The following is a 144,179-nucleotide window of genomic DNA, read 5'->3' on the forward strand; positions in this document are numbered from 1 at the left end:
TAAACGATTGTGTAGCACTATCGCTTAGCTCCCACCCAAAGCTACACGATCGTGTAGTGCCATCGTATAGCAATACAATGCATTGCTCAGCTCCCGCAGGTACACGATTGTCTAGCACATAACACCTAGACGATCAACACCCGAAGCTACATGATCGTTTAGCTTTTCTTTACATCGTCAAATGCATGAAGCTAAAGAATCGTTTAGCTACTAAAGCTCAACAACGATATGAACCGAGGCTGATTTTTTGGAATCTGCAACTCGACCTCTTGCTTGTTTCTTCGAATTACAGCTTAATTTCAACTCTAATGACTTCAAATAAATTACAGACTCTTGGGAAGACAAATAAGCTCATCAAGCAAGAGCCAATTATAAATTTAAACGAGAAATTATAGAGAAATTAAAGGCCAAAACTCCGAAAACCATATCAGTATAGCAGTTTCATATTTCTCATATAAAATACCCACCAAACCAAAATTAAACCGAATTGAATGCTTATATGATGATCTGCTACCAATTGTTGGGATGGTACTAGCACGCAGCGGAAGCGACAAGGATCGATAAGCAATCTAATTGATTAATTTTGGCAGAAATGAAAACATGCTCAAACAGAATTTAATGGGTTTCAAGACATACCTTTGAAGAACCATTGAAATCTTGATTTCCAACTGCAAATTCCTCCAAATATTTGTGTAGACCACCATAAGATCTTCCCTACTATTCTCTTGGTGCTTTAGATTGAGTTGTGGAACTCAGAATAAGTTGGAATCAAAGGGAACTTGGAGAATGCTCACTGCAGCAACCCAATGAAGAACACCTTCTTCTACCCAAATTTTCAGCTAAAATTCTATCGGTTGCAATCCCTTCAACTTCACTCCAATCTCTTCAATATATTGCAGACTATCATGCAAAGAGATATTGTTGCATGGGATGCAACTCATGCTTGGAGTAATTGAAGGTTGAAGATAATGGGTTCTTTGTGAGCTAGTTGAAGATGAAGTTGAAAAATCCAATTTTTCATTTTTGTGTTTTTCTATTTCCAAAATCTAATTTTGATTTTAAAATCATATTTTATTTCTAAAATAAAAATTTATTAATTTTACAAATTAATTTTCTAATAAAACTAATAAATAATTATTTAAACAATTTAAATAATTCTAATTAATTTAATATCCAATATTAAATTAATTTTACACAAATCCATCTTAATATATATTCTCCAATTCTGTTTGATTCTAGTTTGAACGTTTCAAATTAACTGATCGCTCTATTCTAGAGCTAATCCATTTTCGAGCTAGTAGGGGGACCTCGTGGACATAAAGATTATGGGCTCTAACGATCCGAGATTAATCGACTAAACTCATTAGAACGATCTAACCCTCATTCATTAACTATAGGTCACTCCACTAAAGCCCATAGTTGAACTCCTCTCACTGTAGATATATTATGTTCACTCAATATAACCATGATTAGTAATTCAACCATTCACAGGTTGTTCGCAATAACGGCTGGGTCGAATCTCTGTTTTACCTCCCAAAATTACCTATTGTTTCTTAAGTCCCCACTGATCCCCTAATGAACAATTGTTTTGTAATCCAATCAACAAAACCAAGTCCCTCTCGGGCCAATGAGAGGGTGGGGCTCCTTGTTCAAGATCCAAAATCAGCACTTAAAGGAACAACCTCTCTACTATCTGTAAGAGCGGGTAGGAGTGAACTCCGTCTTGCACCCTATGTCCCCAGCTATCTATCAGTCTTAAGATAACGGGTAGAAATGCACGTTATCATAGTGCTAAGTTTTTAAAAAATGTTGGATTGCGTTGATGAAATATGTTAACTTGCGTCCATTAAGCATCAATTTCATAATATTGCGGTCACATGTGTTCAGCGCATTAGAATAGTTGATCTTTGTATTTTTCTGCAGAATATGCATTAACATAATGCAAGAATTGCGATCATAGGAAATCATTGGTCGAGCGCAACTTCACCGCAAGGCTTTGCATTGATCGTGCTCGTAAACATTAGCCCAAGAAGAATCACCGAAAATTGGTTAGTGCAACATGGTGGGCGCATCTGGGTGAAAGGACAATTAAGCACGATGGGACAGAAAGCTGATAACAGTCGAATCCAAATTAAATTGACAGCTGATAACGGTCACAAAGTACATTCAGCTTTTTCGGTGACAATTATTCAGCGCATCAATCAGGAATTAAAGCTGTCCCATCTGCACAACCAGGAGAGAGAATCCGCCTTTCACCATGGATGCTCTATAAATACCAAGGGCTTTCTTCAGAAAAAGAGTTCACTATTTTTACAATCTTTGTTCCACAAGTTCACGCCTCTGTCCATAGTTTTTCTTTCCATTTTAAGGCAGAGCAAGAGAAGAGTGGTGGCGCCGGAGATCGCTCAGGGCAACTCAAGAGAGATCCTTGGGGCGTAAAAGCAGAGAGCGGGCCGCTCTCGTGAGAGTGAGATTATATTTTGAGCACGAGTAGAAACAGTGTAAACGCCTGGCAACAAGAGATTGCTACCAGGCTCTTTATTCTATACTTGCATTGTTATTTTGTACTTCATCTTCATATTCATACAATGGAAGTTCTATTTCTACATCTGTTCACTCTCTTAATATGCATGAGTAGCTAAACTAGTCGAATGGGTTGAGAAGAACTAAGCTAACATGACCTAGGAAGTTCGTTACTTGCGATTGTCATGTTTTATGCTGTGTAAAATACCCTTTAGAGTTACTCGAGAGAGCCTAAAGAAAGAACCTAATGTCTCAAGAGAGCTAGGTTAGAATCTGGACTCGAAAGAGCAAGAAACAAGAGATAGGGACTTAGAGATAAGCTCTGTTTGTTAACCTTATTTGTGTGTGTACTACCCTATCATCGCATAAATAAGAATAGAGGCTTATATGTAGGTCCTATAACCTTATCGCATATATCGCATGTGTTCTAGTATTAGAAGTTGTAGCATTCACATTGAGAGATGGTTTACTATTGCATGCATGTTGCATGATCGCAAAGCATGAACGCATTCTAGGAAATGTTAGCCGAAACCTTCTCAACCCGTTCATCGCATATTCATCGCATCTGCCGTTTACCAACTTTTTTCAAACTCCACCGCATCTACTTATTTTTCATCAATGCAAACAACAAACCCAACGATTTATTTATTTAACCGGTTACCACAAAGTTCTTCATAAAAATTACCAACGCAATCTATTTTCACAAGTCCCTGTGTTCGACCCTGGACTTACCAGAAAACTCAGAAGAATTTACACTTGGATTTTGCTGGGGAAACTTGAGTGCACAACGTAATTCCATGCTCTATAGGAGGACTGTACATCGGGCAAGCCCTATGTGACTTGGGAGCTAGCATAAATTTGATGCCTCTGTCAATCTTTAGACAATTGAATGTGGGGCAACTTGTGCCCACATCGGTGACTCTCCAACTGGCCGATAGATCTCTGGTGCATCTAGAAGGTAAGGTGAAGGATGTGATGATAACAATTGACAAATTTATCTTGCCAGTTGAAATCATCATCTAGACTATAAGGCCGACAAAGATGTGCCCATCATTCTGGGGCGACCTTTTCTATCAACAGGTCGTGCTCAAATTGATGTGCATAAAGGGGAAATCACTCTGAGTATCAATGAACAGAAGCTAAAATTTAATATAATTCGTGCCATGAAGTTTCCGAATGAAGAAGACTTACATGACTCTGATGATGACCAAAATTCAATTGAAGAAGAAAATTTTGATGAAGAGTATGAAGAAGAGGATGCCAACGCATCCGTTGCTGCTTGTAATGCGATCATAACAAAAACAAACAAGGAAGAAGAAATGATCGAAAGGCAAGAAGTAAAGCCAACAGAAGAAAGAAAAACAATGCAACCTTCCCTAGTGGAGCCACCAACACTTGAAATGAAGACCCTATCAACCCATTTGAAATACGCATTTTTGGGGCAGAATGAGAAGTTGCCAGTTATCATTTCCTCCGCGCTCAACGAAGATCAGGAGAATGCATTGATATGCATTCTCAGGAAGCATGTGTGAGCAATTGGCTGGACGCTCGTTGATATCAGAGGAATTAGTCTTGTGTACTGCCTGCACCGCATTCGTCTTGAAGATGACCACAAAGCAACAATTGAACATCAACACAGACTCAACCCTGCGATGAAGAAGGTCGTCAAGAAGAAGATTATCAAATGGATAGATGCGGGCATTATCTATCCTATAGCAGATAGCACGTGGGTCAGCCCCATGCAATGTGTGCCGAAGAAGGGCGGAATAACGGTAGTCTCGAATGAGAACAACGAATTAATACCGCAAAGGACCATCACTGGATGGCGCATATGCATGGACTACCGTAAATTGAATGCGGCCACAAAGAAAGATCATTTCCCTTTGCCACTCATTGATCAAATGCTGGACCGACTTATCGCATATATCGCATGCGTTCTAGTATTAGAAGTCGTAGCATTCACATCGAGAGATGGTTTACTATTGTATGCATGTTGCATGATCGCAAAGCATGAATGCATTCTAAGAAATGTTAGCCGAAACCCTTCTAAACTCATTCACCGCATATTCACCGCATCTCCCGTTTACCAACTCTTTTCAAACTCCGTCGCATCTACTTATTTTTCATCAACCCAAACAACAAACCCAACGATTTATTTATTTAACCGGTTACCGCAAAGTTCTTCATAAAAATTACCAATGCAATCTATTTTCACAAGTCCCTGTGTTCGACCCTAGACTTACCAAGAAACTCAGAGGAATTTACACTTGGATTCCACTAAACTTGAGTGCAAAATGCAATTGCATCAATGCATATCACCCATATTTCCACTTCATAAAACCAAGCATCATCTTACCCCTTAAATGGGAAGTTTATTGAGCCAGCGCTGTTGAGCCAACCCTCACCTATGCAAAACTAAGGATAATTCCAAATAAACAAGAGTTCATAGTTAGCTCAGAATTAAGGTCAAGTTATCTAGGTCATCGCTTTTAACAGTAAACAACATTATAAAGTAAGAGTGACTGATTTCATGGTCTGATCTTGTACAAACCCTTTTGCACAAGGACACCTTCACTCCTCATGTCTCAACATAAACGAATTAGGATCACTTCATTCGTATCACTTTACAACTCCTTGTAACAACTATAGAGTAGGCCACATCCAATAGTATTACCAAAATAAGGTACCCAACCTTATTCATATACTATAGATCATTTTTACTATTTATTCGAAACTGATCCACCTTTATGTCTCCACATAAAGTTCAAATACTCATCCAATAGTCAAGGGACTTTCAGGTTTATTGGATTTCTATTAAGAAAAACATCTATTCAATAATACCTTATTGAATTTTCAGAATAAGTTCCATTGTTTACAAACCACGAGATTTAGGACATAAAACTCAACAATTGTCACAATAGAGAGTGATGGGCCTAGACATGTCTGGAACAACTTCAAGGTTTGTCAGGAATTCCTGAGCCAAACAGCCTTCTTAGCAGCTTCACAAGCCGCTACGTACTCGTCCTCCATCGTGGAGTCGACGATGCACCTCTGCTTAGTGCTTCGCCACACTACTACTTCATTAAGAGTAAAAACTGACCCTGAGGTGGACTTTCAAGAGTCTTTATCAGTCTGAAAGTCAGAATTTTTGTATCCAATAAGGATCAAATCCCTATTTCCATGCACGAGTATGTAGTCCCTCGTTCTCCGAAGATACTTAAGGATGTTCTTAACAACGGTCCAGTGACCATGACCTAGGTTAGACTGATACCTACTGATTATTCCCATAGCATAGCAGATGTTTGGTCTAGTACAGAGCATCACATACATGAAACTACCAATGGTAGAGGCATATGGGACTCGTCTCATCTCTTCAACCTCTTAAGGTGTCTTAGGACACATTTCCTTAGACAAAGTAACTCCATGCTTGAACAGTAGTAAGCCCCTTTTGGAGTCCTTCATCAAGTACTTGAGCAACATCTTGTCAATGTATGATGCTTAAGATAGTGCTAGCACTTTGTTTTTATGATCCCAAAATATCTGTATATATACCCATAACAAACTGAGCCTCTCCCAAATTTTTCATTTGGAATTGGGTCGTTAGCCAGTTCTTAACTACAGTTAGTAGTCCTACATCATTCCCAATGAATAGGATATTATCTACATACAACACTAGGAAAACTACTGAACTGTTGACAATCTTCTTGTAGACACAAGGCTCATCAACGTTTTGGTCAAAGCCGTAGGATTTGATCGCAGTATCAAACCGAATATTCCAAGATCGAGACGCTTGTTTTAGCCCATAAATGGACCCATTCCGAAAGGCCGTCTTGACATCCATTTGCCAAATCTCATAATCTTAATAAGCGGCTATGGACAGAAGGATACAGATCGACTTCAACATGGCAACAGGTAAGAAAGTCTCCTCATAGTCGACTCCCTCCACCTCGGTATAACCCTTTGCCACAAGTCGAGCCTTGAAGGTTTGCAGCTTCCCATTGGCACCTCATTTCCACTTGTAGATCCATTTTCAACCTATAGGTCTTACCCCATTAGGCTGATCTACAAGATCCCACACTGAGTTGAACTACATCGACTCCATCTTGAGATCCATGGCTTTGACCCATTCATCCCGGTCAACATCCTCCATTTCCTTCTGATAAGATAATAGATCCTCAATGTCGCCATCGACTACCATAGCCAGTATTTCCTTGAAATCTAGATAGCGAACAGGTGGGTTTGCAACCCTCCCACTACATCGAGGTTCCCTCAACTCTTGAGGTGGAATCGACCTACCAGATGAACTATCATCAACAACTCTTGCCGATGAAGCAGGCCCTTCAACAACTCTTGTTGAAGTTTCAGTAGTTTCGTTGGAAAGCTCACGTAACACGACCTTACTACATGGATTGTGCTCCCAAATATGATCCTCCTCCAGGAAAGTAGCATTTGTAGAAACAAACACTCTATTTTCTGATGGATCATAAAAGTAACCCCCTCGTGTACATTTGGGGTAGCCTACAAAGAGGCACAACCTCGACCGTTGTTCCAATTTCTTTGGATTAGCCTTAGGCACATGTGCTGGACAACTCCATATGCAGGAGTGAAATAAACTAGCTTTACGCCCGTTTCACAACTCCAAAGGTGTTCTTGCAACACTCTTGGAAGGAACATAGTTGATATGTACGCTGTAGTCTCCATTACAAAACCCCAAAACGAGTCTGGTAAGGAAGCGTAATCATTGAATGAACCATGTCCAACAAGGTTCTGTTTCTCCTCTCCGCTACACCATTCTGTTGAGGTGTACCCGATGCTGTGAGTTGGGAAACGATTCCATGTTCTATTAAATAGTCCTGGAACCTCGAATCCAAAAACTCTTCACCTCGATTCGATCAAAGTGTCTTAATCCGTCTATCCAATACATTTTCAACTTCAACCTTGAACTCTCTTAACTATTCAAAGAATTCAGACTTCCGTTGCATCAAGTAAACATATCTATACCTAGAGTCATCATCAGTAAAACTGATAAAATACTCATAGCCTCCCCTGGCTTGCACATTCATAGGACCACAGAGGTCAAAATGCACTAACTTTAGAGGCTCTTTGACTCGATAACCTTTTCCAGTAAAAGGTCTTTTAGTCATCTTACCTTCAAGGCAAGATTCGCACATCGGTAAAGATTTTTCCTCTAACTCACGTAGAAGGCCATTCTTCACCAACCTCTCAATCCTATTGAGATTGATGTGCCCTAATCAAAGGTGCCAAAGTTGGGAATTTTCTTTTGGAGAAATACATTGACGTTTATTTCGAGTTACGACAGTTTTAAACATCTCTATGTTATGGAGGGAACTTAATGCTAACCGCCTTAGCACATACAAGTTGTTTTCCAGTTTTGCTGTATAGATTTCTACTCCATCTTTATGAATAAACACTTTATCCACATTAAAATTAACAATATATTTAAACTGTAACAAGCACTTTACAGAAATTAAGTTCCTTTTCAATTCAGAAACTACAAATACAACTTGTAAAATAAGAAATTTATTTTGTAAAGTCAACTGTACTCCTCCCACTGCCACAGTTGAGACAACGTGTCCGATGCCGACTCGCATTGTCATCTCACCAACCTCCAGTTGCTGCTAGGATCTAATCCTCTGAAAAGAAGACCAAACATGATCAGTGGCGCCCGGATAAATAATCTAGGCAGAATCATCATTCTCCATTAAACAAGTTTCTAACACCAATAAATCATATTTACCTTTGTTCGCCTTGGCTGCCTTTTTTTCCTTCAACTAGCGAGGAAAATTCCTCTTCCAATGTCCGTCTTGGTTGCAGTACAAACACTTTCCCTTGTCAGTCGTTGTCTGACGCCTATTCCATTGGGCGACAGGTGGTTGGTTAGCAGGCGCCTTCCCCTTCCCCTTACCACCCTTCTTCTTCTTCCACTTTCCAGTGTTAGAAGTAGAAGGTGCAGACTTAGTTTCAGAGGTCAAACCTCGATGGAACATATTTGAAGACGAGGCAACATTTGCCTCACCTCCCCTCTTCTCCTTACTTTTTAGTAAGGACTGATATGTCTGCAACTCGTTGAGGAGAGTTGTATGGGTATAGTCCACTTTCTTAAGAATCGCATTGCTAACAAAGTGTAGGAAGCTTTCTAGCAATGAATGTCACACCCCCTCCTGAGCCTTAGCCCAAGATCTAAGAGGGGGCGTGAAGACAACCAATTCACAACTAGGACAGCTAATATACCAACAATTCTTTATATGTGCAAAGAATTTAGAATGTCTACAATATTCATTATAAATTTTATATAAATGATTTAGCTATCCTACTGATCTTCAGCAACCCCAATCCGAGTCACGCTTTGTGAGAGATTACCAATTCCTAGTGTTGATGGCTTGGTGGCTTTTCCCTGAACGCTCCGCTGCGCTACCTGGGGGGGAGGGGGGGAGGGAAAAAAAAAACATTTGGAAAAACATGAGCTATAAAGCCCAGTGAGTGGTGCCTTTAAATAAACAATAACTCTGACTTCAGAAATATACTTTTTGGAAATCAATACATAATCAACAAGAACATGACCACAAGTTCAAAATTATTTCTCCAGCCAAACTGCTGGATTATCCCCAGCTCATCCACTGGTAACATAATGCAAACATTTCCAGCTTTACCATTGGTTATCCCTAGCATGATCATATATTTTCCCCAGCACTTTCGCACGTACCTTAAAGCAATGTAACAACAATTCCTATGGAAACTTTCCCTGTACCCTATTATCCTGCCAATGTGCATATCGACTATTTTCCCGCTAGCTATGCTTAGGTAACTTGACGATATTTCCCGCCGGTCATCACTGATTATGATTTCCTGCCGACCGAAGCCGACTATATTTTCCCGGCGGCCTAAGCCGACTATATTTTCCCGCTAAGTACCTTTTCAAGCATGCTAACTATATATCTCGGGTACAATTTTAGTTTTCAACACAAACATACAAGTAATATCTTAACAAGCATAGTAACAAGATAAACATGTATCCCTGATCATGCCAATTTAACATTATCCCCTATATATATTTACCTATATATATAGAAATACATCAATAATACAATAACACAATAACCACTCATAGTTTTTGCAGGGACTCTCCTCTGCAAGTTCTCTTTGAAGTGTTTCCTAAAATTCCTCCCATTTCCAAGGAAATTCCAAAATTAATAACCATAATTTCACAAAATAACTTTAAACTATCCAAAATATCCTCTTATATCAAATTTACCAGCTTACCCTACTTAAAATGACAAAAATTCGGCCAAACCCCTCAAACAGCCCATTTGGAGGTTATTTTGACCAAATCTGGGCGCTGGTGCTCGTGATAGGGTGGAACAACGTGCGCAAAGAGGTTGGGCAAGGCGTGCGCAGAGTGTCGCGCTGTGATCGTGGCGTTCGTCCAATGCACTAGCCCCTGGGCGTGCGTTGGCCTGGGCGACAATCTGGCCTTCCACCTTGCTAACACAATTCCTTCCTCTTCCGCACTCCAAATGCGATGGCAGCCTGAGACCTTACTCTCAACTCACTATTTAGGACTTTAGAACTTGAAACTTGGGAATGGCACGAGTAAAATGCTCACGCCAAGCCCCCTATTTATAGGTGTCTCAGGCTCCTCTCCATGTGACACCTTAAGTCCAAATGTCTTTCCCTTGTGCTGCCAACGCTAATCCCTTGCCACCATGGCCTTGAGCTGTTTTAACCTTAGTTTGCCAACGCAAAAGGTTCACTTTGCATGTCATATTAGCCTTACACCTTCTACTTAAGTAGATAAGGATTACTTGGCATGTAATGTCCTTGAGCCACCTCATTTGCTTAAGGTCCAAGATTTCTCCCCAACAAGTCATATGTTCGTATGATTTAGCATCACCATGGACGCATTCCACACTCTCATGATCGCAAGCCATCTTGGCAAATGCATCCATCCAACCAAAATGCGTCCATCTATCCACAAATGCGTCCATCTAACCACAAATGCATCCATCCAACCTCATATGCGTCCATCCAATTGGTGCAACATACCTATGCTGGACACCACCCTTTAGTGCATGTGTCTATCCCATATGCGTCCATCCAATTGGCGCAACATACCTATATCTGGACACCACCCCTTGGCGCATGCGTCCATCCCATATTTGCGCCCTTAAGGTGTCTTTTTAATCTCACATAACACCCTTCAAGCCATTGCCACCTAGCACCTTTCCCCATATGCGACCTACTAACCTCGATTGTGCCATTTCTAATTAATGCAACTTTAGCTTATGCATCCGATTGAAGAAACTTGGTCAAATATGCTAGATGCTTGTAAGGCTCATCCTAACCTTATTGCTTGGCCGCATACCTTCCGCATGGCTTACCTTTGGCCTATGCGCTAAACTAGGATTATGACCAACCATCTTCCAATGCATACTATTAGTCTTGTCCTAGGCGCCCACATGCCCTCGGATGTCCAACGCATATAGCAGGTCGCATAGTTCACACCATGCATTCAACACCAACGCATAGTATTAGCCTTATGTACCACCATCCTTAGCAACGCAAAGACAATTCACCATGTGTTCACCATGGCTTGTCTCATCGCCTAGCTCACCGTTTAGGAAGGACACCGCATAGCACCATCTTATAGTGCCTGCGCCCATGGTCTGTCTCATCGCCTAGCTCATCGTTTAGCAAGGCCGCTGCATAGCACCGTCGCATAGCGCCTGCGCTCATGGCTTGTCTCATCGTGTAACGCTGATGCCCATATGGCTATCGTTCAGGGCATCATCGCTATTGCCTAGTGCATCATCGCATAGCACTATTGTCCACGCATAGCTCTATCATTTAACGCCTCACCATTCCGCACGATCGCCTACCGCATCGCTTAGTTCCACGCATTTTTCATACGATCGTCTAGTGCCCGCCTACACGATCGACTACCTCATCGTGTAGCGCCGCTTACTTACTATACGATCGCATACTCCATCGTGTAGTGTTGCTCATTTGGTACACAATCGTCTACCTCATTGTATAGCACTGCTTATTTACTATATGATCAACCAATGCGTGAAACTTCAACGCAAGCCTCCACACTTAGCCAATCTTCTGAGGCTTTTATTTAAACTAGTCCTAGTGGTGCTATCTCCCAAGATGATCGCAACCTTGCATTACATTGTCGCATCTTGGTCATCATCACAAGATAATCGTAAATCATCTTGGCCGAGTGCCCTTATATACAGCCCTTGCATCGAACTAACCTCAACTATGTTAATTCTAATATCAAATGACACCCTATTTGGCGCACCATGTCCATGACCGAACACCACCCATTCGCACATCCTTGCGTCAATTTATCTCAATTTAACCTTAAAAGGCTACTTGCCCAAACCCTTATCTCTAGACAAACCCCTTTTACCAAGACTCGTTTCCCTATCTTAACCCAATACAATCTAGGTTACGGGTTAGGGTCTTACAACGAATGCAAATAATGCTAACCTGACTGCCCTCATCAATCCTAGACCCATTTATTTCTGCGACATTGAAGTGGACTATCATGTTAAGCACATGTTCATGAACAGAGGTGCCTTCCTCCATTTTGGAGTTGAAGATGTATTTCAGAGCCTCATGCTTGAATTGTCCAGACGGTTATTCGAACATCCCCCATAGGGACTCCATGATCTCACGCGCTGAGACCATGGGCTCATGCTTCTTGGCCAACAAGTCACTAAGACTGGCCAAGATATAGACTTGGGCCTTCCCATTCTCTCGTATCCAATGCTCGTAAGCCTCCCAAACATTTCGAGCAGTGTTAGAAGATGGAATAGAAGGAAGCTCCTCCGTAAGGGCGAACAAAAGATCTTCGATGATTAGTATAGTCGTGATAATATGTTTTCAGGTAGCGTAATTGTTGCCAGTTATCTTATCGGCGCTAAGCAAAGAAATTGTGGCTGTAGTTAAAACGTTGCTGAAAAATGAACAAACTTTTATAAGTCTTCAGTTAGTAAACCTACATCATTCCCAATGAGTAGGATATCATCTACATATAACGCTAGAAAAACTACTGAACTGTTGATGATCTTCTTGTATACACAAGGCTCATCAAAGTTTTAATCAAAGCCATAAGATTTGATCGCAGTATCAAACCTTATGTTCCAAGATCGAAAAGCTTGCTTCACTCCATAAATGATCCAATTAAGCTTGCAAACCTTTTGCTCTCGACCTTGGGTTATGAATCCTTCAGGCTGCTCCATGTAAATGGTCTCCTCAAGATTGCCATTTAGAAAAGCAGTCATGATGTCCATCTGCCAAATCTCATAGTCATAATATGAGGCAATGGACAGGAGAAGTTTGATAGATTTTAGCATGGAAACAGTTGAGAAAGTCTCCCCATAGTCAACTCCCTCAACCTGGGTATAACCCTTTGCCATTAATCTAGCCTTGAAGGTTTGCACCTTTCCATTAACTCCTCGTTTCCTCTTGTAGATCCATTTACAACCTATAGGTTTAACCCCATTAGGTTGATCTACAAGATCCCATATGAAATTGAAGTACATAGACTCCATTTTGGGATCCATCGCTTTGATCTACTCATCTTTGTCAATATCCTCCATTGCCTTCTTGTAAGACAATGGATCCTCAACTTCACCATCAACTACCATAGTCAGGATTTCTGTTAAACCCATATAACGAATAGGTGTGTTTACAACCTGTTGGGGTTGATGCCTTAAATCTCGCAGGGTCCTGTAGTTTGTAAACACATATATGAACAAACATTTGGTGATTTATAATATGAGATATTTTATTCACTTCAGTCTATGAAATATGAGATATTTTAGTTGCATTAACCACAAACCAATGAACTAAGATCCATGGTTATAGTTGTAATTTAAACATGTATGTGGAGACATACAAGTGGATCGTGCTTTAAGTGGTAACCTAAATGGTCTGTAGTATATGGATAAAGGAGGGAAACCTTATCCTGGTGACGCTACGTGTGTGGCCCGCTTAGTAGGTGTTACAAGTGTTGTAAAGTGCTACAAATAGTATGATCCTGACCATTCGTGTATTAGACATGCGAGTAGGGATGCTCTATACAAAGGAGTTTGTATAATACCGGACCATGAAATGCTAAGTCTCGTTATATAACACCGTTCATGATAGAGACTTTCATTTCACTAGGATGACCATAGGTAACATGACCTTAATCCTGAGTGAGTTGTGAACAAGCCTATGAGGGCAGTCTTTTGATTTGCATGGGTACAAGTGGCTAGATTGTCGACTCAAACCTACCACTTTGGGGATTCGTCTGATTAGGGAGCTGGGAACTCAGCTACACAAGACGAAATTCACTCCCCCGAAGCAGAGGTAGGTTGATAAATTATTTCTTTAAGGGCTGATTCCAGGGCTTGAATGATGTGGCGCCACACACCTTCTCTTGGCCCGAGAGGTGTTCACACATAGTTGGACTATGTTGTATTGTTCATTAGAGGAATCAGTGGTACTTAAGGAGTGAGATGTAACTAGAGGGGCAAAATGGTAAATTGGCCCAGCTGTACTTATGAGCGATTTGTGAAGGGTCATCGTACTGTTGATTGGTTATATCCGATGGACACAAAAATATATCTGTAGTGCGAAGAGTGCAACTATTGGTCTTTAAAGGAGTGCACGATAGTTAATGGATGGTGGATATCGTGATTAAAGAGTTTAGTCAGTTATTCACGTACTGTTGGAGCTTCAAGCTACAGGTCCATAAGGTCGCCTTGGTAGCTCAATGAATTTATGTTGAGAACCAGTTTTTGGGTTAGTTTGAAGTGTTCAAATTAACAAGAAGGAATTTGATTATATATAATATAATTAAATTAATTCAATTGTATATGTGATATAATTGATTTGATGTATTTGATACATTAATTGATTAGTGGAATTAATATAAATATAATTTATATTAAATGCCATAAAGGGAAAAAGAACTGTGGTTTGAATATAATGATGTGATATTAAAACTATAGGTTATAAATATAATATGATAAATTAGTTATTATATTTATTTATAACAAAACAATTATGAGATAATTATTGTTGGTTATCTTTCTCTCTATTAACCGAATGAGTAGGAAGTTTTAATCAGTTTTGATAACTGATGGATAAAATAAAAAATGTTTTCATTTTTTTATAATCGATCACGCATAAGGCAGATACCTATACGATAGCCTTAAGAGAGTAAACGATCAAGAATCGAGTGTTTGCTAGACGATAGTTCCTCATTACTCAAGGATCGAGTATCCAAATCTACACGATAGGCTTCTTGATTCTCCAACTTACTCGATTGTATAATTCCTCCTTCCCTTTACCAAATCCATATAGAGCCCATACCTTTTGGATTCTCACACCGAGAATACCAAGGTAGCCTTTTGGTTGTGTCGAGTTTACATTCGAGGGTCGAGAATCGAGTATTACTCGATTGTATTTGAGGATCTTAAAGTTCATGTTATTCACGAGTTTGCTCACGTTGCGTTTGTGCTCTGGAACACTTTGCTATTAGATCGAGGAAATACTCGAAGAATAGTTCTTCAAAGGTATGTTCACTCGATTCCCTTTGTGTTTATTCATTTGATGCATGTTGTAATTTAGATTTAATGCATAACTGTCCTTTGTTAAATTGTAAATGTTGTTGTTCTTTCACAATTGGGTTTTGGAATGATCTGCTTCCGTTCAATGGTTCTCTATTTTAAGAGTTCCTTCACAACCCTCCCACTACGTCGAGGTTCCATCAACACTTGAGGTGGATTTGATCTACTGGATGATCCTACTTCAACAACTCTTGTTGAGGTACTAGGTTCTTCAACAACTCTTATTGAAGATTCAGTAGTTTCTTTATAAATTTCATTCAACACAATCTTACTTCTTGGCCTGTTCTCCCTTATATGGTCTTCTCAAGAAAAGTAGCGTTTTTCGATACAAACACTTTATTTTCTTTAGGATCAAAGAAGTAACCACCTCTCATTCCTTTGGGGTAACCTACAAATAGGCACAATTTTGAACGTGGTTCCAATTTCTTAGGATTAGTCTCAAACACGTATGCTGGGCAACCCCAGATTCTGAAATGGCGTAAACTAGCTTTAAGACCATTCCATAATTCCAAAGGTGTTCTAGCAACACTCTTGGATGGAACGAAGTTCAGGATGTACGCTGCAATCTCTATTGCATGGCCCTAAAACGAGTCAGGTAAGGAAGCGTAACTCATCATTGACTAAACCATGTCCAACAGGGTTCGATTTCTCCTTTCTGATACACCATTCTGCTGAGGTGTACCAGGTGCTAAGAGTTGGGATACTATTCCATATTCTATAAAATATTTTTGGAATGTCAGATCCATAAACTCTTCACCTCGATTAGATCTAAATGTTTTAATCGTTATATTTAATGCATTTTCAACTTCATCCTTGAATTCTTTGAACTTTTCAAAAGATTTAGACTTATGTTGATTAAGTAAACATACCCATATCTTGAATAATCATCAGTAAAGCTGATGAAATATTCATAACCTCCCCTAGTTTTTACATTCATCGAACCATAGAGGTTTGAATATACAAAGGTTCTTTGGCCCTGTGACCCTTTCCAGTAAAAGGTGTCTTAGTCATCTTGCCTTCAAGGCAACTCACACACAGTTAAAGAATTTTTTCTAACTTGCTTAGAAGTCCATTCTTCACCAACCTCTCAATCCTAATATGTCTTAACCTTAGGTGTCAAAGTTGGGCATTTTCTTTAGGAGAAATTGTAAGTCTTTTATGTTGAGTTACTGCTGTCTTAAACATTTATGTGTTATGGCGGGCATTAGTTGCTAACGATCTTAGCACATAAAGATTGTTTTCCAATTTTGTAGAACAAATATCAACATCATTTTTGGAAATAAACACTTTATTTACAATGAAGTTGATACAGCATGAATGTTAAAGCAAACACTTTACAGAAACAAGGTTCCTATTCAAACCAAGAACTACATATACATTTTGTAAAATAAGAAATTTGTTCTGTAAAGTCAACCGGAGACCTCCCACTAACACAGCCAAGACGACGTGCCCAATTCCAACCCACATCTTATCTCACCAACATCTAGTTGCCATTAGGAATTAATTCCCTCAAATGAAGAACAAACATGGTTAGTGGTCCCAAAGTCTCTAATCCAGGCAGAATCATCATACATACTTTCAATGTATGTAACATGCTTCCTACGGTGGGATTTTAAATCTACATGGCATACTGTATGCATATACATGATTTATTTAATTATTACATACATCACATGAATAAAAAATTAAACACAAACTAATATGGTTTTTGTTTTGGCATAAACAAGCAAACAAAAACCTAATTATTACAAAACAGCTTCAAAACCGCTTCTGAACCGCTTGAATTGAAATTGCTCCAAACCAAAACCAAACCACTTGAACCGAATTGGAAAAGTCTGAACCAGACCAACAAAGTTTGAACCGGATAGAACCTCGAGAAAATCAGTCGAACCAGTTGCTCTTGGTCCAAGCTCAAAATCTCGGTAAGGCTGATCGTGTAGAACTAGAGTCTATCGTCTAGCACGATCGTCTAGTGTCGGACAGAGGTACACGATCACTTAGTGTTTTACATCTATCATATATTGCCATCGTTTAATGTTGGGTAGAGTTACACGATCGCTTAGCACCATCGCATAGCACCTCTTGTCATCGTTCAGCTCCCGCTGTAGCTACACAATCGTTTAGCACCATTGCATAACGCCTCTTGTAATCGCTCAGCACCCGCCCATTTTGCCCCTTTGAGCGGTAACTACAGGGTTAGCTTTCCCCTTTCCACCCTTCTTCTTCTTCCACTTTTTGGTGCCGGAGGAAGAAGGTATAGACTTAGTCCCACAGGTCAAACCTCTGTGGAACTTCTTAGAAGATGAAGCAACATTTGCTTCACCCTGTGGAACTTCTTGCTTTTCATCAAGGATTGGAAGGTTTATAGCTCATTGAGCAGAGTGGTCAGGTTGTAGTCAATCCTGTTGAAAACAACATTGCTACGGAAATAAAGGAAAAATTCAGGTAAAGATTCCGAAATGAAGCTAACCTGACTGGTTCATTGATGCTTGACCCATTCATCTCCACCACATTAAAGTGGACCATCATGTTTAGAACATGTTCTCGAACAAATGCCTCTTCTTACATACGGGCATTGAAGATGTATTTCAGAGTGTCATGCTTGAGTTATGTGGACGGTTTTTGGTGTAAGAGTATATTAACATGCAGCAAAAATAACAACGATCAATAAGCACTTTAATTCATTAATTTTGGCAGAAACTAAAGCATGTTCATCTAACATAAGAAGGTTTGAAGTTATACCTTTGTAGAACTCATCAAGATCTTGATTCTCAGCTGCAATCTTCTCCGAAACTTGTTGTGAACCACCTCAAGATCTTCCCCACTATCCTCTTGGAGCTTTAGAATGAGTTGTGGGACTCAAGAATAGCTTGAATGATAGAAAATTAGGAGTGAAGCTCACTGCTACAAAACCACTTGAAGAACAATTCTTCGGCTCGAATTTTTTTTGTAAAAACTCTTTTAAATGCATGCCTCAAATCCACTCCAATCTTCTTTATCTATTGTAGGTTGACATGCAATGAAGATGGCTGCATGAGATGCAACTCATGCTTGGACTTATTGAAGCTAAGGCAAATGGTTTTTGTGTGAACTAATTGAAGAAGATAATGGAAAAACCCACTTTTCCATTTTGTGTAAATTTTCAATTTTTCAAAAAACCAAATGATTTCAAAAATCAATTTGGTTTTAAAATTGAAAATATTATTAATTTTGTCAAATTAATTTCATAAATTAATTTTCTAATAAAATTAGTAAATAATTATTTAAATAATTCAATTAATTCTAATTAATTTAAATCAAATATTAAATTATTTTTTTACACAAATCCAACTTCATATATTTAAATCATATTTAAATATAAATTCTCCTACTCCGTTTAATTCTAATTTGAACGTTTCAAATTAACTTATCATGCTACTTTAAAGCTTATCCATTTACGAGCTAGTAAGGGGACCTTACAGGCCTATAGATCATGGGCTCCAACGATTCGAGATAAATTGGCTAAACTCATCATACCGAATTAACCCACATTCGTTAACTAATGGGTCACTCCACTAAAGCCCATAGTTGAACTCCCCTCACGGTAGATATATTATGTCCACTTGATATAACCATGATCAATAAGTCGATCCTTGACAGGTTGTTCGTAATCACAGCTGGGTCAAGATCACCGTTTTACCCTTGTGAATACATCTTGTTCCTTAAGTTCCTACTGACCCTTTAATCAATAATTTTGATTCATAATACCTATGAATCAAGTCCTTTCTTTATCAAGAGAAGGCGAGGTCCCGATTGTTCAAGACCTAGAATTAGTACTTAAGAGAACAACCTATCTGCTAACCCTAAATCGGGTAGGAGTGAATTTTATCTTGCAAGACTATGTCCCCAGCTATTCATCCAGTCTTATCCCCAAAAATGGAAGGCTTATTGAGTAGTGCTGTTGGACTACTCTCACCCATGCAAATCAAAGGATAATCTCGAAATAGGAGTTCATAGCTAGCTCAGGATTAAGATCGAGTTAACCTAGGTTACTTAATAATGAAATAGTCAGTTTTAACAGTAAACGGTCGTTATAAAGAAAAGTGACTATTTTCGTGGTCTAGTCTATATGCAAACTCATTGCTTAGGATGACCCCACTAACATGTCTCTACATGAATGATCTATGGATCACATTATTTGTAGCACTTTACAACTTCTTGTAACAACTACATAGTGGGCTGCATCCAATAGTGTTACCAGGATGAGATACCCAATTTCATCCATATACTTATTAGACCATTTAGGCTATATATTTTTAACTTAATCCTGTTTATGTCACTACATAAAATTAAAGTATTCACATTATAGCCATGAATATGTTTATTGGATTTTCATAATAGAATGCAAAATCAACAACTTTATTGAATAAATTACTCAATAATATTTTATTGGTAAATAGAATGTTTAACACGAACTACGAGTTCTAGGACATTCCCAACATTCCGAACATTCCCCTTAGGGACTCCATGATCTAACGAGCTGTGAGCATGGACTCATGCTTCTTGGCCAAGACTTCGTTAAGACTTGCCAAGATATACGCTTGGGCCTCATCGTTTGCCTGTGTCCAATGCTCGCAAGCTTCCCAAATGTTTCGAGGAGCATTAGAGTTGGAATGGGAGGACAATCTTCCATGAAGACAAAACAAAGATCATCGATGATCAGTATTGTGTTGATTGTGTTTTTCCAACTAGTGTAATTCTCTCCTCTTAATTTATCTGCAGCGAGTGAGTTTAAAGTAGTGGTAGCCATATTAAAGTAATTGCTGGAAAAAGAAAAAACAAACTATTTACATTTAGTCTACTTGCATTAAACCACTTAAGACAACCAATCAGATTTTTAGAAAAATAGTCTAGTGTAAACTAAGTTACATCTATTTTTCATGATGTTTTAGTGAGGTAGGACAAAAGTTATTGTAGGGTGATCAAGTGCCCCTTCACTGATATGAGACATTCTCAACCATTAGATAGAAACAACACTTTGTCATTGTAACTAACAGCCACCATTGTTCAGTCCATAATTTGTTAACATGCTTAACAATTCTTCTAAGTGTAACCCTACATTTTATGTTTTAAAGTTCCGCCCCAATGAGCCAACCGAAGGGAAAAACTGATAGGGACATGAAACTAAAGCAACCCTATTCATTTCTAGAGATTGAATAAAGCACCATGCAATACTGCCATCCTAAAGGGGAACACCCACGATGCCACAAGGCGATGCATGAAACTTTATTTAACCTAATGAGAGAGACAAAGGGATGTGTTGTTACACTTCTCGCTCCCATTTACTATAAACACTCTCTCCATTTACCTTATTATTGACCTACCCAAATGCCACCCGTAGGGGGACACCCATGGTGCCTCGAGGTCAAGTGTATATCTCACGATGTGAATTTATAGGGAGAAACGTGCAGAGGATAAAATGAAGTATCATATACCCCATTTTCCTCCCACTGAGTGTTTTACTTAGGGTTAATTAACTCTAGGAAAAATCCGGCTACTAATTTTATCTAAATGAACGTTTAATTTGCTAAAAAAAAACACTTATCTTTGATGATTAAACAATTTTGAATAAAGTTTCATTAACAAATCTGTCTAGTTCACCTTTCCAGGTAGGTTCCCAGAAAGAGGTGCAATATTTCCGTCAACTTAAGTACCCCAGCCTAGATAGAACCCGCCTTAGATAGAAGGTTCCTTATAGATATATTTGTTACATATTTAATCTTTTATTAAGAATCAATTTAATCCTATCAAACCGATTAAAAGATTAAATTAAGATTTCTAATCTCATTAGAAATATAATCTTAGGTCTATCTCAATCATGTTTTAAAAAAATTTTAAAAATGATTCTAGCTAACGTTTGCATGCAACTCTTAATTATTGATTTTAATTCTAATTTCATTTAGTTATAACAATTATAAATAAATGAAACAATTAAAACATTCATTGCATGCTTGACATACTTTAGTTAATCATAACATTTATAAATTAACCTAAGGTAATGTCATGCTTCATGCAATCTCCATTCATTACTTATATATATAACAATTATATAACTAGGTAATGAATCATACTATAGCATACTTTCCATACATTCATTCAACCATATATTATAACAATTATAATATAAATGATACATTGATATGCTATAAATGCATGCATACATATATTATAGCATTTATACTATATGATGCATGAGCATGCTATATAATTTAAATCTTGCATGTACATATATTATAACACTTATAATATAAAATGATGCATGAATATGTATAACCTATGGTTATAAACTATATGACATATAATATGACATATAAGGAAAAACATACATCATATGTATATTTAAATCAAACATTTAATGGACTGGGAAAGGATACCTAAAAGAAACTTAACGTCTAATTATTACAAGAGTTAGAGTCATCTGGTTCAAAACAAGTGAACCAGGCCTTGAACCGCTTGAATTGAACCACCCTTCAACGAACTCTCTGAAGGATCTCTTAATAAAGAGCATCCATCAGCGTGTTCGGATCTTTTTTATTTCATTGTGACTAAAATACCACACACACATTCTAATAAACAGTTATGCAATTTACACTAATTAACAGCATGCTCTGATAAATAAAAAACAAGGGATTGAGTTCACATACTAGTTGAAGAGTCTCTTCACTTCGAACGCAATGCAGCGGAAGCAACCTCTACGACCTTTATCGCCCAGCAAAACAGTCGGCTACAACAGAACGATCGTCTACACAAACGGTAGCAACACGAATAAGCACGAGCAAGTAGAAGCAAAGACGACACCACCACTTAGATCCCTTGGTATTCTCGGAGTGGGAATCCAAAGAGTGGTCTTCGGTGAATTTGGTAGAGGAAGGAGGAACAGGCTGATTGTGTAGAACGATAAGAAAGTGGGAGAAGGCTATCGTATAGCGGATGCTTATCGTTTAGAGAAAGCTACACGATCGTGTAGGTTTTACTAAACGATCATCTAGTAATAGGTAAACGATCGTTTAGAAAACACAGCACGCTAGGCGATCATTTAGAAAAGCTAAGCGATTGTTTAGAGAAAAGCGTGCGATCGTTTAGACGTGGGGTGTGCGAAGGCTCTCAGCTAAGTGATCAAAATGTTTTCACACCTTTTGCGATTTTTTCGAAATCTTTGCACAATGAAAACAAATTTTCATTTTATTCTTTAGTTACAATAACCAAATAAGGATTCTCCTACTAACACACGATTGAGGAGATATTATTGGTCAATTATCATATAATTAACCAATTAATTAATCAATGAATATAATCATATTATATTCTTACCCTATAGTTTGATATCATATATCTACTATAGTAATTTCTCCTCCACTTGATATAAATCATATTTATATCTAATATCCTCTAAAATAATGTATCTCATATATTTAGTCAATTATATCATATATAATTAACCAGTTCAATTATATCATATATAATCGAACTCCCTCTTGTCAATTTGAACATTTCAAACTGACCCAAAAACTGATTCTTAACTTTATCCAAGCTACCTAGGGGATCTTATGGACCTGTGGCTCGAAGCTTCAACGGTACATGAATAGATGACTAAACTCTTTAGCCACGAGATCCACCATCCGTCAACTGTCAGGCATTCCACTAAAGACCAACAGCGGAACTTTCTTACCACAGATATATTTTTGTGTCCTTCAAATAGAACTAATCATGAGTATGATGACCTTTCACAGATGCTCGTAAGTATAGTTGGGCCAATTTACTGTTTTGCCCCCTTTAGTTACATCTCACTCCTTAAGTACCACTGATTTCTCTAATGAATAATACAAGATAGTCCAACTATGTGTGAACACCTCTCGGGCCAAGAGAAGGTGTGTGGCGCCACATCGTTCAAGCCCTAGGATCAGCACTTAAGGGAGCTATCTATCTACTTATCCCTACTTCGGGGAAGGAGTGAATTCCATCTTGTGTAGCTGAGTTTCCAGCTCCCAAATTAGACGAATCCCCAAAATGGTAGGTTTGAATCGGCAACCTAGCCACTCACACCCATACAAATCAAATGACCGCCGTCAATGGGAGTTCCCAACTCACTCAGGATTGAGGTCATGTTACCTATGGTCATCCTAGTGAAGTGAAATCTCAGTCATGAACGGTGTTATATAACGAGATGTTAACACTTTATGGTTAGGTCTTATACAAACTCTTTTTATAAGACGCCCCCACTCGCATGTCCCCTACACGGATGATCAGAATTAGACCATCTGTGACAAGTCACAACACTTGTGATCATTCCACAAAGCGGGCCGCATCCGTAACGTTACCAGGATAAGATTTCCCTCCTATATCCATATACTATAGACCATTTTGGTTATCATTCAAGACATGATCCACTTGTATGTCACCACATACATGCTTAAGTTATATACAGATAACCAGAGATTTTAGGTTTATTTGTTTGTGGTAAAGCAAATAAAACAAATAGTTGAAAAAAACAAGATGTGAAGTAAAATCACATATATTATACAACACAAGCGTTCGTATAAACTGTTTACAAACTACAGGACACGAGATTTTAGGGCATCAACCCCAACAATCTCCAACTTGTCCTAAAGCAAAGTGGGGTGTATATAAAACTAGTACAAAACAATAAACTAGGGCATAAAAGCCCAGTACAAGAAAATCTCCCACTTGCCCTAGTCCAGCTGCGGGCGATCCCCTAGACCCATGCTCTGAAGGTGAGCATCAAACAGTGTAGCCGTGAGAGACTTCATAAATGGGTTAGTAACATTGTGCTCCGAAGCGATCTTCATGACAATCACGTCCCGTTAATGCACTATCTCGCAGATCAGATGATACTTCCGCTTTATGTGTTTACCGCGCTTGTGACTCCTAGGCTCCTTGGAGTTCGCCACTGCCCCACTATTATCACAATAGAGGGTAATGGACCTAGACATATCTAGAACAACTTCCAGTTCTGTCAAGAACTTTCTAAGCCAGATGGCTTCTTTAGCAGCTTCGCAAGCCACTACGTACTCTGCCTCCATAGTGGAGTTGATGATGTACTTCTGCTTAATGCTTTGCCACCTACAGCTCCTCCGTTAAGAGTAAAGAATGACCATGACGTGGACTTGCGAGAGTCCTTATCAGTCTGAAAGTTAGAATTTGTGTACCTAGTAAAGATTAAATCCCTAGATCCATACACGAGGTTATCCCTAGATCCATACATCCCTAGGTATCAAACTGTATGTTCCAAGATCGAGACACCTGTTTCAGCTCATAAATGGACCGATTCAGCTTGTAAATCTTTTTCTCTTGACCTATGGATCCCTCGGGTTGCACCATGTAAATGGTCTCCTCAAGATTGCCATTCAGAAAGGTTGTCTTGACGTCCATTTTTCAGATCTCATAATTATAATAAGCTGCAATGGATAGAAGGATGTGGATCGACTTTAACATGGCAACAGGCGAGAAAGTCTCCTCATAGTCGACTCCCTCTACTTGGGTATAACCCTTTGCCACAAGTCGAGCCCTGAAGGTTTGTACCTTCCCATCAGTGCCCCATTTGCGATTGTAGATCCATTTATAACCTATAGGTCTTACCCTATCAGGCTGATCTACAAGATCCCATACTGAGTTGAAGTACATCGACTCAATCTCGAGATTCATGGCCTTGACCCATTCATCCCAGTCAACATCTTCCATTGCCTTCTGATAAGACAACGTATCCTCAATGTCGCCATCTGCTACCATAGCAAGGATTTCCGTGAAACACAGATAGCGAACGGATGGGTTCGCAACCCTCCCGCTACGTTGAGGTTCCCTTGACTCTTGAGGTGGAACCAACCTACTAGATGAACTCCCATCAACAACTCTTACTGATGTAGCAGGCTCTTCAACAACTCTTGTTGAAGTTTCAGTATTTTCATTGGAAAGCTCACACAACACGACTTTACTTCGTGGACTGTGCTCCCTTATATGATCCTCCTCTAGAAAAGTAGCGTTCGTAGAAACAAACACCCTATTTTCCATCGGATCATAAAAATAACCCCCTCGTGTATCTTTGGGGTAGCCTACAAAGAGGCATAACCTCAACTGTGTTTCCAACTTCTTGGGATTAGCCTCAAGCACAAGTGCAGGGCAACCCCAAATGCGGAAGTGACGTAAACTAGCTTTATGCCCATTCCACAACTCCAGAGGTGTTCTCGCAACATTCTTGGAGGGAACACTATTGAGTATGGATATCGCAGTCTCCACTACAAAACCCCAAAACGAGTCCGGTAAGGAACCGTAACTCATCATCGAGTGAACCATGTTCAACAAGGTTCTATTTCTTCTCTTCGCGACACCATTTTGCTAAGGTGTACCCAGCGCTGAGAGTTGGGAAACCATTCCATGTTCTATAAAATAGTCCTAGAATGTCGAGGCTAAAAACTCTCTGCCTCGATCCGATCAAAGTGTTTTAATCCGTCCATCCAATGCATTTTCAACTTCAACCTTGAACTCTTTGAACTTTTCAAAGAATTCAGACTTTCGTTGCATAAGATAAACATACCCGTACCTGGAGTAATCATCAATAAAACTGATAAAATACTCATGGCCACCTCGGACTCACACATTCATAGAACCACAAAGGTTAGAATGTACTAATTCAAGAGGCTCTTTGGCTCTATAACCTTTTCCAGTAAAAGCTCATTTAGTCATCTTACCCTCAAGGCAAGACTCGCACACTAGTAAAGAATTTTCTTCTAACTCACTTAGAAGTCCATTCTTCACCGATCTCTCAGTCCTATTGAGATTGATGTGCCCTAAACGTAGATGCCAAATTTGGGCATTTTCTTTTGGAGAAATTCATCGACGTTTTGATTGAGTTACGACAGTTCTAAACAATTCAGTATTCTAGAGGGAATTAATGGCTAACGGCCTTAGCACATATAAATTAGATTCCAGATTTGCTGTACAAATAAAAACACCATCTTCATGACTAAACACTTTATCCACATTAAAAGAGATAGTATATTTACATTGCAATAAACACTTTACAGAAATTAGGTTCCTCTTAAGTTCGGGAACAATATATACATCATTCAAAAAAAGAAACCTATTTTGTAAAGCTAACTGGAGCCTTCCCACTGCCATAGCTGAGACGACGTGCCCGGTGCCTACTCGCATCGTCATCTCACCAGCCTCCAGCTGTCGCCAGGATCCAATTCCTTCAAAAGAAGAACAAATGTGGTTAGTGGCGCCCGAATCAATTATCCAGGCAGAATCATCATTCTCCACTAAATAGGTTTCAAGTACAAGTAAATCATATTTACCTTTGTCGACCTTGGCTGCCTTCCTCTCTTTCAGATAGCGAGGACAATTCCTCTTCCAATGTCCATCTTGGTTGCAGTGGAAACACTTTCCCTTTTCAACCGATGGACGCCTGCTTGGGGTGACAGGCGGTGGGTTAGCAGGCGCCTTCCCTTTTCCCTTACCACCCTTCTTCTTCTTCCCCTTTGTAGAGTTAGAAGTAGAAGGTGCAGACTTCGTTCCTGAGGTCAAACCTCTATGGAACGTCCTGGAGGATGAAGCAACGTTTACCTCACCCTTCTTCCTTTCCTTACTTTTCAGTAAAGATTGGTAGGTCTGCAACTCGTTAAGGAGAGTTGTAAGGTTATATTTCACTTTGTTAAGAATCACTTGCTAACAAAGTGTAGGAAGCTCTCCGAAAATGAATACATAATTATGCTAACCTGGCTATTCTCATCGATGGTGGGGCCATTCAACTCCGCCACATTGAAGTGGACCATCATGTTAAGCACATGTTCACAAACAGAGGTGCCTTCTTCCATTTTGGAGTTGAATATATATTTAAGAGTTTCATGCATAAGTTATTCAGACGGTTGTCCAAACATCCCCCGTAAAGACTCTATGATCTCACGCACTGAGACCATAGGCTCATGTTTCTTGGCCAAGACTTCAGAAATACTTGCCAAGATTAGGCTTGGGTCTTCTCATTCGCCCTTGTCCATCGCTCGTACGCCTCCCGAGCATTTTGAGTGGCATTTAAAGCTGGAATAGGAGGACAGGCCTCCGTGAGAGCGAACATGAGATCCTCAATGATTAGGATCGTCGTGATCATGTATTTCGATTCGAAAAGTTATCGCCAGTTAATTTTTCAACGCTAAGAAAAGCTAATGTGGCTGTGGCTATTTTGAAAACTTTGTTGCTGAAAATACGAACAAAACTTTATTAGATTTTGCTAAACCATATTTAACCAATTAATTTTGCAAAACAGTTTCAAGTACCCTAAGTGAAAGACTTCTATTTTGCAATGATGCCCCAATGAGGTAGGACAAACATCACCGGTGGGGTGATCAGATGCCCCTTCACTGGGATGAGACATTCTCAACCATTAGGTAGAACCAACTCTTAGAACTGAACCTAACAGCCACCATTTTTTGGTCCAAAATTGTTAACCTTAAACAATTCTGCGTAAGTATGACCCCTTGCTTTCGGTGCCACAGTACCACTTTAATGAGCCCACCGAAGGGAAGAAGTAGATTAGGACAAGAGACTAAGTTACCTTATCCTCTTACAGGAGATCAAATAAAGAAACACGCAAAACTGCCATCCTTTAGGGGGACACTCCCAGGGTGCCTTGAGGTGATGCGCAGTAACTTTATTCAACTCAACAAGGGAGACCGAGGGATAGGCTGTCGCACTTCCCGCACCCAATTATTATGAACACTCTCTCCATCCACCTTGATATTGACCTATCCAAACACCATCTGTTAGGGGGACATGCCAAAGGTGCCTTGAGGCCGAGGGTAGATCTCATGGTGTGGACTATTTAGGAGAAACGTGAAAGGTTTAAGTGAAAAATCTTATGCCCCAAGTACCTTCCACTGAATGTTCTACCTAAGGGTTCATTAACCTAGACAATCCGCTACTGATTTTTGTTTAAGTCGTCTTTTTAATCTCTACTCATAAACAACGTTTGTCTATGAAATATGAACAAGTTCAAGTAGTCACATTTAAACACTTTAATGGACTGTCCTTAACTTGCATGCATGCATCAAATCTATCTAATTCACCTTTCCAGGTAAGTTCCCAGGTAGGGGTGTTACGTTTCCATTAATTTAAATACCCCAGCCTAGATAGAACCCACCTTAGACAAAAGGTCCCTTATAGATAGGTTTGCTACACTTTAACCTTTTATTAGCCAATTTAATCCTATTAAACTGATTAAAAGATTAAAGCTAAGGGTTGCTAATCATATTAGAACCGTGATCTTAGGTCTATGTGAGCTAAGTTTTAAACATTTTAAAATCATGAATTAAACCTAAGTGAGCATGCATGACTTTCTTATTTCTTATAGTTCTAATTTCTCTTTAACTTTTTTTTTTAAAAAACAACTTAAATACCATTGTGCACAACTAGGTATTTATAACATTTATAAAGTAACCTATGTGTCATGCTTGATTCAATGTCCGGTCATTACTATATATAACTTTTATATAACGTGTAATAACCAAGCAAACATGCTTACCATTCACCCTTATACTATAACAATTATAATATAAAGATGATACATGTCAATGCTTTTAATGCATGCATAAATATAACTCTTATAATATATGATGCATGAGTATGCTCTTACATAATTAAATCATGCTTCTCTAAATTATAACAATTACAATAAAGAGAAGATGCATGACCAATGCATAAACTAATGCATAACCTAAGATGGGATTTATTATATGTGCATACCATATGACATATAAAAACCATACATCGCATGTAATAAATTAAGGATTAATGGACCGGGATGAACCTTTACAAAAAACCGGAATGAAATAACCATATCTATTACATTTTTCATCGAGCGTACCGGTTCACAGGCGAACCAGGTTTTGAATCACCAGGAGGACTCCATCGTGTAGTAAACGCTGAAGTTAAACGATTGCCTAGCGCGCACTAGACGATAGGCGCAAAAGCTAAACGATCGCGTAGACGACTAGAGGCTGCGAAGCCTGATCATCTATGCGTTCTCTTAACGCGACGATAGGTAAACGATTTACCTTGCGTTACTAAGCGATTGTTTGTCATTTACTAAGCAATGAAACTTGTTGATCTAAACGATCATCTAGTATGCACGTGCGTTAAATGATACATCAGTATCCCATCGTCTACACGACCCGATATTCAACGATCGCTTACTCCATCGTCTACACGATGCGATCAACCCTTGATCATCTCCTTCCTCGAAGAACTGCAACGCTTGCTCTGTTCTTCTTCACAAACGACTCAAAACTCAAACAGACTTTGAATTATAGACTCGATAACGATTATTAATGCCCAAAAATGTAGAGGCCTTTACAAAAAACTGCAAATGTAAAAGAATTAAATCAAACTGAGGCTAACATCCACGAAAACATCCATTAATCCACACATCCACAACAATTTAACAAATTTAAACAGAGTAAACATGCACCCACCAAGAATGTATATGTAATTCGTTGCAACAATGAAATTGGAGTATCAGAACCTAACTCTAATACTAATTGAAGGAATTCTTAACGAAGAGTAGCATGAGCACATTCGGATCTTTCCGATTTCATCGTGACCGAAATACAACACATACATTCTTACATACAATTATGCAAATACACACTAATTAAAGGCATGCTTCGAACAATAAAAAACAAGGGAAAGAGTTCTCATACTAGTTGAAGACCCTCTTCAAGCTTTGGAACCCTTACGCAGTGGAAGACCTCTACGCGAACTCTATCGCCCAGCAAACAAGTCGGCTGCAGCAACATGAACAATCACGAACAAATGAACGCAGCGGGGACGACACCACCAAAAAGGAGCCCTTTGTATTCTCAGAGTGAGAACCCAAAGTGTGGTCTTTGGTGAATTTGGTAGAGGTTGGAGAAAGAATTAATCGTGTAGATGATAAGCAAATGGGATAGAAAAGAAGCTATCGTATAGCTAAGTGTTTATCGTTTAGAAGAAGTTACACGATCGTGTAGGTTTTACTAAGCAATCGTTTAGTAAATGGTAGATGATCGTTTAGAAAACGCGGCACACTATGCGATCGTTTAGGAAAGCTAATCGATCATTTAAGAACTAGCGTTTGATCGTTTAGGTGATGGCGTGCGATCATTTAGGCGGTGAGCGACTATCGTATAGGCTCTCAAACTATGCGATCGTTACGTTTTCACACTGATGCCAATTTTTCCAAACCTTTCGCAAAATGAAACAAATTTTCATTTTATTCAACAGTTACCATAACCAAATGTGGCTGCTCCCACTAACGCACGTCCGAGAGAAGTTTTAGGCCAATTATCATATAATTAACCAATTTAATAATTAATGAATATAATCTTATTATATTCTTACTCTATAGTTTGATATCACATATCTACTATAGTCATTTCTCCTCCACATGATATAAATCATATTTATATCTAATTTCCTCCAAAATTATATATCTCATACATTTAGTCAATTATATCATATATAATCAACTAATTCAATTATATCATATATAATCGAGCTCCCTCTTGTCAATTTGAACATTTCAAACTGACCCAAACACTGATTCTCGACTTTATCCAAGCTACCCAAGGGACCTAATGGACATGTGTCTCGAAGCTTCAACGGTCTGTGAATAGCTGACTAATCTCTTTAGCCACGAGATCTACCATCTTTTAATTGTCAGGCATTCCACTAAAGACCAACAACTGAACTCTTCTTACCATAGATATATTTCTGTGTCCATTGGATATAACCAATCATGAGTACGATGACCCTTCACAGATGCTCGTAAGTATAGTTGGGCCAATTTATCATTTTTTCCCTATAGTTACATCTCACTCCTTAAGTACCACTGATTCCTCTAATGAACAATACAACATAGTCCAACTATGTGTAAACACCTCTCGGACCAAGAGAAGGTATTTGGCGCCACATCGTTCAAGCCCTGGAATCAGCCCTTAAGGGAGCTATCTATCTACTTACCTCTGTTTCGGGGAATGAGTGAATTCCATCTTATGTAGCTGAGTTCCCAGCTCCCAAATCAGACGAATCCCTAAAATGGTAGGTTCAAATCGGCGACCTAGCCACTCGCACCCATACAAATCAAAGAACCAACCTCAACAGCAAGAGTTCCCAACTCACTAAGGATTGAGGTCATGTTACCTATGGTCATCCTAGTGAAGTGAAGTCTCTGTCATGAATGGTGTTTTATAACGAGACGTTAACACTTCGTGGTCAAGTCTTATACAAACTCTTTGTAGGACGCCCCCGCTCGCATGTCTTCTACACGAATGATCAGGATCAGACTATTTGTGACAAGTCACAACATTTGTGACCATTCCACAAAGCGGGCCGCATTCGTAGCGTCACTAAGATATGGTTTTCCTCCTATATTCATATACTACAGACCATTTTAGTTATCACTCAAGACATGATCCACTTGTATGTCACTACATACATGCTTAAGTTACATACAGATAACCAGGAATTTTATGTTTATTAGTTTGTGGCAAAGCAAATAAAATATGCAACTGAGCAAAAAAACAAGATGTAAAGTAAATATCATATATTATACAACACAAGCGTTCGTACAAACTGTTTACAAACTACAGGACACGAGACTTTAGGGCATCAACCCCAACAGTATTATAGGGGTAAAACAATAATTTTGACCTAGCTGTAAATGCGAACGACCTGTGAAGGATTGGCTTACTGATTATGGTTAAATCAAGTGGACAGAAATATATCTACAGTGAAGAAAGTGCAGCTACTGAGTTATAGCGGTATGTCTCGGTAATTAACAAATATTGATTAATTCGGTTTAAAGAGTTTAACCAATTAATCTCAAATCGTTGGAGCTCATGATGTGTAGATCCATTAGGTTCCTCTACTAGCTCGTAAAAGGATTAAACCTTAGAACAACATGTTGAGAGAATTTGAAACGTTCAAACTCGATTTAGGGTTTGGATTATTATATTGAGATAATTGATATGTTACGGTTTTAAAGAGTTGACAATATTTAAATATAATTTAAATATTTAATGAGATGTTAGATTAATTTAATATTTGATATTAAATTAATTGATTAAATTAGCTTAATTAATTTTCCAATTTAGTAATTATTAAATTTTTGAATTTTTATAAATCAAAATTATAAAATTGGATTAACTACTTTTTAGATTTATGAAATTTATTTAATTTAAATTGAATTTGAGATTTAATTTTTAAATAAGTTTTACATATTTCAAATAATTCAATATTTGAATTGAAAAATTGGAATGAATGGAAGTGGGATAATCCCACTTATTCCACTTTAAATAACACCTCAAGCCACTAAGGATTAATGGAATATGAAGTGGCTTTATCATGCTCAATCTGGTTTGTATGACAAACTTCTATATATGAAGTTTTTTTTTATCAGATTTGAGGTCCATGCAAATTAAAAAACTGAAGAGAAAAATCAGATTTTTCTCACTTCTTCAACTCTCAAAAACCACTTCAAATTCCCTTCAACTTTAAGACCACACCTCAATCTAAGGCCTGGGATTAGTAGAGATAACATTTGTGGTGGTGTACTACAGAAATTGAAGGAGAATTTCGTAATGAAACCAGTCAATTTGAGAGAATCATCAAAGGTATTCACTTGAAACCCTAATATACTAAAACTATGGACATGCATGCTAATTAGCTAAAATTTATGTAGTTCGAGTGCTTAGATCCTTAATTGCTTCCGTTTGTTAGATGTCAACTCCTTCACAAATCCCCTCATCTCCATACGTAAGTTTTTCACAAGCTTTATTTGAGCTCTCCTCAATATCATATTAAAAACTCATATCGAGTTCTCATTTACTCCTAAGGTGATTTGCTACACTCACAACAATCCAACCAAGCCTAATTGGCCATTGGACAAACCCACAACCAAAAAAATAAAGCTTTTTAATTACAATACATGAAGGTTGAGGCTTAGACAATCCCTAAGCTCAAAATACTCAATGCACATACTTTTTTAATAAGAAGGCTAAGCCTAAAATTAAACAAGACCATAATATATATAGCTTTAGAAGATCTTCAAGGAAGGAATAAATCACGTCTGTAGGGAAAAAAAATAAAAAAGGCAAGCCACAAAATCTGTAAAATCACATTGACGAATAAGACAAAAAAACATTTTGTAGAATCTTCTGCTCGTCACGAACAATGTCTTGACATCATACATGACATGTTGCAAAATATGTTGCTCAAGGTTTTCCAGTAATAAAATCAGCCAATCAAATTATAGTTACAAGATTTACTTCGATGTTGAGGATATATATGTACAAATATAATACATCCAAATATTTTTAGTTATAGAGGAGACACATGAGGTAGGATATAGTATAAGGAGACTTTGCAAGGGTGTGTTGAACTTAAGAATGCGGGAAGACAACCAATTTATTATATAAGTAGCAATCAGCACAATTTTACCCTAAAAGGTTTTTGGAACATGTGAGTGAGCATGAAGGATCAAGCTATATCAAGAAGATGATGATTCTTATATTCAACTACACCATTATGTTGGGGTGTGTCTACACAAGAACTCTAGTGAACAATACCATGAGATTGAAAATAAGCATAGAATTGAAGAAACCATGAGCATTATCAATTTTAAGTACTTTGACATTGACTTGAAACTAATTTTGGATCATTTTATGAAAGACTGTGAGTAATTGGCTAGTTTCATATATATCTTTCACAAGGAATGTCCTCCTTAGATGGGTATAATTATTAACGAAAAGAAGAAACCAACAAGCCATATTAATATCCTTTATCCTTGAGGGTCCCAAAATATCTCAATGGATAAGAGAGAAAGATTGAGATGGAGAATAAGTACAGGATGAGGATTGAAAATATGTACATTTGGAGACTTTGCAAAGTTCACAGTGGAATTTCTTTTCTTTTTCGTTATGAAACAAAGTAGGAAACAGATGCTTAAGATAGGTAACATTAAGATGACCAAGATGATAGTGCAACATCATGACAAGGTTATATCTTTATTTGAATGGTTTAAAGACTCAGAAACATAAGCAGACTCACAATTAGAACTAAACTATAAGATTACTATATTCCTTTGTTGGTGGAGGACACATTGCTTTGATAAGATGCAATCATGCACAGAATTCAACATTGCCAATAATCTTCCTCGATCTCAAGTCTTGACAAAATAAAAGAGTTTGCCAGGAATTTAATTTCACAATTTAAGTCCTTATTTAGCTTACTCACAGACAGTAGATTATACTCCAATTTTGGCACAAATAAAACTGACTCAAGGATTATGGAGCTTAATATTTGAATACTTCCAATCCAGCTACTTTGGTAAGTGTATTATAAAAAAATTGAACTGAAAGATTACTAGTAAAGAGAAAAGGACAAGAAAAATGATTTATCATTTATCATATGATTTGATGCTCTACAATCCACTATCGATTCAAATGGAAAAGTTTGAGCATGGAGAGCAAAGGTTTTGTGTTACCATATTGTTGCACATTCCCAGAGCTACTTACTTCTGATAGATTTGTTCTATTCTTACAATCCATCAAATCCTTAGTAAATGGTGGTTGGTTAGAAATTTCAGAGATAGCATCATTGTCCTTAGTTTTTCGATTTGATATGGCAATATTTAGCTTCCAATTTGCTAGTTTTCCATGTATTTTTCAACATGTGTCTTTAACGTGTCGCAGTTTATAACAGTAAATCAAACCATGATCGTACTTTTCCTGACTCATTATCACTGAATGATTGGGAGCTTCCTCTCGCAACAAGAACAATGGGGTCATTCGAGTGGTCTAGTTAGGAAATAAGGGCAAATCCATTTTGAGTTGGAGGATGTTCAGGTAGTCCCAACATTACTTGTTGTCAACTCTCTTCCCTACTAACTTCAACAACAACAACAAAAAAAAAAAAAAAAAAAAAAAAAAAAAAAAAAATCTCAAAGACTGTAACAGGTTAGTACAAAGAATTCAACGACGAACTTCATCCAAATATTTATTGAATCCTATAAGGAGCTTGAAAATCATTGTCTTTTCAACAAATTTTAAAAGAGAGTATTATCGTAAGAACATTTTCATTCATGAGTTTCAAATTAGATCTATTGTAAGTAACGAGATAAAGTGGTGTAGTAAGTTGTAACAGATAAATAACTTTGTTTGAGATCTTGAAGAAGAGTGGTCTCGATCTGGAAGAGTTTAGCAATATTTTCTTTAGTAGAAAAAGTATCTTGAGCAGCATCCTATTTCTATTTGGCAATTGAGAATAGAAGAAATTTTTTTCCAATCTCAGTGGTCACGGAGTTGATTAACCAATTTATAACTTGATTGTTTTCGGTCCTTCAAGTGCAGAATTTTGGATCCTCGATTTTGGGTGAATTTACTAACTTTACACATAATACAATCTTCTCGTCCACGACTATACATGAATATCATCACAGATTGTTACTAGTAAAGGTAGTGTAGCCTTTGATTTTGTGACATGTCATCCGCGAATTGTTGCTCTCAGTTAAGGACGAAAGAGTATTTTGCAAATTTGGTTCTGGCATTATAAAAGAAATTGAGAGGAAGAGAAAAAAAAAAAAAAAAAGAGCAATAGTGTACATTGACAACATATGACGAATGTGGCAACAAACAACAACATATGTAATAGAGGTGACTAATGATGGCAACGACATTGATCACAAAGGAAGGCAATGTCAATAGTGACCAAAACCCAAGGCTCAAGTAGATATGACAGCGATGACGTTGGAAATGACAATGACAAAGATGATAGATTGTGACAATGATTGCACGAGTGAGATGACTGATGGTGACTTCGTTTGAGGGTGGCGATAACGATGGGGAGCAATTCGATAATGACAACAACTTCATCTGTGATATCGATGATGATGGAGCTTGACTGGCATTGGAGAGCATGTGCTAATTCCGTCGAGGCTTTGTGGAAGAACGGCAAGGTTAAAAAAATTTAAGAGTCTGATACCATAAAGCTATGTATGAAGAGAATAAAATTTCTTATTTTTGAATGGTGAAGGCACCACACACATTCATACCAAAGAATTCTAGATCAAAGAGTTAGACTTAAAGCAATCAATCTAAATCTATGGAAATAAAATGTACATGCAGCAGAATCAATAAAATCAATGAAGCTTGATTTACTACATTATTATTTCATTTTCAGTAATATCCGCTTTCAATTTAGCACTTTTCTTTTGAGATCAAGTATCTAAATTATGTTTGAGTTCTCAATATTATAAACATTGAATAATTTTCTATGGACAGAGAGGATACTGTTCGAGGGAAAGAGAGACATTATTTAATCACACTATAATCATAATAATTAGAACTTAGGTTACAGCGATGCAGCAGGAATGAAAGCATCTTCATCCAACAAGGCTTCAATGTCGATTAAGTCATCAAAATCAGCTGTTTCATCTAAATTGTCTAGAACACCATCTTTCCCCTGAACACAGAAAAAGCACTTTTGGTTATGAGCTAAAAATATATTTTGGTCTATATATATATATATATCGACTTTAAAAATTCTATTTGAGTTTCTAAGCCACTATTCTCGTTTTGATTCTTAAGCTTTTAAATATATTACTATATTTTCTCATCATTCAATAATTTTGATTTAGCCCCCAAACACTTTGCATAGTCATTAATTTTTTATCCATAATTCAACAACCTATTAATCCTTTTTTTAATAGAAAACTTGACGTTAATTCAGTAAAAATGAAAGAATACTTTTCCCTAAAGATAAAAGATATAAACCTTTCCTCATTAATCAAAAACAGAAGAAACATTAGTTAGAACTTAAATTAGCCATCAACATGAATACAGGTCATCTGACTTTTAAAAGTATGTACTTATGACTAAGATGTTAGAAACTTGAATTTTCTGTCCCGAAGGAAAATAATAATAAATAAATAAACCTTAAATTAACCATTGGCAATGGCAACAAAAGTTTTGGTATTACCTTTATTTCTTGCATCTCCATGACAACATTTAAAAGCCTGCGGTATTGATCCCTTGCCTCAGGATATTGCACCATAGACTTAACTCTAGCAAGAGCCTTCTGCAACCTTTCTTCTGTTTGCTTTCTGCCTCGTTTCAAAAAGTCGTCATCATCCTCTGTCAACGATGTATTTTGTCTGCTGCTGCTGTCCTCAGCTATTGTTTCTGGCCTAAATCCTCGTAAACCACTTCCTTTTCTTCTCCAACGCAAAATAATCTTCTCCAGAATTCCCACTGACCACACGATTTTCCGGTAGTTCATTCGGACCTGATGGCCTCTTGCATGGGCCTTTAAACAAAAAGATAACGGTTATTAATCGAATAACTAACTTAATGGTAAAAGATGACATGTGTCAAAGACAAAACTGATAAAGGAAAAGCGTTGACGATCCATGACGCAACCAAGAGAGACAGTTCAAACGTACCTGAATTTTAACAATTCTCTGTCGGATTATGAGAAAATCTTTCCTGCCCTTCCAACTACGGAACTTGTTTTGTATGCGAATGGCAGCAGCATGCTCATCATGTGGTCCTGGATTACGTCTCTTAACTGGTAAAAGTGAAAGAGCCTGATCATTTGAAACGTCAAATTTATCGTTCACCTCCAATTGCTTTCTTTGGAAGGACTGCACCCTCATAACCTCATGAATACGAGCAGCAGCTTGGGTAGCATTAGATACGGCTGCTAATGAATCCTTGAGGGACAATGTATACATATCATTGCCCTCATGCGGAGTGGGGACACGCTCGGCAGCTGTTTGTACTGCTTTTTCTTTACAAGTGTCTGCAGCCTTACTTTCTTGATTATCAAAATTCAGAGATTCCAAGTGCGCGCTTAGGGCCGCCTCTGCAAGATAACCAGCAATGCCTTTGTGCCCATTTGAGGATGCTAAATCAGAAGGAGTTCTGCCAGATGGATACTGGGGGCTTGGATCCGCAGGTGCTCCAGGAACTGCACCCAGAGAGATGAGGGCAGCTACTGCACGCTCTCTGATTCACACACACACAAATGAAAAAGAAAAAGACGATATTCAATGAAAGCTCAATCCACACATTCTATTTGTAATTATAATCTGAGTTAATGGATCTTTCCTTCCGACTGCGCAGTTCAAACATCAAAGCCTATCAACTCCACGATAATTAGATGTAGTTCCTTGTGATTTATTTGCTAGGCGTCACTACCCAAAAATCAAGTCCAATTCATGACTATCAAATCCACTCGAAAGATAACGGAGAAGTTCGAATTTTTTCTGAAGGAATCTATTTTTACAAAAATTGCACCAAGGTTTGAGAGTTTGGGATAAGAGAACCAAACATTTCCAAATAAGAAAGAAGTATTGACCGAATCAATTTTCAAATAAACTGTAAAAATTGATTAATATTCAACTTTATGATGTCTAGAAAATACAATCGCCTTTGGACATCTTTTTTTGTGGACCCTATATTTTAGTATCAATTTTGATTTTTCAGATTTTCACCCATTTGTTTTTACCATGAAACTGTTCTTTCAAAGTTTGTATTGAAAAGTATTTACAGATACATATAAATTCTTCACTCAAGATTGCATCCTTAGAGCACCCCAACCAAAGTGATTTTGTTATCTTACTCGGCTTAATTTAGGCTCGTTCGTATACTTTATATGTTTATTTAATGATTTTGTAGGTCTCGAGCAATGAGGTAGAATCAAGCATTAAGGCAAAAACCAAGCTTAAATAGAGCAACTGAAGCCAAAAAGAAGAAATTAGGTCAAATGAAGGTGAAAATGACCATGGATGCCCCTCTACTGCAACGCTACGTGGTGTCACGGTCATGCTTGTCCAGGACCTATTGCCCACAGTCGCATGCCCATCTCAACTCCTTTTTATCATGCTTTTATCTTATGTATTTCATTCTATAAGTTAGTTTGCTTTATTAGTTCATCTTGTTGTAAGTGACAGCTCGCCTATGTCTATATGCAAGGGTGACAGTCACAAAATTGCTTAGAACATGGGGTTAAGACTAATCATCATATTCTCAATACCAGTGAGTTGTATGCTATAAAGCTGTATTGTTGCTTATTGCTTTCTAGTTGTACGACTAATGTTCATTGCTTAATTAAGCTTTCAAACGTTTATGAAAACTTTTATCTCTAAACCCGTTTTCTAAAACCTTTTTGTCAATAAAGGGGTAGAGGTTGTGAGAAACGCCCATTGTGCCATCGGCTATTCAGATTTGAATTGGCTGACTTGTTCGGCTGACTTGTTCGAGGACGAGAACAAGTCCCGCACAACCGCCTCGAGACCCTTGTGAGGAAGCGATTGTGACAGTTGGTATCAGAGCCAAGTTGGCTCACGAGGGACAAATCAGTAATCATGTCGGCGATAAAGAACTTGAACGAGTCCCAAGCGGACAGACTGGTAGAGATGGAAGAGAAAATGTTCTACCTAAGAGAAGTCCTTGATAGTATTCGTTTCTTGGAAGCCCGTTTGCAAAAAGTTGCTGAGAAATCCGACGTAATTGATGCGGTAGTTGGCCGCCTAAACGGGTTACCCGTTAGAGAATTGATGATGAGGGTTGAGACCGTAGAGACAAAAGTTGCACGATCGGGCAGTTTTGAGCATGGAGATAGCTCAATGGGCTCTGTTGCTCACATAGAGGAGCGCGTCAAAGAGTTTAACGGCTCTCGGAAAGTAATAATCCAAATGGTAACTGATTTGTCAGAAGATTTTCGATCAGCCCTCGACGTTGTCAGAGCCAAGATTGCGGATGTGAGTGAGTGTGAGGGTGAATCTCACTATTCGAGCTATAGGGAACCAAGCCCCACCTGAGGGAGCAATCCAAGTGAATAGGATAAAGATCCCGGAACCAAAACCCTTCTGTGGGGTGCGGGATGCGAAGGCCTTGGAGAATTTTATCTTCGACCTTGAGCAATACTTCAAGGCGACAAAACACCGTGACAGAGGAATCAAGGGTCACACTAGCAACCATGCATCAAGCTGAAGATGCAAAATTGTGGTGGAGATCACGATTTATGGACATGCAAGAAGGGCATTGCACGATTAATACCTGGGATAAATTGAAACAAGAAAACTTTGTTCGCAGTTCTTTCCTGGGAACGTTGGGATAAATCGTGATCTCCAAGAATTATGATGGAGATCACGATTTATGGACATGCAAGAAGGGCATTGCACGATTGATACCTGGGATAAATTGAAACAAGAAAACTTCGTTCGCAGTTCTTTCCTGAGAACGTTGAGATTTTGGCCCGACGAAAACTCCGAGAATTAAACATACAGGCAACATCCAAGATTATGTGAAGCAATTTGTGAGACATATGTTGAACATACGCGATATGTCCGAGAAAGACAATGTTTTCTATTTTGTCGAAGGGTTGAAACCATGGGCAAAAACAAAGCTGTATGAACAGAGAGTATAAGACCTCTCCTCTGCCTATGCGGTAGCGGAACGACTATATGACCACAGTACGGACTCTAAAGACGTGAGAAAGCAACCAACTTCCTCAAATGGAGGAAATAGAAACAGTAGTTCAAGTCCTTCCAAACCTGGGGGAGGAGACAAGAACACAAGTGGAGATCATAAGCCCTTCCAACAAAAATCTGGGAACAATTGGCGAGGGCCGCCACAACAGTATAACAAATACAATCGCCCTCTGTCCTGCTACATATGTAGAGGACCATACAGAGCAGGTGAATGCCCAAATCAAACTGCCTTTAATGCCTTCTAAGCCACATTAGCCTCGGGCTCAAAAGACAAGGCCGAAAAGGTCGAGCTTGGAACCGAGCAGACCGAAGAGAATGACAATCCCAGAATGGGAGCGTTGAAGTTCTTGTCCGCTCTCCAGAAGGGGGAGACAAAGGAACAGTTGGAACGAGGGCTCATGTATGTGGATGGATGGATCCATCAGAGATTAGCCAAGAGTACCATGGTCGACTTTGGGGCAACCCACAACTTCATGATTGAAACGGAGGCCACTCATCTAAACTTAACCTGGGAAAAAGACACTGAGAAAATGAAAGTCGTGAACTCCGCAGTCCTGCCTATTACGTGGATAGCGAAGAGAACGCCAGTGAAACTAAGGGATTGGAAAGGCCTTGCCGATTTCGTGATTGTTAAGATGAACGATTTTGATGTAGTGTTGGGGATGGAATTCTTACTTGAACACAAAGTTATACCGATGCCCCTCGCTAAGTGCCTGGTAATTTCTGGGTCTACGCCCAACATAGTTTAAGCCAATATCAAACAGCCGAATGGGGTAAGAATGATTTCGGCCCTTCAACTGAAAAGGGGACTTGCCCATGACAAACCCACGTTTATGGCCATTCCAATTGAACCAGTCGAGATTGTGGAAGAGAAGATCCCTTAAGACATCCTGTGTGTCTTGGAGAAGTATCGTGATGTCATGCTGGATAGTTTGCCCAAATCCTTGCCTCCACGAAGGGGGATTGACCATGAAATCGAACTGCTACCAGGGACAAAGCCGTCCGCCAAGAACGCATATCGTATGGCTCCGCCAGAATTGGCCAAACTCCGAAAGCAATTAGACGAGTTGTTGAGTGCAGAGTTTATTAGACTAGCGAAAGCTCCCTATGGAGCCCTAGTGTTGTTTCAGAAGAAGAAGGACGGAAGCCTTCGGCTATGCATCGACGATCGAGCTTTAAACAAGTTCACTGTCCGTAACAAGTACCTATACCCATCATCACAGACTTATTTGACCGACTCCATGGTGCCAGATATTTCTCAAAATTGGATCTTCGGTCGGGGTACTACCAGGTTCGGATTGCCGAAGGGACGAACCAAAAACGACCTGCGTTACGAGATATGGGGCCTTTGAATTTCTCGTGATGCCCTACGGCCTCACCAACGCTCCGGCAACTTTCTATACACTAATGAATCAGGCGTTTCATGAATACCTCGACAAATTTGCCGTAGTATATCTGGACGATATCGTGGCCTATAGTGCATCAATGGAAGATCACCGGTGCCATCTCCAACTAGTCTTCGAAAAGTTGAAGAGGAACCAACTATACATAAAGAGAGAGAAGTGCTCCATCCACCACTTTTTCAACCAGCCAAAATTGTCGTCAAAGCAGGCACGATGGCAAGAGTGTTTGGCAGAATTTGATTTCAGTTTGAACATAGACCAAGGAAATGCAACCAAGTGGCCGTCTCTCTTAGTCGGAAAAGCGAGCATGTGGCCCTGTGCATGTTTGCGCATCTGAAAGCAAACTTGGCAAATGACACATTGGCTCAAGCCATTATGCAGTTAGCCAAAGAAGGAAAGACGCGCCAGTTTTGGGTCGAAAACGACTTACTCTACGCCAAGAGTAATCGCCTTTACGTTCCCTGGTCTAGGGAGCTACGAAGATTACTGATGAAAGAGTATCATGACACGTCGTGGCAGGACACAATGGTTGGCAGAGAACTTACACGTTGTTAAAAAAAGGTTACTATTGGCCGAGTCTCCAAGACGATGTCATGCAATTTACCAAGACTTGCCTTGTCTGCCAGTAAGATAAAGTCGAAAGGACGAAATTAGCGGGACTACTGGAGCCCCTACCTGTGCCCTCTAGACCGTGGGAGATTGTATCTCTCGACTTCATCACCCACCTGCCCAAGGTTCGGGAATTTGAATTGATCCTTGTTATTGTCGACCAGTTCTCAAAACATGCCACATTTATCCCAACGCCGAAGATGTGTACGGTTGTGATGATTGTCCAATTGTTCTTCAAACACATTGTGAATTATGGGGTGTTCCCGCAAGCATCATTAGTGATCACTACGGGAGATTTACTGGAACCTTTTGGACAGAATTGTTTAAGATATTGGGATCTACGCTGAATATTTCTTCCAGATACCATCCTCAAACAGATGGCCAAACCGAAGACTTTAACAGCATGCTTGAAGAATATTTGTGTCACTTCATCGACGCCAGACAAAAGAACTAGGCTCAGTTGTTAGATGTTGCTTAATTCAGCTTTAACAATCAAGCAAAGCTCCTTAACCGAAAAGACGCCCTTCGAGATAGTATGTGGAAGACAGCCACTCATGCCACACCTGGTAGACCACCCCTATGCAGACAAAAGCCCTCAAGCGCATAACTTCACCAAAGAGTGGAGCCAAACCTCTGAGATAGCACGTACCTACTTAGAGAAAGCAGAGGAGAATGAAGAAGTGGGCTGATAAGAAACACAGACCCCTCGAGTTCCAAGCTGGGGACAAAGTTTTGATCAAGCTGCAACCAAAACAATTTCGTTTTCGGGGCCAAAGAGACCAACGCCTCATACAAAAATATGAAGGACCGGTTGAGGTGATTGAGAAAGTCGGGAAAACCTCATATAGGGTTCAGTTACCCTCGTGGATGAAGATTCATCTTGTCATCCACGTGAGTATACTGAAGCCCTATCACCCCGATCCCGATGATGAGCAACGTAACATGCGGATGCGTCCACCTGTCACGATGAAGAATTCAACTAAGAAGGAAGTTGAGTGGATTATGGACAAACGTACAAGCCGTATTGGAAAACCAAGACGAGAACTGACAAAGTTTTTGGTGAAATGGAAGGACTTCCCTAACGAAGAAATCAATTGGGAGCGCACAGAAGACCTGAAGAAAGCTGCTCCAACGATCACTAAGTTCGAGCTGAGTCGGTTGATGGGGATGTCAACCAATTAAGTGGGGGAGAATGTCATGGACATGCTTGTCCAGGGCCTGTTGCCCATGGCCGCATGCCCATCTCAACCCCTTTTTATCATACTTGCATCTTATGTATTTCATTCTGTAAGTTAGTTTGCTTTATTAGTTCATTTTGTTGTAAGCGGTTGCTCACCTATGTCTATATGTATAGGTAACAGTCACAAAATTGCTTAGAATGCACTATATGGGGGTAAGACTAATCATCATATCCTTATACCAGTGAGTTCTATGCTATAAAGCCGTGTTGTTGCTCATTGCTTTCTAGCTGTACGACTAATGTTCATTACTTAATCATGCTTTCAAACGTTCGCAAAAACCTTTTTCTCTAGACCCGTTTACTAAAACCTTTTTCTCAATAATAGGGGTAGAGGTTGTGAGAAATGCCTATTGTGCCATCGGCTATTCGGATTTGAATTGGCTGATTTGATCGAGGGCGAGAACAAGTGCCGCACAACTGCCTCAAGACCCTTACAAGGGTGCGATTGTGACATGTGGCACCATCCACAACGTTGAAGGTAGTAGCTGATATTTTAGATAGTGCCGCGACGCTGTCCTATGACGCCATAGTGCCAACCAGGTTTGGAAAATTAGAGTTGCAGCAGCAAAGGCTATAAAACCACGACGCAATAAAGGAGTGTCGCAGCGCCGATGTAATTATGGAAAGAAGTTATTTAAGAAAAAAGGAAAGACCACAGCGCTCTTAGCAGTCTATAAAAGGAGCCTTTGATCATTGGAATAAACACACCAACACCAACACCAAGCAAGCCTTGGCTCTTCTCCGAATTCCCTTCATTCTCCCTCTCTTTTCCTTTCTCTTATGTTGTACTTAGACCTTCCAAATCATTATCCATTGATGATGAAGGCTTGTATGAGCTAAGAGGTTTGTTCTAGCTTGGGTTGCAAGGATTCTCAATTGTAATTCTTGTGAGACTTGTTATTACTTCACTTACTTTTATATTGTCTATGAATATTCATCTTGTTTTATTATCATGATTATGTTTCTTTGTAAATGACTGACAACTTAGACAAAGTTGCATGATCTATTGCTATAAATTAAATCTTAATCTGTAATTGTTGAGCTCCTTAATTACCGAATACCATAGTTAAGTTAAACTTGTGAAATTGTTTGGTTGTCATTCAATTAGCATTGGTTATTTAACTTTGTTAAGCATCGTACTATTTGACTTGTGTGGCACTTTGTGCTTGTCATGCATCTTAGCATATCCCTAGGACTTAATGCGATTGATTGACATATTTAGTATGCATTACAACTAGGTGCATTGATTGATTTGTTGCTCTAGACTTCAATTTAGCATTACCAAATATGTTGGCTACGCATAGTTGATATTAGACGTATGTTTACACTTTACATGTGTTCGATGATCAAGGAAACAATTCGGATACCTCACAAACCTAAGCTAGATGTTTTACACAATTGTTCTTTTCTCATCACATTACTTGCATTTACTTCTTGCTCTCTTTAAAGCATACTCAAAACCCTCTTAAAATCCCCCTTGGTTACCATTGAATTCTAAGTAGATCTTTTAACAACTCTTTTAGCTTTCTGTCAATCGACCCATCCCACTTATTCTACAAAGTCACGACTAGGAGTAACAGTGTTATAAATTTATTTGACGAAGGGACTCGACAAACCTTGCACGTTCACAAAGCATCCAATTCTTCCTACTTTCCATTTATCAGTTCTTTACAAATTTCAAAAAAAGATTCCACACAATACTATGTCAGCAAGTAAAAGAACTTTCAGGGTGTCATGTAGGAGTAAAGTTATGGAAGACAAGTAGAAGCAGCAAAACTAGTTTCAGGTGCTTACCTGCCAAAGAGTGCAGCCCAATGTAGTGCTGTCCATCCATTTGCATCACGAAAATTGACATTTATGCCAGCAACTACTGCTGGTAGAAGGGCCCAATCATAGTTAAGTGCAGCAGCAAAATGTATCACACCTTGACCATGCTCATCCAGTACGCTAGGGCCTCTCCCACCTTCCCTTACTCTCTGCAATAGCCATACGTGTAACTTCTCTTTAAGTAACCTTTGAAGCAGCAACTCTCTTGCGCTTTCGAGGGAAACACTCTCATCGGGCTTTATCAACTGATCCCACTCACTATTGTCAACTTTTAGCAATTCGCTGATTTTATTGTAGTCACTAAGGCTGTTGGGATCAGCAATCAAAATGTCTGAACAGCTCAGAGATATTAATTTTACAAAACGCAAAGCAAGTGCTTCATTTGTGATGCTATGATCGTACATAACATCCACGTCTTGTATGCACTTAACTCGGTATTCAAAGTCTCGTACATCGCTACAAGCTAATCTATTGGAACGTGTAACATAAAAGGGAACCTTCCCAGCCTTGTGTATGGGAGTAAAACATCGCAATACACCATTTGATATAACTTCAGCTGGTACTTCCACCTCGCCAAACATGCAAGACCACTTGAGATTTTTCACTTCATGTTGACTCTTCAAGAATTTCCCTGATATCAAAACCTGTAAATAGGCCATATCAAATGATTGGGGAAAGTTATAAAAGTTATATATATAAATAACCTATCTAATTCTGATGGATAATATGGACCTAAGATATTGATAACTCTATTCGATTCCATCACTAAAAAGACAAGATTCAACTAACTTATAAGAAAATATCAGAAAGCATTTGAAGAATAGCTCTGTAGTACCTTGATTTCAGAACCTTCATATGCCCAGCTTGGCGAAAAATCAATAATGTGAAAGAGCTGTTCATGAGAGGAGGGATTGAACATGCATGCATCCAGATGTGTATGAGAAGAGATGCTGGAAGTACCAACTTCACTTTTAACACTATTCCAGTATGTTCCAGAATTGGACTGCATGCTTGCCTCCATATCTCCTAGTTCTCTATTCATCAATTGATTAAAATTATCACTGTTCCTCAGAGATTCAGTTGTAATAGCATCTAATGAAGGCTGTTTTTTTGCGAAGTTGGATTTCCCCTCCAATATTACCCTTCCATCAGAGATTGAGTTCGGGTGATATTTGTGCTTTGTATTTGCGAGCACCTTTTGGAGGTATTCTTGCATTGACTGATCATTTTGCGTCTCTGGATCCATTTGGGTGGTCTGATGATATGATTGAAAATTCTTTCAACAAAATTTGAAAGGGGAACCCAAAGGGAGAAAACAAACGTCAGTCTAGTAGCATATCAATGTTTATCAAATTGTTTAGAAACCAAAAGCATGAAAATATTTCATGGCTTGAGTGACGATATGATTGAAAATTTTCAGAACAATAGAAGCTTTAGTTACATTGGCAAAAAATACCATGTTCACATTTCTTTTAGAAAAATATATATTTTTTAAAAAATAAGATACCGAACTTTCATTGAGGAAAAAAATGAAAGAATAAAAAGGCATCCAAAAAAGAAGAAAAAAAAGCTGACAAAAAAGAAGCCAAACTAAAAATGGGTTCCAATCAAGTAAAATAAAACTAAACAATAATTACAAAAAACCTTCACCAACGAAAATACGCCCAAAGAGAAACATTGAACTCAATAAGAGACCCGATTTAATATTCTTCAACAAACGTATTGATAACTTTCTTCAATAATTCATATTAGGAAGAAGGAAATTACCACATTTAATCTTATTGGCATGTAGTGGCAACAAAATATCTATTATAAATATGAAGTGCTAGCGTCTATGACGGACCTGGGTATCTATCAGAGGCTCATGGCTAGATGATTTCCCAAGTAATTCCTTAAAGAGTTGTAGAATATTCTCAAATTAGACATTATAGAAGTATCCATAAATGCAAAATGGTCTTCTAACTTCCTTTTTTTTCTGGGTCGTGATTCTTCCTCTTCCAAACAGTTCCATGAACTCAAAAGTGTGGACAAAGTTTTCAAACAAATTTCACATACACTCTCTAGTCAACCTTGTTGTAACTTTTCCTATGGTATCCTTTTTGTTAGTCTTCCATTCTCGTGTAATTTTTGACGAGAATAGTATTTTGGATTTTGCTCCTACTCGATCTTTTGATATACATTCATAGGTAGAAGGTATCCATTCTGAGGCATATGATCAAAAAGAAATTTGTTCCATTTTTCTACTTCAAGATCTGAAACAAATAATGAAATGCTAATACTACCAAGTACCTTTCCAATGGTACCCTTTTGAAGCATTATTCTGTCGAATACTTAGAAGATTTTTTATATGTATACTTTAAAAATTCAATACCGAATAAGTTATAAATGAAACTAACCTGATAATCTTCCTGCGCATGTAGGTGATTATTAAACACTGTCCTTTTACATTTATCAGAGAAGAGCAGCCCCACTATCTCATCACCTTGTTTTGGAACATCGTCTAAAAGTTGAGGTTGAGATGTAGAAAATGATGGCCGCAGATGGGATGAATATATTCCAGTAGCACTACTTTCCAAGACATTCTCAGAAGAGAAGAAAATTTTTTTGTGGGGCTCGTAAACTAATCCAGCACTATTGCTGTATTTACTTCTATCTGATGTAGTCGGAAAGCCATTCCCACCAAAGGCCGTAAAGTTTTCTTGATAAATATCTGACGACAATTCAGGGTATTAACATTAGTTGATAGCCTATGTTACATGAAAAATAGCAAATATTATATAAAGGATTTTTTCTTCAAAGAAAAGAATCAAGGAAAAGTAATGAGCAGTCTACCTGCTAATGATATAGGATATTTTGGATCACAGAGATCAGCACTATTACTCTCCATTTTCGACTGTTGTAATGCAGGAGAAGAATGGAAAACAGTACTTTCTCGGTAACCATATTCTGCAAAAGATATAATGTTAGCCAGTAGAACATTGTTGAAGCAATAACAAAAATACCCAAGAAATGATTTAAATTTGGGGGTGTGGTTGATTCAGAGTTCATACACAATACAAGCACCTGATTCAGCATCTTCATATTCTGATACCTGGGCACTGTTCAGGCTAATTTCAGCAGTTTGTGAAAGTATTTTGTAATTAGATGGATGAAAACTACAGGAGTTAGAAACGTCCATTTCTGAATGGCTCGTGGTATCTTCAAATTCTCGAGAGAAGAGAGCAGCTTCATCAGTCCCCCTATTACGCTTGAAATTTTCTCTACTGCTCTGATGACATTTCAGCAAACTCAAGGTCAATATAAGCACTGAACAAATAAGAACATTTGAGAGGAAATGTAATATATACATATCTATAATTGAGACGACCATCGGAAGGATGAGGAAAAGTATAAGGTGGGAAAGGAGCCATTCTTTTAAATCTACGATGATAGTAGAGAGTAACATTTCCATTCGGCTGTAAGAACTTATAGAAGAAAAACAAAATATGCCAAGGTGAACTGCTTGTCAATCTTCTCCTTCATAAAAGTGGTCAGCTTCTTTGGCAGGCAATTTTCTTCACTATTATTTGGAACAATTGAGAGCAAAATAAGATAATTTTCAAGGGGTTAGAGGAGTCTTAGATGAGCTTTTGAGTGTGATTTACTTCAGAATGTCTCTGTTTGATTTCTCTTCAGATTCATTTGTAATTATCCTTTATATTGTATGCATATTGGAGTTTATATAGAAACAACTACTTTCATTGATAAAGAATAAAGGAATATAACGATATAAAAAAATCAAGCTCACAAAAGAGCCCACTCAAGAAAAGGGTTCCAACTAAGTAAAATGTTACCTAGAGTATAATCACAAAAAGTCATCGAAATCAAAACCCACATAGAAACATGAAACCTCACCAAGGATCAAACATCACTATGGTCCCTCTCCACACCTCTATACATTCTGTTGTTCCTCTCCTCCCAAAGGTCCCACCACAAAGCACACACCTGGCAAACCATGAGTCACACCCTTTATCTTTGAAAGGCAGATGGAGGAACTACCCAATCGCGCTCTAATATCCCTCTGCCAAGCTATCACAAAATCAAACTCCTGAAAGAAGTAGTTCCACACATACCTTGCAAACAAATAGCTCTAGAGAATGTGATCTAGGTCTTCCTCTACCTTTCGATAGAGAATACAACAAAAAGGTGCCCCTTAACAAGGGCATCTTCGAAAGCCTATCCAAAGTGTTCACTCAACCAAATAAAACTTGCTAATTGAAGAACTTAACTTTCTTTGAAATCTTAATCCTCCATGACACATTTAAAGACCGACTCACTGGCAGAAGGATCCAACAACCAAAAGGACTTACAAGAGAAGCCCTCTAAAGGATCTGGACTCCAAACATGAACATCCTTTCTCTCCCACGCCTAAAAATAACCTCCTCAAGCAAAGGCAAAAGAGAGGCCATCTCTTCCATTTTCCTGTCAGACAAATAATGATGAAAGCCAAAGAAGAAAGATACATCACTCCCCGACCAAGTAAAAGAATCAAACTACGATTTTTAAGAGATGGTATAAACAAGGAAACGCAGAACAAAGAGGTTTATCCCCCACCCGTTGATCTTCCCAAAAATATGTTTTTGTACCTTCCCTTACAACACAACGAACACAATGGGAGAAGGAAGATAGCTCAAAAGAAATATCTTTCCCGAGATTTTGGTGCGTCTTTAACCCATTTTGACAGCCATCAGAGAGGATAGGGCCATGCTTGCTTGCAATAATTCTATGCCACAAGGATTTAACCTCAAGGGAGAAACACTAGAGCCTTTTAGCCAAAAGGGATTTATTTTTGTAATCTTAAATTCCCATTCTCTACCATCCTTATATAGTGTGTGTATGTGTGTGTGTGATGAAAAAGAGAATAGAAAAAGAACATACAGTTTACGTGGAAAACCCTATAATAGGGAGAAAAAACCACGATAGAGACTTATTTTTATTATTGTTCTGATACACAAAATACAAGGGAACAAATCAAATAAATAGACAATGGGCTATGAAGCACAGATACTTCATGCGAGGCAAAGAATCAGTATCAGACACGTATTGGATACCGATACTTCCAGATACTTTACAAATACGTATTTGACACGCAATTTGACGTATCTATATTTTCAGATACTTTCCAGATACATATCTAACACGCGATTTGACGTATCTATTTCTATGCGTACTTTTTTTTTTAAGAAAAAAGACAAGTAACTCATATAATCTTTCCCAATCTAAAATTAGACAACCTATTTAAAAAGCTCACTACTCGAATCCAAAACTAAAAGAAAAATAAATAAATAACGGACCAAACCATAGATTAGAATCATTTAATCATCATCTTCACATTTGAGTCCCCACAAAGTCTACCAAAATATAAATCATTTGGATGTCTTCAACAATAAATTCTTCGTTTATCTTCATACTTCTCTCTTTAATCTTTTCTTCTTCTTCTTCTTTGCAATATGAGTCACTTTTCTATTGCATTTTATTAACTATTGTACTTCAACATCTTAGATGTTGCTTTTTTTGTATTATATTTTAGTGTTTGTATTCTATTTTATGCTATTGTTATAACTTGTATGCTAAATTTATCTATATCCTAGATTTTTTTAAAGAAAAAAATATATCTTCAATGTGTTAATATCCTCGTTTTTTAGAAATATATATATTAAAAAAAGATATAAAAAGTGACGTATCCTTAGACGTATCCGTATCTTAGTTTTTTAGAAATTGACAAATCGTTATATCCAATCGTATCCATATCGTGTAGCCGTATCTGTATTTGTGCTTCATAGACAATGGGAAACCCTAGGTGCATAAGAAATTACAAAAAGCCCTTAGGTTAACAGGCTATTTTCGACACTCCCCCTCAAGTTGGGGCGTAGATATCAATAAGGCCCAACTTGCTGACACAATAACAAAGCTTTGTCTAAGCAACCCCTTTGTGAGCACATCTGCAACTTGCTGACTTGAAGGAACGTTGTCCAGTCTCTCCTTGATGAAATGTCTATCAATCTCAACATGTTTGGTTCTATCATGCTGAACTGGATTATTTGCAATACTTATTGCTGCTTTATTGTCACAAAACAGTTTAATCGGAAGTTCATTGTCTTGATGAAGATCTGACAACACTTTCATCAACCAGATTTCTTCACATATCCCTAAACTCATGACCCTGTATTCAGCCTCAGCGCTACTTCTGACCACAACTCCCTGTTTTTTACTTCTCCAAGTCACCAAATTACCCCAGAGAAAAGTGCAATACCCAGATGTCGACTTCGAACAACATCGAATTTAGAGTTTAACCCAGCTAAGAAGTCATAAACACAATCAGCTTCCTCAATCTTTAAATACTGAGCCCCATCTTGTGCGCAATTCCAGACGATTTCTCGACACAAGTCCATCTCTTGCCATAACAGGGACAATTTATTAAAGTAGGACGTTACATCCATGGTCCCTTGTTTGCAATCGTGGACCTGCTTGCATAGAGTGTACAGCTGAGACGCATTCTACTTTTTTGAGTAAAGTTTCTGCACAGCATCTCAAATATCTTTGGCAATTGCAACATAAAGTAATGGTCTGCCAATTTGAGGTTCCATACTGTTAACAAGAACTGACCGTAACAAGGAATCTTCTCCTTTCCAGATACGTTCTTGAGAATCACCCGGTTCAGGTTTTGGTATCTCTCCCATCAAGTACCTAAATTTATGTCGCCCCTCCAAAGCCATTCTGATTGATTGAGACCAAGAAAAATAATTCTGGCCATTCAACTTTTCTCCAACGATGAACCCTGCAAAATTTCCCATCGAGCCAAACAAATAATTCGTATTGGGTAAAACAGAGAAAAAGTTTACCGGATTCTCAAAATAGATCGGTAGGTTGGCAGAGAATTCTGGTTGAACTGTTTGTGGGTTCTTGCCAAGAACTGTTCTGAAGTCTGCAATTTATTGTTGGAGATAGGCGAAACAACGTCGAATCTCGTTAGGGCAATGGGCCACACCGCTACTGCTTGGCACGGCTGGAATTTTTTGTTCAACGGAAAGAGATGCTGTCACGAACGGCTGGAATTGGAAAGAATCAGCCACGAGGACCCGACTTCAATCATCGGCTGGTGCGAAAGGGAGCTGCGAACGCCCGTCGACTGAAGCTGTCACAAACGGAGGCTGCAACCGAAGTGAACCAGCCGCAAACTCCTGGTATTGACCGTCGGCTGGGCTTGGTGTGAGCCGAAGCTGCGAACAGGAAGGACCAGGCGCGACCTCCTGGTATCTATCGTCGGGTGAGCTCGACGCGATTTGCTGGCTCCGGTCGTTGGTCGACGCTCTGATCTAGGATGGAAAGGCCGGTTGGCCATCGAACAGCTGCTGAAACTTAACGGCTTGGCTCAGCTTCGATCTGGGGTGAAAACCGGTCGATGGCTGCTGAAGAACGACGGCCGAAACCAGTTGAGGCAGCACGGCTTGGAGGTAATGCTCGACGGTTGCCTGAATTGTTGCTGTGATATCAACATTTGTGGCTCCGCTGATTCCCACAGAGGCTGTTGAAGAAGACTGTGGTTGATTCTCGTCAATGACGGCTAGGATTTCGTCCCCTTGCTCTGATGCCATGATGAAAAAGAGAATAGAGAAAGAACACACAATTTACGTGGAAAACCCTAGGATAGGGAGAAAAAACCACGATAGAGACTTATTTTTATTATTGTTTTGATACACAGAATACAAGGGAACAGAACAAATAAATAGACAATGGGAAACCCTAGGTGCATAAGAAATTACAAAAAAGACCCTAGGTTAACAGGCTATTTTCGACAATATGTATGTATGTATATTGTATTCTTAACAACTAAAGTTTTTTTTTTTTGTTATTTTTTAATTTGGTCCCCCCACCCAAACCCTTACAATTACGCACTTTATTGGTATAGATTGGGCTAGAAACTGTAATGAAAGAAGCAGGGCATGCAGATATTGTACTTCTACTGCTAACGTTATAATTCTTTGGTCCTCTAATCTAATCAAAAGATCTTCTCAATGTCTAAGAATGAATTTAAATGCTAAGGATTGGCAAATGCAGGACTGATCGTACAGGGGATGGATCCCCTTTTCGAATTTATTTTTTCTCCATCTTCTGTATCCACTCTGCTATGCGACAATGTAACTTGCATCATCAAAGAACCAAGCATTTTTAGACTGGACATCATTTTAATTCCAAGCTAAGAAGCTCGACTAAGGGTTGTCAATAAGAAGCTCAACTTAGCATGTTCCCTCTAAAGATCAACTTGAAGTTGCAGCAGATATCATGACCAACAGACTTCCAACTTAAATGTTTCTTAATTGAACCAAGCTCACCATCCTTAATAGGTCAGTGAGCTTATGCGTACGACAATATTAAATAATATTCTCAAAATTGATTTTTCCCACATTGTTTCATGTAAATTTCACTCTTATGTGTATAACTCAGTCAGTTTTTTCCCCTCTTTTTTGTGATAAACCTTGGTCCTCACATTTGAATTGCATAGAGATTGCTATTATCTTCCCCCCTCTTAAGCTTTCTGATACGTATTCATGCTGTTATCATTTACTAAAAAAAAAATAATAATAAGACATGCTGTTATCATTTCTTTTCCATTTAATTTAACCAAACTCATTCATCGAGCCTTGCTGCACTAAACTCATATTTTCAATTACATAAATCTTCTAAACCCTTATACTTTCTCTATCTGTGCATTTTAAATTCATACAGTTACCTACAAAATAGTCAACACACCCAAGAACTATAAAGCTAGCTCTACCCGCATACTGAAATAGGAGGGGGGACCTAGTCAAATGCAGGTAAGGAAACATCGCAGCAAAATAGACTTACAGTCCTCAGCCCTCAAAATGTTCGTACATGAATACATTCAATGTTCACTACTGGTTGGTACTCATAAAATGAAGATTCTTTTTCTCATAGGGCCAAGGTTTGAAAAATATCATCAAAATACACCTGATATGCAAATGCATACAATCATGCTATTGATTTTCTTAATCCACCAAATCTACTTTGAAATTGTAATCCGAATGCTAATTGGAAAAAAAATAATAAAAGTTTGCAAACCTGCACTTCCCGATAGTGGACAAGAACAATGTTTGATAAGTCCCTGCAGAACCCATTGTGACAGTAAGCAAACAAATATATAGCCAGTAAAACAGCCCTACTAGTGATCAAGATATGTGTTGACAGTAGCAAGGCCTTGCAAAAGCAAGATTGGATGCATAACATGCATGCTATTATTATTAACTCACTCTTCCAACATCCAATAAGTGCGCCTCTGAAAATTTTCATTTTCTTCCCCATGTGCATAGTAGCAATTCAGCACAAACACACTTCCAGCCTAAATCAAAGAATTTAACTATTTGCTATTAAGAAGTAAAGATTGCTCCAACTATTAAACTACTCAACGATAAAACCAGATTACCTTGCCAATACAAAATAGTTGAGTTTGGAAGCATTATCAGAGCTTTCAAAATTGCCTCAACAGTGAGTGAAAATGGAAAGACAAACCAAATGCATCTTTGCAGCTAATTACCTTGAGCCTCTCGTGACCTTCCTTTACCGCCTTTCCTTTCTTCTTCCTCCAATTATGTCCATCCTTGCGGAAGTATCTTAACACCTTTCGATCATAAAGAAAAAGTGAACCACCTGTCAATTATATAGAAATCAAGCCAAGGTGCAATTGAGCTTCAACCTTAAATCAAAATAAAAGTATAATTTTAATTGGGGTAACAACTACTGTCTTAAAGAACATATTCTGTCCGTGTGCATAATCATTTGTCTTTCCAAATCTATTTAGCTGTAGTGTGGGACACCCATACAATATAATGATCCAAGTACCTATCATCTTAGAGATCTTAAAATACAATTTTTCCTTCTATAACATATACCAGAGTCCAGAAAGAATAATTAGTGTTGTAGAATCTCAACACTTTCCTTTCTTTGTCTGTTAAACTTTACCTTCATCCATCATTTTTATGGTGATATTGCACCAGTTTCTTCATATGTAAGAAGTTCCATGCTTGTTTATTGCCCATTGTGACCTTCTATAGTTGAGCATATCCGCATGAAGGTTAAGATCATATGTACCGGTGTGAAAGAAAATTATTACTTTTATTTTTTAAAAAAAAAAAAAAATCAATTTGATTCACTATCAGAAATGATCTAGAATCTACAAAACCATTCATGATTTAATTCATGTAACTGCCCCTACCTAAGATTAATTAGTTAGCTAGCCATAATGCTTACATTTACTGTTACAAATAATGATAAGGAAGCTTGTCAGTAAAATCTTCGACATTTGTGTTAGAGCTCAATGACCTGCAGGGACCATGGAGCCATGAAGCACGATGCCATAGAAATGGGTTTCAAGCCACAGTAGGCAATCAATTATTGTATAGCTGAAGAACTGGCTGGTCAAAGTGAACCAAACGCCAACTGATGCAACAAATATTCAAGACATTGACCCATGAATTTGGAAAATGAAATGTTTGAGAGCCTAGACAAAGAGTTGTGGAATTTAAATGCAAAGCCTTTCAACCAAGAGGCATCAGGCATCAGAGTTGGACGGAAGGTCAACCTCCATTCCATCGAATGATGCAATTCTACCATATTCTAGGACTGTATCAAGAATATGAATTTATGATTCAAGACTGGAGAGGCCTAAAGGGATGGAGAAGCTTGAATGTTGGGTAAAAACGTAGCAAGAAGATGTCAGGCAACCAATATATGGAAATTATTTAATGAAGGTGGCTCTTCTGGCATCCGATGCTAGACTGTTAAATATCGAGGAGTTTCTTGATTTGGACGAGGAAGACAGAATTTTTTCCTGAATATATGGAGATTCAAGGGAAAGGATGTTCAACTTGGTAGTGTAAAAATTAAACGCGAGAACATCAATATAGAGGAATCAACTTCATAGTACAGGTGACAGAAAAAAATTCCATGCATGCATGGCCAAAGATACTAAGCTCACGCAAGAAAGATTTCTACTGGTGAATAATGAAAAAGTACATCACAAACAGTATCAACATTGCAAGCAAGGATTTGAAGCAGATGATAACATTGAAGAGTTTTACTGCCTAAATGCATAAAAAGATCATTTCAAAAATTGAATCACAAATTCACAGCAAGCGCGTTCCTCATCAGAGTTATTTGATAGAAATAAAGTAAACCCAAGAGATGTTTTGGAATGATGCCCTTCTATACACTTCATTAGGCCCACAGGAAGCTTTGAAGTGTTGTTGACATTTTTAAAAAAATGCAACAATAGTGCTAGAAATGTTCAGCTAGCACGCAATTTAAAAAAAAATAAAAATGAAGAAGAAGAAGAAGAAGAAAGAAAGAAATCACTTAGGAAAACATACTTGGAGGCATATTAGCAGGCTCTGAAGCAATAGAAAATTTATCGTAGTTTTTGAGAATTTCACATATTTCGGCTGGGCGTAGCCATCGATGTTTTGCTTCTAAAAGGATTCGTTCAATATCTGTATTTGATCAAGTAACAGATGTCAGCATATATAACAGTACGAGAGGGTAAAAGAACCACTACTTCCGTCAATTTCTCATTTCTATACATAAAATATATATAAATAGAACAATGAACCAGAAGAAAATATATATGAAAGAATACGAATTACAGTAAGACAATGTAAGAAGATATTGATGTGCCTAATGTAAATAACTTCGTCCTTCTGCAACTTACTTCACCGACTAGTATCACGACCTAGTGTACATCGGAGATAAGCGAAATTTCATTCCAAACTTCTTTAAGAACAGTTTAGTGAACAAAACAGCTTGAAAATAGAACAACCAGAGCTCAAAACATTAACAAAATTTCCAAATTATGTTTATAAGAAGTTTCCAGGCAGAGTTTCAGAGAGAACAATCACCAGAAAGTAAAACGTGTAGCTCAGTCAAACACACTGGCGGAAAATTTCCGAAAAGAAATGAATCAAATCAGACGACAACATTCAAAGAAAGAATCAAGTAACTGAAGCTCAACTTCTAAATCTAACCTATTTCTGCCATGTTCTGGTGCTGGATTGAAGACGACTAAGATCAAAGCAAAGCCACAGTTGACGCACAAAATACCGCAGGAGAGACAATTGAGAGCTCAATTGCGAAGTTAATCATGGAAGAAGACGATGAATTTGAGTGGAATGAAGTCAAAAGCATTCGCCGATGACTGGTTTGAAGCAAATTTGAGAATAGTTGGTGTATTGATTGGATTCCCAACGCTTAATCTCTCCTCATCTTAACTACAATTGGTTTGCAGTGCCATTTATCTGATTCTGATGATCTAAGAAGGCTGATTGCTCGTTAGCAAATTGTTTCATTGCAACTATCAGAGCTTTGAATTTCCATTGAATTGTACAGTTAACGAACCAATCATTCTGGGTGATGCTTGCACGTGTTTATGCCTGTATTATTTTGATCATTCTCAATTTGTTTTTAATATTTTCATTTTATTTTATTTTATTTTAAGGGTTGTTTGTTTCATGATAATCTCATATTATCATTTTATTAGTACCTGGATGACTTTATTTTGATGGTAGGAATTTCAAAATAGCGAGACATCCAAAGATAGTCAGCATCTTAAAATTCCTAATTTTTAGGCATCTCCATTCCTGTTGAATCCATGGGTTTGCAAGATTTCCCTAATCAGAATATAATTAGTCATCGCATTATTTTCTCTCTCTCTATTACTTTTACTTCTTAATTAGGTTTCATCTACACAAAAGCTCTCACACAAAACTCATTCTACTATATTTCTCTACAAGGTATTTCCACATTTTCTTTCTTACTTTGCTTAATCTGCGGGTGCAAGTGTGGACAAAAATTCACCTTAATTATCTCCCCTTCTCATTCCTTGTGTATAGATTTTTGTTACCTATTGACCGATTGTTCTACTTTTTCCTTCTGTTTTTCTTTGTTGCTAATTGTATATGTTAAGTTCTACAACGAAAATTATTCTTTACCACTAAGATTCATCCAATATAAATTGATTCTTTTTTACACAATACCCCAATTTCTTCACGCTTTAACCCTCAAACGTCATTTAAAGCTATAACCCCCAATCGTCGTTTAAACCAGTCGATTCAAAGTAACAAAAAAAAAAAAAAAACTGAAATCAAACTTTGCTTGGGTTCTCAATTTGGCTACGAGAAAAAAAAAAAAATATAGGTCCCAAAAGTGTTGCCTTTTGATTTGGTTCTAAAGGTGCAGTGTTTGATTTACTTTGCGTTCTATCCTTCTGTTAAATGAAACCCTAGATTTTCCTATAATTGACGGACTTATTTAGCAGTTCACTTAAGCTACATAAGTGTTAGTCATCTAAATAAACAAAGCATGCCATTTTTTTGTTAGTTCAAGTTTGATTCAAATTAGATTAGATGTTTTTATTTCTTCAAATTAGATTGTGTATTTTCATTTTCTTCACATTATAATTTCAATTTTAACTTTTGAAAAATATTTTTTTGTTTCTATTTTTTAACTAAAATTCTCTTTTTCTTTGAGACATTTACAAGGTAAATTTAGTATTCATATTGCTAATGTTTTGAAGCTTATTTATGAAAACTATGTATTTATATTCTTTACATATATGAACATCGTACTTTGGGATTGATAGATAATGTTGTGATAATGTTAATTTGTGATATAGACATGTTGAACCAAATGTTTATTCTGAGTTTGTTACTGCATGCAATAACATAATCGTAAATATGTAAGAGGTGAAAGTGCATTTTTTAAATTACAAGTTCACAACTTAATATCCATAGATTGATATTTGATAGTGATTTAGCGTGTTTTGAGAATACTCATATGAATAGAAGAATATTTAGTATACTTTGTTTTATGCTCAAGACTATAGGCAAGTTAAATGGAAGTAAACATATAGAGATTGAAGAAATGGTGGCAGTATTTTTACACATCATTGCATATGATATAAAAAATAGAGTGATGCGTAGATATTTAATGCGGTTGGGTGAAACAGTTAGTAGATGCTTTAATGAAGTTCTTCATTCGATATTGCACCTTCATGAATGCCTACTAAAGTAACTAGATCCTATACCTACAAATTCATCCAATGGAAAGTGGAGATGATTTGAGATATGACTTGAAGTAGTGAGCTTAATATTTGTCATTAGTGATACTTGTTTGAATGAGGTAAAACAATCATTTTCTGTTTTTTTTTTTTTTTTTATAGAATTTTTTGGGAGCATTAAATGGAACTCATATTAAAGTTAATATCAATATCATTGATAGACCCATATATAGAATATGAAAGAATGAAATAGCCTCAAATGCATTGGGTGTTTGTAACCAAAATATGGAATTTATTTATGTCTTACCTGAATAGGAAGGATCAACTTCAGATTCTAGAGTATTAAGAGATGTTATATCGAGGAGGAACAAGTTGAAAGTTCCAAAAGGTAGTAATTATATGAATAGTTCAAATGTTCTCATAATGTTTGTATATGTTAAATTGTTTTCTAATTGATCCCATCAATTTGTAGGATTTTATTACTTATGTGATGTTGGGTATACAAATGGGGAGAGATTTTTAACACCATATAGAGGACAATGTTAACATCTAAATGAATGGCGACGAGGTCATACACCAACTTCACCAGAGGAATTTTTCAACATGAAACATTCTTCTACAAGGAATGTAATTGAGAGGGCATCTGACCTTCTTAAAGGAAGATGGGCTATTTTTAGATCAAAGTCATATTATCCCGTCAAAGTTTAATGTAGAATAATAACAGCCTGCTATTTGCTCTACAACTTAATTAGACGGAAAATGCCCATTAATGATCTAAAAAATGATAAATTGGTTCATAACACTTTGAGTGAACCTGAATTAGACCTCATCACTTATGTGGAAACATCGACTGAGTGGAATGCTTTGCAAGATAGCTTATCGCAACCGATGTATGATGAATGGAGATATATAATGAATTAATGAATCTCTTACAATATAATGGACAACCTACTATTTAATTTTTAAGGAATGTAAAAAGTATTTCAATAATTCATTGATTTGGATTATTTAATTACCTTTTTCTATTGTTAATTCTAATTTTTATAATCAAGCGTATTAAAATATTATTATTCTACTTGTTTTTGTTATATGATTTATTTTATACAAACTTGATCACATGCTTATGTTGTATTATATGTCTTGTAATCAATATGTACCTTTATAATAGTGTTGGTATTTTGTTTAGTTGTTAAATTTTGAATTCAAAACATGTGATAGGATATGGAAGAAAATGATCCATATAGATGAAATTCAAATGTTTGGACTAAATAAGAGGATGACAAGTTGACTGAATATCTAATGGAGTTAACAAGTCTAAGTCAATGGCATTGTGATAATGGAACATTTATATCAGGCTACCTATAAAAAGTGGAGCAAATGATGAAATTAAAGTTGTCTAGATGTGAGGTGAAGACTCAACCTCACATAGAATCAAGAATAAAACTTTTGAAGAAGCAATATAATGCAATTGCAAAAATGTTGGGACCAAATTGTAGTGGTTTTGGTTGGAAAGAAAGAGAGAAGTGTATTGAGTGTTTGAAATATGTCTTTGATGATTGGGTTAAGGTATGAAAATTATAGTTTCATTACATTCATTAATATACTTTTTGTTATAAATATAATATTACGTAAACTTTGTTGCAGAGTCATCCAAGTGCAAAAGGATTGCATAATAAGTCATTTCCATACTTAGATGAAATGGTAATAATGGCAAAGATTGGGCTAATGGCCTAGGAGCTGAAGGACCCGAAGATATGGCTGAGAAAATAGATATGGAGACAAACAATGGGATGTGGGATGACTTTAGTGATTGTAATGTGTCACACCCACCTGAAGAGGTAAATAGGCCCCAAATAAGAGTTGATGAGGTAGATTCTATGTCCATGGATGAACCTGATTCAAGTATTCCAACCTAGTCTGAAACTACTCGTAAATTATCAAAGAGAAATGTAAAGAATGAAGATAAACTAGTTGAAATTGTGACTAAGTTTTGGATAATATGGGTGCAATGTATGAGAAAACAACTGAGATCATTGGTAAGATAGCTAAGTATTTTGAAACTCAAACTGTTGTTGTTGAAAGGAGAATTCATATATTTACTGAGCTAATAGATGTTGATGGACTAACAGACGCTCAAAGAGTTTGAGCAAGTAAACTTCTAACAAAGGATCATGACAGACTCATTATTTCTTTACACCGCCACATTCTTATAAGAGGAAATTTATATTATAGTTATTGATAGGATAAAGTTAGCCAATAGAAAGATGTGTGAAAGACGTTTTATTTTGTGTCTATAAGAATTTTTAATTTTTGTGTTTTATTTGTAAAAAAAATTATTTGTTGGGTTTTATGTTCTAAAACTCATGGTTTGTAAACAATAGAACTTATTCTGAAAATTCAATAAGCTATTATTGAATAGATTTTTGTTTATTAGAAATCCAATAAACCTAAAAGTTCCTTGACTATTAAATGAGTACTTGAACTTTATGTGGTGACATAAAAATGGATCAAGTTCGAGTAAATAGTCAAAATGATCTATAGCATATTAATAAGTTTGGGTGCCTTATTCTAGTAACACTATTGGATGTGACCTATTCTGTAGTTGTTACAAAGAGTTGTAAAGTGCTATGAACCAAGTGCTCCTAATTTGTACATGTAATGACATGAGGAGTGGGGGTGTCCTTGTGCAAAAAGGTTTGTACAAGATCGGACCACGAAATCAGTCACTCTTATTTTATAAACGTTATTTACTGTTTAAGACTGACTATTTCAAAGTGATGACCTAGGTAACTTGACCTTAATCCTGAGTTAACTATGAACTTCTGTTTATTCGGGATTATCCTTAGATTTGCATTGGTGATGATTGGCTCAACAGCGTCGGCTCAATAACCTCCCATTTCAGGGATTAGACTAGATAGATAGTTAGGGACATAGGGTGCAAGATGGAATTCACTCCTACCCGCTGTTAGGGAGTAGAGAGGTTATTCCCTTAAGTATTGATTCTGGATCTTGAATAAGAGGCCCCACCCTTTCATTGGCCCGAGAGAAACTCAGTTTGTTGATTGGATCACAAATCAATTGTTCATTAGAGGATCAATGGGATTTAAGGAACAAGGGGTAATTTCGGGGTAAAACAGAGATTTGACCCAGCTGTTATTACGAATAACCTGTGAAGATTTAACTTACTAATCATGGTTATATCAAGTGGACATAATATATCTACAGTGAGGAGAGTTCAACTATGGGCTTTAGTGGAATGACTCATTAGTTAACGAATGAGGGTTAATTCGATCTAATGAGTTTAGCCAATTAATCTCGGATCGTTGGAGCTCATGATCTATAGGTATGCGAGGTCCCCTACTAGCTTGTAAATGGATTAGCTCTAGACTAGCGTGATAAGTTAATTTAAAACGTTCAAATTAGAATTAAAGAAATCAGTAATTATATGAGATATAATTACACGTTTAATTTTAAGAATTAAATGAAATTAGAGAATTAATATTTAAATATGATTTAAATATATGAAGGTGAATTTATGTAAAATTGATTTAATATTTGGTATTAAATTAATTAGAATTAATTAAATTGGTTAAATAATTATTTATTAATTTTATTGGCAAAATTAATTTATGAAATTAATTTGTAAAATCAATAATTTTTTTATTTTTGAAATCAAATTGTTTTTCTAAAATAAAATTTAGAATTTGAAAATTGAAAATACACAAAAATGGAAAATCGATTTTTTTTTCATTATCATCTTCAAGTTGCTCACCCATAACCCACCATCTTTAGGCTTCAATTACTCTGAGCATGAGTTGCATCTCATGCAACTATCTTCTTTGCATGATGGTCTGCAATATATTGAGAAGATTTGAGTGAATTTGAGGCATGCAATCAGAAGAATTTTTGCTTGAAAAATTCGTGTAAAGAAGGTGTTCTTCAAGTGCATTGTTACTGTGAGCTATTCTCCAAGTTTCCTTGATTCAAGCTTATTTTGAGTCCCACAACTCAATGTAGAGCAATAAGAGAATAGTGGGAAAGATCCTGTGGTGGTCTACAACGAGATTTGGAGAGATTTGCAACTGGAAATTGAGATTTCAAGAGTTCTACAAAGATATAACTTGAAACCCATTTATTTTTGCAAGAGCATGCTTTATATTCTGCCAAAATTAATGAATTAGAGTGCTTAATGATCATTGTTGCTTCCACTAGTTACTGATACAATCCAACAATTGATATCAAAGCATCATATAAGCATTCAATTCGGTTTAATTTTGGTGTGGTGGGTATTTTTCATGAGTTAAATGAAACTACTTCACTGATATGGTTTTCTAAGTTTTGACTTTTAATTTCTCTTTGATTTCTCAATTTAATTTGTAATTGGCTCTTGTTTGATGAGCTTATATGTGTTTTTAAGAGTCTGTAATTTATTTGGAGTCATTAGAGTTGAAATTAAGTTGTAATTGAAGAAACAAGTGAAGAAGGCCGAGTTGCAGTTTCTAGTTTTTCAGCCTCTGTTCATATCGTCGTTGAGGTTCAGTGCTAGACAATTGTTTAGTTATGGGCACTAAACGATGTGAAGAAAAGCTAAACGGTCGTGTAGCTATGGGCACTGGGCATTGATGTGTTGTGCGCTAAACGATCGTGTACCTGCGAGAGCTAAGCGATGCACTGAATTACTATGCGATAACACTACACGATCGTTTACCTTTGTGCGGTAGCTAAACGATGCGTTGAAATACAATGTGATAGCGCTACACGATCATGTAGCTATGCGCGCGCTAAACGATCAACAAAAGGTGCTATGCAATGGCACTAAGCGATTGTGTAGTATTTGTCCGTGCTAAATGATGGCGCTGCACGATAGTGTTAAACACTAAGCGATCGTGTAGCATTCTTCAGCACTAGGCGATGGCACTATGCAATAGATGTAAGACACTACACGATCGTGTAGCTTGGTCAGGCGCTATGCGTTGGCTGCTACACGATCAAGCAAATACTAAACGATCACGCTAGACGATGGTCGTAATTGCTAAACGATGAGCCTTAGCGAGATATTAAGCATGGAGCGAGAGTAGCCGGTTCAATCGGTTCTCTTGAGATCCGGTTCGATTCAGCCTCAAATGGCTTTTTGGCTGGTCCAGTTCAGACAGATTGGGTCCGGTTCAAGTAGTTTGGGTTTGATTTGGAGCGGTTCGAGCGGTTCAAAAGCTGTTTTGTAATAATTAGGCTTTTGTTTGCTTATTTTTGCCAAAACTAAAACCATATCAGTCTGTGTTTAATTATTTATGCATTTGATGTATGTTATAATTAAATAAATCTTGTATATGCATACAGTATGCCATGTAGATTTAAAACCCCACCGTAGGAAGTATGTTACATGCATTAAAAGTATGTTATAAAATGTTATAATATACAGTATGCATGTTAGGGTTTCTTGTAATTAATATAATTATTATATTAAATATTGAATGCATTTGATGTATGTTGTGGATCTTTAATATGTCTAAAGTTTTATAAGCTGTTATAAAATTGGGTTAGACGTTTAAAATACATAACAAAGAACAGTTGCATGCTCATGTAGATTAACCACTCGTTTTAATAGTTAAAATAGGTCGTTAAACTTGTAAAACTCGAGTTACAAACTCAACCGGTATATAATCCTGTCGAAGGCTGGGGGTACTTAAGTTGACGGTCTACGAAACACTTCCTACTTGGGGATTATGGCCGAATTATTGAGCGTTGGTAACTGGTTTTATGAGCATATGTGAGCGATGTAAGGTAATAAAATGGTTTATCACCTAGACATCATATGTTTAAATCCATTTATAAGTATTATACTTGGATAAATCTCTTAGACTTAGGGTTGTTTTTATTAGCCGAAAAAGAACCTAAGTATAAATTTACCCAATTAATAGAACACTTCAATGGAAGTCCAATAGCTTCTATATGATAAAGTTATTAGAAAATTTCAGTGGGAGATTAATAACATACGATACGTTATTTTTAGCTCTCACGTCCCTAAGAGTTCACAGTTTAGATTTAAGCGATACTTCGTGTCACCATGGGAGTGACCTCCATACGAAAAGTATATTTTAGCTTAAATCTAGTTTTCAGTGAATACGGGAAAGTTGTTCGAATAGAAATCAAGTATACAATTTCAACTGCCACGTCTCCATATAGTTTACACCGTGAGATTCATATGACGCTTCGTGTCACCCTGGGAGTGACCTCCATACATAGTAAGTGGGTGAAGAAAATGTGTCAACATATCCTACAGTCTCTTTCGTTAGTTTGGACTATGAGATTCTTATGTTGTGTTTGCTGGTTAGCTTTAAGCGGCCCCTTGCTAGTCGTTTAATGATGACTATTCCCACGGAGGGTTGTAATATAGGATTTGAAACAACTCAAGCTCCAAAGATGGGTAAGATTTCTTAGGTCCATTCCTAACCTTGACTCTCTATTTCGGTAGCATAGTTGGGATTGACCTTTTACGTCAAAAAATGAAGGGTTACACTTACAGAAGTATTAAGTGTTAATAATTTCTGACCAAAAGCGGTACCTAAATGACTATCAGAATATGAGTTATTCTGGAGATAGTATTTAGTCAAGAATGTCTTGTTATAGTATCGTTGCAAATAAATAATAGTTATGGGTACATTATTGTTACTTTGCTAAAACTTAATTGGTTTTAAAAACAATTCACTTATAGAGTTTGTTTGTAATTTCAGAATGACGAGTTCGATAATACAGTTGTTGGAATCGGATAAACTGATCGGGGATAATTATGTAACCTGGAAATCAAATTTGAACACTATACTGATGATAGACGATTTACGGTTTGTCTTAACAGAGGATTGTCCTCCTGTTCCCAGCTCTAACACAAACCGAACTGTTCAGGATGCGTATGATAGATGGATCAGGGCAAATGATAAAGTCCGTGCTTATATCCTCGCCAGCATATCTGATGTTTTGGCGAAGAAACATGAAGATATGGATACTGCCAAAGAGATTATAGAATCTTTACGAGGGATGTTTGGACAACCGTCCTTCACCCTGGGGCATGATGCTATCAAATACGTTTACAATAGTCGCATAAAAGAGGGGGCCTCTGCTCGTGAACATGTCCTAGAGATGATGGTCCACGTTAATGTGGCAGAAGTAAACATCGTTGTTGTTGACGAGAGAAGTCAAGTTGGTTTTATTCTAGAATCTCTTCTGAAGAATTTTCTGTAATTCTACTCGAATGTACTTATGAATATAATTGAATATAGTTTGACTACTTTGTTGAATGAGCTACAGGCTTACCAGACTATGTTGAGAACTAAACGTCTGAAATTAGAAGTAAATGTTACTACTGCTGAGAATGGAGGAATGTCCTCCAAGCCTAATGTTGCTTCCTCTTCATAGAGTAAGAGTATTCATGTGAAGAAATGTAAAGGGAAAGGGAAGAAGAAACCTGCTGCAAAGAAAGGCAAGAAAAACACCGCAGATAAAGGGAAGTGTTTCCACTGCAACGAAGAAGGGCACTGGAAGAAAAACTGCCCTCAATACCTTGTCGAGAAGAGAGCTGAGAAAGCTAAATAGGCAAATTAGTTCCCGAGGACCGCTTGCTCAGCTTGACCAATGCGAGAAGTTACTTCTTGATCTTACTTGCTTTTGTTGTCTTGTAAAGAACAAAAAGTATATATTTTTGTTGTAAATGAAATGTTCATTTTCGAAAATTATGTTTGTTCTATCTCATAGAAACTTCTGTTAAGAATCAAACTATTAAAAGTCATTTGCAAATATTTAGATATTTAAACGGATAGATTAGAGTATAGAAAGTTAAAAGATTTCTAGATCTGACTATTAACAAGAGTTGTTAAGACAGGTCAGATACGTCTTACTCAAAGAGTTGAGAGTACATCAATTTAGTGGGAGGAAAGTGTGACTTCCTGGTCATTATTAGAATAAGATGCATTCCTATATAGTTTAATTAAAAGCCTATTGTACACTGACATGTTTACAATCACCTACTAAGACTAGCAATACCAGATTAATAATCTAGGACAAGTGGGAGAAATATTGGGTATGAGATACCGAAAGGTAAACCATGGGTATGGGATGCCCTAGTTTATTGTATTTCTCTATAAAACTCAGAAACTCAGTCTTATGTATTGGATATATAAGTTACCACTAGAGTTTTAGTCCAAGTGGGAGTTTGTTGGGTTTTATGTCCTAAAACTCATGGTTTGTAAACAATAGAACTTATTATGAAAATTCAATAAGTTGTTATTGAGTAGATGTTTTGCTTATTAGAAATCCAATAAACCTAAAAGTCCCTTGACTATTACATGAGTACTTGAACTTTATGTGGAGACATAAAAATGAATCAGGTACGAGTAAATAGTCAAAATAATTTATAGTATATGAATAAGGTTGGGTGTCTTATTCTGGTAACACTATTAGATAAGGCCTACTTTGTAGTTGTTACAAATAGTTGTAAAGTGCTACGAACGAAGTGATCCTAATTCGTACATGTTATGACATGAGGAGTGGGGGTGTCCTTGTGCAAAAGAGTTTATACAAGATCGGACCACGAAATCAGTCACTCTTATTTTATAAACGTTGTTTACTGTTTAAGACTGGCTATTTCAAAGTGATGACCTAGGTAACTTGACCTTAATCCTGAGTTAACTATGAACTCCTGTTTATTTGGGATTATCCTTAGATTTGCATAGGTGATGGTTGGCTAACAGCGCCGACTCAATAACCTCCCATTTCAGGGATAAGACTAGATAGATAGTTAGGGACATAGGGTGCAAGATGAAATTCACTCCTACCCGCTATTAGGGATAGTAGAGAGGTTGTTCCCTTAAGTACTGATTCTAGGTCTTGAACAAGAGACCCCACCCTCTCATTGGCCCGAGAGGGACTCAGTTTGTTGATTGGATCACAAATCAATTGTTCATTAGAGGATCAGTGGGACTTAAGGAATAAGAGGTAATTTCGGGGTAAAACAGAGATTTGACCCAGCCGTTATTACGAACAACCTGTGAAGGGTTAACTTACTAATCATGGTTATATCGAGTGGACATAATATATCTACAGTGAGGGGAGTTCAATTATGGGCTTTAGTGAAGTGATCCATTAGTTAACGAATGGGGATTAATTCAGTCTAATGAGTTTGGCCAATTAATCTCAGATCATTGGAGCCCATGATCTGTAGGTCCGCAAGGTCCCCCTACTAGCTCGTAAATGGATTAACTCTAGAGTAGTGTGATAAGTTAATTTGAAAACGTTCAAATTAGAATTAAAGGAATTAGTAATTATACGAGATATAATTACACGTTTAGTTTTAAGAATTAAACAGAATTAGAGAATTAATATTTAAATATGGTTTAAATATATGAAGGTGGATTTGTGTAAAATTATTTAATATTTGATATTAAATTATTTAGAATTATTTAAATTGTTTAAATAATTATTTATTAATTTTATTGGAAAAATTAATTTATGAAATTGATTTGTAAAATTAATAATTTTTTATTTTTGAAATCAATTTTTTTTTTCTAAAATCAAATTTAGAATTTGAAAATTGAAAAATACACAAAAATGGAAAATCATTTTTTCCATTATCATCTTTAAGTTGCTCAACCATAACCCACCATTTTTAGGCTTCAATTATTCCAAGTATGAGCTGCATCTCATGCAGCTATCTTCTTTGCATGATGGTCTGCAATATATTGAGAAGATTGGAGTGAATTTGAGACATGCAATCGGGAGAATTTTTGCTAGAAAAATTCATGTGAAGAAGGTGTTCTTCAAGTGGGTTGCTGCTGTGAGCTATTCTCCAAGTTCCCTTGATTCAAGCTTATTTTGAGTCTCACAACTCAATCTAGAGCACAAGAGAATAGTGGGGAAGATCTTGTGGTAGTCTACGACGAGATTTGGAGAGATTTGCAGCTAAAAATCGAGATTTCAAGGGTTCTGCAAAGGTATGACTTGAAACCCAATTATTTCTGCAAGAGCATGCTTTATATTCTGCCAAAATTAATTAATTATAGTGTTTAATGATCCTTGTTACTTCCGCTGCCTGCTGATACAATCCAACACTATTAAGTTTGAAGTTGAATGAAACCCACTTTTCTTTTTTTTTTTTTTTTTTTGGTCTTAGATGGTTCTTGTTATTGTTTAAAGAACTAGAAGAATAAAAAAAGTTTCATACTTTATTATTTTTCTTATTTATATGTGGACAAGAGATATGAATCATTGTTTTATGAAATGAATGAGGATGTTTTCTATATCATTTTATTTTAGTTGTATGGTAGTTTTTTATTTTCTTTCATAAAGATATTATATTCAAATTCAAATTAATATTTATTTTATAAAACAAAATACTAAATTAATAAAAATTAATTTCGTGAGAAAATAACATATAAAAATAAATTTAAACTAATAAGAAAAATAAAATTCAAATGATATTAAATTAATGAAAAGATTTCATGAGTGGTTGAAAGATTCTCATGTACAAATAAAACAAACACAGTTATCAATAATTCCTACGTAAAACATATTCTTATAAAACAAACATGGTTATCTAAAGATGCTAGACATCTACAATTCCAGCTATCTATGATTCCAGACATCTGTAAATTCCAGTAATCTACATTCCCAAAAAACAAACACCCCCTTAAATGTAATATAATAAGGTTTGAAAATAGGAAAAATTGGGTGCATAATGACAAATGACCCCTTTTTTTTAAAAAAAAAAATGTCAATTGACCCTTCGTTGACGTTATCACGATATGAGATTACAAGAATATTTAGAATAATCATCAGTAAAAGTGATGAAATATTCAAACCCTCCTCTTGCCTTAACATTCATTGGACCACAGAGGTCTGAATGTACAACTTCTTCTTTGGCCCTGTGACCTTTTCAGTAAAAGATCTTTTAGTCATTTTGCCTTCAATGCATGACTCACACACAAGTAAAGAATTTTCTTCTAACTCACTTAGAAGTCCATTCTTGACCAGTCTCTCAATCCTATTGAGATTTATGTGTCCTAATCTCATTTTCCTTTAAAGAAATTTTAAGTCTTTTATTTTGAGTTACCACAGTTTTAAACAATTTAGTATTTATGAGGGCTTTAGTTGCTAAGGGTCTTAGCACATATAAATTATATTCAAGATTAGCACAACAAATATATACTCCATTATTGTAAACAAACACTTTATTTACATGAAAATTTAAAGAGTAATGTTGTTCTAGAAGACATTTTACAAAAATCAGGTTCCTTTTCAAGTCTGGAATCACATATACATTATCTAATAAAATATAAAATTTCTGTAAGCAGAGTTGAAGCCCTCCCACTGCCATAGCTGAGACGACGTGTCCAGTTCCAACATGCATCGTCATCTCCCCAGCTTTCAGTTGCCGCCATGAACTAATTCCCTGAAATGAAGAACAAACATGGTTAGTGGCGCCTGAATCTATTATCCAGGCTTAATCATCATTTTCCACTAAACAAGTCTCCAAAACTAGTAAATCATATTCATCTTGCTTGGCCTTCTTTTCTGCTAAGTATTTGGGACAATTCCTCTTCTAGTATCCTTCGTGGTTGCAATGGAAGCAATTTCTTTTGCAGCCTTGGCCTTCTTGCCCTTCTGGGTAGCAACTGGTGGGCTAGTTTTCCCCTTTCCACATTTTGCAGCATTTGCCTCACCTTTCTGTTCCTTGGTTTTCATCAAGGACTGAAGGTCTGTAACTCATTGAGCAAAGTGGTCAGGTTGTAGTCAATCCTATTCATAACAAAGTTACAACGAAACTGCAGGAAACTTTCAAGTAAAGATTCCAATATGAAGCTAACTTGACTGGCTTCATCGATGACAAACCCATTTGAAGGGAAAAACATTGAAGTGCAGCGGAATGCGGGGATCGTCCCAATTTTTGTTTTTCATAGAAAATCAGAATTACAAAATTAAAAGAAAGAAAGAAAGATTATGCATTTTAAGTAAAACTTATAGCATGTTTTTCTATAAGAAAGGGAGAAAGAAAAAACTCACATTTGAATAACCTTTTCTTAGAGAACTCCCTCGAACAAAGTCACAAACGAATCTCCTTCTTCAACAGGGATACCAACCAAATGGAGCCTCCTGTATCATCCTTAGGGATTGAGAATGACAGGAGATGTGGGCTCTGCCTTAGGGTTTTAAAAGAGGGAAGAAGATGGAGAGGAGGAAAGGATGGAGAAGAACTTTTTTGTTCTCTGTAGACTGTACCTTTCTGTGCAAGGTGAATCCAAAGAGTCTGCAGAGTTAAATCCACCAAATGTGGAAGAAGACCATCACCCTTTCACTGCACGGTCATTATGAGAGAAAAGTTAGGGGAAGGGAGTTGTAACTTCCTCCATTTTAATTAATTAATATTAATATTAATTTAATAAAATCAAGTTAATAATAATTATTATAATATATATAATAACAACCTTATTATATATATAAACTATATGTTGTCTCTCATATGACACATAACCTGTAATTTTATATTGTATCAAATACAATATAACCTATAGTTTTAATTTCTCTCAATAATACATGACATTTAATATAAATTACATTTATATTAAATTCAACTACAGAATCTAATTTATATAATTAATATTTGAATCATATTCAAATATTTAATTCTTCTCAACTTATTCATGTTATTTAATATAAATCATATTTATATTAAATTTAATTACATGAATCTCATTCATATAATTAGTATTTGAATCATATTCAAATTCCTCTCATATTACCTTACATTATAATGTATTAAATACGTTATATCAATTATATCACATATATAATTAATTTAATTAATTATATCATATATAATTAATTCCCTCAATTAATTTGAACACTTCAAATTAATCCAAAATTAATTCTCAATTACATCCCTATTGAGCTACAGAGGGGACCTTATGGACCTGTAGATTGAAGTTTCAACCGTACTTGGATAATTAATTAAACTCTTTAATTAAATTACCCAACATCCACTAACTGTCGGTCATTCCACTAAAGATCGATAGTTGCATTCTTCACATTACAAATATATTTTTGTGTCCATTGGATATAACCAATCAACGTTGCGATTACCCTTCATAAATTGCTTGTAAGTACAACTAGGGCAAAATGGTAATTACATCTACCTTCTTAAATACCACTGATCCCTCTAATGAACAATAAGTCATAGTCCAACTATGACCAAGTTCCTCTCGGACCAGGAGAGGGTGTAGCCACTATGTTCAAGCCCCAAAATCCGTCCTTAAGGGAGCAATTTATCTACTTGCCCCTGTACCGGGGAATGAGTGAATTCCGACTCGTGCAGTTGTGTTTCCAATCCCCAATTAGACCACTCCCTAAAATGGTAGGCTTATTGAGTTGGCAATCTGGTCACTCTCACCCATACAAATCAAAGGACCACCTTCATGAGCAAGAGTTCACAACTCACTTAGGATTCATGTCATGTCACCTATGGTCATCCTAGTGAAATGTAAGTCTCTATTATTAACAGCGTTATATAAAGAGACTAATCATTTCGTGGTCCGGTCTTATACAAACTCTTTATATAGGATACCTCGCTCACATGTCTCTATATGAATGATCAGGATCAGATCATTTGTAGCACTTTATAACACTTGTAACACCTACAAAGCAGGCCATATCCGTAATGTCACTAAGATAAGATACCTAGCCTTATCCATCTACTACAGACCATTTAGGTTATTATTTAAACAAGATCCTCTTGTATGTCTCTACATACTTGTTTAAATTACATAAAATAACCTAGAATCTTAGTTTATTGGAAGTATATACTTATAAAATAACACTTATTTTATTAACAACAATATGTTTATATAAAGTTTACAAACTACGAGACTATAAGTAGATTTAGGACACCAATCCCAATACCATTCATCTCCGCCACGTTGAAGTGGATCATCATGTTGAGAACGTGTTCTAGATGTCCCTTCTTGCATACGGGCATTGAAGATGTTTTTTAGAGCATCATGCCTGAGTTGTGTGGATAGTTGTTCGAACATCCCCGCAAGGACTCCATGATCTCACGAGCCGTGATCATGAGCTCGTGTCTCTTGACCAAGACTTTAGAAAGGCGCCAAGATATATGCTCGGACTTTCTCATTTTTCCATATCCAACACTCAAATACCTCTTGAACGTTTTGAGGAGCATTTTGAGTAGAAATAGAAGGACAATCCTCCTTAAGGACAAATCTCAAGTCATCAATGATTAAAATCATATTGATTGTGTTTTTTCAAGTTATGCAATTTTTGCCATTAAGTTTATCGGCAGCAAGTAAATTTAATGTTGTGAAAGTCATAATGAATTTTCTAAAACATACAAATTATTTATATTAGAATTCAAGCATTACCCATTTGAAAAACCAATCAAATTTAGCAAAAGAAGATAATGCATCCTATTTGACATCCATTTTGCAATGATGTTTCAGTAAGGCAGGGTAAAAGTCACCGTAGGGTGAGCAGGTACCCCTTCACTGAAATGAGACCGTCTCAACCAATATACAGAACAACTCCTTGTTACTGTAAATATCAGTTACCATTGTTCAGTCTAGAAACTGTTAACTTGCTTTAACATTTTCTTGTAAGTGTAACCATTCATTTTAGATTCTAGAGTTCCGCCCCAATGAGCCAACTGTAAGAAAAAACTTATTAGGGCAAAAACTAAAGCAATCCTATCCATTTCTGGAGTTTGAGTAAAAGGTCATGCAAATGTCATCCGTAGGGGAACACAAGCAAAGGTGTCTCGAGGCTGAGCATGAAAATTTACTACAAACTAATGAGAGAGACCGAGGGATGTGTTGGCACACGCCCTACTCTCACTTATTATAAACACTCTCTCCATTCACCTTGGTATTGACCTACAGACACCATCCGTAAGGGGATACAAGCAAAGGTGCCTCGAGGTCGAGTATAGATCTCACAGTATGAACTTTGAGGGAGATACGTCAAAAGGAAAAATGAAATATTATATACCACATTTTCCTCTCATTGAGCATTTTACCTAGAGTTAATTTAACTTAGAAAAATATGGCTAATTATTTTACTAAGTGAATTGTTTAAATTTGCCCAAAAATAAAACTTACTTTGGATAGTTAAACAAATTTTATTAATGTTCATTAAACACTTTAATAAACCTTAATCAATATTTGCATGCTTATAGCAAATCTATCTAATTCACTTTTCTAGGTAAGTTCCTAGGTAGAAGTGTTCCGTTTCTATCAACTTAAATACCCCAGCCTAGATAGAACTTGTCTTAGACAAAAGATTCCTAAAAGATACATTTGCTACAAATTTAATCTTTTAATTAAAACCAATTTAATTCTATTCAACTGATTAAAAGATTAAAATAATTTCTAATCTCATTAGAAATGTGATCTTAGGTCAATGTGAATCATGTTTCAAAACTATTTTAAAAATGATTTTAACCCATGATTTGCATGCAATTATGAATTATTAATTTTAATTTTTAATTTCATTTAATTATAACCTTTAAAAAAGAAATGAAATAAATTAAAACCAATCATTGCATGTGGAAGCATACTTAGGTAAACTATAACAATTATAAAATAACCTAAAGTAATGTTATGCTTCATATAATTCCATTTCATTACTTAACATACATAACACTTATATAATAAAGCAATGAAATAATTACTAACATATATTCATACATAAATCTAACTATATATTATAACACTTATAATACAAGTGATGCGTGACTATATTATTAATACATGCAAACATATATTATAACACTTATATTATATGATGCATGAACATACTATAAAATAAATCATGCAACTATATATTATAATATTTATAATATAAATGATGCATGAATAATTCATAACATACGGTGGGATTTACTATATGAATAATTCATAACATATGGTGGAATTTACTATATGAATAATTCATAACATAGTTTAATTAATTAGTCTCATACCATTAGAACTTTCTATAGGTCCATTAATCTATTTATTAGCTCACTAAAGATTAAACTAAAATCATTTAATTTTGGATTAATTTGAATTGCTCAAATTAAATAAGGGAATTAATTGTATGAGATACAATTTATGTAATGTATATGAATACATCATAAGTAAACATTTAATGTTTCAAGTGGACTTTTAACTCTTCATCGTAGCTTGAAAACTTAGCTTAGAAGTAAACATTTAATGTTTCCAGTATACTTTTAGCTTTGGCTTTTAACATTGTCACTTATTTCCATGATAGTCGAAGTTGGTCAGAAGGGGTAGTCAAAACTAATCACTTGAGGTGGTCATCACCAAAATTGGGCATAGAATGTGGTTTTCGCAAGAGTTGGTCGTCAAAGTAATTGTCGGAGTTGATCGTTGAAATTGACACAAGATCGATGACCATTAGGCCAAGTCATTGGAAACATTGGAAGGAAGAAAATTATTTTAATGACTAAGTTGTACATAGAGCAACTATAACTAGAGATGTCCACAGAACATGGTGGAAACAAAGATGGCTTCCCCATCCCCACCCCCATTTCATTTCCCATTTCTATAAAATTGCCCACTTAATTTCTTTGAGGTCGAGGTGGAGTTTCCCACAAAATTATTTCCGTTTAAATTTTTTATATAAAAAAATCAATGATATAATTTGTTCAAGAAAAACATTCAATTAAATAATTGATTTTCCACTACAATGAAAAGGTCAAAACCCTCTTAAATTAAATTAAATTTCATATTAAGTTATTAAGTTATTGAGTTTCTAAAAATAATTGAAACATATCAAACTACTCATGCAATATCATTATCTATACATATAAGTTCAAAATAATACAAACACATACACATATCCTTGTATGTGTGTATATGTAAATTTTTTTAAAAAAAATTAATGAAAAATAAACAAGATGATGAATGGGGATTTCCCGTCCTCGTCTCCATCTAACTCACAAGAAATTTTCTTCTCCTACTCCTTATCAAAATTGGGATTCCCAAACCCATTAGAGGTAGATCCCACAAGAAAAACGGGCATCTCTAATTATCGCACAAGGAGTTAAAATATTTCTTACCCCATTTTCTTAACACACACCTCAAACATTGAGTAGGTTATTATAGCCCCCTGCAATTCAATATATAAGATACCATTTAATAATTTCCCATCATTCAATGTAGAGAATCATAGGGAAAAAGAATCATTTAACCTAACAACCTATCTTAAGCTGGAAGCAAGATCTAACTTCTAATTGTAATTCAAATACGTCTATTAAGAACTAAAGATTATGGTTGCCTTTGAGTTCTTGACAAGCATCGCAAGCTTACATAGATTTCTCTACTCAAAAAGTTCTATTTTCCTTTGTTGAATTACTAAGCTTTAGCTAAAATCTCAAGATCCAATCTCGTAGAAGAGTTGGAATAGCTTTACATTTTCATTATCACTATAGAAGTCTCATTCTCTTGACATCTCAAACCCAAAATAACAAGTGGGAATGGAACTTCCTATATTAGGCTTTCCATTCCCCAATTCAATGATCAATCTAAGCGTCCAGAGAACAGTATGTACAATTTGAAAAAAATGCGTTAGAGCCCACAAAGTGAGCAACGATATGATTTTGAAGAATTGTAGTAGAACAAAGGCAATAATCATAGAGCAAGTGAAAAACATATTGCTCCAAGGTTGATAGATCAAAGAGTTAGTTGACCTTTTCTTGCACTGGGATTATATAATCATATTCATATCATAATCATCCTTAAAGTAGCTCATGATCTTCCCTTTTTCTTCCAGTGATGACTATCAATAAATTCGTAATCGATCTTTAAGTTCAGCTCTGTGGTAAGGAGAAATCAGAGTAGATTTCAAATTTTTAAAAGCTGAAGGCGTGTCCAAGGAATGTGAAAGATAGTGTCCAAGCAGTAAAAAGTTGATAAAGGGATCAAATGAAGAGCTTTATAGATACATTTTTTTTTTCCAAATAAATGAAGTTGGCTGATCGAAACTAACCTTGAAATCATCTGGCAAGCACGCAAGAACTTTGGACCCAGTTGAGACAGAAACATCCCTTTCTCCTACAACTCTGAAAAAATCATGAGTTATAAGTAGGATGGTAACATTCATCACTGGCATCTAATGTGTTACTTTCTTCATTTTATGTATCCTCCTGGCATTGAGCTATTCCTAATGTAATTGTCAGGCATCATTACGTAAATAAATAGAGAGTAGAAACTAACAGGATGACATACTAGCATAGTAGAGTAACAGCTAAAACATAACAATTTGATGGTACCTTCTTATGACTCGCCAATTCACTCAACCGAATTTGCCATTTGGACCTTATGCAAACAGCCAAATCCGTCAACCCTTTTATAAGGATCATCATTAACCGGTAACAAAAAAAAAATTGTTCCTTGTAAAACTACTCCAATACAGTCAATTTATATCTTGCAGAAATGAGATTCAATGATGACCACATGACGTGACTAATTAATGTCACGGTATTTCTTCTCTTAAGCAAACTAGAAAAAATTATTCTCTCATATGGAGGCTACATGATGACAAGGTAAGGCACAAGGAATGCATCCAACAATAATTGATTTCAACAAGTTAAGAGTGATGCATATATCTTCTGTAGAGCACTTCAAACTAACGTAGGCTAGGATACCACAAGTTATCATGATACTAATCACCTTTGAAACTAAAGCCCAAATTAGTAAATTAGAGGGTAAATAGGTTAAATGAACCCCAAGGAAAATCTGCTCATATCATGCTAGCATGGCCTTAACTGGTCCTAATTCTGAATCCTATCCCCAATAAGCCATCTACCCTCACAAATTATCTCCCCAATCTCCCACGAGCTCTCAGAGCTCCCGAATTATCTCTTTTTCTTGAAAGCCTTTAAAACAAACAAAGAAAAGTTCTTATCATAAAGTATTTTGACTCGATACTCTAAAATTTTGGAAAACTATTAATATTGTTGTATTGACTCAGAGAGGAGAAAACGAGCCTTGATTTGATCGTGAAAGCACCCACCATGAAAAATTGCCAAGATCATTCTAAGGACGGCTTGCCTTGCACCCCACACTGGTGCGACCACATGTATACTAAGCTCACAAGGCCTCATCGCATCATTTCACCTGCACAGCTAATGCACAACATCAGCAGCAGGCCAATTCACTAGGGCTCCCATATCAATCCCTATCAGCAGTAAATTCATTAATAGCAAGGCAAAAGGATATTTTAGTATTTTGATGCATGGAACTTCAACTTACATGCATAACGTACCAAAGAGAGAGCTGAGCGTGGTTAAAAAATCAGAAGGGAAATGTGTGCTTTAGAACCTTAGAGGATAGATTGCTCTACATTTTTCTAGGGAATCCTTCGAATTATCGCAACTTAGTAAACTGTTTGCCTCAAAACGTTAGATGAAAAGCATTCACTGGAAAAAAACACAAGCCCCAACAAAAAAGGGAGCCTAGCCCTAACCACGAAAAAGGGATGCAATATAAACGAACAAGACCAAGCTCATAAGTTTTTGGAATCTGTTCTTTTTACAACTTTTTCTTGGTGCAAAATAAAGGACCCTTACAAACATTATAGTTTATCTTTCTTAGTTACCAATTGGCAATCTCTCTAGTAATCCCCACCTATAGGTGTTTTAGGGTTCTTCCCTTATTTCATTTATCAATAAAATGTTTCTTTATTAAAAAAAAAGACTCATAATTAAACAAAACAAAAAAAATAGTGAACAATGCTGATAAGAACGTTAAACCTAGCCACCTTCCAAATCTTTCCACCTCTCAAAATTTCTATTATTCCTCTCAATCTTTACCCCACAAAACTGCAAAGAAGCTACTCCACCACAAAACTTTACCATACTCCTCGATGCAAGAAATCAAAAGTTCCTACTTCAACTAAACCATGCCATCTCTAATCCACACCCAACAAACACCAAATGCTCTCAACCAGTAGCTCTAAAGGTGGTGAGCAAATTGGCATGATCCCGATCCTCCTTGTGTATGCGATCCACGTGTATTAATGTATGCGATCCACGTGTATTAATTCTCATGTAAAACCTGTCACGCAAGCACATTAACCTTTTTTGGAGTTTTAACCTTGTAGAGAGAGGAAAAAACAGCGGCAACAAGAATAATGGCAAGAAAAACCCGAAGGATCAAGGGCCCAAATTCGAACATCCCTTCTCACATAATTACATGCTAGTCTTAAAAAAGAAAAAGACTTGTCCTCTTCCAATGCCCTGAAACCTTGAGAAATCCAAGAAGGGTTCGGAAAGGCAACACCAAGGCCACATGATGCAAGCTCTTATACAAAAGATGATATAACCTCAAAAACAAAACACAAAGAGCCTCATCCCCTACCTACTGATTCTTCCAAAAATAAACCTTCTCAGCAGAGCAAATGATTAGCTAAAAAGGAAAAAGAAAAGGGGGGTGGGGAGAGAGAGAGAGAGAGAGAGAGAGAGAGAGAGAGAGCATATGAGATAGCTTTTCTAGAGGGTTTCGCAAAGGCCTCTCAAATCATCACTTGCACCCCACTCAAAAGGATGAATGTCATATCTACTCACTAGTCACTATCACCCAGCTCCATAAAGAAGCGCCACAATTACTTTACCAAGAAGGTGTTATTATGTAAGACTTCCAATACCTAGACCAACTAAATCTATAGGCTTCAACACCACCTCCCACTTATCCAATTGTCCCTCCCTCGTCCTTCCACTCCCAAAAATAATTCTCATAACTCAAAATTTTCTCGTCCACCCCAAATGGAAATTTTAAAGAGGCATGAAATAAATTGGGACACTACTCAACATCATCCGAATAAAAGTGAGTCTTTCCTCATTAGAAAAGAAACATTTGTCCAAATAGAGAATCATTTGTTAATCTTTTCCACCACAAGATCCAAAAGGCCTAACTCTTCCGATTACCACCCAAGGAGCTGATACACCTTACAACCCCCCAAAGAAGCCCATGAGCTTAACTTGGAGGGGTAGAAATTTAAGCCAATAATTGAGCTCTTACCCAGTTAATCTTAAAGCCAAAAATCACTTTGAAAAGAAAAAAAAAAAAACAAAAACAAAAACCCATTAAGATTAACAAAAGACTTTTCCTTACCTGAACATAGAGTATGTTGACCCCTCAATCTCCCCATTCTTCATACACATCAACATTATTATTATTTTTTAAATGGAAATAGTTTTTCATTGAAGAAATGAAAAAAGGCTAATGCTCGAAGTACAATGAGACAAAATAAGCAAAACAAGAAGATAAAGCAAATACAACCACAAATAATCCAGAGTTGGACTTGACCAGAAAATTAACACAAATACAAACAAATATATCCCAAGATAGAACAAATTGGCACTTTGAACGAAAATTCCAAACACCACTGAATAACCAACAATCCAAAAACCCGAGCCACAAGAGAGGAACAAACCGACTTGAGAATTGGACAACCACAAGGTCTTACAACCAGATGAATCCAAATAGAAAAGGTCGCCAAGAGCTTGAGGAGGGGCAAACAAAATCTGAAAAAATCAACCTCCAACTATGACAACATGTTGACAAAGCCACCCTAAAAACAGCGGCCTCCAATAACTTGCTTCTTGAAACTGATCAAGCGAAGAAAACAATCACAACAAGGAGATTTTGAAGGCACTTTGAGCAATTAAGAGATCCATAGATCATAACCCAAAATATGGTACTAATTGTTCTTGGACAATTTGATTTCCACAAAGCTTTGTACAGATTTGAATCCATGGGAGAAGAGGCGACCAGATGCTTGAACAAAGATTTACAGAAACCAAGCCTGAAGCTTCCAACTTCCAACTTGTATCATAACTTCCCACTACTTTTTAACCCTCTAAAATTGCCAATAAAATCTGAAAATCCATCAGCTCTTCATCCTTCAGCAATCTACTTGGAAACAAAGAACACAATGAAGATGAATTCATCCTTATATCATTCCAGAAAGAGAATCTTGTGCCACTGCCAAGATTGAAGGAAGCAAGCTTTTTGACATGCAACCATGCTCGAGAAATAGTAATCCACCAGAAAAAGCAGGGCACAAAGGTCCAGCCAATATCTCTAGAGCCCCACAATGATTTAATGAAAGCCAAATCAAAATTCTCTTTTATTCTCCTAAAATCACAACTTATGTCAACCTTATATTCTTTACATCAACATTATATACCTAGACCTCCTAAAATTGCTACTTACGTGTTCCTAAGTTGTAAGTTCCACAATAACAAAACCTTCCACAAATTTTTCACTTTGATAAGTTCACTCAAACATTTGCATTTCACTACTCTCAGACAAACTATCTTGGCTACCACGAGTAGAATAAGGAATTATGATTAATTTGAGCAAACCTTTCATTTGTTTGAGCGGTCCCTCCAAATGAGCAAGATTATCCTTGACAAGTGCAGGCATTTTCTACAATCTACATTTAGAATCTCTCAATCAATCCACACGAGTAGAACTGCACATGGTTTAAAGAGATTTTTTTTACCATACAAATTTATAACCAGTAAGCATACTAGTCTACTAATTTTTTTCTTTTTTTTTTTTTTTAATAAGACATACTAGTCTACTAACTAATAAAAAGTTTTGCGAAGCATGGACATGGACACTTAGATCATAACTTTATCCCTCGGAAAATTTGCACTTTTATTAGAGTGTTAAATCTTTTATTCTGAAAAAATTATAAGATCTAGAAGGAAATGTCAAAGAAATACTAAACTTGCTCATTTTTCATCATACAAGTGGATCTACATAGTTGGTTTTTAATTATTTGCTTTTAGTTTATTTAAGACATTGAATTATTTATAAAAATGTTTATTTGAGTATGGATTATCTTCACATTTGCTGCTATAATCCATTGCATCGCTCAAAATTAGTAATTAGTTTCTTCACCTGAAACTCTAAACCCTTGTTTGCGGCCAACAGGTAGACACAAGTCTAAACGTCATATTAATTTAACATGAACAAGATATGACTTCTTATATTCTTTAGCTAGTTATGGTTCAAGTCAAGAGTTAGAAAGTGCAGGTGGAAATATTATTGAGCTTGGCTTAAGGCGTCACCCTTGAATTATCAGATTTATAGTTGTATTTTCAATATTCTACAGCTTTCAATTCCATTTTTGACATTTGGCAATCAGTTTCTAATAAAAGATACACTGAATAAGGCGCATTTAGTGTCCAACTCTTCCTAACCAGCCTTTAATTCTTCAGCATCTTTATTTGATAACACTCCTTCTGAAGGCTTTATTTTTTTTTTGAACAAGAAACAAACCACTTCATTAAGATAATGAAAGATGTTACAAGTGTATGAAAGGAAACAAACCATAAAGAGCAAAACTATTCAAAACACTAAATAACGCAAAAAGGATCAGTAAATGCACCAGGACATCTCAACTAGGTTGACACCTCCATAGCATTCTCATCATCTCCTAGAAGGACTAAAATTCCATTGCTGAGTACAATAGTAAGAAGATTTGGCATATGACAAGGCTTACAACCGAAAGATAAACTGAGAATTAAAAACCATAACTAGGCTGTTACAAAATCAAGAGAGCGGGAAGATGAAGGCATTCCAATTGAGATTGATGTCTTGGATGGAGAAGTCTTGAAAAGCTTTGGAAAGAAGCACCAAGAGGAGGCTTTGATATGAGCGATATCAAATTTAAAGGAGCTAATAGAAGCTTTGTCTTGAAACACTCTTTGATTCCTTTCGAACCAAAATTCTGATAACAAAGCTTTAACTGCGCTGGTCCAAAGTAATCTTGGCTTCTTCAAATATGGGCCGATCAAGAGTTGAAGCACATTAGCCTTAAAATCATTATCAAGAACCCAGCTGACATTGAAGCACTTAAATAGACTTGTCCAACAATTTTCTGCAAAAACGCACTGGAAGAACAAGTGTAAGAGAGATTCTGAGTTTACCCAACAAAGAGAGCAAACCTGTGGAGAAATATAATGAATAGGTAACTTCCTTTGGAGGATATCTGCACTATTAAGCAAGCCATTCAGCATGATCCATATCAATATATTTACCCTTCTAGGACTCTTGGACTTCCATGAGGCTGATTCTAGTAGCAGACCAATTGGGGAGGAGAAGGATAGATGCTTTACAAGAGACTTGACTGAGAAAAATCCACTTGGTTCTAAAGACCACCTTCTTTTATCAGGAAGCGAATTAAGTTTACAGTGGTAGAGTTTTCCAGTCAAGAGCTGGAAGTATTCTGCCTCTTCATCCTTTAACAGTCTTCTAAAATGGGAAGTCCAAGAGGTTGAAGTCTCATCCCAATAGTCTTGTAATGAACCTTCGGGTTTGGTGGAGATGGAGAAAAGATTAGGGAATGAGACTTTTAGAGGAACCATTTCCAATCAAGGATCACACCAAAAACTTACCCTTTCACCATTACCAACTTTGAAGGCTGCCAAGGAGTCCACTTTTAACCAAAATCTTGAGATGTTAATCCAGGGGCTTCTAAGACTGCGGAAAGATTTATCATTGGTGTGCCAACCAAACTTACTTCTTCCATGTATGCTTATAATTACTTTCCTCCAAAGTGAGTTTTCCTCAATGATGAACCTCCACCCCCATTTTGCTAGAAGACTCTGATTTTTGAGTTTCAAGCCACCAATACCAAGACCACTATCTTCTTGGGACCGTGAAACTAGGCCCCATTTAACTAGATGATTTATTTTGCTTCCGGAATGCCCTTCCCAAAAAAAATTCCTCAAAATTCTTTCTAGAATTCGAATCACCTTTTCTGGCATATGAAAAAATGACATATAGTAAGTTGGTACATGAGAAAGAACCGACTTACAAAGGGTGGAGCGACCTCCTCTTGAAAGGTTGTATCTCTTCCATTTGTCCAATTTACTTTGAACTTTGTCGATCACTGGTTGCCAAAAAGCCAATTGTTTAGGGTAGCCCCCTAAAGGAAGACCGAGGTACATGAATGGGAGGGAGACAGCCTTGCAATTTAGAATGGCAGCTTCTGATTGTAACTTGAAATGGTCGATATTGATACCACTTAAAGCTGATTTTTCCCAATTGACCTTCAACCCGGAACACCACTCAAATAATTCAAGTATTTTCTTTAGATTGCTAAGCTTTTCTTTGTCATCTTGGCAGAAAATTAGAGTATCATCCGCAAATTGCAAAAGAGGAACATGAATTCTATCTTTGCCAACGATAAAGCCTTCAAACTTGCCTTTTTCTTGAAGTTGGGATAGTAGTGCATTCAGGACTTCACTGACTAATAGAAATAGGAAAGGAGAAAGAGGGTCACCTTGCCTTATTCCTCTTGAAACTTGAATTCTACCGCGAGGTCTTCCATTTATGAAAATTGAGAATTTTATGTTAGAAATACAGCCCATCATCCACATAATCCATCTTGAGTCAAAATTCTTTTCAACAAGAATTTTTTTAAGAAACTCCCAATCAACAGAATCAAAGGCTTTTTCTAGATCAAGTTTTAAAATCCACCCTTTTTTCCCCTTGGAACGGTAGTCTTCAACCACTTCATTTGCTATAAGAATTGGGTCTAATATTTGTCTTCCTTCGATAAAAGCACTTTGTGAAGCCTCTATTATACTTGGCATTACCTTTTTCAACCTCTCCGCTAGCACTTTAGCTACTAATTTGTAAGATAAAGTAGTTAGACTTATTGGTTTGGAATCACATACCTGAACAACATCCTTTTTCTTTTGAACGAGGCTGATGAAGTTTTCTTTTATACATGAATTCAACTTTCCATTGCTGTAGAAGTCTTCAAAAAGTTCTAGGAATTTATCCTTGAAGAAATCCCAAAATTTGATGAGGAATTCAGCTGTAAAACCATCCGGTCCAGGGGCCTTATTTTTACCTAACAAGTTTAAGGCAGATTTGATTTCTACTAAAGAGAACCTTGTTGTCAGCTTTGCATTTTCAGCAGTAGAGACTTTGGACCATTTCAGGTTGAGAGGGACTATTCTTTGTCCTGGATACTTGGTGTACAGATTGGAGTAGAAGTCTATGATGAGGTCTTCAATCTCTTTGAACGAATTGGTTGCTACTCCTTGGTCATTTATGAGCTCGGATATAAGATTCCTTCTTTTTTTTGCATTAAAAAATCTGTGGAAAAATTTTGTATTTTCATCCTCTAAACTTAGCCAATTAAACTTGCTTTTTTGTCTTAGATTTCTTTCATCAATTCTATATAGGGAAGATAGTTCAGCTATCAAAGAATTTCTCAAACTTCTGTCTGAATCTGTTAACCCATGAGTTTCTACTTGTTGATCAATCTCCTCTAATTTTCTTAATAACACTTCCTCACTTGATTTTCTTGCTGTCTCAAAATCTGCATGCCAAGCTTTAAGGGCTGTTTTGACTTTTCTTAGCTTAATAGAGATGACGAAGCTGGCCCAACCTTGCTGAACATCCATTGATAAAGTGTCTTTAATAATTTTACAGCTTTCTACTATGGATAACCAACTGTTACAAAATCTGAAAGGAGATGGCCCCCATTCAAACGATCCGGCTTCAAGAAGAATTGAAAAATGATCTGAACATATCCTTGCCAATCTTACTACTCTAGTATTTGCAAAGGTATCATCCCAAATGTGTTTTTGAATGGGGAACTTGAGGAGGAAGTCTATATGAGCCCCCCTCCCGGGTTCGAGAGTCAATTAAAAAATAAGGTGTGTAGATTGCGGAAGTCACTATATGGATTGAAACAATCTCCAAGGGCCTGGTTTGACAAGTTCACAACGTTTGTGAAAGCACAGGGGTATGTTCAAGGGCATTCCGATCACACTCTGTTTATAAAAAGATCAACATCAGGGAAGATAGCTGTTCTTATTGTCTATGTTGATGACATTGTTTTATCTGGGGATGATGATGTAGAGGTCACGAGACTAAAAACAGAGATGGCTAGAGAGTTTGAAATTAAAGACCTCGGGAAGCTAAGATACTTTCTGGGAATGGAAGTGGCTCGCTCAAAAAAGGGTATATCAGTTTCTCAACGAAAATATACTCTGGACTTGCTAAAAGAAACAGGTATGACTGGGTGTAAACCTGTTGACACACCAGTAGAATACAATGCGAAACTCGGTGATAAGAATGATAGAATTCTTGTTAATCGGTTAGTTGGGAAGTTGATATACTTGTCTCACACAAGACCAAATATTTCTTATGCAGTAAGTACTGTGAGTCAGTTTATGCAAGTTCCTTGTGAAGATCATATTATAGCAGTTGAACGTATTCTTCGGCATCTGAAAGGAACTCCTGGTAAAGGCCTAATGTTCAAGAAAATCGATAAACGATCTGTTGAAGCTTACACTGATTCTGACTGGGCAGGGTCTGTCGTTGATAGAAAATCTATGTCTGGGTATTGTACGTTTGTCAGGGGAAATCTAGTCACCTGGAGAAGTAAAAAACAAGGAGTTGTTGCTAGAAGTAGTGCTGAGGCTGAGTATCGGGCCATGAGTCTAGGGATTTGTGAATAAATCTAGTTGAAGAAAGTATTATCAGATCTCCAGCAAGATAATGAGTTTCTAATGAAATTGTTTTGTGATAATAAAGCCGCCATCAGTATTGCAGACAACCCAGTTCAACATGACAGAACTAAACATGTAGAGATAGACAGACATTACATTAAGGAGAGGTTGGACAGTGGAAACATATGCATTCTTATATTCCTTCAAACCAACAAGTTGCTGATGTTCTTACAAAAGTGTTACTGAGACAAAATTTTAATTATTGTGTAAGCAAGTTGAGCCTTGTCGATATTTATGCTCCAACTTGAGGGGGAGTGTTGAAAATAGGGTTATTAATCTAGGGGCATTTATGTAATTGTGTAAGACCCCTAGGGTTTCCTACTGTCTATTTATACAATATGTCCCTGTGTGTTCAATGTATCAGATTTAAAATAGAATAAGAAAAGTCTTTATATCGTGGTTTTTCTCCCTGTACTAGAGTTTCCACGTAACCTTGTGTTCTCTAGGGTTTCCATGTAACCTTGTGTTCTTCTCCTCTGTTCTTTATTTTTTAACAAAAGGTATAGGGGAGATTGTTGTAGTAAGAGTATCCTTTTGGCTAATTTCTGAGTGTATTTCTCTATGGAGAACACTAGGAGTGATAGGGAAGCTCTCTAATCTTCCGGTGTATTTTCTTCTATCCTTTTATCTTTTTATTTTTTCTTTTTTGTAATGGTGAAATTCTTTTCTTTCTTTCTTTCTATCTTTTTTTTTCTGATACAGAAACCTCTTTCTTTCTATCTTTCTTCTCATATTCTAACTAATCCATTACCTATTCAATATAATTGTAGCACTGCCAAAAGTATGTTCCCTACTTGATCCATGCATTGAATGTTCATGAAATAAATTGAATAACAGTAGTCTTTATACCTTTACTTGTGTGCCAATTGCTACCGACTTGTGTTCTGTCTTTGGATGTAGATAGCATTAGTTCCTCTTCTCTCGGGAAATGCACAGGACTTCTATGAGAAACATTTCCATGAAATCCTTCTTCATCCAACTGGTAGGACTCTTCTTCTGTAATGGTGAAGTTAGTCCCACGTTCCAAGTGTACAATCTAGGAAAAAAAAAGATATGGCAGGGCATACCTTCATGATGTAAATGTGAATCAAATAGCATGAGATTTTGCTTGTGTGTACATGTAATATTCGTTCTGATTATTTGCTTTAATTTTTTTAAAATAAAATAACAGCCATGCCTTTCAAGAACAGAAGTAAACGCCAATAAAAACACAAGTCAGAACACATTGAAGAATGGGTGAAGAAGCCAAATGGAACAGATTAAAGAGGCTAAGTTTTTTAGAAAACAAGAAACAGCTCATGATATAATGAAAAGGAGATAGGAGGGCCATTTACAAGGGCATTTCCTTATTACAGAAAATCTAAAAAGTATGGAAAAAATTGAATACGGGATATGCATGTGAATGAGCCACAAGGAAGAACTGAGGTGCACAAGACCTCAAAGCTCCTCCCAAGAGAAACCTATATCTTGAAAGTTATTCCTGTTCCTTTCTAGCCAGATGGACTAAACCATAGGCAGAAAGGCACAGCCCCAGAAGTCAGAAGGACAAACAACTGATCTCCTCGGATGAACTCTTACACAGCACTTACCACTTCATACTCAACCTGAACAGGGGAACTTTGATTTACACCAACGGTGTGGAAACAGAGGCAATACCAAAAACATTTTCATGAAGAAGAAATATTGACGTAATAGAGTATAAAAACATAAAAGAAGTCAAAAGCATGTTTTCTTGACTAATTAAACACGGATAAAAGCAACGCAGGTCATACAAGAACACATCATGGCCAAAATAGAGATTGCGGAATAATGAATAACCTTAGATTTCATTTGTTAATCATAGAGATTTAAAAATTAAAAATAATAATAATCAATCTTTTAACAACTTAATATAAGGGAGGAAAGGCCAAAAGAAACCCTTGAAAGATAGAAGAATGCACATATCAAATACTGTTGAACGATGGAGTGGAAGAGAAGAGAAGAAAGAAAGGAGAGTAAAGGGATGGAAGGCAGGGTTTGGATGGTACTTCCGCTCAAGGTAAATGAACACATGCATATCAACATCTAATGAGAACATGGTCTCCATATCATCACATCATCTCTTGAATGATGTACAAAGACTGACTAGTTATATGTGTTGTTCTGGGGCTAGATAGAGTTTGAGATTTTTCATCACGCAAGGGATAAACATACGATTTTTATGCATGAGAATATCTGACCAACAAACAAACTAGAGAAAGAGAGAAATAGAGAGAGTACTTTACCAAGTAAGCCACAGTCAAAGCATTTTCTCAGCTCTCCAACTTCTGATTAAGAATGCTAGAAGCCAGCATTGTTAATTAGAAGTTGGAGAGCTGAGAAAATGAAGTTCTTTTGGCCTTTCCTCCCTTATAAAAACATAAAAGAAGTCAAAAGCATGTTTTCTTGATTAATTGAACACGGATAAAAGCAACACAGGTCATACAAGAGCAAATCATGGCCAAAATAGAGATTATGGAATAATGAGTAACCTTAGATTTCATTTGTTAATCATAGAGAAAATAAAAATAATAATAGTAAATCTTTTAACAACTTATATAAGGGAGGAAAGGCCAAAAGAAACCCTTGAAAGATAGAAGAATGCACATATCAAATACTGGTGAACCATGGAGTGGAAGAGGAGAAGAAAGAAAGGAGTGTAAAGGGATGGAAGGCAGGGTTTCAATGGTACTTCCGCTCAAGATAAATGAGCACATGCATGTCAACATCTAATGAGAACACGGTCTGCATATCATCGTGTCATCTCTTAAATGATGTACAAAGACTGACTAGTTATGTGTTGTTCTGGGGCTAGATAGGGTTTGAGATTTTACATCACGCAAGGGAAACATACAATTTTTATGCATGAGAATATCTGACCAACAAACAAACTAGAGAAATAGAGAAATAGAGAGAGTACTTTACCAAGTAAGCCACAGTCAAAGCATTTTCTCATCTCTCCAACTTCTGATTAACAATGCTAGAAGCCAGCCCTTGAAATGTAACATCTTCTGAAATTATACCATCTGCTCTCACTTCATTAACCAGTTCATATGCTTTTTCAATCATTCCAAGTCTAAGGAACCCAACAATAAGAACCGTGTAAATTATCACATCTGGTGTAAGATTATTTCTCTTCATATCATCAACCAAAAAACTTGCAAGATCCAAGCGTTTTAACTTGAGGAATCCATCAATTAAACAAGTATAAGTAACAACAGTAGGTGAACATCCTTCATTGGACATTTTATTAAACAAAGCACATGCCTTCTTCATGTCTCCCGTTCCACTAAATCCAGCTATCATAGACGTGTACAGAATCTTATCTGGACTTGTACCTTCTACAATCAATTTCTTAAATAATTTATATGCCCAATATGTTTCATTCCTCTGGCACAACATATTAATAATAATAGTAGAAGTGACAGTGTTGGGTGGAACTCCTAGTCTTTCCATTCTTTCATACAGCATTAATGCCTTTTTCATGTTAGAATGCTTTGCAAAACCATCAATAAGAGTATTATAATGTACCAACCCTGGAAATATATTCAACTTTAGCATTACAGGGAAAAGCTCCCACACCTTTTCTGGTCTTCCTTCCTCACATAATCTCTTCATGATTATATTGAAGGTGTATGAGTTAGGCATAATATCGTGATCTTTCATATAAATCATAAATTTCAGGGCCTCCTCTAAGTTCCCTTCTCTGCAGTACCCATGAACAATAAAATTGCAAGTCCTCGTATCAGCCAAACCACAGTATTTTACCATGAGATTGAGAAGTCCTGTGGCTTTATCAAAGCGTCCCATCTTGCAAAGCCAACAAATCTTTCCACTAAAATTAAAAGCATCAGGACATAAATCGTCTAACATCTCACCCAAAAGTTTGTCAGCATACTCCATATTACCGTGTAAACAAAATCCTCCAATCAAAATGTCATAAACAATCAAGTCATATTTGTAACCAAGTTTCTGAAGGTTACGAAAAATATCTAGGGAGAGATCCATCAATCCGCTCTTACAAAGACCATAAATCAGAGACGAATAGCTGACTAGGGATGGTTTTAGTTGACAAAGTTCCATGTCCTCAATCAGATCGAGACCTTTATTATTTTCTCCTCTCTTGCAGAACCCATCAACCAAAATACTATAACTATATGCATCTGGTAGTATTCCATAACTCCTCATTTCCTGCAAAACCTTCAAAGCTTCCTCTGGCTTACCCTCTTGACAAAATTTATGAAGAATTGGATTATAACAATAAGCATTAAGAGGTTGGTTCTTGAGTCTCAGATCTTGAATGAAGTCTAAAGCAGTCTGACCAGAAACAACTTTACAAAGTGCATGGATGTAAATGCTGTACGTTACAACAGTTGGTTTCTCACCACTCCTCATTAATTCCTCTAGGAAAAAGGTTGCTTCTTTAATGTTGACATCACGCCCATTTAATCCTTGGCAAAAGAAGTTCATCATAATTGTGTAGGTATATACAGTAGGATTTGGGCCAGAAGCCTTCAAATCCTCAAACAAATATCTCGCCAAATCTTCTCTGTTTGCTTCAGCCAAGCACTTGAGCAAAAAATTGCATGACGAAATATCTGGCTTAATTCTCATTTTCTTGGCTTGAATAAACACTTCCACAGCATTCTCAACCATTGAATTTCCAGAAAAAACTTTTATAAGCAAGTCAATCACGATACTTGACTTTTCCACAGCATAATTTGAGTCCATAAGAAATGGGAGCAATGCAGATAAATCTTGCTCAGCCTTCCTAGTGTTGGAAACAATATCTCTAAGAAGAGAGTAGACTTCCATCTGCATTTCCGCCAATGCAAATACATGAACCATAATTCTAAATGCACATAGAGAGTTCAAATACCCATAACGTTTCACGGCTGTTGAGAATCTTATCTGCCTCGCAACCCTCCAGTTCAAAGATTTTAGTACCCGAACAACTATAGGAAAGAGCTTCCCCTTCCTCCTAACAATTGAACGATTTCTTTTGAAGTTTTCTTCAGGAAGCACTTTAATTTGAGCTACTGGACTTTCATCAAACACAAGGTCTTCCACCAACAACACAGACAAGGAAGAATAGCACACTCTTCTTGAAAAGAGATGGTAGTGAACTCGATTGTCGAGCAAAAGCAACTCAGATGAACATATTTTCGAACATGGACAAATACCCATGAATGACTAAGTTGAACTTGAATTCAAACAGCTCAAGGAGGCTAATTTCCAACTTTCTGGAGGTCTAAAAATTAAGCGATAAGACAAAATGGGTAACTTCGAAGTTAAAGAAGCTTCTACTACACCTTAGCTACGAAGTGAAAGCCTCGGAACTGCAGGGGTTGAGGGATTGTGTAGAGAAAACGCCCATCTCTGGAAGTCGACCTCGAGATGGAACATTGTGGAACGACGTGAGGTTGCAATAGAGAGTGAAAGGGCTGCCGACGACCCAATGGTAACGGTAGAGATGAAGGAAGAAGAAAGAAATCAAAGATTGGGCTTTTTTTTACTGATGGTCTTATTTAGGAGGTCCAAATGAAAAATGGTCACATGTTGAAAAAGTAATGAAAACTGTCCTTCTGATGATATCATCTATGTGTAATTTTACTATTTCGACCCTGAGATACACCCCGTGCGTCTGGGTCTATCAAGAAACTTGATCCTCGATTACTCATCACTCGATCTCATATTACTCATCACACGATCCTCGATGCACGGTCACTCGATACCTAAATGCATGATCACTCGATACGTGTGCAATCGACCCGTGTATACTTGATCATAGTCACGTCATACTTGATACTCGATTAATGTATACTCGATCATTTTGAACTTTTTGAATTCTTAACCCATTTGAAGTCCATTATTTCACCACTTCAACTCGTTTCTCAGACTATTCTCTCTCGCCTTCCAATTTTATATCCCTCGACAACTGCACCTCTACACTCGAAACTCTCTTCATTCTCTCTACAATAGGTAATATCCTTCTCTTTGTTTATATTTTGACATCATTCGTCTATCTGTTTATTATATTTTGGCATCATGTTCCTCGACATGCACTTGCATGTTCCTCGATACTCGACCGATACGGTTTTTCATTTCGATTTCATATCTTGTATGTTTGGTTGGAGCTCGCACTTTTTTCATTTTGGTTTTCATATTTTTGGTATTTTGGATCATCTAGAGTTTAGGATTTGAGTAGGATAAGTCATGAAGGTGGAAAATCAAACCGAGCCGTCGTGTATCGTGTATCGTGTAAGGGGCACTATGTAGCATTTATCGAGTAAGGGGCACTATGTAACATGTATCGTGTATCTACTATCGAGCAATCACATATCGTGTATCGTGCATCGAGTATTGTACATCGTGTATCGAGTATTGAACAAAATGCTTAATTTTTTGTGTTCTTTGTTATTCTGTGTAGTATGGCTAGACAATTCAAGATTCCTCCCCAGGATCGTTTCCCAGGCTAAGCAACCAGCCTATCCTCTCACATTAGGGCGGCTAACGAGATTGTGAAAGAGAAGCTTACTCCCACTTAGCTTGCCCTATTCAAGAAGACGGTATTTGGGCGATTCGTGGACACGGACATTATCTTCAACAGTCCATTGGTCCACTATATTCTATTGAGGGAGGTTGTACACAATAGGAAGGATGCAATGACTTTCGATTTGAATGGTACAGTTGTTACATTCTCCAAAAAAGACTTCCTGTTGGTGACGAGATTGTGGTGATCACCTAATCCAATAGCTGTGATGAGGGATGAAGCACTTGGATCATTGCATAGTAGGTACTTCAACAATAATTTTACAAGGGACATTCACATTAGTACCTTAGAGACAGTGTATAAGGAGATAGAGTTTGATAACGACATGGATGCTGTGAAGATGAAGTTGCTCTATTATACTGAATTGGGTATGATGGGAAGGGAGAAGACAAGGGCCAATGTTGACAAGACATAATTAATTGATGTGGAGGATTTAAATTACTTTAATTCCATGGATTGGGGAAATGTTCTATGGGAGAGGACATTACTTGGACTACAACGAGGATTGAGTGGTAAGGCAAATAACTATAAAAGAAGGTCCAAGAACAATAAGAACTACATTATCAAGTACAACCTACCGAGTTTCCTCATGCATTCCAAGTAATATCCATTTATTGGCCATACAAAATCTACTTATTTTAGTTACAATATTAGTTGTTATTTATTCTTGTTTTATAATCGTTTATGAATTATGGTAGGTGTGGGCATACGAGATCATATCAATGGTTGTCAGAAAAGTTGCAAACCGACTGAATAGACATGTCGTACCTTGATTCTTGAGGTGGGAGTGTTCATACTCACCGCCGACCAAAACAATATTGCGAGACGTGTTTAGTTCAGCGAGGTGAGTGTATTACATCAATATTTACTTGGATTTAAGGTGAATGACACATATAACTAACAAATTCTTCATTGTACAGACAAGGATCACACCTACACCACCAATCATGTCGGATAGAAAGAGGCGGTATAGAGACACTAAGGTTGATGAACGACCCGTATACAAGTGCATTGATGCTGAGACGAGCTTCTCAAAGTCACATAGATCACACCATGATGAGGATGCTCATAGTCACTCTAGTGACTACGAGAGTCACAAGCATCGTTCCTACGAGCCAGAACTCGATGATAATCAGTCTCACAAGCTCCCTACTAACGAGCATGTGTCCCCAATTGAGGAGCAAGTGTCACCTCGGTCGAATACATCCCATTTGGAGTCCACGAGGGGTGCGGTCTTTCATACATCACTTCGTGATATAGACCAAAGAGTGTCTATGATGAAGCATAAATTGGACGATGTGCAGTTAGACTTGAAAGATGTGAAATCTGACTTGAGTGTCCTTCAAGCTGATGTACAAACAATCACCAGCTTACTGCGGTCCTTGTGTCAGGTACGTATTATTATATTGAACTTGTTCTAATGTAAATATATAACATGTAGTGTTTAACCTAATGTACTTTGTAAAGGATGTAGGGGTTAGGCATGGATTCCACTGAGACTAGTAACCCCATTCCTCTACCATCCATCGAGTCCTGTGACCCCCTTCCTCCACCTTCCATCGTGACTAATGTCCCCATTCCTCCAACATCCATCGAGTCCTGTGACCTCATCCATCCACCATCCACAGTGTCACACCCCTTCCAGATTACCTTATTAATTCGTAAGGGGGTGTAATGGCAGTAGTTACCTACTCGCCAACACTTACTGCCTAACTTACCAATAAAACTTGCTTAAAACCTTGTTATGCAAAAACAACTTAGCGGCACAATAAACTATGACTTTAACTAGACAAAGCAACTTAGTTACATCTTAGAAAAGACAACAAAACATACATCCATCAAAACAACACAAAAACATATACATGGGTCCCAAAAACAAAATCCATTAGTCTCAGACTTCTCTCACAACCATGTGTAAATTAATTATAAGCTTTAACCTAAGTTTTCTCCCTCTTAGCCAAGTCTTGAGTGGCAAGCAGCAGTAGGATCAACCTCGAGGAATCTGACCGCTACCTGGGAAAAAGAAAACATTTGAAATGGTGAGCTGGTTGCCCAGTGAGTGACTCATAGAAAAATAGTTCGTTTCAACCCTTTCAACACATAATAAAAATGTAAATGTGTCAAAATTAGTCTCAAGTAACTTACGTAGTGACATACATTAAACATAGCATCATAATCGTACATATTATCAAACCTTAGATGAGAACGAGCGTTCGTTGCTCAAGCTCCCAACGTCCATTCATGACCATGAGACCCATACTTCGGTCCCATTATAATGACTGTGGCCAAGAAACCCATACTCTAGCCTCTCATACTGAACTACCAATGTGCACATGGAGTATGTTAAGTACCATCAACACCTTAGGTACTTCCTCGGATACCTTCTATACTTTCGGCATCCGACTTACTAGAATCATACCATTCATAGAAAACATGTGTAAATTAAGCTTTAGGCATAGCATTTACCTAACTTCACCTTAAGAGCATTGTCACATTTCAACACGCATGCTTCACGGAATATAAACATTTAGCTTTTACAATACTTTAGCATTCAACCTTGACATGCACTAGAATTAGTAAAACTTAATTAAATAGCTTAAACATCATGCTTAAGAAATGCTATGAAATCTTTAAAATCATAGGTATAAACTTTAGTTGCTTGGAAAACTCATAAACCTTAGTGTGAGATTCATTTGGAACGCATGACCTTTTATATATAAATTTTTGAAGACATTTAGTCACTCACGGTTCTTTAGGCTTGTTTTTCTTAGGCTTGGTAGTTTTCTCCAATGGACATTGCTTCTACACATAAGAATAAGAAATTTAGCTACTACCTTGGTCTCCCTTTTGAGACTACCCTTTTTAAACCAAACTCACACTTAGCAAGAAATTGCCTATTCGTCCAACAAATCCCAGATTCAGCTTCAAATGTCAATAACTCGAAAACCAGAACTTATTTTAAGGAAGTTCCTTTTTCAAACATGCTTGGAATTGTGTTAACAACATTATCTCAAAATTTCAGTGTAAAACTCTTCGTGGTTTGATCTGGGGCTTTAAATCTTCCTTAATGGCCCTAAATCACAAACTCCTTGCTTGTTCAAAAATTCTAGGTTTAATTTCCAAAATGTGTAACTCAAACTCCAGACCTTATGTTGCAAAAGTTTCTTCTATAAACTTACTTGTAATGGTGATAAAAATATTACTTTAAATTTTCAGCTTGAAATTCCATGTGGTTCACCCTAGATCTAAGATTCTTCATTGAGTGCCCGAAAACGCCCGAAAATGCCCAAAAACGAACCTTTGCCTCTTCCTTCCTTCTCTGGCCTTCTTTTTGGCAATAACTTCCTTCTAATGGCTATTTCAGAAACTAGACTCATAGATTCCAACGATACAATATCGCCTGATTTGTCTGAAGGAATCGTCTAAATCGAGCTCTTGAAGTTCCCTTTCTTTTTTATACTACTGCCCAGCCTTCTACATGAAATCTCCTTAACCCACCTCACCCACTAGTAGAGATCAAGGGCCCAGATTAAGCCATCTGTCCGGATTTTTAAAAAAAATTTTAAAGCTGAACGTTTCGAGCAAACTCGATACTCGATGGAAATTACAATGGTATTCTAGAGAATACTCGATGGAAAACTCAATGCTCGATGGGATACTCGATGCACGATCTTTCCTCGATCGCTCATACTCGATGCACGATCCTTCCTCGATTGCACATACTCAACGTTCGATGCATTTACTCGATGCCTACCTTTTGCTTACTCGATGCTCAACCACATTTTCATGACCAACACTTCACCAATTTTTTTTTTTGCAAAGCTAGCTTAAAAGTACCCGAGAGCCAAGTTTCCCATACTTAAACATTTTCCTTCTTCAAAACTTATCCTTTACCCAATTCTCACAATTCCAATCTAACTTAAAATTTAACCCCCTTACTTTACTAAACTCAACAATGAACATAATTAAAAAGGGAATGTAAGGTTCGGGTTTTACACACAAAGTCCATTGGCCCCATCCAACCACCATCCACCGAGCCCATTGATCTCATCCCTCCACCATCCACAAATTCCATTGACCCCATCCATCCACCAAGGCCATTGACCCCATCCCTACACCTTCCACCGAAACCAGTGACCTCATCCCTACACCCTTCTTAGAGTCCATTGACCTCATCCCTCTACCCTCTATAGAGTTTAGTGACCCCATGCATCCACCTTCCCCCATATCTAGTGACCTTATCCCTCCACCATTCACTGAGCCTATCCTTCCCATCGTTACAGTACCCACCGCTCTCCCTAAGATACCACTCTTTCCCTTATTGACAATACCACATCCTGAGTTGCTTCCACCACAGGCATTGAAAAAGTTTAGGATTAAGGTCGAGCCCAAGGTGAAGGGTGAGCAGAAAGTGGAGGGCGAGCCCAAGGTGAAGGTCGAGCCTGATGTGAAAGGTGACTTTGAGGGGGAACAGAAACAGACAAGTAAGAAGAGAAAGCCGACACAACCGTATACCCCTTCAGTTAACACGACTAGGGTGGCAGGGAAAAGGCATAAATACATTCAGCTAGGTCAGCGTCCGACTGACATCATCCCTTATGACCCGACACATGCTATTCCAGAGGACGTGATAAATGCTTTCAGGGTCTGGTTGACCAGTGCGGATATGGGTTCTCACTAACCGAGTAATGAAGTCCTCTTCAAGATGAACTGCACGATGAAGGAGTTGTTCCGTGAGCTAACACATGACAATTATTGGGTTGCGAACGACGTAAGTTAACATCTTCATTACGTTTGTATGCTTGTTATTGTTGTTTCCACTCATTAACCAGACTTATATATTACAGATTCTCGATGCTTTATTCACGTTTCTTTGATGGAAGTTTATTAGCCGATTGGAGATATGTGCTCATCGGTTCATGACATTGCCACATGGCATATTGGTATGTATTATAGATTATTTAAATTTTTCACAATTGATTTGCACTTAATCTATTGTTATTTATTTTGCAGAGTCACTTAGACCTACAGGGTCCATATAGCTTATTCCATGCCATATATAAGAAAACGCATGAAAATGTTGCTAAATTATGGGAGAAAGAGCACGTGTATGTCGATTACATGCTTAGATTGATAGTTGAACATCAACCTGGATGGGCAGATGTCGATTACATTTATAGTCCACTCAACTACAAGCAGTACTAGATTATGTTGGTGACAGACATGGACCTTGGGCGCATCCTTTTGTATGACTCATTCCCTAAGTATATCATATAGAAGCATCTGGTATCATTCCAAGGGACCCTATGCTTCATCTCCCTTCACTAACACATTTCTACAACTTACATGCTGCAAAGCCTGACCTTGCACATAGTCCTTGGAGGTTGAGCTGTGTCAATACAGGTTTCCTACAAGAGTCAGATACACTAGACTGTGAGATATTTTTTCTTAAATTCTTCGAACACTTGGTGACCGGGTCCAGTCTGAAGAGTTTACGACAAGATAAAATGCATGAGTTTAGGTTCTAGTATGGTACCGAGTTGTGGGCCAATCATTTTTTTATTAGATCTTTCTATGTAAATTTTGACAATTTTTTGTAAATGTATGAATCTGTTAATTTTCTATGAGCAATTCGTATATTTCCATATTATATGAGAAATTTTCCACCGTAAGCAACTGTACGTGCATTAAGTGTACATGATTTTAGGTGTTGTGTATCGAGTATCATGCATCAAACATCGAGTAACATGCATCGAGTATCGAGTAACTTGCATTGTGTATTAAGTAACTTGCATCGAATATGGTGTAACGAGTATTGTACATCAAATGAAGTAATTGGATCGAGTATTGTTGAGTAATCATGTATTGAGTAACATGCATTGGGCAATGAGTAACGAGTAAAATGTATCATGAATCGAGTATTTATCAAAAAGTCTTTACTTTACATATTATAAAGTATTGATCATTGTCTAGGTACCTTGAGTCTCGGTCATCGCCCGTTTTTTGCATTTGGACGTATTAAGTGGTTCTTTGCACTTTTGTCTATAATGTCCCAGTTGACCACACAGTTCACATTTCTTTAATGTGATATGTTCTTCATCAGATTGTATCCTATTTCCCTTTGTCTATCAACTTGTACCACTCTTTTTGGTGGGAGTATTTTTACCTCGGTATACCCTGGTGGCTTTTTCCATTCGGATACATGACCAAATGGGTTTATTGACTCCGTGTGTGCACTAGAGAATCAACACTATAGAATCTACTGCATAGAGTAAATGGATTGATATTGCGCTCTCTAGTTGTAGCAATAGCATGCAAACACGGAATCTCCAAACACTAAAATTTTATGCAACTACATTATCGGGTGTTAAGGCTAACGATACCATTTAATCTACTGTCCTTGACATGAAATCTATAACAATCGATTGGATTTACGCGATATCGCCTAGCTTTGTCACACTCTAAACCCATTATTTCCTCTACATACTTGGAATGCATTGATTTCTATTAGACCACATAGTTCGCCTCTCATGAAACCAAACTTGAAGTAGACCTCTTATGTATTCTACCAACAAAGTAATTGGTAACACTCAGGCTTTTTTGGTAATAGCATTGAAGCATTTGACACTATTGTTGGTCATGTTATCATATCGATTCTCGGACTGGTAACACTGTGCCCATTGCTGAATATCAGCATCCTTCAAATATCTTGCAAGGGAACCGTTGTTGTAGTTCACTATTTGGCCCAATGGCGCTTGGACTCTGATTCTCGATACACTCTGTAAACATCGTGAAACAATTTTCTAACGACTCGTCTTTGAAGTATTTCTTGTTAGAGTATGTTAACATGCAGCGGAGAAAATCAAAATCAATAAGCACTCCAATTATACTTAATTTGAGTTTAAAATATGCTTCAAAGTAAGTATTATAGAAGAGGGTTTGCTGAACACAATACCTTTGAAGAATCATTTTCAATATGAAATGAGTTCCACGTGAAAATGCTTCAATCTACAAGTAGACCAACATGAAGATCTTCTTTACTATTCTTTTGCAAGGATTATGTGGTGGAAACACTAAATTGAGCTGAAAATATAGAAGATATGAAAAGGGTTTGAAGGGTTATTGATTTCTGCAGAGTTCTTCAAGAAAGTCTTGTAAGCATCATACAATTATTCAACTTAGCACTTCAATGTATAGAGCTTTCATCATGCAAATTCAAAGCTTGCATGAAGGCCAATTCCTACTTCATGGAGAAAATGGAATTGAGCGAATAAGGTGCCTTACATCATAGTGGAGATTTCCAACTTTTGGTAATCTCCACTTTGAATTTAATCAAAGTTGGTTTTTGTTTTCAAAATTGTTTTCTAAAACTAATTTCCAAATAAAACTATTTTATTTGTATTATTCGTTATATATATATATTCAATTAATTAATTTTTAAATAAAACTAATTAATTAAACCTTTTAATTAATTTTGTTAATTTAATATCTAATATTAAATTAATAAAACACAATTCCATCATAAAGTAATTAATATTATACCATTAATATTTAAATCATATTTTAAACATTAATCGTTTCTCTAATTTAGTTTAATTTCGATAAAATTAAACATTTCAATTGTATCAAATACAATAATTAGAAACCCTAATTGAATTTGAACATTTCAAATACTAAAACCCTAATTTCAAATCTTATTAAGATTATTCAATTTATTAATCCAAATTACGAGCTAGTAGAGGGACCTTATAGACCTACAAATCATGAGCTCCAACGACTTGTAATTAATTGGTTAAACTCTTTAAACCAAATTAATTACTATTTGTTAACTACCAAGACATTCCACTATAGCTCGATAGTTGCACTCTCCTCATTGTAGATATATTTCTATCCATTTTAATCATTATCGGTAAATCAATCCTTCACAGGTCGTTCATATTTATAGTTGGGTCAAATGTTACCATTTTACCACTGTAAATACATCTTGCTACTTAAGCTCCCATTGATCCTCCATTGAACAATTGATTTATAGTCTAACTTATAAATCATAACCCTCTCTTCCATGAGAGGGCGAGGCCTCGTTGTTCAAGACAAGGCATCAATGCTTAAGAGAACAACCCATCTGCTAACCCTAAATCGGGTAGGAGTGGATTCCATATTGCAAAGCTATGTCCTCAGCTATCTATTCGGTCTTATCCCCAAAATGGAAGACTTATTGAGTAGTGCTGCTGAACTATTCTCACCTATGCAGATCAAAGGATAATCCCAAATAAACAGGAGTTCATAGTTAGCTCAGGATTAAGATTGAGTTACCCTAGTTTATTTAAATTTGAGATAGTCAGTTTTAACAGTCAACGGTTATTATAAAGAAATGTGACTATTTGGAAGTCTGGTCTTATGCAAACTTATTGCACAGAATGCTCCCCCTCACATGTCTCTACATGAATGATTTTTGGATCACATCATTTGTATCAGTATACAAAATGGGCCGCATCCAATAGTGTCACCAAGATGAAGTACCCAATCTCATCCATATACTTATAGACCATTTTGGCTACATATTAAAAACTTGATCCCTTTTTTATATCGCCACATAAAGTTAAAGTATTCATAGCCATGGATTCGTTTATTGGATTTTCATAAAAAGATGCAATATCAATAGTAATTTATTGAATAAAAATTACTTAACAACATTTTTATTGATAAATAAAATATGTTAACAACATTTACGAACTGTGAGTTTAAGACATTTCCAACATTTCTCCATGTTCCTTTTCAAATGGTAGGTACAAAGTCCATGTTAAGAATTGGGGAATATGGCATCAACAAAATTAGCTATACTCTGTCCATGGTCTAAGACAAATATGAGGTTAGGGCATTCTCTAATTGTTGTTTTAAGGTTCGTCATGAACCACTTCAAGGCTCGGTCATTCTCACTATCAACAATTGCATATGTCAGTGGGTACAGTTGGTTGTTAACATCCATTGCAACACCAACTAGCATTGTTCCCTTGTACTTACCCTTTAGATGAGTACCATCTACATTGATCACGGATCGACAACTCTTAAAACCTCTTAAACTTGCACATAGTGTCATGAACATGTATTTGAAATATTTTGATTCTTCAAGCTTGATCTCAAATACAATTCCAAGATTTTCTATCTTTAAAACCTCACCATATGAATGCAAGTTGACATATGAATCCTCTAGCGTTCCACTTGCAAGAGCAAAAGTAGTTTCTCTTGCACGCCATGCTTTGTCATAACTAATATTTGACATCGTATCGATGTCGTATATCCTCAACAATATGGTGTGGTTGGTCCCCCCAATCAACGCCAAACTTGTCCTTCATTAAGTGACCTCGAATTCACTGGCTTGCCTGTGATCATGATTCAATACTTCAATCGAGCATGTGTGATTAGGCATGCATTTTGTGATCTTAAAAATATCACATCCGTCCATTTTAATTGTTTGAATGGCCCACTTACAAGTTGGGTTTACACCGAACAATATTTTTTTTTGTTCGATTTTTTAACCTGCAGATCAAAGTCGTTTTTAATGGCCAATGTTGCTAACCTCATCTTCACACCACTCTTGCTGAAGAAAATTTTACCTACTTTAACCGTATTCCTCAACCCTACGGACGACTGTGGTTGCATGTTTAAGTCCCCTGTTCTGGCAAGAGTGATGTGAAGATGAGGTTAATGCATATTGCATGATTAAGTCCCCTGTGGTTGCATGATTGGTTTTTCCAAATGGGTTAATGCAAAGAGTACTAATATAAATCAATTGTATGGTTTCAACAAATTTATCATTATGACTTTCGTAACTTTAAACTTACTCACTGCCGACAAACTTACTGGCGAAAACTATCCAACGTGGAAAAACACAATTAACACAATACTTATCATCGACGACCTGAGATTTTTCCTAATGGAGGATTGTCCTCCTATTCCTACTCAAAATGCTGCTCGAAATGTTCGAGAGGCAGATGAGTCGGGGCAAATGAAAAGGCTCGAGCATATATCTTGGCAAGCCTTTCTGAAGTCTTGGCCAAGAAGCATGAGCCCATGATTACTACATGTGAGATCATGGAGTCCCTGCGGGGGCTGTTCGGACAACCATCTGCATAGCTCAGCTATGACGCTCTTAAAAACATCTTCAATGCTTATATGCAAGAAGTGGCATCTGTTGGAGAACACGTTCTTAACATGATGGTTCACTTCAACGTGGCAGAGATGAATGGGCCTATCATTGATGAAGCCAGTTAGGTTAACTTTATATTGGAATCTTTACCTGAAAGTTTCCTGCAGTTCCATAGCAATGTTGTTATGAATAGGATTGACTACAACTTGACCACTTTGCTTAATGAACTATAGAAATTTCAATCCTTGATGAAAAACAAGGAACAAAAGGGAGAGACAAATGTTGCCTCGTCCTCTAAGAAGTTCTATAGAGGATCGTCCTCTGGAACTAAGTCTGTGATAACACCGAAAATGTGCTATTTTCCTCTTCTTAATTCTAGGTCGTTACTATATTTAATGTGTTTATTTGATGATTTTGTAGGTATCGAGCACTTTGGAGGTAGAATCCGTCATTAGGAGCTAGTCGGGGTTAATTTGGAGCAATTAGGAGTTAATTTGAGCAATTGGGCTTCAAAAGGACGTGAACAGATAAAAAAGCCCTTGGACGGAGCATTGCAATGCCCAAACGAGCGTTGCGCAATGCTCGTTTGGGCGTTGTGACACAACGTCCAGGGGCATTTTTATCCATTCACGTCCTTTTAAAGTCTAGTTGCTCAAATTAGCTCCCAATTGCTCCAAATTAACCCCGAATATCTCGTAATGATGGATTTTACCTCCAAGATACTCAATACCTACAAAATCATCAAATAAACATATTAAACATAGTAACGACCTAGAATTAAGAAGAGGAAAATAGCATATTTTCGGTGCTATCAAACACCTCCAACTTAATTCTTGATCATTCTCGAGCAAGGTAGAATCATACATTCACACAAAAATTATGCTTGCTCAATCACATATGTCGTTACTCTAGTCTCAACAGTCTATAAGGATGAGATTTGCAATAAAAAAATGAAATCTGATTACAATCAATCAATGAAGCACATTTTAAAAATGATTCTAAACTATTCATGCATGAGTGAGTCAAAGGCCCTACTAATTAAGCTCGAAAAATCCAGAATGGTTTATAAGGCCCTAAATTCATTTTCCCCCTAGCAGTACCAATTTGTTAAGATCGAGTTTATCGTTGCTCATAAACCCTTTCTTCACAAATAAAATTTATAAGTCACTGAACGAACTACTTATACTAACTGGTAGTACAAGCGACAAGTCCGAGGTCGAACCAGATTATTTCATCGAAGCTCATTTTCAGTTAAAGTGGTAAATGGGGGGGAGGGGGGGTGGGGAGGAAAAGGTTGGTGTGGATTGATACTTGAAAGTGCATGAAAATAAAAACAAGAAGATAAAATATAGAAATGCAATTAAAGGAAACGATCTAGCTTAAGGGAATCAGAATTGACCAATGTAATTTTTATTCTTTGAGTTGTTTAAATCGAATTTTAGTTTATTGATTATTCCTAATCCAATTGATTGGAATCCCAATCAATGGTCCTAATTACCTAATTAATCAACATGCAAAGAAATCGAATCCACAAGTTCTAGGGATAATGCTAGATGAGTGTTCGACTTCCAATGTCTAATCAAACATTCAGTACGATTTCTCTCTAGGTTGATAGGAGCAATAATATTCTTTTTAGGCAACATATCTCAGGCCTAATGAATTGCAAGCCTAACTAACCTATTGCTTCCAATGGGATTAACCTATAATTTCATGTCATATATTAGAAGCTAATCTCCAAGCATTAGAATCACACAACAAAATCATTGGTTCTCAATCAATAATAAAATCATGAAATTCATAAACATTAAATTCGGACTGAAACCCATATACAAGAATAAAAAAGATTACATTCAAACAAAACTCCAAAAAACTACATTGTTCCAAAATCCTCAAACTAGAAAATAGCTAGAACTTACCTGCCCATGGAGATGGAGAAGACGAATCGCGACATCGTTCCATTAGTTACATGAGATGGGAAGAAAAAGGGAGAAAAATACAAATGGAGAGGATCGACCTCTAATCGGTTCCTAAGCCGATTTTCTCCCTTTCTCACCTTTCCACTTGTATTTTTCTCAATGAGGGAAACAACTTTCCTTACTGCTAGTCAACGAGCTCTCACCCAACAACGAACCACTAGACTTCCCATTCGTCCTAAGCCCGTCCTCCTAAACTCGCTGAGAGGGACAATGCATGGAGGATGTGCCTACTAGTAGCCCTGTGCTGGCTGCACCAGTAGTTCCCTCTACAAGCAAGCTTCAAAGAAAGAACGACAAAGAAGTGTTTGGCAGCATCTTAAGCACCATTGAAAGAGATGGTGGCTTGGTGGAAGTTGGGGTGGTCAACCAGCTGGTGAGGCCAGAATTAGGTTCAGCTAGAGTGGTGGTGGTATCGTTTCAAGGGTCAGCCCTTGCTGCCAGGGATCCTAAGGGGAAAACATTAGTGGACCCCGATGCTAGACCTACCAAGCTAGTGGTGGAGGAGCTGGCAACAAAGAAGAAGGAGGAAAACAAAAAAAAAAAGACAAGGAGAAGAAGAAGAAAAAGGAAGAGAAGAGAAAGAGGAAGGAAGAGAAACATCGGCACAAAGTTGAGCGCCAGACGGTAGAGGAGCAGTCCACTACTATGAGGGTGGAAGAACTGTTGGCGATGAAGTCTACTGAGCCAACATCATAAACTGAAGTAGAGCTCCCCAAGAAAGGTTGGCTACATCTAAGTGTCGGGTTGTATGTCCTAAAACTCGTAGTTTGTAAATAATAAACATACATGAAGTTTATTCAGACAAATGTTGTTAAATGAAAATGCATTGATTGTTTAACTCTAAATCCAATAAATTACGAACCCTTGGCTATTTTCATGAATACTTGGACTTTATGTGGAGATATAAACTGGATCAAGTTCGAGTGTAATAGCCGAAACAGTCTATAGTACTTGGATTAAGTTGGGTACCTGTTTCTGGAGATACTATTGAATACAACTTGCTTTATGATTATTACAAATATTGTAAAGTATCATAAACGATGTGATCAGTTCATTCATGTAGAGAAGACATGTGAGCGGGAATGTTCTACACGATGAGATTGTGTAAGATTGATAGCAAAATAATCACTATTACGTATTAACACCGTTTACTGTTAACATGATTAATTTCACTTCTTGATGAGCTAGATAACTTGATCTGAATCCTGAGCTGTCTATGAACTCCTATTTATTCGGGATTGTCCATTGATCTGCATAGGTGAGGATAAGCTCAACAACACTGCTCAATATGCCTCCCATTTCAGGGATAAGACTAGGTAGATAGCTAAGGACATGGAATTTGTAAGATGGAATTGTTGGAGTTGATGCCCTAAATCTCGTAGGGTTCTATAGTTTGTAAATGTTTTTTGAACAAAATTATTGTTTATTTAAAAAAATATATGATATTTTATCCCATTTTTTGTTGCATTAATCATAAACCAATAAACTAACATCCAAGATTATCTTGTAGCTTAAACATATATTTGGAGACATACGAGTGGATCATGTTTAAGTGATAACCTAAATGGTTTGCAATAGATGGATAAGGCTGGGTATCTTATCCTAATGACATAGTGAGTATGGCCCGCTTTGTAGGTGTTACAATTGTTGTAAAGTGCTACAAATGATCTAATCTTGACATTCATGTCATGTGAGTTGGGATATTCTGTACAAAGGAATTTGTATAAGACCGGTCTACGAAATGTTTAGTCTCATTATATAACGCCGTTCATAATAGAGACTTACATTTCACCAGGATGACCATAGGTAACATGATTTGAATCCTAAGTGAGTTATGAACTCCTGCCTATGAAAGCAGTCATTTGATTTATATAGATGAGAGTACCCAGATCGCCGACTCGATAAGCCTACCATTTTGGGAATTTTTCTGATTGGGGAGCTGGGAACAAAGCTACACAAGAAGGAATTCACTCCTTTCCCAAGGTCGGGACAAATAGATAAATTGCTCCCTTAAGGGCTGATTCTAGGGATAGAACAATGTGGCGTCACACCCTCTCCTGGCCCGAGAGGAGTTTAGTCACAGTTGGACTATGATCTATTGTTCATTAGAGGGATCGGTGGTACTTAAGGAGTTAGATGTAACTATAGGGGCAAAACGGTAATTTTGGCCTAACTGTACTTACGAGAAATTTGTGAAGGATCATCGTACTATTGATTGGTTATATCCAATGGACACAAAAATATATTTGTAGTGCGAAGAGTGTAGCTGTCGGTCTTTAGTAGAGTTCCTAACAGTTAACAGATAGTGAATAATTTAATTAAATAGTTTGATTAATTATTCATGTACCGTTGGAGCTTCAAACTATAGGTCCATGAGATCCCCTTGGTAGCTCAATAGGATTAAATGAGAATCAGTTTTTGGATTAATTTGAATTGTTCAAATTAATAGAGATTTAATTATATATGATATAATTAAGTTATTTTAAGTATATATGATATAATTATTATAATGTATTTGATATGCTATAACATTTGTGAGAGGAAATGAATATTTGAATAAGATTCAAATACTAATTTTATGAATTGGATTCATAATTGTTAAATTTGATATAAATGTCATATGAGAGAGAAAAGAAACTATAGATTATATTGTATATGATACAATATGAAAATTATAGATTATATATTATATTTGATATAATATATACGTTTATATATATATATATATATATATATATATATATATGTATGTATGATAAGTTAGATATCATATTTATATATATATATATATATATTAGTTGTTATTTTATTTTTAAATGAGGGAGGAAGTTATAACTTCCTCCCCCTCTTTTCTCTCCACGTGGGTGGTTGATGTTTTATGGGCATTTGATAAGAGAGAATCTCCTTCATCTTAGAGCAAGAAAGGAAGTCAGAAAGATATACGTCATTGAACAGAGAAAAGTGTGCTCTCTGTAAGTTTCTGGATTTTTTCCTCCTCCTCCCCCCCCCCCCCCCCCCCCCCTAAAATTCATTCCCTCATTCTAAAATAGCAAAAGCTCACCACTCCTAGGTTCTTTACCTAAGAATATCGAAGTAGCCATCGTGGTAGTGTCATTTCTTGATTAAGGGATTCTTGAAGAAGGTCTCAAAGGTAAGGGTTTCTGAAACTCTATTTTTGTATATTTAAGCATGCTATAATTTATGTAAATGTTGTTCTTTCTTTTCTTTAAAAATTACAATTTATGAGAAATTGGAATTGGGATGATCCCGCTTCCGCTCAAGGTTCTCTTCAATTTAGGCTTCTTCAATTGGTATTAGAGCCAGGATGTTGGTTTATTAATCCCAAATTTCGTTCCAATTCGATTCTTGAGACTTTGTTGTGTAATTCTGTGAGTTTATTTTGAATCTATGAGAATTTATCTTGTGCTTATTCTTCAATTTATTGTATGGGATAATCCGACAAATTAGCTATGCATGTATAACTGATTGCTTTAATTGGCCCTAATTTGTAATTGTTAGGTAGTCATCACCTAGAAGCAAGGGTTAAGTAAGTTTGTTGTCTTAAATTGGGATTCCATTTAGCAAGCATTTACTTTCTAACTTAGATAATTCTCGCTTAATTCATTGGTTAGACGATGGAAATCAATTATTTGGCTTAGCTTTGTCTTGAATATTAATGCCTGTTGATTGATTGATTAGTTGAGGACTCTCGCTTTTCCTTTAATTAACTTGATTTTATAGACCACCGGTTAGAATTCTAATTGAGTAGGCTAAGTTGTAATTCGAATTTCTGACGCATTTATTGAATAGTTTATGATAGAATTGAAAAGGAATGAATTAAACTAGAATTACCCAAGCTAAGTATTTTGTTCAATTTGATAAATTTTGGCATTCTTTCACATCGTGCACTTTTCATTTTCTTGCAATTTTTATTCACAATTTTCACAACCCCCCCTTTGGTTACTTCCTACAGTTATCAATTTTTGAGGAATCCAAATCGACTCTCTATGGTTCAACCTCGAACTTGTCGCTTGTACTACTAGTTAGTATAAGTAGTTAGTTTGGTGCATATAAATATTATTTGTATAGCACAGGTTCACGGGCGACGGTGTATCCGATGACCTACCACATGCACTAAGGTCATCGCCTAACCTTGTTTAATGCCTAGATAGCTCGCCTTGCCTTGCATCCTCGCCTTGCCAATGCTAAGCACACTTTTGGCTACAAGCTTTACTAACCTCAACAAGCCCGTAGCTGCCACTAACCCTTATCAACGCATATGTCCACATGCGTCCATCTCGACCACCATGGTGTGCACAACTCCATCGCCTAGCTGAAGGAAATCGAACAAGACGATTTCCATGAGCAGTGGAAAGATCATTCCAAATTACAATCATATATGAACTTTACAAATTAAAGTCATAAACAGAAACATACGATTATGCATTCATTACAGAAATTACAACATGATACTATAAATAATCAAGGAGAAATGCTACACATATTTGTAGATTCATTGCCAAGGTCCTTAATCACAAACCTTGAACACAACAACCTTGAATGTTCATCCAACACGACCGCTACACTGCACGAACACCGCGCCCTCGAACTCAGCGATCACCTCGGTCACAAACACCCTAACATCACGAACAGCCTCCACAGAACCTCGGTGGTGTCAAGTTACGTATGACACCACCAAGAAGGCTACCTTGGTATTCTCGGTTGAGAATCAGAGGGTGGGCTCTGTGTGGACTTGGTTTGAGGTAGAAGACGGAGGAAACAACAATCGTGTAAACGATTGAGCAAGTGGGAGACGACTGAACCTATCGTATAGGTCGATGCCCAATTGTTTAGCAAAAGCTAAGCAATCGTCTAGCAAAAGCTAAGCGATCGTTTAGCTCATCCCTTAGCTGTGTGTTTGTTGCCTACAAACACTACATGATCGTTTAGCTCGCTCCAAGTTGTTGCTTAGTAAATTCTATTTACTTGACAACTTTCGTGAGATTCTAAGAGAGAAAATCTCAAATTTACAAAATTTAACCTTACTAAAATTAGGAAAACAATTTTCCTTTAATCTCATGGTTACCATGAAACCACCAATAACCTCCCACTCAATTGGTTATTAGAGAAAAAGATTTAATTAACCAATAATTAATATTATTATAAATATAAATGATAACCAACTTATCATACTATATTTATAACCTATGGTTTTAATACTTCATCTCATGAAATATATAAATCATAGCTTTTTTTCTCTTCCATGGTACTTAATGTAAATCTCATTTACATTAATTCTAGATGTATCTCATGCATCATACCGATCATATCATATATAATCGAATTACCTCTTGTCAATTTGAACATTTCAAATCAACACCAAGAACTGATCCTCAACTGAATCCATTGAGGTACTAAGGGGATCTTATGAACCTGTAGCTCGAAGCTCCAACGGTACATGAATAACTGACTAAACACTTTAGTCATAGAATCCACCATCCATTAACGGCTAGGCACTCCACTAAAGACCGACAGCTGAACTCTCCTTACCAAAGATATATTATGTGTCCATCTTAACCAATCAGCAGTGCGACAACGCTTCACAGATCGCTCATAAGTACAGCTTGGCCAATAACAGTTATGCCTCTGTAGTTACATCTAATTCCTTAAGTATTACTGATCCCTCTAATGAACATAAGTTATAGTTCTACTATGACTGAGTCCTCTATTCCAAAGAGAAGTTGTGGCCACTATGTTTAAGCCCCAGAATCAACCCTTAAGGGAGCAATCTCTCTACTTATCCCTGCTTCAGGAAAGGAGTGAATTCCATCTTGTGGATTGAGTTCCCAGCTCCCAGATTAGACAAGTCCCCAAAAAGGTAGGGATGTTGAGTTGGAAATCTGGCCACTCTCACCCATACTAATCAAAGAACACCCCTCAAAGGCAGGAGTTCCCAAAACACTTAGGATTTAGGTCGTGTCACCTATGGTCGTTTAGGTGAGATGTAAGTCTCTAGTATCAACGGTGTTATATATAGAGTCTAGTCATTTTGTGGTCCGGTCTTATACAAATTCTTTGTATAGGACACCCTCGCTCGCACATCTCCACATGAATGGTCAGGATCTACCATCTATAGTAGTTTACAACACTTGCAAACCTCTACAAAGTGGGTCATATCCGTAGTGTCACCAGGATCAGGTATCCAACCTTAATCCTTATACTACAAACCTTTTTAGGTTATCACTTAAGTCATAATCCACTTGTATATCACATATACATGCTTAAGTTTACATAAGATAACCATGGAGCTTTGTTTATTGGATATAAGTAAATGCCAGAATGGAATAACAATTATTTTATTCATCAAACAATGTGTATCATTACAAACAACGAGATTCCGGGAGAATTAGAACACCAACCCAACAATCTCCCACTTGTCCTAATGACTCGGGACACTAATGTACAATACCATTAAAAACGTGTACAATATACAATAAATTAGGGCATACCCCAGTATCATCTCCCACTTTTCCTAGAAAAGATGCCGCAAGTCCCGCAGACCCAGACTCTTCAGGTGACCCTCGAACACTTTAGTCGTGAGGGCCTTTGTAAAGGGATCAACAATGTTGTGCTCCGATGCGATCTTCGAGACTATCACATCATCGCGATGCACAATCTCCCTGATTAGGTAATATTTTTGCTCTATGTGCTTACCCCGACGATGACTTCGAGGCTCCTTCGAATTTGCCACAGCCCTGCTGTTATAACAATAAAGCGTGATAGAAAAATCCATATTTGGAACAACTTCCAAATCTAAAAGGAATTTCCTTAGCCAAACAGCTTCCTTAGTTGCTTCACAAGAAACTACATATTCGACTTCCATAGTGGAGTCTGGGATGCATCCATGCTTGATGCTTTGCCACACTACATCCCCTCCATTCAGAGTGAACACTGACCTCGATGTCGATTTACAAGAATCTCTATCGGTCTGAAAGTTAGAGTTCGTGTATCCTGTAAGGATCAGATTCTTATCTCCATACATGAGCATGTAGTCCCTCATTCTCCGAAGATACTTGAGGATTGTCTTGACCGCCGTCCAGTGATCAAATCCTGGATTGGACTGATATCGACATATAATCCATACTGCATAGTAAATGTCGGGTCTAGTACACAACATGGAATACATCAAGCTTCCTACAGCTGAAGCATAGGAAATCTGTCTCATCCTCTCAACCTCTTAAGGTGTCTTAGGACATTGATCCTTAGATAAAACGATTCCATGCCTGAAGGGTAACAAACCACTCTTGGAATCCTACATCCAGTACCTAATCAATATTTGATCAATGTACGATGCCTAAGACAGAGCTAACCGTTTGTTCTTACGATCCCTAAGGACTTGGGTCCCTAGAACATACTCTGCCTCACCCAAATCTTTCATTTGGTACTGGACAGCTAGCCATTTCTTAATGTCAATCAGATACCCTACATCATTCCCAATGAGTAGAATATCATCTACATACAGTATTAGGAAAGCTACTGAGCTGTTGATGACCTTCTTGTATACTCAAGGCTCATCAACATTCTAATCAAAGCCAAACTACTCGATAATAGTGTCAAATTTGATTTCCAAGATCTAGATGCCTTTTTCACCCCATAAATGGACCTATTAAGCTTGCAAACTTTTTGCTCTTGATCTGAAACAATGAACCCCTCTGATTGAGTCATATAGATGGTCTCCTCAAGATTACCATTAAGAAAGGCAGTCTTGACATCTATTTGCCATATTTCATAATCATAAAATGTGGCTATAGACAGGAGAATCCTGATAGACTTGAGCATGACAACAGGTGAGAAAATTTCCTCATAGTCAACTCCCTCAACCTGAGTATAACCCTTTGCCACGAGTCTAGCCTTAAAGCTTCGCACCTTTCCATCTACACCTCTCTTTCGCTTATAGATCCACTTACACCCAATAGGTCTTACCCCATCAGGTGGATCAACAAGCTCACAGACATTATTGAAGTACATAGACTCCATTTCCTAGTTCATGGCTTTAACCCATTCATCTTTGTCAACATCCTCCATTGCTTTCTTAAAAGACAATGGATCCTCGACCCCATCATTCATAATGACGTTTTGGCTTCAGTTAAACCCATGTAGTGATCTGGTGGGCTCATAACCCTCCCACTACATCGAGGCAGTCTCAACTTTTGAGCTGGTTGACTAGATGTTCCGACCTTAACAACTCTTGTTGATTTATCGGCCTGTTCAATAACTCTTGTTGAACCCTTAGCAGTCTCAGTCTCACTAAAGATCTCATGTAAAATGAGCTTACTTCGTGGATTATGACCCCTCATGTGGTCTTCTTCCAAGAAAATAGCATTTTTAGAAACAAACACTTTGTTCTCACTCGAATCATAGAAGTATCCACCTCTCGTTTCTTTGGGGGAGCCTACAAAGAGGCAAACCTTGGAACGCGGTTCCAACTTCTTTGGGTTAGTCAGTAGCACATGTGCCGGACAGCCCCAAATTCTGAAGTGGTGTAAACTACCTTTACGGCCTCTCCGTAACTCAAAAGGTGTGTTAGAAACACTTTTTGAGGGAACGTTGTTCAGGATATAACATGCAATCTGCACTACAAAACCCCAAAACGAGTTTGGAAGATGAGCATAACTCAACATAGACCGAACCATGTCCAACAAGGTTCTGTTTCTCCTTTCTGATATACCATTTTGCTAAGGTGTATCAGGGGCTGAGAGTTGGGATGCAATCCCATGTTCTATCATATAAGTTACTTTCCATTGAACCATAACCAATCTCCATTCCATTTTTGAAAATAAACACTATTCTCAGAAAAGAAGACGATATATCTTGTTCAATGAGACAAGAAATCGAGATTAAGTTCCTTTTAATATAAGGAACTACAAAAACATTATCCAGTAACAGATAACGTTTCTTATCAAAAAATAACTTCAGCGTGCCTACAGCAATAGCTGAAACAACGAACCAGTACCGACTCATAGAGTCATATCTCCCTATGGCAACGTTTTCCAGGAACTGAATCCTTGGTAAGAGGAGCTGACATGATTTGTAGAACCCGAATCTAAGATCCAGGAAGAATCATCATTCTCTACTAAACACGTTTCCAAGACCAATAAATCAGATTTACTGTCTTGTCGCCTCTTTTGGAGAGTAGTGGGATCAGTGTCAGAACAACTGATACTATTGGTTTTGTCATCCTTCCCTTTATGCTCGAAAAGTAAGAATTAACGTTCAAACAAATCTTGCAGTGAGTCCATGATCTCGCCTCCAATATGAAAGAAATAGAATCTGAGGATTTCCATGAGCAACGGAATAGATCATTCTAAATTACAATCATGTATGAACATTACAAATTACAGTTGTAAACAAAAAATACAGTTATGCAATCAATATAGAAATTACAGCATGAAACTACTAATGAACAAAGAGAACAACTACGAACGTTTGTCGACTCGTCTCCACGCTTCTTGCTCACGAACGCTCGAACATAGAAACCTTGAACGCTCGAACAACACGACCGCTCCGCAGCACAAACACCACGCACTAGACCTCTGTGATTGCCTCGGTCACGAACTCCCTAACAACAAGGACAACCTCCACAGAACCTCGACGGCGTCGAGTTGAGTATGAAACCACCAAGAAGGTTACCTTGGTATTCTCGGTGTGAGAATCCAAAGGGTGGGCTCTGTTTAGACTTGGTTTGAGGTAGACGAAGGAGGAAATAGCAATTGTGTACATGATTGGGCAACTGGAAGAAGACAGAAACCTATCGTACAGGTCGATGCCCAATCGTTTAGCAAAAGCTAAGCGATCTTCTAGCAAAAGCTAAACGATTGTTTAACTCATCGCTCAGTACCGTATTTGTCGCCTATAAACATTACACTATCGTCTAGCTCGCTTAAGCTATCGCTTACTAAATCTGTATTTACTTGACAACTTTCGTGAGTTTCTTTTTCCGAGAGAGAACTCAAAATCAATTTTTGCCAAAAATTACTAAAAATAGGAAAATAATTTTCCTTTTATCTCATAGTTATCATGAACCACCAATAACCTCCCAGTCAATTGGTTATTAGAGAAAATGATTTAATTATCCGATAATTAATATTATTATAAATATAAATGAAAACCGACTTATCATACTATATTTATAACCTATAGTTTTAATATTTCATCTCATGAAACATATAACCATAGTTCTTTTTCCATTCCATGGTACTTAATGTAAATCTCATTTACATTAATCCTCCACTAGATGTATCTCATACATCATGCTGATAATATCATATATAATCAAATTATCTCTTGTCAATTTAAACATTTCAAATCAACACCAAGAACTGATCCTCAACTTAATCCATTGAGCTACCAAAGGGATCTTATGGACCTGTAGCTTGAAGCTCCAATGATACGTGAATAACTGACTAAACTCTTTAGTCACAGAATCCACCATCCACTAACTGCTAGGCACTTCACTAAAGACCGACAGTTGAACTCTTCTTTCGATATATATATTATGTGTCTATCTTAACCAATCAAAAGTGCGACAACCCTTCACAGATCGCTCGTAAGTATAGCTCGGCCAATAACCATTATGCCCCTGTAGTTACATCTAACTCCTTAAGTACCACTGATCTCTCTAATGAACATAAGTCATAGTCCTACTATGACTAAGTCCTCTCTTCCAAAGAGAAGTTGTGGCCACTATGTTCAAGCGCTAAATAACTTGCCGAGAAGAAAGAAAAAGAAAGATAAGGTAAATTAGATTTACTAGTTATTGGGACATGTATAGTGGAAAATGAAGATTCTACCGGATATTGGATTTAGGGGCCCTTAACTATGTTTATTTTTCTTCTTAGGAAACTAGTTCCTGGAGCAGCTTGAAGAAGATGAGATTACTCTCCGGGTTGGATCAGGGGAGCGTATCTCAGCAAAAGCTGTGGGAGCTGTTAAGTTAACTTTTGGAAATAAATATCCATATTTAGAAAATGTTCTTTATGTATCTTCTTGTAAAAGAAATTTGATATCTATTTCCTGTTTGTTGGAACATTTGTACAATGTAATTTTTTTTAATGAAGCGTTCAATACAAAAAGAGGTATACAAATCTGTTCTGCAAACTTAGAAAGTAAATTATATAAGTTAAAATCATCTAGAGTTTAAGCTGTATATAACACAGAAATGTTTAAAACAATTGAAACTCAAAGAAAAAGGCAACGCATTTCTCAGAGTACATATCTTTGGCACTTGAGACTTGGCCACATTAATCTCAATAGGATTGAGAGACTGGCTAAAAGTGAACATCTAAACAAGTTAGAAGATGTTTCTTTACCGCCGTGTGAGTCATGTCTCAACAAAAAAATGATAAAAAGATCTTTTTTTTGGAAAAGGTCACCGAGCCAAAGAAACCTTAGAGCTCGTGCATTTGGACCTCTGTGGACCGATGAGTATTATAGATGATTACTTAAGGTACGGTTACATCTACTTAATTCATTTTAAGTCTGAAGCTCTTGAAAAGTTCAAGAAATTTAAGATCGAGGTTGAGAACCAATTAGGTAAATCTATTAAGACACTTCGATCAGATCGAGGTGAGGAGTATTTGGACTTGAAATTCCAAGACTATATGATAGAATACTGGATTCAATCACAACTCTCTACACCGAGAATGCCTCAGTAGAACGGTGTATCTTAACAGAGAAATAGAACCTTGTTGGACATGGTTCGGTCCATGATGAGTTATGCTCAGTTGCCTAACTCGTTCTGGAGGTATGCAGTAGAGACTGCAACTTACATTTTGAATAACATTCCCTCTAAGAGTGTTTCAGAAACACCTTATGAGTTATGGATAGGACGTAAAGCTAGTTTACATCATTTTCGGATCTGGGGTTGCCCGATACACATGTTGGAGCAAAATCCTAAAAAATTGGAACATCGATCAAAATTATGCTTGTTTGTAGGTTACCCTAGAGGAACGAGAGGTGGTCAGTTTATGATCCTCAATATGATAAGGTAATTATATAGAAAAATGCCAGATTCCTAGAGGAAGACCACATTCGAGATCATAAACCTCATTGTAAACTAGTATTGGAAGAGATTTCAAATAATGCTACAGACAAATCAACAAAATTTGTTGGTCGGCCTTGCTCATCAACAAGAGTTGTAGATCGATCAAGGATGTCTGGTCCATCACATCCTACTTAAGAGTTGAAAGAGCCTCGACATAGAGGGACGGTTGTGAGACAGCTTGACTGCTATATGGGTTTAATTGAAACCAAAGTCAATAAACTTGATGATGGCTTAGAGGATCCATTAACATATAAACAAGCAATAGATGATGTTGATCGAGATCAGTGGATCAAAGCCATGGACCTTAAAATAGAGTCTATGTACTTTAATTCAATATAGGAACTTGTAGATAAACCTGATGAGGTAAGACCTATCGATTGTGAATGGATTTATGATAGAACCGGAAATGTCCTATCTTCTTCTACTTAACTCGGAGTTGTTTAGCTACTTAATTTTGTTAAATGGATTATTTTGTAGGACTCGAGTGTACAAGCAATCTAATTAAGCGTTCGAGACATAAAGGCGTTAAAATGATGAAGTTAGAAGCCAAATTAAACAAATGAAGAAGGAATGAAGAATTCTGCCCTGCCGAGCAACACAATGTTCTTCATATGCTTAAGTCCAATGCTAGTTCAATGTTGGAGGATAGAATGCTCGAATGTAGGGTAGCATTGAAATGCTTAGACGATGTCCCACCACCACTGTTGCACTGCTGCTCAACGCTTCACCTTAATGCTCTTAGATAGAATAGGCAATGTTGCAATGCTCTCCTAGAGCATTGCGACGGTACATAGTTTGATGGACGATCAGCCTCAGCGCGTGCACAGTTGAGCATCAAGGCAACGCTGTGACGCTCGCCTGACGCTCAACACAATTTCGCCACAGTGTTGCAACGCTCTTTCTAGCGTTGGATGCTGCACAAATTCTATAAAAAGGTCATTTCAGTCAGTCGATTACATCACTACTTTTCCATTAGATTTTGAGTGCCGCCACACTGTTCCAGCTCCATTTTAGCCTACCTTTTCACTGGAATTTTGTAATAATTTCTTCCCCTTTAAGCATTATATCGATTTTGAAGATATTTCGTGGCTAAAAAGTAAGAACTTAGCTTGGGTTTCGTAGTTCAATTTAGTTCCAATACAATTCTTGAGACTTTGTTATGTAATTCTATGAATTCATTCTAAATTTATGATAATTTATCTTATGCTTATTCTTCAATTGTCTTATATGGGATAATATGACAAATTAGCTATACATGTATAATTGATTACTTTGATTGGCCCTAATTTATAATCATTAGATAGTCATCACCTAGAAGCAAGGGTTAAGTAAGTTTGTTGTGTTAAATTGGATTTTCGTTTAGCAAGCATTTACTTTCTAACTTAGATAATTCTTGCTCAATTAATTGGTTAAACAATGGAAATCAATTATTTAGCTTAGCTTTGCCTTGAATCTTAATACCTGTTGATTGATTGATTAGTTGAGGATTCTCGCTTTTCCTTTAATTAACTTGATTTTATGGACTACCGGTTAGGATTCTAATCGTGGAGGGTAAGTTGTAATTTGAATTTCTCACGTATCTTTTGGATAGCCTGTGATAGAATTGAAAAGGAATGAATTAAACTAGAATTACCCAAGCTAAGTATTTTGTTCAATTGATAAATTTTCGCATTCTTTCACATCGTGCACTTTTCGTTTTCTCGTCTTTTGATTTGTGTTAATCTCTATGTGTCGATGATCATGTGTTGGACTGAAGAAGACGCATTATGCGTTAAGCGTGTATGTGATGACCATGCATTCCCGTCACAAGTTTTCTTGCTTTCTCGCTAAATATAACGAGAATGCAAGTTTCTGGGAATGATCTGAGGTCGAACACAGGGACTTGTAACTAAATGATGTTTGTGAAGTAATGCATTTGAAGTGGTGAATGAAAGTAAGAAGACAGAAGTTAATGGATTATGCGCTACTCCTACTCCTAACTAAACTGATTGAACAATGGAAGTTTGACTATGAGAATTGGAAGAAATGCGATAAATGTTAATGCATAATAAAGTGAATGAAGGACCAGAATTATGAAGGGAATGAATTTGTCACTTCATTACACTTGGTCACAAGAGTAATCCCAGCTCGCCATACTAACGCATCGCAGACCTCTCGGTGGTCAGCCACATGCTTATATCTCTATAACGCATGGTTGCATTGAGCATAAGGTCGCTCCTATCTCTAGGAACACTGCTTACTTTGCTTTAGTGTGTCCTACTACTTACCCTATCGGGCAGTTAGTTGTAGCTTATCGGCTCATATACAAGCATTGCAATAGCCTCATACCACGCACAACACACATCTCTAAATGGTTTGGTATATGTGTTATATCTTTAGGCTGCATAATTGAGTTTGCGATTCTTGCAATTAACACTTAACTTAGCGATGAAGGTAAATGATTATAAAGAAGAAAAAGATGATGAAGATGGTGCCGAAGGAACTAAAGAGATGCATTGATTACAAAATGTATTAATGTCTTAAGCCAAAATGTAATACAATACAGAGATAAGAGGAGAGATGAAGGGCTAGATGTAAGTAATCTCTTGCTTTTCATCCAAAGTGTGTCAAGGCTACCGGTGGTGCCATGGATGAGTGGTGAAGACGTTTATCTCGAGCTCTATCTTCGGCGAAACTCTGGTCATCACTCGGAAGGGCTTCTGGAAGTGAAGAATTCTCAAAGAATTTCTTGCTTATGCTCTCATTTGTGATCACAAGAATCTGCCTAAGGTAGAAACTCGGATGGCTTGAGGTTAAACTCCAAGGCTCTATTTATAGAGCTCAAATGCCAACAACATTGATGATCCCATTCTGACTCACTGCTACTTCTGTCGCAGTATGGGAAATGTCAGCATCATCTTATCTTGTTGATACTCCCAAGGTATGCGTTCATGCTCATTTCTTCTGAACTGTCAATGCGTTCCACTCACTTTGTGATCAATCTTCTATCATGATTATCACTCTGTGGACATAGCATTCCATGCGAAGAACTAGTTTTCATGAAGATCAACGCATGCGATCAACCTTGTGGCGGTCTGGACTCGACGCATGCAATCAATTCCCGCAATAGCTGCAAAAATAGACATTTTGATGCAAAATAAAGCATGATATAGGGTTAGCGAGGATTTTTGGTGTTGGTCGACGCAAGATTACTTTTCCACATGAATTCTTGGTATTGTTAACGCATAATATGCTTATTAGCCCTCATAATTCTAAGTAAAAGGCTACAATAGCTTGTATTTTTACAAGCTATCACACCCTCAAGTATAGAATCATGCTTGTCCTCAAGCATGTCTTATACTTAGAAAATTCAAAACTTACCCTCTGACTTTTCCTTTGCGTTGACCAGCTTTTCAGAATATAATTCACTTGCACCTCTAACCTTGGCAGCAACACTCTCCTCAAACCTAGCTACTTCTTCTAAGAGATATTATCTAAGTTTAATTCTGGCAAGCCTCTGCTCAAAAAATTTTTACTCATCGTAGAAACTTTGCTTTTAGCTTTTTACAATGCGTTTGTTTAATACGATTCAAAGCTTTGTGATTCATTATTAGATTAGGGCGTTGAACCTAGTTACACTCTTCATTTTGGCTTGCTTCTACGGGTGTTATGCGGGCATCCAACTTTGGTTGCATGCCATATTCAACTCAATTCTTGTCTTAGCTCATTTGGGTTGCGCCAGACAGAGGAGTTGTTATTATGCATTGATTATGGTCACCTACTTTCGTTTTAACTTACCTGCCCGGGTAAGTATCCAACTACGGTGAGTACCTTTAACAACATTAACTCTTATCAGCTTGGGTCTCCCCTTTGCGCTGACAATGGAGCTTTTATTATGATTTTTTTAATAATTATCACAATGTTTAAAATAGACGCATTTTCCCGAACCACTGCCACGCCCCAAATTTAGAGAGTGTCAGGGTCCTTGTCAAAAAGCTAAAACCAAACTCATTTAGAAATGCAGTAAAAGATGTTTGAGCAGAGGTTTGCACCTAATAAAACTTAAGACTGTCAAACCTTGAAGAAGCTACTAAAGCGAGGTGAGCCATGTGAATTTACATAAGTATCATCATCGATGCTAATCTATCAACGTAAAGAAAGCAAGCAGTTAAAAGAAATTTCAGAAGGATAACACATAAAAGGTAACAAGAAAAGAGACATACAAGCAGAATATCAATTGCGTCAATACTTAGAACTCATGCGAAGGAAATAGCCACGCCTTGAATGATGGAGAGGATTCTTCTTTCGAAACAATGACCCGAGAAGAAATTATTATCGCATCTGCGAGGACCGAACGCACACCACATCTAAGAAAGTAGTTGCAAATCCAAAATGATAATAATAAAATAAACTAAAGAAATTAGCTAGGAAAGCAAAGTAAAGATAGAGTAGAAAACGTCCTGAAGGAATTGGAGTGAAGTTACTGCGAGGATTCTTCCATGCAGAAGATTGAACTTGACTGCTTAGGTCAAGGAACTCGTTGTCCTGACCATCAGAGCTTCTAGCATTTGTTGGCTGCATGGTGGTTAACATGCTTCTAAGTCTGCTTCCAGCTCATGCAAAAGATAGCATTTCTATCTCAGGGTCAATATTGAATTTCGGCACATCACCTTCACTCAAATATCGTTTGCAACTTGGTCGCACAAGCTACAATACGCCCAAGACTAAAGGGGGGTGCCTGCGAAAACACAAAACTTAACAAACTATTAGTTGCCAATGTTGAGAATGTCCTAGAACTCGCAGTTCGTGTTACACAATTTATTTATATATAATATTGACTTGTTGATTTTGCATCTTATTATGAAAATCCAATAAACATATCCTTGGCTATAGTCTGAATATTGTAACTTTATGTAGTGACATAAACAGGATCAAGTCAATAGTATATAGCTTAAATGGTCTAATAAGCATATGGATGAAATTAGGTATCTCACCCTGGTAACACTATTGGATGTGGCCCACTCTGTAGTTATTACAAGAAGTTGTAAAGTGCTACAAACGATGTGATCCACAAATCGTTCATGTTGAGACATGTGAGTGGAGGCATCCTATGCAATGAGTTTGCATATAAACTAGACCACGAAAATAGTCACTTTTCTTTATAACGACCGTTTACTGTTAAAACTGACTATTTCATTTATCAAATAACCTAGGTTAACTCGATCTTAATCCTGAGCTAGCTATGAACTCTTGTTTGTTTGGGATTATCCTTTGATCTGCAAACAGTGAGAGTAGTCCAACAACATCACTCAATAAGCTTCCCATTTTGGGGATAAGATCGGATGAATAGCTGAGGACATAGCTTTGCAAGATTGAATTCACTTCTACTCGATTTAGGGTTAGCATATAGGTTGTTCTCTTAAGTACTGAATCCAGGTCTTGAATAATCAGGGCCCCGCCTTCTCGTGATAGAGAAAGGATTTGATTCATAGTGATTATGAATCATAATTGTTCATTATAGGGTCAATAGAAACCTAAGGAACAAGATGTATTCACAAAGGTAAAACTGTTATTTTGACCTCGCTGTGATTACGAACAACCTGTGAAGGATCGACTTACTGATTATGGTTATAAAGTGGACATAATATATCTACAGTAAGGGGAGTGCAACTATGGGCTATAATGGAGTGTCCCATTAGTTAACGAATGGGGGTTAGATGGGTCTAATGAGTTTAGCCGATTAATCTCGAATTGTTGGAGCCCATGATCTGTAGGTCCGCAAGGTCCCACTACTAGCTCGTAAATGGTTAAGCTTTAGAGTAGCTTGAGAAATTAATTTGAAACATTTAAATTAAAATTAAAAGAATTAGAAGAATATATAGTTAAATATGATTTAAATATAGGAAGATGATTTTGTGCAAAAATTAATTTAATATTTGATATTAGATTAATTAATATTTTTTAAATTAATTTATGAAACAAAACTTAGAAAACTAAAATTTTAAGTTTTGAAATCAAAATTAAATTTTAAATTGGTTTTTATTTTAAAGAAAATTTGGAAAATTGGAAAACATGCACAAATGGTTTTTCATGGTTTTCTATTATCATCTTCTTTATGCTCACACAAAAAATCACTTCCTCTTCTTCATTAAACTCCAAGCATGAGCTACAAGCCATGCACATTTTCTTCTTTGCATGTTCATTTGCAATAAATAAAGAAGAATGGAGTGATTTGGAGGCATGCATTCTACATAAATTTTGAGAGAAAATTTCGGCTAAGAAGAGTTCTTCAAAACTGAGTGCTGTGAGCTTCTCCTTCGGTTTTACATTGCTTCAAGCTGTTCTTGAGTCCTATAACTCGATCTAAAGCTCCAAGAGGATACTAAGGAAGATCTTGAGATGGTTCACGGTGATCTTTGGTGAAGACTACTGTTGTTTGATCGAGATCTTGAAGAGTTCTACAAAAGTATGATTTAAAACCCTCTTATTTAGATAAGCATGCTTTAGTTTCTACCAAAATTAGTGAATTTGAATGCTTATGGATCCTTGATACTTCTGCTGCATCTTATTAAACTCTAAAAACTGGTATCAGAGCATCATATAAGCATTCAATTTGTTTAATATTGGTGTGATGGGTGTTTTTCATGAGATATATGAATTTGATGCCCAAATATGGTTTTGTGAGTTTGGCATATTTAATTCTCTTTAATTTCTCAATTAAATTTGTAATTGGCTCTTGTTTTATGAGCTTATATGTGTTAGCAAGAGTCTATAATTTATTTGGAGTTATTAGAGTTGAAATTAAGATGTAATTGAAGAAATAAGTAAAGGAGGCCGAGCAGCTGTTCCAGTTTTCAGCTTCTGCTCAAAATCGTTATTGAGGTTCAGTTGCTAAGCGATCGTCTAGTTCCAGGCGTTACACGATGTGAAGAAAAGCTAGAAGATCATATAGCAATGGGTGCTGGTAGTTGTCATGTTGGACACTAAATGATCGTGTACCTGCGGGAGCTAAACGATGCGTTCAAATGCTAGATAATGGCAGTACACGATCATTTAGCTTTTGTGTGGGAACTAAATGATATATTGGAGGTGTTATATGATGGCACTACACAATTGTGTAGCTACGGCGTGCACTAAGCAATGCGATGAAGTGCTATGCGATAGCGTTAAGCCATCGTCTAGATGCAATGCTAAGTGATCGTCTAGATGCGATGCTAAGCGATCCGTTGAAATTTCTACGCGATGGAACTAAACGATCGTTTAGCTACAACGCTAAATGACGTGATGATATTCTATGTGATGGAACTAAGCAATCGTTTAGCTGCGGTGGACACTAAACAATGACATGAAGCGCTAGGCGCTGGTATTAAGCGATCGTGCAGTTCTATCTGAGAGTTAAGCGATTGCACTATGCGATAGACAGAAGACACTAAGAGATCGTGTACCTCTTCTCAACACAAGGCAATGGTGTTAGACGATTGCCTTCAGTGCTACATGATCGACTTTAGTAAAACTTTGAGGTTGGACTGAGAGCAGCCGGTTTGACCGGTTTTCTCAAGGTCTAATCCGGTTCAGCCTCAAAGGGTTTTTGGCTGGTCCGGTTCAAGATGCTTGGTTCGATTTGGAGGGCTTCGAGCGGTTCAAAGACGGTTTTGAAGCTGTTTGTAATAGTTAGGCATCTATTTGCTTGTTTATGCCAAAACTAAAACCATATCAGTTAGTATTTAATTGTTTATGCATGTGATGTATGTAATAATTAAATAATTCATGTTTATGCATACAGTATGCCATGTAGATTTAAAACCCCACCGTAGGAAGCATGTTACATGCATTGAAAGTATGTTATAATTGATATAATATATAGTATGCATGTTAGGGTTATGTTTAATATAATGGTTATATTAGATGCCTTTGTTTGAATGTTGTGGATGTTTAGCATGTCTAAAATTTTGTAAGTTGTTATAAAATTGGTTAGACGTTTAAAATCCATAACAAAGAACAATTGCATGCTCACTTAGGTTAACAACTAGTTTTAATCGTCAAAATAGATTGTTACCTTATAAAATACGGTTACAAACTCATATCAGTTCACAAACCTGTCTAAGGCTGGGGGTATTTAAGTTGACGGTTTACGAAACACCTCCTACCTGGGGATTATGACCGAACTATTGAGAGTTGTTAACTGATTTTATGAGCTTGCGTGAGTGATGTGAGGTAAAATGGTTTATCACCTAGACATTGTAGGTTAAATCCAATTATAAGCGTTATACTTGGATAAAATACTTAGACTTTGGTTGTATGAAATTAGTCGTCATACCTAAGTAAAATACCCAAACTTTTAGAACACTTCAATGGGAGATTAACAATATATTTGATATATAGTTATTAGCTCTAACGTTCTCAAGAGTTCACACCGTGAGATCCATGCTCGACTTCGTGTCAATTTTACCTAGACTGCTCCATTCAAAAAGTGTTTGCGTGGGTCAATAACAAGATGAATAAGGGAGATAGTTTATAGTAAGTTGGTGAAGGAAATGTGTCCACATTGTCCTACGGTCTCCTCCATTAGTTTGAACCATGAGATTCCTATGTTGCGCCTGCTGTCGTTTTTATGCAGCACAAGCTAGTCATTAACCGCGGCGATCCCCACGGAGAGTTGTAACCCAGGCTTCAGTAAAATGAATAGGGTCTTATAGTACCATCTTGGATATTGTCTTCTATTTTGGAGGCATATTCATACCATCCTATAAGATCTGAAAATGGTGCGTCACACTTTCGAAACAACGCACCGAGAAGAAATTATTATCGCACCCGCGAGGAGCGAACACACACCACATCCAAGAAAGCAGCTACAAATCCAAAATGATAATAATCAAATAAACTAAAGAAGTTAGCTAGGAAAGCAAAGTAAAGATAGAGTAGAATACGTCCTTGGAGGAATTGGAGTGAAGTTACTACGAGGATTCTTCCATGCAGGAGATTGAACTCGACTGCTTAGGTCAAGGAACTCGTTGTCCTGACCATCGAAGCTTCCAGCAATCTTTGGCCGCATGGTGGTTAACAAGCTCCTAAGATTGCTTCCAGCTCGTGCGAAAAATAGCCTTTCTATCTCAAGGTCAATATTGAATTTTGGTGCATCACTTTCACTTAAATATTGTTTGCAACTCGGTCGCACAAGCTACAATACACCCAAGACGCGAAAACACAAAACTTAATAAACTATTAGTTGTCAATGTTGGGAATGTCCTAGAACTCGCAATTCGTGTTAAACATTCTATTTATCAATAATATTTACTTATTGATTTTTCATCTTTTTATGAATATCTAATAAACATATCCCTGGCTATAATCTGAATACTGTAACTTTATGTAGTGACATAAACAGGATCAAGTCAACAGTATATAGCTTAAATGGTCTAATAAGCATATGGATGAAATTAGGTATCTCACCCTGGTAACACTATTGGATGCGGCCCACTCTGTAGCTGTTACAAGAAGTTGTAAAGTGCTACAAACGATGTGATTCACAAATTGTTCATGTTGAGACATGTGAGTGGGGGCATCCTATGCAATGAGTTTGCATATAGATTGGACCACGAAAATAGTCACTTTTCTTTATAACAACCATTTACTGTTAAAACTGACTATTTCATTTATCAAATAACCTAGGTTAACTCGATCTTAATCCTGAGCTAGCTATGAACTCCTGTTTGTTTGGGATTATCATTTGATCAGCAAATGGTGAGAGTAGTCCAACAGCACTGCTCGATAAGCTTCCCATTTTAGGGTTAAGATCGGATGAATAGCTAGGGACATAGCCTTGCAAGATGGAATTCACTCATACCTGATTTAGGGTTAGCATATAAGTTATTCTCTTAAGTATTGATTCCAAGTCTTGAACAATCTAGGCCCTTCATTCTCATGATAGAGAAAGGATTTGATTCATAAAGATTATGAATTAGAATTTTTCATTAGAGGGTCAGTAGGAACTTAAGGAACAAGATGTATTCACAGGGGTAAAACGGTTATTTGACCTCGTTGTGTTTATGAACAACTTGTGAAGGATCGACTTACTGATTATGGTTATAAAGTGGACATAATATATCTACAGTGAGGCGGGTGCAACTATGGGCTATAGTGGAGTGTCCCATTAGTTAACGAATGGGGGTTAGATCGGTCTAATGAGTTTAGCCGATTAATCTCGAATCGTTGGAGCCCATAATCTATAGGTCCGCAGGTCTCCCTACTAGCTCGTAAATGGTTAAGGTTTAGAGTAGCTTGAGAATTTAATTTGAAACGTTCAAACTAAAATTAAATGGATTAGGAGAATATATATTTAAATATGATTTAAATATATGAAGATGGTTTTGTGCAAAAATTAATTTAATATTTGATATTAAATTAATTTATGAAATTAATTTTAGAAAATTAAAATTTTCAGTTTTGAAATCAAAATTGAATTTTGAAATTGGTTTTGATTTTAAAGAAAAAAATTGGAAAACATGCACAAATGGTTTTTCATGGTTTTCCATTATCATCTTCTTTATGCTCACACAAAAAACCACCTCCTCTTCTTCATTAAACTCCAAGCATGAGGTGCAAGCCATGCATATTTTCTTCTTTGCATGTTCATCTGCAATAAATAAATAAGAATAGAGTGATTTAGAGGTATGCATTCTACAAAAATTTTGAGAGAAAATTTCGGCTGAAGAAGAGTTCTTCAAAACTGAGTGTTGTGAGCTTCTCCTTGGGTTTTACATTGCTTCAAGCTGTTCTTGAGTCCCACAACTCGGTCTAAACCTCCAAGAGTATAGTGGGGAAGATCTTGAGGTGGTTCACAGTGACCTTTGGTGAAGACTGCTGCTGTTTGATCGAGATCTTGAAGAGTTCTACATAGGTATGATCTAAAATCCTCTTATTTAGATAAACATGCTTTAGTTTTGGCCAAAATTAGTGAATTTGAATGCTTATGGATCCTTGATACTTCCGCTGCATGTTATTACACACTAACAGCCAAGTCCCCGATAACAGCGCCAAAAACTTGTTCGAAGGAAAAGGGAGAGGAAAAATGCACTCGTCTTTTGATATGCATTAATCTCTATGTGTCGATGATCATGCGTTGGACTGGAGAATATGCATTATGCGTTAAGCGTGTATGCGATGACCATGCATTCCCGTCACAAGTTTTCTTGCTTTCTCACCAAGTATAACGAGAATGCAAGTTTCTCAAAATGATCTGAGGTCAAACACAAGGACTTGTAAATAAATGATGATTATGAAGTAATGCGTTTGAAGCGATGAATAAAATTAAGAAGGCAGAAGTTAATGGATTATGCACTACTCCTACTCCTAACTAAATAGATTGAGCAATGGAAGTTTGATTGTGAGAATTGGAAGAAATGCGGCAAATGTTAACGCATAATAAAGTGAATGAAGGATAGAATTATGGACAGAATGAATTCGCCACTTCATTATGCTTGGTTGCAAGAGTAATCCCATCTCGCCACATTAATGCATCACACACCTCTCGGTGGTCAGCCACATGCTTATATCTCTATAACGCAGGGTTGCATTGAGCATAAGGTCGCTCCTATCTCTAGGAACACTGCTTACTTTGCTTTAGTGTGTTCCACTACTTACCCTCTCGGGCAGTTAGTTGTAGCTAATCAGCTCATAGACAAGCATTGCGATAACCTCACACCAAATAAAGAGGATTAACTCGATATACTCGCATAATGCACATCTCTCGATGGTTTTCTATATCTCTAGGTTGCATGATTGAGTATGTGATTCTTGCAATTAACACTTAACTTAGCGATAAAGGTAAACGATGATAAAGAAGAAGAAGATGACGAAGATGGTGCTGAAAGAACTAAAGAGATGCATTGATTACAAAATGTATTAATGTCCTAAGCAAAAATGTAATACAATACAGAGATAAGAGGAGAGATGAATGGCTAGATGTAAGCATTCTCTTGCTTTTCATCTGAAGTGCGTCAAGACTGTCGGTGGTGCCATGGATGAGTGGTGAAGATGTCTCTCTCGAGCTCTATCTCCAGTGAAACTTCAGTCGTCACTCGGAAGGGCTTGTGGAAGTGAAGAATTCTCAAAGAATCTCTTGGTCATGCTCTCATTTGTGATCACAAGAATCTTCCTAAGGCAGAAACTCGAATGGATTGATGTTAAGCTCCAAGGCTCTATTTATAGCACTTCTGACAACATTGATGATCCCTTTCTGACTCACTGCTACTTCTATCGCGGTATGAAAAATGTCAGCATCAACTTATCTTGTTGATACTCCCAAGGTATGCGTTCATGCTCGTTTCTCCTGAAGTGTCAATGCATTCCACCCACTTTGTGATCAATCTTCTATCACGATTATCACTCTTTGGATGTAACAGTCCATGCAACGAACTAGTTTTCATGAATATCAACGCATGCGATCAACCTTATGGTGGTCTGGGCTCGACGTATGCGATCAATTCCTGCAATAGCTGCAAAAATAGATGCTTTGATGCAGAATAATGCATGATATAGGGTTAGTGAGGATTTTTGGTGTTGGTCGGTGCAAGCTAACTTTTCCACATGAATTTGTGGTATTATTAATGCATATTCTGCTTATTAGCCCTCATAATTCTAAGTAAAAGGCTACAATAGCTTGTATTTTTACAAGCTATCAGTGTTGAAGACACATCTGGAGAGAAGAGCGTTCCTGAGAATTTACCAGTAATGGCTAAACGAGAAAAGACTCTCAAGGAGCTTGCAACACCAAACTTCACTCGGTAGCCACTATGCATTGCCTATTCTAAAACAATAGGTAACTTCGATGAGAATCCTTTTAGCCTTACCAAGCTATATTGATTCATCTAAGAAGGGACCAGAGAAACACAAGAATTTTTATGTACCTTGACAAGAGGCAGGTCATGGCTGAGCAACCGACCATAAATATTTGCACTTTCTAAAGGGAGCCAGGCTTTAAATTTACTTGCTTTCTTAATCTAGATTTCAATTCAATAATTTTTAGTTTTTGTTGAATCTAATTCTTTTTTTCATTCTTGTTTTGCTAGGATTTTTTTCTTTTTGTTGGAAAAGAGTTGATTCGAGTGTCTGACATCCTTCGTTCACTTCATTGTTCAAGGAAGTATTTTGATCCCTCGTGCTTTATTTTAATCACATTGGGGACAATGTGTGTTTTAAAAGTTGGGATGGGGTATTTGGAGTTTTACGCGATTTATAGGCTGATTTTTTTTCATATATGTTTGCTTGATTGTAGTTTGTCTTGCTGTTTTGTTCCTTCCGATGACTAGTCTATGACGCACTTATATGAATCATTTTTGCATTAGAATAAGTTGGATGAAAGGATTCATAATTTTCATGATGTTTTTGAAAATCCTGCTTAATTTTTTTATTACATCTCCAAGCCCTTTGCATATCTATCTTGACCCTGTATGCTTGCTTCGAATTGAATTATGAGACCATAAGTTTGTTGTCACTTCAATAGGCCTTGATGATAGATATTTGTATTTCCACAGTTCAACTTAGTAATGCATGCTTTTAGATGTAGTCAATTGATATCATTGTCACCTAGTAAAAAAGAGAGAGAGAGAATTTTCATATATGCATCTATAGGGGTCTACTTCTCTTCTTCAAGGGTATAATTAACCTGGGGCGGCTATGACACCCGTGGTTTCCCTCTGAGCTAAAGTATCCTAGAGAAATGAGTAAGATTAGGCACGTTTGAAGGGAAATTGGCCTGTAGTTGGATGACTCGCATGACACCCGTGTGGGCAAGCCAAAACGAAAGTCGGTTTCCTAGATTAAGTTTTCCTTTTGTTTGAGGAAAAAAAGAAAAGGAAAAGCATGTAGTAAGGGCGATGAATGATTAGATTTTGATCGATCCATTTGGATGTCATAACACTTTGAATTTAGGAAAGCTAATTCTTGATTCTTCAAGCCAGTGTAAGGGGAAAATTAATAGAATATTCATAAGGCCATTTCGGGCTCACTCTTGTTCAAAATAAATAACTTTGAGCTTGAACATGCATAACAAATCTTAAAATGGATTTTTAAACCATTCTTAAAATCATGGAATCTTTTTTGATTACCTAATTGATTATGAATGTGATTCTAGCTGATTGTTGAGGCTTGAGAGGGAACATTCTAGTTTGACAAGCTGATTATTGCATGATTGCTTGTTTTAACTTTCTCGAGGATGATCAAGAATTAAGTTCGGGGTGTTTGATAGCACCAGAAATGGGCTATCTTCTTCTACTTAACTTGGGGTTGTTTAGCTACTTAATTTGGTTAAATCAATTATTTTATAGGACTCGAGTATACAAGCAGTCGAATTAAGAGTCGGGACAAAAAGATGTTAAAATGATGAAGTTATGAGCTAAATTGAACAAATGAAGAAGGAATGAAGAATTTTGCCCTACCAAGTGTCACGACGCTCTTCATATGCTTAAGTCCAACCCTAGCTTAACGTTGGAGGAAAAAATAGGCAGCGTTGCAATGCTCTCCCAGAGCACTGGGATGCTACGTAGTTTGATGGACGACCAGCCTTAGCGTGCCCGCAACCGAGCATCAAGGCAGCTGTGACGCTCGCCTAACACTCAGCAAAATTGCGCCGCAACGTTACAACGCTCTTTCTAGCATTGCGATGCTATGAAAATTCTATAAAAGGGTCATTTAGGTCAGCCGATTACATCACGTTTTTTACATTAGATTTTGAGTGCCGCCACTCTGTTCCAGCTCCATTATAGCCTAACTTTTCACTATAATTTTGTAATAATTTCTTCCTCTTTGAGCATTGTATCGATTTTAAAGATGTTTCGTGGCTAAAAGGTAAGAACTTAGCTTAGGTTTAATAGTTTGATTTAGTTCCAATTCGATTCTTGAGACTTTTTTATGTAATTCTGTGAATTTATTCTGAATTTGTGAGAATTTATCTTGTATTTATTCTTCAATTGTCTTGTATGGGATAATTTGACAAATTAACTATGCATGTATAATTGATTGCTTTGATTGGCCCTAATTTGTAATCGTTAGGTGGCCGTCACCTAGAAGCAAGGGTCAAGTAAGTTTGTTGCATTAAATTGGGATTCTGTTAGCAAGCATTTACTTTCTACTTAGATAATTCTCGCTCAATTAATTGGTTAGACGATGGAAATCAATTATTTGGCTTAGCTTTGCCTTGAATCTTAATGTTTGTTGATTGATTGTTAGTTAAGGATTTTCACTTTTCCTTTAATTAACTTGATTTTATGGACTATCTGTTAGGATTCTAATCGAGTAGGATAAGTTGTAATTGAAATTTCTCACGTATCTTTTGGATAGTCTGTGATAGAATTGAAAAGGAATGAATTAAACTAGAATTACCCAAGCTAAGTATTTTGTTCAATTGATAAATTTTCACATTCTTTCACATCATGCACTTTTCCGTCTTCTTGCAATTTTGATTCAGAATTTTCACAAACTCCCCCCCCTCTCCGGTTACTTTCTACAAGTATCAATTTTTAAGGAATCCAAATCGGCTCTTTGTGGTTCGACCCCAGACTTGTCGCTTGTACTATTAGTTAGTATAAGTAGTTAGTTCGATGCATATAAATATTATTTGTGTAGCATGGGTTCACGGACGACAGTGAATCCGGTGGATTACCAATCTACAAGCATAAAAGAGACCATACAGGGGAGGTACAGACGTATAAAGCCCGATTAGTAGCAAAGGGTTATACCCAGCTTGAGGGGGTGGACTATGAAGAAACCTACTCACCTGTTGCTATGATCAAATCAATTAGTATACTCTTGTCCATTGCCACTTTTTATAATTATAAAATTTGGCAAATGGATGTCAAGACTACCTTTCTAAATGGAGATCTTGAATAGAGTATTTATATGGTCCAACTAGAAGGGTTCATTGAACAAAGTCAAGAGCAAAAAGTTTGCAAACTGAAGAGATCCATTTATTGATTGAAACAGGCATCCAGATCCTAGAATATAAGATTTGATACTGCGGTCAAATCTTATGGCTTTGAATAGAACGTTGATGAATCGTGTGTATACAAAAAGATCATCAACTCCACTATAGCATTTCTAGTTTTGTATGTATATGATATCCTACTTATTGGGAATAATCTAGGATAGCTAACTGACATTAAAAATTGGTGGGCAACCCAATTTCAGATGAAAGATCAAAGAGAGGCGCAGTATGTTCTTAGGATTCAAATAGTTCGAAACCAAAAGAACAGAACGCTAGTCATGTCTCAAATATCTTATATAGACAAGGTGTTATCTAAGTTTAAGATGCAGGATTCCAAAAGAGGTCTTTTACCTTTTAGGAATGGAATACATTTGTCAAAGGAACAATGTCCTAAGATACCTCAAGAAGTTGAGGATATAAGATGGGTACCCTATGCATCAGCAGTCAGAAGTCTGATGTATGCAATGCTATGTATGAAGAAAATCAGACATGAGGATTTCTATGAGCAGTGAAATGATCGTTCCAAATTCCATTCGATATTGAACATACAATATTACAATCACAAAATGGAAACTAACAGGTCATGCACAATACGAAATTACAGTATGCTTTAAGATCATCAAAGGATAGAGTATCACAAATGCTCCCTTGATCACAAATGCTCGAACAGTCTCCAAGACAGCAATACACAAACGTTTGAACACAATGACCACAACACAGCAAGATCAACAGCAACCACCACACAAACAACGTGAACACACAACGAACGACCTCTGAAACCTCGAACTCTGTCGAGTTTAGTGAGGACACCACCACAATGGCTACCTTGGTATTCTCGGTGTGAGAATCCAGAAGTGTGGGCTCTGTATGAACTTGGTTAGAGGATGAGACTGGAGGAACAATAATTGTGTAGACGATTGAGCAAGTGGGAGATGAGAAGTGTCTATCATATAGACGAATGCTCAATCATGTAGAAGAAGGCAGCCTATCGTATAGACAATGCCCTGCGATCGTTTAGCTACAATCAACTAAGTGAACTATTATATAATAACACTCCACGATTGTTTAGTCTCTCTATGAGCTATCGTCTAGTGAAACACTTTCACTTAATAGCAATCCGTGAGTTCCTTTTCGAAAGTAGCAATTTTCTAAAATTAGGAAAATATTTTTCCTTTTATCTCACGGTTACCATAAAACCACCAATAACCTCCCACTCGATTGGTTATTAGAGAAAAAGAGATAATTATCCAATAATTAATATTATTATCAATAAATATGATAACAAACTTACCATATTATATTTATAACTTATAGTTTAATATTTCATCTCATGAAACATATAAACCATATCTGTTTTTCTATTTTATGGTACTTAATGTAAATCACATTTACATTAATCCTCCACTTGATGTATCTCATACATCACACCAATTATATCATATATAATCGAATTTCCTCTTGTCAATTTGAACATTTCAAATCAACACCAAGAAATGATTCTCAATTTAAATCCATTGAGCTACCAAGGAAACCTTATGGACCTGTAGCTTGAAGCTCCAACGGTATGTGAATTGTGAAACCCAGATTTCCATTTTTCCTACTTAAGCAGGAAACTAAGGGAATTAACTAAGTTTAAGTTAAATTCTATGTTAAAGAGAAGGAAAATTCTAAGTGCTTAAATAGATTGTTTAGTAGCTTTGAGACAAGCCTTAACTAGTAAAAGTTTGGCTAACTATAACCCATGTGTTGGAGGCTAGAGAATGGCTAAGTGTTGTGCCATGCATTGGCCATGAACATTTGAGAGGTTATTTGGGTGTTGAAGAAAGCTAAGGTATGGCCAAGAGAAAAGCTATGCTTAGGAAAGCATGCGGCAGCCAATGTCTTGAGAGGTTAGCAAAGCATGCGGCCAGCCTCAAGTTGCGCGGACATGGGCGCTGGGCATTGGAGGTGCGCGCGCTAGATGATCATGTATTAATGAGTGGGCGTTAGATGATTGTGTAGTGAATGAGCGACACTAAATGATGAGGTAGGTGATCGTCTAGCAAATGCGTGGAGCTAAACGATGTGGTAGGCGATCATGTAGAAATGCGTGGAGCTAAGCGATGCAGTAGACGATCATGTAGAAATGCGTGGAGCTAAGCGATGCAGTAGGCGATCGTGCGACACGGTATGGTGCTAGACGATGCAGAGGGTCTCGCTAAACGATAGCGCTATGCGATGGGCGATAACGCTTGCGATGGGCAATAGCGTAAACGATGGGGCATTGACATTTCACGATCGACATCAGCGCTAGATGATGATGCTGGGCGATGGCGCTACGCGATCGACATGATGCGCTAGACGATGGGCATCAACGAGATCCACATGATGAGCAAGAGCTTTGTGGTAGGTTATGTGCTATGCGATAAGCACAGGTGTTATGCAATGGGCCGTGCGTTGGATGATGAGCGGCAACATTACTAGACGATGAGCTAGGCGATAGGACAAGCCATGGTGGACACATGGTGAAATGTCTTTGTGTTGCTAAGGCTGGCGGTACATAAGGCTTATGAGGTTAGTATGCATTGGTCTTGAGCAAGAGACTAAGGACGTTGGCAAGAAACAAGGACATGCTAGCGTTAGTCATAAGAGATTCATTAGCAAGAGGCTAGGCGATGGTAAGATATACCATGAGGCATTAAGGGTAGACCTAGCTTGATTCAAAGGTTGTTATGCTTAGTGATGTGCTATGTGCTAAGGACATTCGAAGGCAGGTGGGTGCATAGAACAAAGTTTGAGCAAATAGTATGCGTTGGAAGAATGTTGGTCATAATCCTAGTTGAGTGCATGAGCCAAAGGTAAGCCATGCGAAAGAGAAGGATATGCAGCCAAGGACTTGCAATGTCTTGAGTTTAGTATGGCTCAAGTAATGCGTTGCTAAGGAAGCCATGGGCTCATGATGGCTAACCAAGAAAGGGTTAAGTTTAAGTTAGTAGAAGGTGGACTTCATGCAAAGGAAGTGCATGAGAAGGACAACTCAAAGTAGGAGGTGGATGCACGAAGGAGCTTGTAAACCGATTACATTGAGCTAGATGAAGGAGAAGCTAACACTTCAAGCTAGAGGTGGCAAGGAGCTGCATTGGCAAAAGGAAGAAGGGACGCCTAGACATGCAGCCAAGTAGGAGGTGTCGGCCTTGGAGAGACTTTGGACGCCTATAAATAGAGCCAAGGACTTCTCTTCAGATCATAACTCGAATTCTATTCAAAGGACATTAGGAAGAGTGTATGAGGGCCGAGTGGGAGGAAATTATGCGTTGATGAACGAATGCATGCGTTAGTAGCAAGACCATGCGTTGGTCAGGACGTTCCAAGAGGAGGAGATGCTGTCAGACAGGAAGGTCTGGATGTAGCATCAACTTGGGACGAGAAGTTCTACCAAATTACTCATGCGTTTGTAGTGATTCCAAACCCACCTGAAAGCTCCAAAAGTCTATTTTCAGGGTAGGGATGTAGGAGAAGAATCTCCAAGGAATCGAACTGAAGAGTGAGGAAAAGACAGAAGGGTCAAGCTGTCGGGTAAGCTTGGGCCAGTCTTGATGTTTTGATGATTCCAGCCAAACCACGAAGAGTTCTGAGCTAAGATTTTAAGGTAAGCTTTCTAGACAATTTAGAACATGTTTACAGAAGAAAATATCTTAAAATAAGGTATGGAACTATGAGTAACCTAAGCTTATAATTGAATCTGGAATTTAGGGTTCAAAAAGGGAAACCAAGGAAACCTAAGGAACTTCGAAGAGGAAAGTTCCTAACCAACCAAAGTGAGTGGTTGTTCCATCATTTGTATGGTTGATTTCTATATATATATATATTTGATTATATATATAGGTTGTATTTGAAATATTGGCATGATCGGGAAATATGTTTGTCTTGATATTTGATTGTTGTTGTCGTAACAATGCATGTATATTTGCATTAGGAAATGGGATTCATACCTGGGATATTGTTAGCATGCTTGGATGCTTGACTGGGATTGTCAGAGTATTTGGCTGAGATTGTCAGCATACCAGAACATGGCTAACAAGAAATGTCGACATGTGCACAGTTGACGAGTTATAGGTTATTGAACTTATGTCCACATTAGTCATTGTGGGTTATTCGCAGAGAATACCCGGGAAAGATACATAATCATGCCAAAGTTGTCCGGCAGACAGGCTGGGGAGGTTACATTTTGTTATGTGATTATTGTTGATTGTGGAATTGTTTCCCAAAGATGAATTTCTAAAATCAAACTTATGTTTGTATAAAGTTGCCACTCACTGAGCTTTGTAGCTCACGTTTTTCATGTTTTGTGTCTCCCCCACCCCCAAGTAGCAAAGGTTGAGGAGTTCCAGAGTGCTGCTAAGGTCAAGGTCTACCACAAGCCACAGTCACACTTCCGGAGGGTTTTAAGAGTGGTTGTTGTAAACTTTGTTGTTAAGACTTGAAGTTGTATAAACATTACATTGTTATAATAAAATGGGCCTACTTAATTAGTTTTTGTTATCTCTTTATTTAAAGTTTACTGAGTGTAGTAAAAAGATTCAGATGGGCAGTAGGTATCACAAAAGGGTGGTATCTGCAGTTCGGCGTGCCTCTCCTCGGGCTCAGGAGTGGGGGCTCAGAGTGGGGTGTGACATGAATAGCTGACTAAACTCTTTAGCCACGAGATCCACCATCTATTAACTGCCAAGCACTTTACTAAAGACCAACAGTTGCACTCTCCTTACTACAAATATATTTTGTGTCCATATCAACCAATCAAAAGTGCGATAACCTTTCATAAATCGCTCGTAAGTACAGTTGGGCCAATTACTGTTATGCCCCTATAGTTACATCTAACTCCTTAAGTACCACTGGTCCCTCTAATGAACATAAATCATAGTTCTACTATGACTAAGTCCTCTCTTCCAAAGAGAAGTTGTGACCACTATGTTCAAGACCCAGAATCAGCCCTTAAGGGAGCAATCTATCTACTTACCACTGCTTCAAGGAAGGAGTGAATTCTATCTTGTGTAACTGCGTTCCTAGATCCAAATCAAGCAAATCCTCAAAAAGGTAGGCATATTGAGTTGGCAATCTGGCCACTCTCACCCATACTAATCAAAGGAACGCCCTCAAAGGCAGGAGTTCCCAAAACACTCAGGATTAAGGTCATGTCACCCATGGTCGTTTAGGTGAGATGTAAGTCTCAAGTTGTTGGGTTTTATGTCCTAAACCTCGTGGTTTGTAAGCAATAGAACTTATTCTGAAAATTCAATAAGTTGTTATTGAATAGATGTTTTACTTATTAGAAATATAATAAACCTAAAAGTCCCTTGACTATTACATAAGTACTTGAACTTTATGTGGAGACATAAAAGTGGATCAGGTTCGAGTAAATAGTCAAAATTATCTATAGTATATGAATAAGGTTGGGTGCCTTATTATGGTAACACTATTGGATGTGACCCACTCTGTAGTTGTTACAAAAAGTTGTAAAGTGCTACAAATGAAGTGATCCTAATCCGTACATATTATGACATGAGGAATGGGGGTGTCTTTGTGCAAAAGGGTTTGTACAAGATCGGGCCATGAAATCAGTCACTCTTACTTTATAACGTTGTTTATTGTTTAAGACAGACTATTTCAAAGCGATGACCTAGATAACTTGACCTTAATCTTGAGCTAACTATGAACTCCTGTTTATTCAGAATTATTCTTAGATTTGCATAGGTAAAGGTTGGCTCAACAGCGTTGGCTCAATAACCAACCATTTCAGAGATAAGACCGGATAGATAGCTGAGGACATAGGGTGGAAGATGGAGTTCACTTCTATCCGCTGTTAGGGATAGTAGAGAGGTTGTTCCCTTAAGTGCTGATTTTGGGTCTTGAACAAGGGGCCCCACCCTCTCACTGGCCCAAGAGGGACTCGGTTTGTTGATTGGATCACAAAACAATTGTTCATTAGAGGATCAGTTGGACTTAAAGAACAAGAGGTAATTTCGGAGGTAAAACAGAGATTTGACCCAATCGTTATTACGAACAACCTGTGAAGGGTTAACTTACTAATCATGGTTATATCGAGTGAACATAATATATCTACAGTGAGGGGAGTTCAACTATGGGCTTTAGTGGATTGACCCATTAGTTAACGAATGGGGGTTAATTCGGTCTAATGAGTTTAGCCAATTAATCTCAGATTGTTGGAGCCCATGATCTGTAAGTCCACGAGGTCCCCCTATTAGCTTGGAAATGGATTAGCTCTAGAGTAGTGTGATAAGTTAATTGAAAACGTTCAAATTAGAACTAAAGGAATTAGTAATTATATAAGATATAATTACACATTTAATTTTGAGAATTAAACGGAATTAGAGAATTAATATTTAAATTTGATTTAAATATATGGAGGTGGATTTGTATTAAATTAATTTAATATTTGATATTAAATTAATTAGAATTATTTAAATTATTTAAATAATTATTTATTAATTTTATTAGAAACATTAATTTATAAAATTAATTTTTTTTATTTTTGAAATCAAATTGTTTTTCTAAAATCAAATTTGGATTTTCGAAATAGAAAAATACACAAAATGGAAAATAGTTTTTCCATTATCACCTTCATAAGTTGCTCACACAAAACCCAATCTTTAGGCTTCAATTACTCCAAGCATGAGCTGCATCTCATGCAACTATCTTCTTTGCATGATGGTCAGCAATATATTGAGAAGATTAGAGTAAATTTGAGGCATGCAATCGGTAGAATTTTTGCTGAAAAATTCGTGTGAAGAAGGAGTTCTTCAATTGGGTTGCTACTGTGAGTATTTCTCCAAGTTCCCTTGATTCAAGCTTATTTTGAGTCCCACAACTCAATCTAGAGCACCAAGAGAATAGTGGAAAAAATCTTGGGGTGGTCTACAATGATATTTGGAGAAATTTGCAGCTAAAAATCGAGATTTCAAGAGGGCTACAAAGGTATGACTTGAAACCCATTTATTACTGTGTTAACATGCTTTAGTTTCTACCAAAATTAATGTATTAGAGTGCTTAATGACCCTTGTAACTTTCTCTGTGTGTTGATACAATCTAACACAAGTATCAACGATGTTATATAAAGAGACGAACCATCTCGTGGTCTGGTTTTATACAAACTCTTTGTATAGGACACCTCTACTCGCATGTTTCCACATGAATGGTTAGGATCAACCATCTATAGTAGTTTACAACACTTGTAAACCTCTACAAAGCGGGCCGTATCCGTAGTATCACCAAGATCAGGTATCCCTCCTTACTCCTTATACTACATACCTGTTTAGGTTATCACTTAAGGCATGATCCACTTGTATATCTCACATACATGCTTAAGTTTTCATACAATAACCATGGAGCTTTGTTTATTGGATATGAGTAAATGCCAAATAAAATAACTCTTATTTTATTCATAACAATGTGTACAGTTTACAAAGTATGAGACTCCGGGAGAATTAGGACACCAATCCCAACAATGTACTCGTCCAAACATATGCTTTGTAGTAGAGATTGTCAGTAGGTATCAGTCCAATCCGGGTTATGAACGTTGGATTTTTGTTAAGATTATCCTCAAGTATCTTAGGATAGCGAGGAACTACGTGCTCATATATAGAATAAGGATTTGATCTTTACGGGATACATCGACTCCGATTTTCAGACCAATATAGACTCCAGGTGATCTACTTCGAGATAGGTGTTCACTCTAAATGGAGGAGCAGTAGTATGGATAAGTATTAAGTAGAGCTGCATTACAGACTCCACAATGGAAACAGAATATGTTACTGCATGTGAAGCAGCCAAGGAAGTAGTATGGCTTAGGAAGTTACTAAATGATCTGGAAGTTGTTCCAGACATTCGTCTGTCGATCACTTTGTATTGTGATAACAGTGGGGCAGTAACGAACTCCAAAGAACCTAGAAGCCATAAGTGTGGAAAACATATTGAGCGCAAATATCATCTCATTAGAGAGATCATGCTAAGAGGAGACGTTATTGTGAGACAAATAGCGTTTGAGGAAAATATTGCTATCCATTTACAAAGGCCCTCCCGGCTAAGATTTTCGACGGTCACTTGAAGAGCTTAGGACTACGGGTAGAATAAATAGGAAAAGTGGGAGAAATTGTGGGTATGGGATGCCCTAGTTTGTTGTATTTAGTTTTCTCTCACAACACTCAACTTTGTTATAACCCACTAGGAGTTTTAGTCCAAGTGAGAGTTTGTTGAGTTGTATGTCCTAAAACTCGTAGTTTTGTAAACAGTAAACATATATGAAGTTTATTCAGACTAGTGTTGTTGATTGTTTAATAACTCAAATCCAATAAACTACGAACCTTTGGCTATTGTCATGAATACTTAGACTTTATGTGGAGACATAAACTAGATCAAGTTCGAGTAAAATAGCCTAAACCGTCTATAGTACTTAGATTAGGTTGGGTACCTATTTCTGGAGATACTATTGAATACGGCCCGCTTTATGATTCTTACAAATGTTGTAAAGTGTCATAAACAATGTGATCAGTTCGTTCATGTAAAGACATGTGAGCGGGGGTGTTCTACACGATGAGATTGTGTAAGACAGACCACGAAATAATCATTATTACGTATTAACACCATTTACTGTTAACACTAATTAATTTCACTTCTTGATGACCTAGATAACTTGATCTGAATCCTGAGCTATCTATGAACTTCTGTTTATTCACAATTGTCCCTTGATTTGCATAGGTGAGGGTAAGATCAACATCGTTGCTCAATATGCCTCCCATTTCAGGGATAAGAACGGGTAGATATCTGGGGACATAGAATTTGCAAGATGGAATTCACTCCTACCCATTTTAGGGATAGTAGAAAGTTGTTCCCTTAAGGGCTGATTCTAGGTCTTGAACAAAGGCCTCATCCTCTCGTTGGCCTGAGAGAGAATGGATTTAATGATTAAGATCCTAAATCAATTTTTCATTAGAGGGACAATGGTACTTAAGGAGAAAAGATGTAACTTAGGGGTAAAACAATAATTAACCTAGCTAAGGTTACGAACAACCTGTGAAGGATCAACTTATCGATGATGGTTATATCAAATGGACACATAATATATCTACAGTGAAGGGAGTTGAAAACCATCTAAAAAGTGCTTTTATTACCTTAAAATTTAAAAATAATATTGCTAGTTTTGTTTAATTGATGTGGTTTATTGAGTAATTTCAAGAAACTAAGCATCAGAAGCAGTTTGTGCGAAAATGATCAAAAACTTGAGGCAAAACTCCCAATTTGAGCAATTAAGGGTTGGCTATGGAATTAGGAAGAAACCAAGGATCAAAGGGCAAGAAAAGAGACAATTTTGGAAGACAAATTAGGAGAGCCAGTATTGGACGAGTGTTGCAACACTGCTCCCTGATGCTGCAGACCCGAGGGCAATCTGAAATAGGATAACGTCGCAACATTACAACTTCTACGCGTGGCTAGCATAACGCCAGCATTGCAATGTTGCGAGGGCATTATAAATTATGTGTTTTGCTGCTAGGTCTTGAAGGAACAAATTCTTAGAGAGTTTTACACAAAAATTCAAGTCTATCCAGAAGTAAATCAGAGCGGTTTCAAACCATTTTGGCTAAAGACTCAAGATTTTGATTGAGGGTTGATCTAAGAGTGATTCTGGACTGATTATGATGGAAAGAATTGATCGAAATGTGCGTTTTGTTGAAGAAAAATCTAGAATTCATGGCGAGAGTCAAGGAGATCGTGATTGGGATTTTGTCCTATTGAGAGGAGATGGTTCTTCTACGTTTATATTATTGTTCTGCTATGAAGACGACTTATTTGTTGGTCATTGTTATTAGAATCATGCGTGACTAAACTCTG

The 144,179-nt window shown here is 37.1% G+C and overlaps 3 protein-coding genes across 56 annotated transcripts; all 3 read right to left on the reverse strand.

Annotated features, from left to right (window-relative positions):
• Positions 1 to 36,387: 36,387 nt before the first annotated feature.
• SR1 (signal responsive 1) lies at positions 36,388 to 58,307 on the reverse strand. 10 transcript variants are annotated; one of them, XM_039048135.2, is made up of 13 exons: positions 57,906 to 58,307; positions 57,255 to 57,374; positions 55,424 to 55,507; positions 55,140 to 55,228; positions 54,952 to 54,994; positions 48,895 to 49,099; positions 48,664 to 48,777; positions 48,228 to 48,541; positions 46,667 to 47,107; positions 45,799 to 46,475; positions 37,699 to 38,263; positions 37,236 to 37,562; positions 36,388 to 36,719 (listed from the first exon to the last, which is right to left on the reverse strand). In XM_039048135.2, exons 4-13 carry the CDS (start codon positions 55,148 to 55,150, stop codon positions 36,609 to 36,611), a joined length of 2,808 nt encoding a protein of 935 aa, XP_038904063.1. In that variant the 5' UTR covers positions 55,151 to 55,228; positions 55,424 to 55,507; positions 57,255 to 57,374; positions 57,906 to 58,307; the 3' UTR covers positions 36,388 to 36,608. The 10 variants fall into 10 exon arrangements, with proteins under 10 accessions (XP_038904063.1, XP_090163469.1, XP_038904061.1 ...); XM_090307343.1 differs by having other exon boundaries at positions 46,667 to 47,086; positions 55,424 to 55,536; XM_039048133.2 differs by having other exon boundaries at positions 55,424 to 55,536.
• Positions 58,308 to 71,109: 12,802 nt separating this feature from the next.
• Positions 71,110 to 93,052, reverse strand: LOC120092216 (uncharacterized). 45 transcript variants are annotated; one of them, XM_090307594.1, is made up of 9 exons: positions 90,486 to 93,052; positions 88,392 to 88,538; positions 82,362 to 82,471; positions 79,007 to 79,110; positions 78,264 to 78,309; positions 77,981 to 78,053; positions 72,200 to 72,275; positions 71,984 to 72,073; positions 71,110 to 71,679 (listed from the first exon to the last, which is right to left on the reverse strand). In XM_090307594.1, exon 1 carries the CDS (start codon positions 92,745 to 92,747, stop codon positions 90,513 to 90,515), a length of 2,235 nt encoding a protein of 744 aa, XP_090163720.1. In that variant the 5' UTR covers positions 92,748 to 93,052; the 3' UTR covers positions 71,110 to 71,679; positions 71,984 to 72,073; positions 72,200 to 72,275; positions 77,981 to 78,053; positions 78,264 to 78,309; positions 79,007 to 79,110; positions 82,362 to 82,471; positions 88,392 to 88,538; positions 90,486 to 90,512. The 45 variants fall into 45 exon arrangements, 44 of the variants coding, with proteins under 44 accessions (XP_090163720.1, XP_038906412.1, XP_038906384.1 ...); XM_039050484.2 differs by lacking the exons at positions 71,984 to 72,073; positions 72,200 to 72,275 and having other exon boundaries at positions 71,110 to 71,372; XM_039050456.2 differs by having other exon boundaries at positions 71,110 to 71,372; positions 77,981 to 79,110.
• A 9,861-nt stretch (positions 93,053 to 102,913) lies between these two features.
• LOC150032593 (uncharacterized) lies at positions 102,914 to 103,393 on the reverse strand. The gene has a single exon (XM_090306952.1). The coding sequence runs from the start codon at positions 103,391 to 103,393 to the stop codon at positions 102,914 to 102,916; it is 480 nt and encodes a 159-aa protein (XP_090163078.1).
• Between the last annotated feature and the right edge of the window lie 40,786 nt (positions 103,394 to 144,179).

Source organism: Benincasa hispida, chromosome 11, assembly GCF_027475165.1.
Source record: "Benincasa hispida cultivar pf3 chromosome 11, pf3_genome.v1.1, whole genome shotgun sequence".
NCBI classification, from domain to species: domain Eukaryota; kingdom Viridiplantae; phylum Streptophyta; class Magnoliopsida; order Cucurbitales; family Cucurbitaceae; genus Benincasa; species Benincasa hispida.

Excerpts from the sequence above, each read along its gene's own strand:
- LOC120092216 (XM_039050492.2), bottom strand. The coding sequence starts at position 92,747 with ATGGGTATTTGTCCATGTTCGAAAATATGTTCATCTGAGTTGCTTTTG.
- LOC150032593 (XM_090306952.1), bottom strand. The coding sequence starts at position 103,393 with ATGTCAAATATTAGTTATGACAAAGCATGGCGTGCAAGAGAAACTACT.
- SR1 (XM_039048133.2), bottom strand. Across the intron at positions 55,229-55,423 it reads AAGGTCACGAGAGGCTCAAG|GCTGGAAGTGTGTTTGTGCT; the intron begins GTAATTAGCTGC and ends TCTTTGATTTAG. Across the intron at positions 47,108-48,227 it reads ATGCGCAGGAAGATTATCAG|AATTTTCAATCATATCATCA; the intron begins GTTAGTTTCATT and ends TTTTGTTGAAAG.